Source organism: Equus przewalskii, chromosome 9, assembly GCF_037783145.1.
Source record: "Equus przewalskii isolate Varuska chromosome 9, EquPr2, whole genome shotgun sequence".
NCBI lineage: Eukaryota > Metazoa > Chordata > Mammalia > Perissodactyla > Equidae > Equus > Equus przewalskii.
In genome coordinates, this window is record NC_091839.1 from 10,594,519 (window position 1) to 10,738,697 (window position 144,179).

At 41.6% G+C, this 144,179-nt stretch overlaps 4 protein-coding genes, 1 long non-coding RNA gene and 1 pseudogene across 19 annotated transcripts; 2 read left to right on the plus strand and 4 right to left on the minus strand.

Moving 5' to 3' along the window:
* The first annotated feature begins 26,767 nt into the window (after positions 1–26,767).
* Positions 26,768–34,339, plus strand: PSMC4 (proteasome 26S subunit, ATPase 4). Of its 2 annotated transcripts, none has more exons than XM_008532081.2 (11): positions 26,768–26,929; positions 27,847–27,945; positions 28,070–28,256; positions 29,717–29,863; positions 29,946–30,055; positions 30,150–30,243; positions 33,053–33,220; positions 33,307–33,383; positions 33,526–33,694; positions 33,865–33,920; positions 34,107–34,339. In XM_008532081.2, exons 1-11 carry the CDS (start codon positions 26,894–26,896, stop codon positions 34,218–34,220), a joined length of 1,257 nt encoding a protein of 418 aa, XP_008530303.1. In that variant the 5' UTR covers positions 26,768–26,893; the 3' UTR covers positions 34,221–34,339. The 2 variants fall into 2 exon arrangements, with proteins under 2 accessions (XP_008530303.1, XP_070413849.1); XM_070557748.1 differs by having other exon boundaries at positions 26,775–26,929; positions 34,063–34,339.
* A 3,975-nt stretch (positions 34,340–38,314) lies between these two features.
* On the minus strand, positions 38,315–40,838 carry LOC139073494 (uncharacterized). The gene is made up of 2 exons (XR_011522291.1): positions 40,709–40,838; positions 38,315–39,114 (listed from the first exon to the last, which is right to left on the minus strand). It is a non-coding gene; the product is annotated as an uncharacterized lncRNA (long non-coding RNA).
* A 40-nt stretch (positions 40,839–40,878) lies between these two features.
* Positions 40,879–57,102, plus strand: ZNF546 (zinc finger protein 546). Of its 4 annotated transcripts, XM_008532090.2 has the most exons (5): positions 40,896–40,993; positions 45,434–45,518; positions 46,884–47,010; positions 48,089–48,184; positions 51,578–57,102. In XM_008532090.2, the coding sequence occupies exons 2-5, from the start codon at positions 45,510–45,512 to the stop codon at positions 53,692–53,694; spliced, it is 2,349 nt and encodes a 782-aa protein (XP_008530312.2). In that variant the 5' UTR covers positions 40,896–40,993; positions 45,434–45,509; the 3' UTR covers positions 53,695–57,102. The 4 variants fall into 4 exon arrangements, with proteins under 4 accessions (XP_070413860.1, XP_070413861.1, XP_008530312.2 ...); XM_070557759.1 differs by lacking the exon at positions 45,434–45,518 and having other exon boundaries at positions 40,879–40,993; XM_070557760.1 differs by lacking the exon at positions 45,434–45,518 and having other exon boundaries at positions 40,889–40,961.
* Positions 57,103–60,690: 3,588 nt separating this feature from the next.
* Positions 60,691–61,485, minus strand: LOC103558850 (thioredoxin, mitochondrial pseudogene; annotated as a pseudogene).
* A 4,593-nt stretch (positions 61,486–66,078) lies between these two features.
* LOC103558848 (zinc finger protein 780A) lies at positions 66,079–100,353 on the minus strand. 11 transcript variants are annotated; one of them, XM_070557755.1, is made up of 8 exons: positions 99,415–99,516; positions 98,771–98,841; positions 94,628–94,825; positions 94,135–94,189; positions 93,021–93,220; positions 92,562–92,688; positions 91,372–91,470; positions 79,930–83,665 (listed from the first exon to the last, which is right to left on the minus strand). In XM_070557755.1, exons 6-8 carry the CDS (start codon positions 92,593–92,595, stop codon positions 80,793–80,795), a joined length of 3,006 nt encoding a protein of 1,001 aa, XP_070413856.1. In that variant the 5' UTR covers positions 92,596–92,688; positions 93,021–93,220; positions 94,135–94,189; positions 94,628–94,825; positions 98,771–98,841; positions 99,415–99,516; the 3' UTR covers positions 79,930–80,792. The 11 variants fall into 11 exon arrangements, with proteins under 11 accessions (XP_070413858.1, XP_070413856.1, XP_070413855.1 ...); XM_070557754.1 differs by having other exon boundaries at positions 99,149–99,505; XM_070557757.1 differs by lacking the exons at positions 93,021–93,220; positions 94,628–94,825; positions 99,415–99,516 and adding exons at positions 66,079–68,714; positions 99,517–100,353 and having other exon boundaries at positions 81,482–83,665.
* Positions 100,354–116,718: 16,365 nt separating this feature from the next.
* On the minus strand, positions 116,719–117,808 carry LOC103558847 (vomeronasal type-1 receptor 4-like). The gene has a single exon (XM_008532071.2). It carries the CDS (start codon positions 117,663–117,665, stop codon positions 116,763–116,765), a length of 903 nt encoding a protein of 300 aa, XP_008530293.1. The 5' UTR covers positions 117,666–117,808; the 3' UTR covers positions 116,719–116,762.
* Between the last annotated feature and the right edge of the window lie 26,371 nt (positions 117,809–144,179).

A 144,179-nucleotide genomic window follows, 5' to 3' on the forward strand; every position in this document is an offset into this window, starting at 1 on the left:
CTGGCTGAACAGGTTTTGGGTGACTCTGTGCCCACCATCCCCCCATAACCTGCGTGGGATGGGAGAGGGAGGTCCCGGTCACACACGGGGAGCAGAGGAAGAGACAGCGGAGAGGTGGCGTGAGCTCTCTGAGATGGAGTTTGTTCCTCCCGAGGCGCTGGCCCCACCCACTCCCTGCTCCCCTCCTTCCAATCTTGGGGCTCATTATTTGCTGGGGAGTCTTCTCTGGAAACAGCAGCTGCAAAGCCTGGGTGTCATCTCGGACAACACCCCAGCAGCTGCTGCTCCCACGACTCCTCCTCTCTTATCACCAAGGCCTGGAGCTTTGGGCAGCCAGGGTGGGTGGGGGCTCTGACACCCGCCGCCCAGGGCAGGTTCTCAGAGGGAGAGATAAAGGCTCAGAGTTGACTGGAACATGAAGTCAACCAGGAAAATGAAGTGAGTAAACACGAGCCTGGATAAAAGCCAGAGTTATCAACAAACAGGCAGGGGTAGGGGGACCCACAGAGAGTGGGAGCTTTGAGGCGAGCGGTGTATGGGTCCCTGAGGAGCCTGGGGGTGGGGAGGGGGCATCCGGGTCCCTGAAGGAAAGGACTGGGAGGAGGGGCTGTTGGGATTCTTGAGGAGGAAACAGCTATTGCAAACCAAGATGCCAAAAGCTTCTGTGTCGGATACCCCTGTTGTAGTCTGAGACACTCAGAGAAACGAGGGGTGAGGGGGCAGAGAATTAGGATAACCCTTAGGGGTGATACTGCTCCCCAACCTCCTTTAAGCCTTGGGGTCTCCCCTAGTTGACTCCAGAGAGAAGCCTTCCGCCCTCAAAAATCTGTCGTTGCTTTCTGCAGCCAGACTCCGCAGAAATGGGGTGGGAAATCTCACAATTTAATACTCTGGTTTTGACACCCCTGAGACCTTCTTTCCATTCCTTTCAAGGCCCAGGCTGTGGGTGTGTGTTGTGGGTGTGTGTGTACATGTGGTATGACGCACCCTGTGCCTTACTCCGGGTCATACCTATTCTCAGAAATCCCACTGGCTATCCCGAGATAACCTGTGGGGACACTTCTTTCCGGTCAGTGAGACCACACCCACCCCACCACTGGCAGCCTCGCCTCATAAGGATGTTTGTGTGTCTGAGCCTTCTGGCCTCTCCCTGCCAGCAGGCTCTGCAGGGAGCAGATCTGCCCTGGTCGTACCACGTGAGACCTCTGGGACCCTCTGTTCTGGCTGGGCTTTACAGACCCAGGGCACAGCTGGAGAGAATTTACTCTCTGCAGCTAAATTCACTCTTGCTGGCCATTCCTAACTTCATTCCTTCATGCTCTGGCCGGGGCGGTCTCTACACCCGTTTAGTGAACTCCTCCATCTTGCATAGGCTGCCACTAACCTCCCTGAGGTTCCATTTTGGTCTTGTTCCTCCCCGGCTCAAGGACATTCAGCTTCTCTGTCCTTGGGGATGCAAGTCCCTACTCCTGGCAGGATTACCTCCAGCCCTAATCCTCCATGTCTGCGCCTTCCGCCTTCCATTGTCCGCACGGTTCCCTCCCTGGGAGCACCCTTCTCCACGTTCCACCCGCTAACTCCACATCTGGCACCCAGACAGCACTTTCTTCATGAGTCATTTACTGAAAACCCAAGCAGATACTAATCTCTTTTATTCCTCTTCTTTGGAACTGGCTATTTGCTCTCTTGCTTAACAGAAATCCCCTTTTTTGTTTTAGCCGCTTGGCACTGAGTCTTGCTACATGTACGTTTGGCCTCTGTCTTCCCCACCAATCCCTCTTCCACCCACTCCAATCTGACTTCCATGTGCATTGAAACTGTTTTGCTAAATTCTCCAGTGACCTCTCATTGGTCACTTGGTTCTAGCTCTTTCTCTGTAACATTTGTCGTGAACACTTTCACCTTGGACATTTCTAACGCCTGGCCTGCCGTGACGTCCCTTTCTTCTGGCTCTTGTGTTACTTTGGTCTGTTTCCTACAAGAACCCCTTTAGCATTGATGGTTCTCAGATTCTCTTCCTCTGCTTCTTTCTCTCGCTCCTTCTTTTCTCCAGGAGATCTTGTCCAGGGCCACCGATGCTGTCTAGTAGAACTTTCCGTGATGATGAACATTTCTTATATTTTGCGCTGTCCAATGTGGTGGGCGATAGCTACAGGTGGCTATCAAGCTCTTGAAATGTGACTAATGGAAGGGAGGAACTGAACTTTTAATTTAATTTAATTGTAATCAATTTAAAGTTAATAATGACCTATAACTTGTGTCCATATTAGACAGGACAAAATCTAGAGCTGTTGCTAACATGGGCCGCATTTCGCCCACCTATCTAGATGCCTATCTATCTGCCATCCACCTATCTACCTATTTATTCTCATTTATACCTATTTGCCATTCCTACTGCCCCCTTCTAGGCACCCATTCTCAGGTGACTCACAGAAATATTTTTAAAAATCTTATTGAAATAAAACACACATATTAATAAGTACACAAATCATAAATGGATAATAGCTCATTGAATTATCTCAAAAGGGACACATCCTTATAACCTTCACCTGGTTCAAGAAAGAGAACATTTCCAGCATCCCAGAAGCCCTCTTTATGCTCCTTCCTGATCACTATCCACGCCTTACGTCCCATAGGGAGCCACTCTTTTGGCTTCCAACACCACAGATTATCTAGCTTGTTTTTTGAATTTTACATAAATGTCTGTATTGTTTTGTGACTGGCTTGTTTCACCTGATGTTACCCATGTGCACATAACTGAGTTCATTTTCATTGCCATATGGTACTCACTTATACAAAAATCACTACCTACTTACCCACTCTACACGTCGATGAACGTGCGGATTGTTTCCTCTTTGGGCTAATGGGTACTATCTTTTGGTGCACAGGTGCACAATTTCTGTCGGGACATGCTTTGGAATTCCCAGTGGCAGAATTGCTGGGTCACTGGGCTCAGCTTTAGTAGATGCTGTCAAACACGCTTCAATTTCAGCCCCCCGATCAGTGTTTCTGTGTGAATTCTAGATGTTTCACAGTTTCACCAATACTTGGTCTTGTCAAGACTTTGTAATTTTAGCCATTCTAGAGGTGGAGTGGTATTGAGCTGTGGTTCTAATTTGCATTTCCTTGATTATCAGTAAAGTTGAGCACTTTTTAATATATTTATTGGCCATTTGGATCTCTTCTTTGGGATTTGAGAGTTTAGTAATGTATTTATTCAAGTCTCTTGCCCATTTTTCTATTGGGTTGTCTTTTTCTTATTAGTCTGTATGAATTCTTTATATATTCTGGATACAACTCATTTGTTGATTAGATGTTTTGCAAATTTTTTTCCCACACTGACCTATCTTTTCACTTTCTTTCTTTTTTTTTGAGGAAGATTAGCCCTGAGCTAACATCTGTGCCCATCTTCCTCTATTTTCTGTGTGGGACACCTGCCACAGCATGGCTTGATGAGTGGTGCGTAGGTCCACACCCGGGATCTGAACCGGCAAACCCCAGGCTGCCAAAGCGGAACGTACGAACTTAACCGCTGCACCACCAGGCCGGCCCCATCTTTTCACTTTCTTGATGAAAAAGCTTTTTAATTCTAAGGTAGTCCATATGATCAATCTGTTTTTCTGTTTTGTTTTTATAACTGGCTTCTTTTTTTTTTTTCCTGTGTTGAGTCTTTTTGTTTTGTTTTGTTTTGTTTTTGTTTTTTTTTGGAGGAAGATTAGCCCTCAGCTAACTACTGCCAGTCCTCCTCTTTTTGCTGAGGAAGCCTGGCTCTGAGCTAACATCCGTGCCCATCTTCCTCTAGTTTATACATGGGACGCCTACCACAGCATGGCTGCCAAGCAGTGCCATGTCCGCACCCGGGATCCGAACCAGCGAACCCCGGGCCGCCAAGAAGCGGAACGTGCGCACTTAACCGCTGCGCCACCGGGCCGGCCCCCCTGTGTTGAGTCTTTTAATCCACGAACATTGTATTTTTTTTAAAAACTTATTTAGATCTTCTTGGATTTATTTCATCAGTATTTAAACATTTTTCAGAAACATTATGGAGAAAGGAAACAAGAATTCTGAGGAGGCTCAGAGAAAACAGAACAGGGACATAAGCCCTGTCACCTTGGCATGTGCTGTGCCTCAAGAAACTAATAAACGTGCACTTTGAAGACTTTCAAAGCGACATTTTGTGTCTGATGTAATGGTTAGCGAAAGTGAGAAGTGGGCTATGATAGACGGTGACTCTGATGAGGAATAAATAAGTATTCCTCATTATTCTCTGGACTTGTGATCAGATACTGAAACCCTTTCGGACCTGGACTCCACAGAGTAGACTCTTCTTTCTAGAAGAAAAACATGGCACCATCCAGGAAGTGGAAAGAAGGCCTCCCAGTCAGAGACGCCATTGTTTCTCTTCTTTGAGTAGCTGAACCACAGAGGGTTGGTGACTCCCTGCCCGAGACGTGCCCCTCCCCAGCAGCCATTGATGCAACTGAAAGACAGATTTCTTGCAAAGCCAGTGAGCGGTGGGCAAAGTTATCAAACTCATTATTTCAAAGCTGAGTCAATTCAATTCTGTGAAGAGAAGCCTTTAGAAAACCTTCAAGTCTGAGTTAAGGGCCCGGAACTCAGAGAGCTGGGCTCCCCCCCTGCACCCTGTAATTCCTTTACCAAAACACATCTCACATTGTCTTACCATTACTTTTTTTTTTTTTTTTTTTACCTCCTTGAACCGCATAGGGACCTTTTTTATTTTGCTGATCAATGAATCCTCAGGGCCTGGTATAGTCCTGGCTCATAGCAGGTACTTAATAATTATTTCCTGATTGAATGGAGGAATGAAGAGAAGCTCTGAAGGAGGGACAGAGGTTTGCGGGTTTCAGCTCTGACTGTTGTATGGGACTGTGGTGGAAGTTGTCCTTCTCACAGCGATAGTGGAGTCGGGGCATAGACGCTTTGCAGAGGCAGAGTGGAAGAATTGGCTGCCCAGTGTGACTTCAATATACTATACTTTGAGTACATAGCTCTGATCAATGGTCTCTCCGTTGACCATTCCCTAGGCAAAGTGATGGCTGGCTATTTTTAGGCTCAGTCAAATTTTGCTCTGATGCACAACATACATGTATGAGCCAGATCTGAGTAAACACGGACCAGGGGACTGCATATCTGAAATTTACAGAAATATTTAAAGATAATAATACAAATGCCAGGGTGATTAAGAACCTAAGACCACCTAGCCAGCTAGTGTGGGAAAGGGAACTCCATCCAACTCTCTGGGCTCCAATTGCAGTGCTATTTCCACACTGTTACTGACTCACAAGCCCTTTTGAGGGGGGACATATCAAATATTATGGTTTTGCACGTTGATATTGGAAAAGTATTCCAAGAATTTTGAACCACTTAATTGTTGTAGTTCCCACTGCCTTCCAAGGCAGCCCAGGATCTACCTTGATGGACACCTATAAGGTGCCCTAAAAGCTTTTAAATTGCTTTCTTAGATTTGCAATAGTTATACGTGCTTGTTGAGCATTTTTCAATCAATGCAAAATTGTGGAGATCCAAAGTATAAGGATTGCCCACCCACCTTCCTCACTCCCCACCATTTCCCAGAGGGTAACCCCAGTTAGCAATTTGATGTGTACCATTCAGTCCTTTATCTGTTCATAGACGCACACACCCAGTTATACACACATATGCATATGTGCACATGCATAGCTTTTCTAACAAGAAAAAATGAGATCATTGTTATGAGTTGAATTGTGTCCCCCCAAAATTCATATGTTGAAATCCTAACCGCCAATTCCTTAGAATGTAACCTTATTTTGAAAAAAAAGGTTGCTGTGGATGTAAGTAGATAGATGAGGTCATACCGGAGTAAGGTGTGCCCCTAATGCAATATGACTGGCGTCCTTATCAAAAGGGGAAATTTGGACACAGAGGTAAACATGCAAACAGAGAGAGCACCATGTGAAGATGAAGGGAGAGATTAGGGCGATGAATCATCTATAAGCCAAGGAACGCTAAAAATTGCCAGTAAACCGCCAGAAGCTAGGAGAGAGGCGTGGAACATATGCTTGCTCACAGACCTGAGAAGGTGCCAACTCTTCTGACTGCCTGGTCTTGCCCGTCTGGCCTCCAGACAACACATTTCTGTTCTTCTAAGTAAAGAAAAAAAAATTTTTCAGCATACAGATCCTGAACATGTTCAGTTAGATTTATATCTAAATATTTTATTATTCTTTGGAGCTACTGTAAATCACCTTGTGTCTTAAATTTCGGATTCTACATTTTCATTGTTAGTGTATAGAAATGCATCTGATTTTTCTGTGCTAGTCTTCTATCCTGCAACCTTGCTGAATTCACTTATTAGTTCTAAGAGTTATCCTGGAGATTCTTTGGGATTTTCTGTGCAGACAATCATGTCATCTGAAAATAGGGACGATTTTATTCCTTTGCAATCAGTATTTTAAAAATATCTTTGTTTTGCTTTATTTAGCTGGCTAGAATTTCTAGTACTATGTTGAATAAGAATGGTGAGACTGAACATACTTGCCTTGTTCCTAATCAAGGGGAAAACATTCAGTCTTTCATCATTAGGTGTGATGCTAGCTGTAGTTTTTTGAAGATGCTGTTTCATCGGGTTGGGGCAGTTCCCTTCCATTCTTCGTTTGCTGAGAGTTTTTATCACAACTGGGTATTGATTATTGCCAAATGATTTTCCTATGTCGATTGATACACTCACATAATTTTTCTTCTTTAGCTTGTTAACATGGTGGATTACACTGATTTATTTTTGAATATGGAACCAGCCTTGCAGACCTGGAATAAAGCCTACTTGGTTATGGTATATAATTCTTTTTACACATTGCTGGATTTGTTTTGCTAATATTTTTGAGGATTTTTGAATCACAGTTCATGAGAGATACTGTCTAATTTTCTTTCTCTCTCTTCCTCTTCTTTGTCCCGCTCTTTCTCCTCCTCTTTCTTCTTTTCGTAATGTCTTTGTCTGGCTTTAGCGTCAAAGTAATGCTGGCCTCAAAGAAGGAGTTGGAGAGTGTTCCCTCTTCTATTTTCTGAAAGAGACTGCATAAAATTGGTGCTAATTCTTCTATAAATGTTTGGTAGAATTCTCTGGTGGGACTGCCTGGGTCTGGAGATTTCTTTCTCTAGAGCTTTTTAATTACAAGTTCAATTTCTTTCATGACTATTCAGATTATCTATTTCATATTGGCTGAGTTTTTATAGTTTGTGGTTTTTGAGGAATTGGTCTATTTCATCTAAGCTGTGAAATTTGTGAGCATAGAGTTGTTCATATTATCCCTTATTATTATCATTTTCATGGATATAGGGTCTGTAGTGATGTCCCATCTTTCATTCTTGATATTGGTAATTTGTGTTTTCTCTCTTTTTATCTTTGTCAGTTTTGCTAGATGTTTATTAATTTTATTGATCTTTTCAAATAACTAGCTTTTCGTTTCATTGATTTTCTCTATTATGTTCCTTCTTTCAATTTTATTAGTCTTTGCTCTTTATTCTTTCCCCTTTCCTCTGATTGCTTTGTATTTATTTTGGTCTTCTTTTACTTGTTTCTTGAGTAGGAGCTTAGATTATTGGTTTGAGACTTTTCCTTTTTTCCCGTGTAATCATTTAGTGCTATAAATTTTCCTTTCAGTACTGTTTAGCTGTCTCCCACATATTTTGGTATGTTATAGTTTCATTTTCACTTAATTCTATGTATTTTAAAAACTTTCTTGAGACTTCCTCTTTGACCCATGGATTACTTAGATGTGAACTGGTTAAAATCCATGTGATTGGAGATTTTTCCTGTTGTCTTTCTGTTGTTGATTTCTAGCTTATTCCATCATGGTCAGAGAACATACTCTACATAATTTCAATTATTTTAATTTTGTTGTGGTTTGATTTATAGAGTCTATCTTGGTAAATGTTCCGTGAGTGCTTTGAAAGAATGTGCATACTGCTGTTCTTAGATGTATGGTTCTATAAACGTCAATTAGATCCTGTGGATTGATGGTGTTATTCAGTTCTTCTGTACCTTTGCTTATTTTCTCTCCAGCAATTCTATGAATTGGTGAGAGTGAGGTCTTGAAGTCCCTAACTATAATTGTGGATTTGTCTGTTTCACCTTTCAGCTCTATCAGTTTTTGCCTTATGTATTTTGAATCTCTATTGTTTGGCGAGTATACATTTAGGATTACAATTTCTTCTTGGTGGAATAATCCTTTTATCACGATGTAAAGTCCGTCTTTGTTCTTAGCAATTTTCTTTGCTCTGAAGTCTACTTTTATATCTACTAGATAATATAGTAACTCCTGGCTTTTTAAAATAAATATCTGCATGGTATATCTTTTCACGTCCTTTTACTTTTATCCTACTTACGTCCTTATATTTGAAGTGAGCTGTTTTTGGAGATAGCGTATAGTTGAGTCATGTTTTTTAAATTCACTCTACCAAGCTCTGTCTTTTCTTGTGTATTTAGACAGATTATTTACATCTAGAGTAATTATTGATAGATTTGGGCTTAAGTGTGACATTTTATTATTTATTTTCCATTTGTTCCCTCTGTTTCTCATTCCTCTATCTTTTTCCTGACATTCCTGTGGGTTTCACGATCATGTTTTAGAATTCCACTTTGATTTATATTCTTTTTGAGTATATTACTTTGGATAATTTTCTTACCATTCGCTCTAGGTATTACAACATGAGTGTGTAACTGATCACTTAAGTCTAGCATTGATATTTTACCACTTTGGTTGAAGCACTGAAACTTTACTTCATGTAGGGTCTTTTTACCTTCCTTGCTTTAAAAAATATAATTGTTTTAACTCTTTTCCTCTATCAACAGTGAGCACCACATCAGATGATGCTGTATTTTTTTCTTCAACCAAATATGATTTTAAAAACTCATGAGAAGGGTAGCCTATTATATTCACCCCTGTTTTTACCCATTTTGCTATTTCCTTCCTTTCTGAAGTTCTGGGGCTTCCTCTGTTATCATTTGGAGTGCAAGGGTAGTTCTGCTGATGACAAAGTCTCTAGTTTTCCTTCATCTAAAAGCTTTTTATTTCCCCTTTGTTCCTGAGGGATGGTTTTACTGGATATAGGATTCACAGTTGACAGCTCTTTCCTTTTGGCACTTGAAAAATATTGTGACCTGTTTTCTTCTCCATGGTGTTAGATGAGAAATCCAATGTCATTTGATCAATATTTCCCCACAGGTAATGCATCATTTCTCTCTAGTTGTTTTCAAGATTTTTTCTTGCCTTAGTTTTCATAAGTTAATTATGCTGTATCTTGGTGTATATTTCTTTGGATTTGTTCTCTTTAGCTTCTTGAATCTTTAGGTTTATGTCTTTTGCCAAATTTGGGAAGGTTGAGTCATTATTTCTTCAAAAATACTTTTCCAGCCCCAATCTCTTTCTTCTCTCTTTCTGTTACTCCTGTGACACAAATGTTAGATATTTTATAATTGTCCTGCAGGTTCTCTGAGGCTTCGTTTGTTATTTTTCCCCCAATTTTCTCTCTGCTTTTTTTTTAAGGATTGGCACCTGAGCTAACATCTGTTGCCAATCTTTCTTTTTCTTTTTCTCTCCAAAGCCCCCCAGCACATGGTTGTATATTCTAGTTGTAGGTCCTTCTGGTTCTGCTATGTGGGATGCCACCTCAGCATGGCTTCATGAGTGGTGCTAGGTCCATGCCCAGGATCTGAACTGGCAAAGCCCTGGGCTGCCAAAGCGGGTGCATGAACTTAACCACTCAACCATGGGGCCAGACCCTCTCTGATTTTTTTTTTGAGTAATTTCTATTGTTCTATCTTCAGAGTCACTTATACTTTCCTCTGTCATATTTATTCTTTCTTGAGTCCTTCCAGTGAGTTTTTTATTTTAGCTACTGTAGTTTTCAGTGTTATCACTTCCATTTGGTTCTTTTTTATATTTTCTATTTCTTTGGTGAGATTTTTATTTTTTCATTTGTTTCAAGGGGATTTGTAATTGCTTGATGAAACACTTTTATGATAGTTAGCTTAGATCTTTGTCGGGTAATTCCAACATCTAATTCATCTCAGTATTGGCACCCGTTCATTGTCTTTTCTCATTCAAGGTTTGATTTTTCTGGCTTGTGGTATGATGTGTAATTATTTTGTTACATCCTGGACATCTTGGATGTTATGATAGGAGACTCTGGATCCTATTTAACTCCTCCATTTTAGCAGAAAGTCACCCTGTTTACGTTTAGCATGCAGGTCCTGGCCTACTTTTGTGTGCTGTTCTTCCAATAACAATTTAGTTTTCAGAGCCCTTGAAGTGTTAGTCCGGTCTGCTTAATATGCGCAAGGCTGGCTGGGTTTGCATGCAATTCCTGTTGGTACCACCAATGGAAGCTGAAGGCATTTTCTTGGGCCCATATGGTGCTGCCATGTTAGGGGTAGGAGACACCGGCATGAAAGGGTGGAGAGCACTTTCCTGGACTTCCCAGTGCCACGGGGGCTCCTGCTTGATCTCTGCTGGTGCCACCCATTGGGGAGAAAAGCACCTACCTGGGTGCCTTCTGCTGCGGGATGGGGTTAGGGATCCACTGGGCCTGGGCCACCTCCTGTCATTGGGTGAGGAGTTGAGAGATGCTGGTTCACTGTGTTGTTTCTCAAGTCCTAAAGCCCCTAGCTAGATTGCCTTCTTCTTTCTATCTTTTGGAGTCCTCTTATGAATGTCTGTTGTATTATTTCCAGAGTTTTTCATTGTACTGAGCAGAGAGGAGCATGGAGAAATGAGTCTCTGCCATCTTTTCTGGAACCAGAAGTCACCACTTATTATTCTAAACATTTATTTGTAGGTTCTTATAGATTCTCTACATACAATCATATTGTTGATGAATAATGAGTTTAATTCCTTCCTTTCTCATCTTCTTTAGCCTCTCTAATACATCATTGAACAAAAGACGTGATGGGGTCATCCTAGTCTTTCCCCTGATCACAAAACAAAAGCTTTCAACATTTTGCTATTAAGTATGATGCTTACGTAATATTTTTGTAAGTACACATTATTACATTAAAGAAGTTTCCTTCTATTTTCAGATTTTTAATCATAAATGGATATTTAGTTTTACTAAATGATTCTTCTGCATCTACTCAATGATGTTAATATCCATTGTTGGTCAATACCTAGATCCAGGGCTGCCAGATAAAATACAGGACATTCAGTTACATTTGAATTTTAGATGAACAACAATTAGTTTTTAGTATAAGTATGTCCCATACAATTTTAGTATAATTTTGTAAGTATGTCCCATGCGATTTATTTGCTAAATCTAGCAACCTACAAAATTCATTATTTCATTAGAGGCTTTGCAAAATGGAGATTTCTAATTTATCATTCTTCATTTATTAGCTATTATACCAAGAAACATCTATACTCTACTATATACTATATACACAGATGACTATATAGAGAAACATCCCTCATTAATTCTTTGGTCGCCCTGAGTTGCAGTTATACAGAAAAAGCAACTAAAATGCTTCCGTTTTCAGATTTAGCCAGTTCTCTCTGAAGGTAAATAAACATTGTGTGTGCATGCGTAATATCACTATGAATGCATGGATTTTAAACATTTTTGAAGTGTTTCAATCCACTGCATTTCCTCCTGAGGCCAGTGGAAGCCCCCTTAATTTATGGTATGAAAAGGTGTTCCAGGCTCATCGTTGTACATTTCCTGACCACATCCAGAATCAACCGTTTCTCAAAAGAGCCTTAATTCCTATTATTACCACATTGTATTTAGAGACCATAATTTGGGCACGAGGGGAGGAACTGCCTTTTTGTTTATTTTTTAAAAATTCTATAAGACATTTGCATAGTTCCAAAGCCAAAACTTTATAATGAGGTAACTTCACAGAGGTTTAACTGCCATCTCTGTGCTCACCACCATGTTTTCTCTCTTCCCTTAGAAGTAATCATTTTTATGGTATTTTTATTCATCTTCCCATCATTTCTTTTTGAAAATATACGCAAATACATACATATGTGCGTATTTGCATTTCCCTTCTTTCTTACACAAAAGTTAGCATATCATATACACCGTCTTTCACTTTCCTTTTTTTTACTTAACACTTTATCATGGAAATCACACCATAACAATATGGAGAGATCTCCTCCATTCCTTTTGAGTTGAATATTGCTCTACTTTATAAATATATCTTAAGTTTATTCAATCAGCCCACTACTGATGGATATTTGGGTTTCAAGCATTTTTCTATTACAAAAAGTCTACCACAAACAGCCTTGTGCATACATTATTTTGCATTTTCCCAGTGTATCTTTGTGATAGAATCCTAGACATGAGATTGCTGGGTCAAAGAGCATACATAATTTTTGTTAGAAGTGAGATTGTTAGGCAAAACGGCATATATGAATTTGCTGGAAATTGCCAGACCCTCCTCCATATGATTTGTACTATTTTTCATTCCCACCAGCAAAATGAGAGTGCCAGTTTCCCCAACAACCTTGCCACCAGAATACGCTGTTAATCTGTTAGGTGACAAATGATATCTCAATGTAGTTTTATCTCACATTTATAGTATTATAAACAAGGTCAACCATCTGTTCATTTGTTTAAGGGCTCATGTTTTCTGTGAATTTTATCATTTTACTTTACTCATTGCGTTTTTCACCATGCAAAAATTTTAAATTATTATGTAGTCAAACATATCAATCTTTTCTTTTACGCTTCTTTATTTTGAGTCATAGAAAAATTTTGACTACTTCCAAGTTATAAAGGAACGCATTGTGCTTTCTTCTAGTACTCTTACACTTTCATTTTTTAAAATTTAGATCTCTGATCCCTTTAAAATTTACCTTGATATACGGTGTGAGGAATGGATTTAATTTTGTCTTTTTCCATAGAGTTATCCATTTACCCCAGTACCACTTATTGAAACGCCTTTCTTTTCTCCAATGGTTTGAGATCCAACCTTTATCATCTACTAAATTTCTATGTGCACTTGGGTCTGTTTCTCGATTTTCTATCCTGTTCCTTTGGTCTATCCATCCATGCGCTAATACCACAGTGTTTTAATTGTAAGGGTTTTATAATACATTTTAATATCTGGTAGGGCCCATGGTGTTTCCCTATCATGGTCTTCTTTCTCAGCTTCCCTGGCCATTCTTGTTTTTCTTTCAAATAAGTTTCATAATCAACATTTCTAATTCTAGATAAAAACCTGATGGATTTGGGGGGATTACACTACATTTATAAATTAACTCTGAAAGAATTGGTATCTTTATTATATGAGTCTTCTATCTTTCCATTTGTTCATGTTTGCTTTTGTGCCTTCCAGAAGTATTCATAGTTTTCCTCATATATGTTTCGTACATTTCTTGTTAAGCTTATGTCTAGGTGTTTTATTATTATTAATATTTGCTCTTGTAAATAGGGTCTGCTCTTCTATTATTTCTTCTAACTAGATACTGTTGAAGGCTGTTGATTTCTGTATATTGATTTTATGTCATGCTCCTTAACTAAATTCTCTTATTTGTAGTTACTTTTCCATTGATTGTTTTATAATCATATAATCATCAAATGGAGATAGCCTCTACTTCCTATGCTTCTGCTTGGTATTGGTTAATAGTTCCAACACAAAGTTAAAGAGACTGAAGATAAAAGGCCCACCCCCTAATTGGAATACTATTCTCCCTCTATGTCAAGACACTGGCTCCACCAATTAACCCCATTCTCTCAATTTCTGCTTCTGCACATCATCATATAATCGTGATCAAGTCTCTTTAAAAAAGAAAACACATGGACACATCTTCCTAACAACTCATTCTGCCATAACTGCAGCCCTTGTACTCCCCTTTCCATCAGAGTCAAGTTTCTTGAAAGAACTATGTACACTCACTGACCCAGCTTTCTATACTCTTCCACAACCTACATTCATTCTTTCTACATTCTTCAGAGCCCTGAAGCCTACCTTCCACCCCACCGCTGCACTGAGTTTACGCCAGCCAAGGTTTCCAATAGCCTCCTTGTAATTAAATCCAGAGGACATTTTCCTGCTCTCGTGTGATCTCACAAGCACCTCTTTGTTGAAGTCCCTCCTTCCATTGGCTTCTCTGACAGCACATACCTAGGTACACACACACACACCTAGTTTCCCTTCAACCCCTCCAGCTCCACCTTTTCAAACTCCTTATTCTCCATCACTTCTCATCTCCAAGCCTCTGTCATTGCTGCCTCTTCTTACATTCGACGCTCTTCCTAGGCCTTCTCAAATCCTTTTCTGGCTTCAGACACCCCAATAAAGTGACACCTGCCCTTGATGGTCCTAAAGGGTCTTCTACTTTTTTAATATTTCTTATTGTAAATAAGGCCACCCACAGAAGTTACCGGTACTCATTGCTTACCACCATATAGTGGCCGATATCAAGGACTAAACCTGCTGGTGCTGGGCCAATGTCAACAAGAGCAATAAGGAACACGAAACGGTTACTCCTGATAGCCTAGGTTATGAGTTCAGAAGAAAAATCCATAATTATATACCAGGTGAGGATTTTGAAAATTGTAAGAACAGACACAGCTCTCCTTGGAGTTCCCCAGGGTGTGTCCAACTGCCCGCTTGATACCTATTGCATGTCTCAAAGGCACCTCGAACTCAGTATATCCCAAACCTTGCTATCTTCCCACACCTAACCCAGGTCTTTTTCTTGTTCTGAATCTCGGTGAACGATGCCACCATTGGCACCAGTTCTGCAAGCCAGAAACTCAAGAGTACTTTGCCTGTTTTATTTTTTAAGTTGACACACAGTAAAATCGCCATGTATGGATTTATGTTACCACTGCCACAATCAGGACACAGATCCATCACCCCCCAAAACTCCCTCATGCTTTCCTTTTGTAGGCACACCCTCCCTTTCCCCCTCACCCCTAGCAACCACTGATCTGTTCTCCATTCTTATAGTTTTGTCTTTTTGAAGAATGTCTTATAAATGGAATCAGACAGTAAGTAACCTCCAGTCCCATCTCTTGATATAGGACATTTCCACTTGAATATCTTACGAGTAACTTAACTCAACATCATTACTCTCCTTCCACATCTGCCCCTCTCGTCATGTCTTCTCAGTGAACAATATGCCATCATCCAGCAGCCCAAGCTAGGAGCGTCATACTCGATCCCTCTCTCTTGCTTCGTCCTCACTTCTAATTAGTTCCTTAGTCTTATCACTTATACTTCCTTTGTAGATCTCAAGTTCATCTATTTATTTCCAAGTCCATGCCATTTTACCAATGGATTCAGACAACCATCTCTCACCTGGATTATTGTGCCAGCTCTCTGGGGTTTTGTTCAAAGTCCCCTTTGAATCCATATCTACATTGCAGTAAGAGAGATCATCCCAAACAAACACAAAATCTTGTTAAGTTATCCCCCCGCTTAAAACCCTTCAGTGGTTGCCTCTTATTCTTAGGATAAATTTTAAACTCCTTAGATGACAGTGAAGCCTTTCCATAATATGCCTCCTGCTCTTCTCTCCTCTCTCAGCCCATTATCCCTGGCCTTACCCTATATGTCTCCCATCCATCCTCTCACTTGCCCTGCGTCTTCTTTTGGTCTGGAATGCCCTTCTCCTCTCCTGATCTGGCTAATTCCCACTTGTTCTTCAGGTCTGTGTGGCTATAACCTCCCAGATGGGTTAAGCGCCATCTGTTTTTATTCCTACAGGAGAACCTGGAACTCTTCCCTTATCTTTACCCTGAGTAGAGTGGCTCTCAGAGTAAATCTGCAGGCCCCTGCATGTCCCCCATCCTTTCAGAGGGTAGCTTTGGTCAAAATTTTCCTAATGGAACTAAAATGGTATTCAGATTTTTCGTGTGTTGAAATTTACACTGATGGTGCAAAAACCATAGTGGGTAAAACTGCTGGCCTTTGTCCCAAACCAAGGCAGCAGCACTAAACGTTCTAGAAGGTGTATTCTTTACAACCACTTGCGCCCAGCAAAAAACAAGCATCAACAACAAAAACCAGTTTCACTTAGGAAGGTCCTCGATGAAGCAGTAAAAATATTAATTCCAGGGCCTGGCCCCGTGGCCGAGTGGTTAAGTTCGCGCGCTCCGCTGCAGGCGGCCCAGTGTTTCGTTGGTTCGAATCCTGGGCGTGGACATGGCACTGCTCATCAAACCACGCTGAGGCAGCGTCCCACATGCCACAACTAGAAGGACCCACAACGAAGAAGATACAACTATGTACCGGGGGGCTTTGGGGAGAAAAAGGAAAAAATAAAATCTTTAAAAATATATATATATTAATTCCATTAAATCTTTAGCCTCAAGAACATGTCATTTTAATATTCTGTGTGACAAAATGCAAGGTATGCATAAAGCTGCATATCGATGCATGATGCCAAGAAAAACATTTGTTTGTTTGATTAAGTTATGAACTGTAACAGCAGCCTTTTTCATAGCATAACTTTTTTTTTGTTTTTATTTATTTATTTTTGAGGAAGCTCAGCCCTGAGCTAACATCTGCTGCCAATCCTCCTCTGTTTGATGAGGAAGCCTGGCCCTGAGCTAACATCCGTGCCCATCTTCCTCTACTTTATATGTGGGACGCCTACCACAACATGGGATGCCAAGCAGTGCCATGTCCACGCCCAGGATCCAAACCAGAGAACCTCAGGCCCCAGAAGTGGAACGTGCACACTTAACCGCTGCGCCTCTGGGCCGGCCCCCATAGCATAACCTTTTTTTTTTTTTTTTACATTGAAAGAACAATTAAAAAACTATAGTTATACAGAGTTGAGTATCTGGCAGATATTCCCTCAAAAATGAACAAAGTAAGCCTGTTGCTTTAAGAAAAATAACTGACAGAATTTGTTACAAATGAGTAAATCTGAGCCTTCAAGGGAAAAAGAACACATCTGCCACTAGCATGTGCTTGACAGCTTTCCAAATACAGCTTTTCTGATGAGATCCATGTGGATATTTGTAACTATGACTTTTTCCACATTATGTAATGAAATGTGTCAACATTTGGAAAGCTGAATAACTTAGTGAACCAATACTTTCTGAATGCATGATATTATAAAACCATGAGGGGCCGGCCAGGCGGCGCAGTGGTTAAGTTCGCACGTTCCGCTTCTCAGCGGCCCGGGGTTTGCCAGTTTGATCCCAGGTGCGGACATGGCACCGCTTGGCAAAAGCCATGCTGTGGTAGGCGTCCCACGTATAAAGCAGAGGAAGATGGGCACGGATGTTAGCTAAGGGCCAGTCTTCCTCAGCAAAGAGAGGAGGATTGTCAGTAGTTAGCTCAGGGCTAATCTTCCTTAAAAAAAAAGAGAAAAAACTATGAATAGGTAAAAGATCCATTCAAAGTGCAAGACAGACCAATGGATTTTAAAAAGTTTGTTGTTACGATTTCAGACTCCACATTGCAACTACCCTTTAAGAAATTATCATTTGTAGAGTTTTGGTGTAGTATTTTCCAAAAAAAGAAGTTCCACATTTATTTGAAAAGACTATTAAATACACTTCTATATTACAACTACTTATATGTGTGAGGCCCGATTTTCTTCGTATACTTCAACTAAAACAATATGTCATAACACATTGAATGCAGGAGCAGATATCAGAATCCAGTTATTTTCTATTAAGCTGAACGTTAAAGAGATTTGCAAAAGCTCAAAACAATGTCGCTCTCTGTGTGTGCTTACGGTTCTCATTCAGATCGATTAAGCCTACTTCTGTAGTCTCTCACTGATTACAACGGAAAGCCCTGGCCAGAAAACATAAAGTAACTACCTGAGGACACTGTAAAGCAATTGAGAGCAGGCAGATTGGGGAGGGAAGTCAACATTTGAAGAGTGACCGATACAGTGGTAAAGTTTCTATTGTTTTTTTTCCCTCCTGTATCTCCCCACCTTAACCAGAGGGCAATGCAAACACCAGCACTGGGCAGCAGATGCACATAGAAAAATTCCGAGAAACACTCCTTCTGGTCGGAGGAGTGGGAAGGAACACCTATAAAGAGAAAGTAGGGAGAAGGGGGTGAGGGAGAAGCCAATAGAGAAACTAAATGAAATAAAATTCAAGTCCAAAAGAAGGCAGAAAGGGGGAAAGAGAGGAACAAAACACAAGGGACAAACGGAAAACAAATAATGAAATGGTGGAACTAAATCCAACTTATCAATAATTCTATCACATGCAAATGATCTTAGCGTACCAATTTAAAGACAGAGATTGTCAGGTTAGATTAAAACTACATGCTGTTGGGGCCAGCCCAGTGGCATAGTCGTTAAGTTCATGCACTCTGCTTTGGTGGCCCAGGGTTCGCTGGTTCAAATCCCAGGCATGGACCTATGCATCACTTACCAAGCCATGCTTTGGCAGGAGTCCCACATATAAAGTAGAGGAAGGTGGGCACAGATGTTAGTTCAGGGCCAATCTTCCCTAGCTAAAAAGAGGAGGATTGGTGGTGGATGTTAGCTCAGGGCTAACCTTCCTCAAAAAAAAAAAAAAAAAAAAAAATATATATATATAAAATGATAATCATAGGTTAAAAATAAAGGGATGGAAAAAGATATACCACCTAAATATTAATCAAAAGAAAGCAAGAGTCATCCCATTAATTTCAGACACAGTAGATTTCAGAACAAGGAAAATTACCAGGGACATTATATAATGATACAAAAGTAAATTCACTAAGAAGATCTAACAATCCTAAATGTCTATGCACTAACAACAGAGTTTCAAATACATCCTTCAAAAACCTGATTAACATAAAAGAGAAAGAGATAAATTCACAATTATAGTTGGAGACTTTAACGCGCCTCTCTCAGTAGTCAATAGTACAAGCAGACAAGAAATCAGCAAGAAAAGAGAAGATTTGAACACTGCTATCAAACAACTTGACCTGAGCGATATTTCCAAAACATTACACCCAACAATAGCAGAAAACACATTGTTTTCAAGGACACATAAAACATTCACCAAGACAGACCATTTCCTGGGTCATAAAACAAACACTTTAAAAAAATTTAAAAGAATTGAAACCATACAAAATACGCGCGTACAAAGTATATTCTCCGACCACAATAGAATTGAAGTAGAAATTAGTAACAGAAAGATATCTGGGATATCCCCAAATATTTGGAAAACAATCACATACTTTTAAATAATCCATGAGTCAAAGAGGAAGTCTGAAGAGGAAACAGAAAACATTTTTAACTGAATGCAAAGAAAACATATCAAAATTTATGGGAGCAATGAAAGTAATTTTTAGAGATAAATTTATTGTAGTAAACACATATAAAAGAAGTTCTCAAATCTAATGTCCTACCTTAAGTTCCTAGAAAAAGAAGAGCAAATAAAACCCAAGCACTGAAGGAAAAAAATAAGAAAGAGCAGAAATCAATGAAATTGAGAAAGGAAAGACAGTAGAGAAAAATCAATGAAACTAAAAGCTGGCTTTTTGATAAACCTCTAACCAGACTGACTGAGGAAAAAAGAGAGAAGACAAAAAATTACCTTATATTAAGAATGAAAGAGGAGATATCACTGTAGAAACTACAGGCATTAAGAGGATAATTAGATAATACTACACAAAACTCAATGCCCATACATATGAAAACTTACATAAAATGGACCAATTCTTTGAAATACGCTAACTACCAAACTCACCAGAGGTGAAAAAGATAACCCGAGAGGTCTTGCCACTATTAAAGGAATTGAATTTGTAGTTAAACATCTTCAAAAAAAATCTCCAGGCCAATGAAGACTTCCTGGAGAATTCTATCAAATATAGAAGAAAACAAACCATGAATTTTTAAAAAAAATCTCTTCCAGAAAATAGAAGAGGAAGGAACACTTTCCAATTCATTTTATGAGACCAGCATTATCCTGATACCAGAAGCCAGACAAAGACATTATAAGAAAAGAAAACTACAAATCAATATCCTCCATGAATACAGATATGAAAATCCTTAACAAAATATTAGTGAATTGAATCCAACAATATATAAAAAGGATAGGATATAAAAAGGTCGGGTAGGGTTTACTCTGGGAATATAAAGTTCATGCAACATTCAAAAAGCAATTAATGAAATTCGTCATACTAACAGACTAACGAATAAACACTGCCTGATCATCTCAATAGATAGAGAAAAAACATTTGACAAAGTTTAACATCCATTCACGGTGGGAAAAAAAATCTCAGCAAAATAGAAATAGAAGGAAACGTCCTTAATCCGCTAAAGGGCATCTGGAAAGATATCTAATGTTAAAAGTCTGAATGCTTTCCACCTAAGATTGGGAACAAGAAAAGGATGTTTGCTTTCGCCACTCCTGTTAAATATTGTACTGGAAGTTTTGCCAGCGCAAGAAGGCAGGAAAAAGAAATAAAGGGCATATAGACTGAAAAGGAAGAAATAAAACAATCTCTATTCATTGATGACATGATATGTAAAAAATTCCAAGGAATCTACTAAAATACTCTTAAAACTAATGAGTGATTTTGACAAGGTTGCAGGAAAATGTGCAAAAGAAAATCAAATATCTATATGCTAGGTACCAAAAATTGGAAATACAAAAATTTTTAAATATCATTTATGAGATCATCAAATATGAAATACATAGGGATAAATCCAACAAAAGATGTGCCAGAGCTGTAGACTGAAAACTGAAAAACAGTGCTGGGAGAAATTAAGGAATACCTAAATAAGTGGAGAAATATACCAGGTTCATAGACTGGAAAATTTAATGCCAAGATGTCAGTTTTCTCCGAGTTAGTCTATAGATCCAGTGTATTCCCGAATACAACACCGTCATGATTTTTTATAAAAATTGAAAAGCTGATTTCAAAAATCTTATAGACATGCTAAGTACCTAGAATAGTGAAAATAATTTTGAGAAAGAAGGATAAAGTCGGAAGACTTCCACTACCAAATTTCAAGATTTCTAAAGCCACAGGAATTAAGACAATGTGGTCTTGATGACAAGATAGGAAAATAGATGAGGAGAACAAAGAGTCCACAAATAGATCCACGCATGCATAATCAACTGAATTTTGGCAAAGTTGCAGGGCAATTTGGTTGGAAAAGATAGTATTTTCAACATACGGTGCTGGAACAACTGGGTATTATATGCAAAAAGATGAATTTTGATAACACTTTTCCCTATATAAAAAACCCCTCAAAATGAATCATAGATCTAAAGGTAAAATGTGAAACTACAAAACTTTTAGAAGAAAACGTAGTAGAAAGTCTTTGTCAATTTCCATTAGGCAAAGATTTTTTAGATACAACACTGACAGCATGATCCATGAAAAAAATTGATAAATTGGACTTAAAATCAAGAACTTCTGCTCTTCAAAGACACTAGCAGAGAATGAGAAGGCAAGCCTATATATTGGGATGATATTTGTAAATAACATATCTGATAAAGGACTTGCATAAGTGTTATGAACTGGATGTTTGTGTCTCCCCTGCAAAATTCATATGTTGAAGCTCTAACCCCCCATGTTACTGTATTTGGAGACACGGCCTGTGAGGAGGGGAGAAGAGACTAGAGCTCTCTTTCTCCACTGTGTGAAGACATAGTGAGAAGGCAGCCAGCTATAAGCCAGGAAGAGAGTCCTCATGAAGCTCCAAATCATCCAGCACCTTGATCTTGGACTTCTCAGCCCACAGAACCGTCAGAAATAAATTTTCATTGTTTAAGCCACTCAATCTATGAAATTTTGTTATGACAACCCAAGCAGACCGAGATACCAGGAGAAATAAAGACCTCTGAAACTCAATAATAAGAAAGCAAACGACACAATTGAAAATGGGCAGAAGATTTGAACAAACACTCCACCAAAGAAGATATTTGAATGGCAAATAAGCACAGGGAAAAAGGGTCAACACTATTCGTCATTAGGTAAATTCAGATTAAAACCACACCTATTCGAATACGTAAGATTGAAAAGACTGACTGGAAAGTCAGGGAGCGTTTGGTGAGGAGGTGGAGGAACTAGACTTCTCTTACTGTGGATGGGAATGTAAAATGGTGCAACCACTCTGGGGATCAGTTTCGCAGTTTCTTAAAAAGTTAAACATACGCTCACCACATGACCCATCCCTTCCACGCCTAGGTATTTATCCAAGAGAAATAAAAGCACGTGTCCAACTTGGACGTGAATATTCACAGCAATTTTACCTGTAATAGCCAGAGACTGTCAACCAATACAATGGAATCCTCAGCTCTAAAAACGAATGAGCCGTGGACACACTCAATAACATGGATAAATCTGAGAATAATCATTCTGAGGGAAAGAGGACCTGTTTATGATTCCATTTACATAAAAGTCTAAAAAATGAAAATGAATTTGAGTTTTCTGGGCCCGGGGCAAGGAGAGGCAGGAAGGAGAGAGTACAAAGGGACGTGAAGAAACTTTTTTTTTTTTTAAAGATTTTATTTTTCCCTTTTTCTCCCCAAAGCTCCCCGGTACATAGTTGTGTATTCTTCGTTGTGGGTTCTTCTAGTTGTGGCATGTGGGACGCTGCCTCAGCGTGGTCTGATGAGCAGTGCCATGTCCGCACCCAGGATTCGAGCCAACGAAACACTGGGCCGCCTGCAGCGGAGCGCACGAACTTAACCACTTGGCCACGGGGCCAGCCCCGGACGTGAAGAAACTTTTGAGGGTTATTGATAGATTCTTGATTCTGCTGATGGCTTCATGTGTGTATACATATGCCCAAACTTAGCAAATTGTATACTTTAAATACATGTGGCTTATTGTGTATCAATTATACCTGTTTTTATAAAGGTAGTATTTGAAATAGCTTGAAAAATGAAATAGGTGTAAATCTACCAAAAGACGTGCAGAATCTGTATCCTGAAAGGGACAAAACACTAAAGAAGGAAATCAAAAAACCAAATAATGGAAAGACATACCACGTTCATGGATGAGAAGACTCATTATTGTTAAGATGCCAGTTTTGTCCAAATTGATCTAAAGATGTAATGCAATCCAGATGAAAATCCCAGCAGTGGTTTTTTAAATATACATATATATAGCTAGACACATGTACAATATGTATGTGTACACATACACATATGTAAGACTGCATGCATAGAGACAAAGAGAATGATAAAGCAAATGTGTTAAAATGTTAACATTTGGAGAATCTGGGCTAAGAGTAGGTACCATTCTTAAAAATTTTCTGCAACTGAAATTTCCAAATAAAGAGATTTTTTAAAAGGGTTTATACTTTACTGCTTTGTCATCTGTTTCTTCTCTTAGGTATTACACATTCTGCAAACACATTGCCTATCATTAAATACGCTACATCGCTTTTAAAAATTATGTCATAGTCCATAATGGAGGGATGGTGCGAAGTTTATTTAACCAGTCAGCTATTGTTTGACATTTAAGTTTGTTTTTCCAGGAGGTTAATCCTTATTCGTCCCTTCCCTTGTATTCTTGCTGCTTTCAGAATGGGTCAGACCCCGCCCTCCGCTTTCACCCTGGGACTGAGGGAAGCTTTGCATTCTTGGGCCTTCGATAGCAATGCTGGGGACAGGCTGAGCCTAGACCAGGGGTCATCTATCCACTGCATGAAGCCACAGATGGGTTTTGTTTGGCCTGAAGGGCATTTTTAAGTGTTTGAATTCATTGTCAACATTTAAAAATTAGAAGATTTCAGTTGACAATCTGGATTCTTGACTCCCCTTGAAACATCAGATCCGGGAACAATGGGCTCACCTTCCAGCGTGGCTCTCGTGGCTGGAGTTGAGTTTCAGCCACTGTCTGGATGGGGAATCCCTTCTCTGCCAGCGCAGCTGTCTTTACTTACTTGTGTGTTGTCACTTGTATTCACTCAGCCTCACCCAGGGCTCTAAAGGCCCAGATCTGGGAACACCCTCTCTCAAAACAAGAGCTGCTCAGGACTTCTGTTAGAAAGCAGTGGAGGCGAGAGGAAGAAAGCCCTGGGTCTGAACCCAGAAAGATGAATTTTAGTCAACGGAGCCGATCCTGGTTCTAGTTTGCCCATCTGTTAAATGAGTTAGATAGGTGGTTCTTAATTGGGAGATGGGAGGGAGAGTCATAATGACAGGGTACAAGTAAAGGTGGGTCTAGCTTGAAAAAACTCCCTAAACGATTTGACGTCCTCCTCCTTGAGAATGACTGACTTGCTTACCTGTGGAAGATCATCTGCAAATCCAAGTGACAACCATCACAAGAGGTTAAGAGCTCAGGCTCTGGATCTGAATGCCAACTCTACCATTTACTTGCTGTGTGATCTTGGGCAAGTGACTTCACCTCTCTGAGACTGGTTTCTCACATACAACCTGAGAAAGGAGGAAGTCAGGCGACAGTTCCCACTTCAAATCCCACTTTGATCTGAAATTAAATCGGATGATATGTATATAGCGCTTAAGATTGTGTAGCACAAAGTAAGGACTCTATATATGTCGATTACTTTTACTACCCACTTCCTAAGGTCGTTTTGAGGATTAAATGAGATAATGAGGTAAAGTGCATAGCAAAGAACAGGGTACATAGTCAATGTTCAGGAAATGGTTACTTACGATTATTATCCATAAAAATTCCAAAGGGATACACTGATTTATCCTTGCCAAAAGCGGCAGAGAGAACTTGGTGATGATTTGACTGGGCGTGGGCAATAAAAGGCAAGGCACTCACAGAGGTTTGAGTCTGAAGTCTGGAAACTAGGAGGATAGAGAACAAGAAGCAAGGAGCAAGAGGATGGACTCTATTTTAAGCCATAGATTCTCAGACTCAAGTAGAAATCTGGCATACCTTTGGGGCGTTAGCTGGAGATCTAGAAGACAGAACCAAGAGTTGCCAATGCCGAGAAAAAAGGATGGATTTGTTGTTCTCATTGTTTTCCTTTTTTTGTGGAAATAAAAATACTGGGACCTTAAACAAGGAAGGCAGGACTCCGAGCTGGTTAACCTCCGGGTTCGCCTGGCATAGGGCCGGCACTGAGCGGTAACCACTAATTCTCTTTGTGGTTTACTGGAAGTGACTTTCCCCTGTCTGAGTCTCAATTTCCTCATCCGTAAAATCAGGAAAAGCAGACCTAGCTCTGAGGGTGTTGTAAGGATTTGAGGTCATGGGTTGGAAATTGCCTGGCTGCAAGTAAATGCATAAATGGGGTCTGGTGTGACAACCCACAACACACCCACCAGAATGGAAAAAAATATTTTAAAGACAGACAGTATCAAGTGTATGCACAATTGGCGGGACTATATGTAAGCAGTTTGACAGTGTCTGCTAAAGCTCAGCACATACCTGTCCCGTGACCGGCAATTCCACGCTTGAGTATATTCCCGTGTTTCTCAAAGAAATGTACCAGAATATTCACAGCACCAGTATAGCCCCAAACTGGGAAATATCCAGTTTCAAGCATATTTACACAACAGAAACCACACATAAATGAAAAGGAAAACTATTCTATTTTTTTTTTAAAGATTGGCACCTGAGCTAACAACTGTTGCCCATTGCCACTTTGTTTTCCTGCTTTTCTTTCTCCCCAAGTCCCCCCAGTACATAGTTGTATGTTTTAGTTGTGGGTCCTCCTAGTTGCAGCATGTGGGACGCCACCTCAACATGGCCTAACGATTGGTTCCGTGGCCGGGCCCAGGATCGGACCCTGGGTCCCTGAAGCTGAGCGCGAGAACTTAGCCACGCAGTCACGGGGTCGGCCGCAAGGAAAACTATTCTTACATGCCGTGTGAATCTCACAGACATATTGTTAAGCAAAAGAAGCCAAATACACAGTACACACTCTATGGGGCCATAGAGAGTTGGAAACAGACAAAAGTAACCCACGCTGTTAGAAATCAGGTAAGTGATAACTTTCAGAGGGAATGGGGGCGGCAGAAAGAGAGCTTGCGCCAGGCTTCTGCGGGCTGCTAACGTTGGGTTTCTTGAGCTGAGTACTGGTTCCACGTGTGTTCACTTTGTGTAAAGCCGTTGAACTATACAGTAATGATTTGTACACGTCTTGAATAAAAAGTTTACTTAACAAAAACTGTAGCTGGTGTGATGAGCAGCAGTGTATCCTGGGGGCTAGATGCACACGCTTTGGGGACAGACAGATCTGGGACCCGGTGCCCTGGCCCTTGAGACTGGCAGTGGCTTGGCCGCTCTGAGCCTGTTTCCTTTCCGTAAAAGAGGGAACGTAGTGTCTGTTAAGATTCAAGAGGTGACGCACGTAAGACTTAAGCACAGGGCCTGGCACAGGTCTGCGTGTCTCCTGCGTGACCCAACTCCTGGCCCCACTGCCTCATTTCCTCCAGCCCCGACGCATGGGTTCTACCTGATTCTCTGCTAATGGTAACGCCGGCTTGGGGCCCCTCACCCTGGGGTGGAGCCCGGTACCGACTGTCACTCTCAGGAGCAGCCAGGGCCTCCCCGTCCCTGCGCGGGGGCCAATCCTCAGGTACAGCCCACGTGGAGACCCCCTAAAACACCTCCTTTGCGGACCCCGGCCCACGGCATCTCCAGCCCCGCCACCGAAGGAGTGCGAAGAGCACTTGGCCACCAAACTCTCCCTGACGGATTGGTGAGTTCCTTGGTCAAAAGAGCGATAGGGCAGCGCCGCCCACTGGCGAGAAAACTCCAGCCCAAGGGGGCTGCCCGAGATGGCGCCACTGGGCACGCGCACCGCCCCGGGCCCGCCCGCGCGTTACGGAGAGCGCATGAGCGAATCTTGGGGGCGGAGCCTAGGGGAAGGCCTTCCCTTCCCTCGTTCCTATGCGGCCTGTCTCGCCCGCTCTCAGCGACGTCTTAAACTACATTTCCCAGAATCCACTCAGGCCCAGGGCTTCCGGTAGCGTCAGCGGAAGCGGTGACTGGATCTGGCCCGGCTGCACAGAGGCCGGCTTGGTCACTATGGAGGAGATAGGCATCCTGGTGGAGAAAACTCAGGTCCGGGGGCGCGTGGCTCGCGGGGAGAGGGCGGGGCGGGCCCGGGACGGGTGCTGAATGACTGCGGGGGTCCCTGGCCGGGTCTGGGTGATTTCGGAGGCCTCGGTGGAGAGCTTGGTGCCGTCCCGAGGCCTGGCTGGGTGCCCGAGCGATGTTAGCCTGGCAGTGAGGCTGGGAAAGCGGGGCTGCGGGATGAGTGACGTTAGAGGTGCTTGGGACTGAATGATTCCGAGGTCTAGCTGGGAGTGCCTCGTGCCATGGGTGGCCCGCCGGGCTTGGGGATGTGTCGGGGTGGGAGTGATGTTTGGGGCTCGGCCGTGGGGCTGAATGATGTCTGAGGCTGGGCTGGGGAGTTGACTGATGTTCGGCTAGGCCGGTGTGGGGTGCTAAGTAATATCTGTGGTCTGGCCGAGTGATGTTTGGAGGCTCCCTGGGGAGCTGGATGACATAAAGGGGCTCATGTGAGTTGGGGTTCTGTGACATGAGGGATCTTCCGGGGGAAACCCGGTAATGTTGGAACTGTCTGAAGGCATGGTGACTTCTCTCTATATGAGAGAGCCATATGACATTAGGAACCTGTTGAGGGGGGCTGGGGGCATTGGGGTCTGGTAAGGAGGTGATGTGAAATTTAGGCCCTAGTTGGGAGTTGGGTGACTTTGGGGACATGTTACAAGTGGCATATGATAGCAGAAGATCTGTTTGGGGGGGGGCAGTTGATAGAAGGGGCCTTTTAGGGGCTGGATGACAGTAGGAGACTATTTAGGGGGCTGAGAGGTTTCCAGGGTCTGTTTAGAGGGGCCAAATGGTGTCAGGAGTCTGTTAGAGGCTGAGTGATTCATGGTGAGTGGCGAGGGGGCTCTAGATTCTTTCATGAGGGGACCCTCTTCTTCCAACCTGAGTTTCTCCCCTTGTTCTAGGATGAGATCCCAGCCCTGTCTGTGTCACGGCCCCAGACTGGCCTGTCCTTCCTGGGACCCGAGCCAGAGGACCTGGAGGACCTGTACAGCCGCTACAAGGTACATTCAGCCCCAATCCAGATGGTGCACAGGACCCGGCATCCCGTCCTCCACCCCCTGTCCACCGCTCCGTGGCTCAGCAAGGCCTGGAGCCATCCCTCACCTCTCCGCTCTGTGCCCACAGAAGCTGCAGCAGGAGCTGGAGTTCCTGGAGGTACAGGAGGAGTACATCAAGGATGAGCAGAAGAACCTGAAGAAGGAGTTCCTCCACGCCCAGGAGGAGGTGAAGCGCATCCAGAGCATCCCGCTCGTCATCGGACAGTTTCTGGAGGCTGTGGATCAGAACACAGCCATCGTGGGCTCCACCACAGGTGCGCGGGTGGGTGGCGAGGGCGCGCCTCCTCCACTCATCTGTTCGTTCAACGACTGGTGACTGTTTTCTGCCACGTGCCAGGAACAGTGCTAGGGTCTTACAGCAGCAAACGAGGCAAGACTGTGTAAAGGGTGTTTTGCAAAATGTTTCACATTCTCTCTCTCTCTCCATACACGTGTGTATTTTTTATATATATGTATACATATATACATCTGTATACACTAAACATATACCATAAGTTTCACCAAATCATGTTTAGCCCTACTATGTGTGACACACTCTGATGTTTCCTGTTCTGCTTTAGTCTGTTTTTGTTTTAAACAGTGTTCTGGCTATGACCCTATAAATTGACCTCATGACTACTACTGAGTTGGGACCTGCAATTTGAAACCGTGGGTGAAGTGTTAAGAGATTGGGCTCTCGGAGGACTCAGTATGTGGTAGCTGCTGTTATTAGCATGGGTCCAGGCCTGCCCTTAGGATGCTCGTTGTCTCTGCATCTTCTCTGTCTTTTTTTTGCCTCTGGCCTCTGCTCCTTTGGTCCAAGCTCTGTTCTTATAAAGGTGGAGAAAGGGGTGTGACCGGACCTGGAATTGGACTGATGGGCTAGTAGTGAGGTGGTGAATGGTGGATACCCGGAATGAGGCCTGTGTCTTTGACCTGTAGGACTCAGGGGGACAGTGGGGCTATCCCTCAGATGGCAACACGGGCAGAGGAGTAGGTCTGGAGGGAGACAGCGAGGGCAGTCTAGGCCATCACAGGGAGGTGTCCGGCAGGCTGCTGGACCTGGACAGCCGGGCCTGAAGGTCAGGAGAGAGATTGAGACTGGAAACAGATGTGTGTATCACCGCCATATATGTAGAAGGTGGATCGGAGAGCTGGGACTGGAGGCTGGGTGAATAGGGCGGAGTCCGGTGCAGAGACCTGGACGGGAGAGGACAGGGCTGGATCAGGGCAGGGGCCACGGGGAGGAGAGGAGAGGGTGGTGGAGAGACATTCGGGAGGCTGGGTGGAAGGTCACAGCGACTGATGTACTGTGGTGGGAAGGAGAGAAAGGTCCAGCACGAGGCTTGCGGCTCTGCCTGGTGACCCGGGACTGCGGGCCTCCCTGAGCCAGACAGGAGGGGCAGCCCAATTTGGAGGAAGATCCCGAGAACACATTGGGATGTGGTGAACGAGAGAGAGACTGGTGACGTCCAGTGGGGGCATTCCAGGAGGCTGCTGGTCCCCCGGGGCTGGGCCTCAAGAGAGATTTGGAGCTAAAGATAGATGAAGCTGTTCATGTGGATGTGGGGAATGGACTGGAGGAGGCAAGACAGAGGCCAGGAGGGCCAGTTGGGATCTGAGTGAGAGATACTGGTGGCCTGGAGGATGCAACTGTGAGGTGGCGGGGAGGGACGAGTTTTGAGGTTCTGGCTCTTCTCATTTTCCCCTCTCCCTTCCTGTCGCCTTCCCAAAGGCTCCAACTACTATGTGCGCATCCTGAGCACCATTGACCGCGAGCTGCTCAAGCCCAACGCCTCGGTGGCCCTCCACAAGCACAGCAACGCCCTGGTGGACGTGCTGCCTCCTGAGGCCGACAGCAGCATCATGATGCTCACCTCAGGTAACGGGGCAGCCCAGGGCCGGGGAGGCCCGAAGGGACCCTGTGGGCCAGGCTGGGAGCCCCGGCTCTGCTCTCCCACCAGACCAGAAGCCAGACGTGATGTACGCCGACATCGGGGGCATGGACATCCAGAAGCAGGAGGTGCGGGAGGCCGTGGAGCTCCCGCTCACGCACTTCGAACTCTACAAGCAGGTGAGGCGCTGGGTGGCAGGGAAGGGAGAGGCCTCGCTGGAGTTGGTGACGGGACTCCCTGGCTCATCCTTCTTTCTCCACCTCTGCATTCCAGATTGGCATCGATCCTCCCCGAGGCGTCCTCATGTACGGCCCGCCTGGCTGCGGGAAGACCATGTTGGCAAAGGCTGTGGCCCATCACACGACAGGTGAGCCGCTCGGCCCCTCTCCCGAGCTCTGTCCTGGGCTCTTCCGAGGGCCTTGCCCCATGTCTTTCATTCTGCCCTGGAACTGACAGCACAGTGAGTAAGAACACGCGCCCTGGGGTCAGAGCCCCGGTGTGCGTCTTCCTTACTAGCTGTGCCGTCCTGGGGAGGTGACGTCACCTCCTCGTGCCTCAGTTTCCTCATCTAATGGAGAACTCACTTCGCAGCCTGATTGTGAGGAGTGAATGAAATAACGCAGCGTTCTTCCTCCGGTGTGTTGTGACCCGTTAGTAATAATGAATTCAAATTCATGGGTTGCCACCAGCATTTTAAAAAATGCAACAGAACCAGAAATGGCAGAATCTATCCCACATAGTAAGCGCTCGTCTTGTTTTCTGAAACGTTGCACACACATGGGCACACACATACATGCTTGTGGTTGTTTCTAAATGTATTTCTTAGTGTAGGTTCCAGACAGAAATGTCTGAAAGTCACTGTATTACTGTTTGTAAAGCCTGGGGACAGGCCTTGGCACATCTTAAAATCCTAATACCTGTGGGTCAGGGAGTTTGAAAGCTGGCTCCCCAGCACTGCTGAGTAAGTCAGTTCATGTGACCAACTTATGTAAGGAAGTCAGTTTATGTAACTGCTCAGTGAATTAGCCTCTCCGTGACTCCAATCCCTATTTTTCTGGGTTATTCAGAGGATTAAATCAATATAAAGCTTCTAGACCCATATGTGGCCCGAGGTCAGTGGACAGTAAATGTTAGCCACGGTCATGATCCATTTGCTTAGCAGTTCACTGGGCTTCTGCTCTGGCAGGCCCTGGGCTGGGAGATGGCGATGCGTCAGACGTGTCCCCTACGTTGGAGAATCTCCCAGTGTGACTGGGGAAAGGACTGATACACACTTAGAACTCAGTCATTGAGAGGATATTTATTGAGCACCTAACATGTGCCAAGCTGTATTCTAGGAACAGTGAGGAGGCCCCTGCAGCTAAAGCCAAGTGGGCACGGGGGCTCACGGTTGGAGGGGAGGTCAAGTGGGGAGAGTCTGCAGAGTAGCAAATACTCCAGGGAAGCAAGGAGGGTAGTGGGATTGCCCTAAAAGGAGAGTGTGTCAATCCACGCAGACTAGGCCTCTCTGATAGGGGTTCCCAGAGGAAGCGAGGTGTGAGGAGTTTGTCAGGCACACAGTTGGGAGAGGGCATCCAAGTCAGAGGGAATAGCATGTGTAAAGGCCCTGGGGTGGGAAAGAACTCAATTAGAGAATCGTGAGTACACCCTGACTAAACTCCACAGGGCAGGGACCTTGTGCATTGGTTCTTTTCTACGTTTCCAGGGCCCTCCCAGTAACTGAACTGTGGTAGGTACTGAGAAAATGTTTGTTGAGTGGCTGGCTGAGGGAGGGGCTGTGCTTTGAAAGACTGTTCTGGCAGCTGGAGGTGAACTGGCAGGAGGAGAAATCTGACAGCCAGTTAGAAGACTAGTGGTCCGGAGGACAGATAAGGGTGGCCTTGGGTAGGGGCCTCGGGGATGGACTGAAGAGAGGTAGGGTTAAGGGGTAAGAGTGATAGGATTTACTTGTTGACCAGATGTGGTTGGCAAGAAGGGGGCGTTAGGAGCAAGTCCCGGTCTCGGGCTGGCGCCATCAAGTGCTGGTTGATGACCTTCACAGGGCTGGGGAACAACAGATTGGCGTAGGGGGAGCTGGAGTGGGACACGCTGCATTCCAGTGACCAGGAAACACTCACTGAGACGCACTGAGAGACCGGGAGGACAGGGAAGGCGAGCGTGGGGCGGAACTGCAATGATGGAGGGGCAGAGGCAGGCCGAGGGGCCAGGGTCAGATCTGGGAATCCCAGGATTTTCACCTTGGACGCCTGCAGAGCAGCCAAGTAAATGTGGGGCCAAAAGCAAGGCGGTTGGGGTGCGTTTAGGGCAGGAAAAGTCAGAAAGCCCGAGATTTGGATGTTGAACGAGCCCTCAGGTGACACAGGTCCTGGGGAGGAGGGACCCCTTGAGCCAGCTGTGAACTCTGAATTTTAGGGCGTGTCGAGGCAGGACCGCAATTTGCACAACTCCTAGTTTATGGCATTAAACCTCCCGCTCTACACAGTGGCCTGTGTGACTCCCTCCTCTGTGGTGGCTGCACCGAGGGTCCCGGAGGTTGCTCTGGGCAACAGAAAGCCACATCCAGTCACTAGCAAACCAGCTGAAATTTAAGAAACAAAGGTTACAAAAGAGAGGCCTGGAACAAACCTGTCTTCAGCCTCCTTGCCACTTGCCGCTTATGTCAGAACATGTGTTTAGGGTCCCTGACTCTTGCATAATATTCACAAGTGGGTCCTTGTAGCCAACGGAACTCGGAGCCTTGCTGAGGCAGTATGATGCCCTAGTGTGTGGACAGCCTCTCTGTTTTCTTACTGATTTTTCAAGCCCTCTGGAAATCCAGATTTTTTTGTATCTTGGTTTCCACGAACGTCTCTAGCTCTTCTCCATACGCGCATGTTGGAGCACAGACGGATTTGTTTTTTCTTTTTTTAATATCCTGATTTTTTAATGTTGGGCCAAAAAACGACACGTGTGGGCAGGATTTGTGATTGGGCTGCTGGGTCGCTGTGGGGCACGAGCAGATGGCTGGTCTTCTGGCCGGATCTGGGACCCAGCCCAGGGCATGAGAGAATGACCTGGCTGCTTGGAGTGGATGTCCAAAGAAAGGGCTGTCCTCAGGGGATCCTCAGTGTCCGTTAAAGCAGAATGGGCCCTACAGGGGGCCCATCCTCATCTAACCCCTGTCATCCTGCCGTCAGCTGCCTTCATCCGGGTCGTGGGGTCCGAGTTTGTACAGAAGTACCTGGGCGAAGGCCCCCGCATGGTCCGGGACGTGTTCCGCCTGGCCAAGGAGAACGCACCTGCCATCATCTTCATAGATGAGATTGATGCCATCGCCACCAAGAGATTCGACGCACAGACGGGGGGTGAGTGATGCCCAGACAGGACCTGGGGTCTTGGGCAGGCTTGTTGTACGGCATGCCATGGACTGACTGTGTTGCACGCTCTCCAGCGGACAGGGAGGTGCAGAGAATCCTGCTAGAGCTGCTGAATCAAATGGATGGATTCGACCAGAACGTCAACGTCAAGGTTTGGGGTTCGGGATGGGCAGGGGGAGGTGGAGTGTGGGAGTCAGGGAAGGAGGGAGGCTGGCATGGGAGGGGGCAGGCATCACGAAGGAAGGAGGGTGTAGTGCGGATGGAGGCCTGAGCCGGGCTGTCCCCAATGCCAGGTGATCATGGCCACGAACCGAGCAGACACCCTGGACCCGGCCCTGCTGCGGCCGGGACGCCTGGACCGGAAAATTGAATTTCCCCTCCCTGACCGCCGTCAGAAGAGATTGATTTTCTCCACGATCACCAGCAAGATGAATCTCTCCGAGGAGGTTGACTTGGAAGATTGTATCCTGCCCTGGACGTGAGGGAGGGTCCCAGCTGGGAAGGGGCGTGGATCTTCAGCTCCACCTCTGCCATCGCCACAGCCAGGGCGGGGGCTGGGGACGGAGAGCCCAAGGATGGCTTCCAGCTCTAGGCTTCCACCTAGAGTGCTTTCCTTAAGTCACACGCTGCAGATGTGGCCCGACCAGATAAGATTTCAGGAGCCGACATCAACTCCATCTGTCAGGAGGTGAGTGATGGCTTCTCTCTGGATCCGGGCAGGGGCCGTGCGAAGACCTTCCTCTTCGAGACCACTCTGCTGCAGTCCTTCGGCCCCTCATGGTCTCCCTGGGGTCTCGGGCCCCGCCTGTCTCTTCCTCCACCATCCCTAGGGTGGGGGCACAGGGAGTGGATTGTAACTGTCGTCCCTCAACAGAGCGGAATGTTGGCCGTCCGCGAGAACCGCTACATTGTTCTGGCCAAGGACTTCGAGAAGGCGTACAAGACGGTCATCAAGAAGGACGAGCAGGAGCATGAGTTTTACAAGTGACCCCTGTCCCCACTCCCAGGGGCCGGGGACTTCCCTCACCTCCCCAACCTCTGTCCCAAGACCTAGTTCTCATTTCTCTTTACCCGGGATTGGTTTATTCAATAAATAGACAAAGTTGAGTCCGTTTAATTTCCTTGTAGCAGTTTACCTCCGTCAGAACCTGGGCCTTGACTGGGATCCTCTGTGCCTCCTGCTCTCCTCACAGATGAGCTGCTGAGACACGTGGCCTGGGTTACAGCTGGAGAGAAGCAAGAATTCCAACCAGATCATTTCAGAAACTTGGGGAAAGAGATGGAAAATGAACCTCAGTCCTCAGCCCTTGACCACAGAATAAAGCCCCATACGTCTCCCCAACCCCGTTTCCTACAGGTAGAAAACCATTTGAGTCTTTGGCAGTTCCTGCCTTTGTCACACTCAGAGGGAGTATCAAGGACAGAGAGCCGACCCTGCAGAGTCGCCAGAGCATGCTGAGGGCGGGGGAAGGTGGATGCCTGGGGTCCGCGAATGTCTCTGGCTCTGCTCCACACGGTCTCGTTGGGGCACAGACGCGTTTGGTTGGACCACTGCGCACTCTCTGTTGAGGTATGTCCGTTTAGACACCTCGGCGGGGGCAGCCTTCCCTGGTGCCCCAAGTGGGGCAGGAACTCTCCCCTGCGCCCCCCCAGCCCTGTGCACGTGCCCTGCTTGGCGCTGCTCACGTCCCCTCCTCCAGAGCGGAGCCCCCTGTGGTCAGGGATCGTACCTTGATTCCAGTTCAGGTCCCAGCGCCTGCACATGGTGGACATTCAGCTAATGTTTCTGGAACAAATATCCGAATGTCATTATCTATTCAGAGTGAGATGGGAGGAAGGTATAAGGAAAAACAGTCTGGGAGTCACAGGTCCTGGAAGGGCGGCGGTGATTCCTCCAGAGAAGCCTGGCAGGTTGAGCGGGGAATGAACTGCTCCCGCTCCTGGAACCTCACTGACACAGAGTAAGAGGTAAGAGAGCGAGGCGTGAGTCACAAGGACAGGAGCAGAGGAGAAGGCAGCAACACCGTTTTGCAAAGTGGCAGACGCCTGCTCACTGAGTAGCAGACCTGAGGAACACGGACCTGAACGGAGGGAAACCCAGGCAGGGTCCCATCAGAAGTGAGAAGTGCCCGGTTCTGGGGGTGAGGGCTGGAAGAGGAGGACTGGGTAAAAGAAAGGCTATCTACAAATCAGAGTTCCTACGTGCAGCGTGCTTGGAACCTGGTGTGCAGTCAGTCCACGAGCTGTCGTTAGTCCGGGTCCTGTGACCGTCTCCGGCCTGGCTGAAGACCGCAGGTTTACCCTGGAAAGGCTGGACCGCGATCTCGGCTGGGGCACGGAGCGAGAGGGTGCCGTGCTGAAGATGGGAGTAAGTGAGCTCAAGCAGGCAGGGCAAGGAGGAAAAAAGGGGGTGGTGAAGCCACCTCAAGTCATCTTTTACATTCAGTAGTTACTAATATCTAAAACTGATAATTTGACAAAAGCCTATCACTTAGAAATAATGGAAGTAAATTTCCAAAGAAACAAGAACTGGAAGTAGTCGTCTCTTGGAAGTAGACAGAAATATGGGGCGGGGGTGCCACGGGAACGCTTCGGGTTTGTTACACACTTTCTACAATATCTGACCTTTTAGATACTTAAAAAAATGACAATAACAAAACCACGGGGGAAAAAAGAATCTTAAAGCCAGTAGACATTTGGAAGGGGGAGGGTAAAGGAGGGAAATTGCTGAAGTGTCGAAACACACCCTCAACATCAGTGATGGAGGGCGAAGAGACTTGGGAAAGAGAACAAAGCCACGTGCCCCAGAAGTGACAGCAAAGAAAATAATAGGGGGAGGGAGGGTAGCAAGCCCCGTGGCCAAGTGGTTGAGTTTGTGCGCTCCACCTCGGCGGCCCAGGTTTTGCTGGTTCGGATCCTGGGCGCGGACGTGGCACCGCTCGTCAGGCCGCGGTGAGGTGGACTCCCACACAGCACAGCCAGAGGCACTCACAACTAGAATACACCACTATGTGCGGGGGGGCTTTGGGGAGAAGAATTAATAAAAGAAAAGAAAATTGGCAACAGTTGTTAGCTCAGGGGCCAATCTTTAAAAAAAAGAAAAGAACGGGGCCAGGCGGGGGGAGGCGGGGGTGGGGGGGGAGGCGACAGAATATCGCCACCACCTGAAAGGATCATCCGTCTTGGGGTCAGGATTGTGGGTTCCGGCAACTTGAAGCATCTGCCTTACACTCTGTCACTCAGAGTCCTCATCTGTTAAACGGGTGTCATGCCCCCGTCCCAAGGATGGCGGAGTGCGTGAAATAGACGTGAACGGCAGAAAGCACCAGCTAACGGGGACGGAACCCCACAGTCCTCCCCAAGAACTGTGAAGACCGCTCTGGCAAGATACCCTCTCTGAGTCCATAAAACAGACTGCTCCCTCAGCAGGACTGTAATCCGGTGCTTTGGTTGGTGTTGCCGCTGCTGGGACGTGTTCGCTCGCGCCCCCTTCCGTGGCCTCCATTCTGGAGGGAGTCACGTTTCAGAGATGAATCAGACCCGGTCCCTTTGTCAAGGACCTCGCGGTGCAGAGCGGAGGCCGAGGAAGGAAACCCCGAAGTTCTATTCTAATGACGGGGTCGACTTTCTCTGCTTGACGGAGCTGGCCTTTAATCGTGGTCTCAGAAAAATACGAAGGAATCTGAAAGATGATTAGGACGGAATGTTCTCTAGGGTTCTCGAGTCATTTTTACATTTGCCCTGACCCCTCATCCAAGTTAAAGCTCCCGGAGAATCTTGGAGAAGATCTGGAGAGCCCGAGGCGGAGACCGTTTGTTTTCTCTAACCATCCTCACGACACTTTACGGGGCCTTTCTCCATTTCCTTTAGGTGAAATGACCCCAAACAACTAGGCAAGAGTGACCTTGGTTAATACAATTCCTCCAGGGGTTCAAGGCCTCTGGAGCAGCGCTCTGCATTTCAAAGTCACTTTCTGCATTTTGAAAGTAAGCAAGGGGCTGAGACCAGTGGGAGCAGAAGCTGCCACAAGAATAACGTTACAATTAACCACACATGTGTTACGTCAGCGCCCTCCAGCCCCAGACCCCAGGAGCACGCCTGTAGCTGAATAAACTGGGGTTAGTGCTTACAACAAGGAGGGACACACACCAGGGGAAGCTGCTGGGCGTCTCAGGAAGAGGGTGTTAGAAAAGACTTCTTCAAGTTTTTGGGGTTCTGTTAGGTGATTTGGGGCGCTTTTCAGGAAGCAGGACTTTGCTCTGGGTTGGATGCTGTCAGGAAGCAAGAGGAATTTTATGACGATCGGACAGTCATCAATCTTACCCATAGTGAAGGCAGACCAGAGTGAGGAGGCTAAAGCTGTGACTGGTAAGAAGCAGGGGCCACCCACATTAGTGGGGAGAGGGGGCTTGGGGTATATTGTGTGGGTTGCCCAGAGACCCTGTTTTTGTCTGTGCTTAGACAAAATTATGAAGTGGCCTTGCTTCCTCTCCCTTCATTATGGTCTCAGAGTGACCTTGATCTGAGAGTTCTGTGAGATCGTTTATGTCCAACAGGAGCATAATGTGACCTAAATGTGAGCACCAGGCCGGCTTTCAACACCACTGAGGCCTACCAGTAAGTGTCAGACCAGTTCCTAGATGTCAGGGTTTCCGTTCTCAATTACATACTACTGTGTAAAGCGATTTGCTGAACAGCCTGGGCACTCTTACATCTTAAAAGTGGAATCTATCTTTTTTTTTTTTTTTTTGGTGAGGAAGATTGGCCCTGAGCTAACATCTGTTGCCAATCTTCCTCTTTGTTTTTTTTCTCCCCAAAGCCCAGGTACACGATTGTATATCCTTCCTAGTTCTTCTATGTGGGATGTCACCACAGTATGGCTTGAAGAGCAGTGTGTAGGTCCACACCCAGGATCCCAACTGGCAAACCCTGGGGCTGGCAAACTAGAGCGTGTGAACTTAACCACTACACCACAGGGCCAGCCCCTTAGACGTGGAATCTTTAAAGCAAGTATTTTCCTGCCAAGGGAAATACAGATCTCTTTCCTCTGTTCCACTCTGCAAAGACGAGGGGAAGAAAAAATTTAAATATATGTAAACCTTTTTGTTTATTTGTTAATTGTAAAAAATAACACATATAAAGGTGCCCAAAATAGAAATGTATAATGTAACAACTTATTATAAATATAACACTTGTGTAAACATTATCCAAGGACCAGGGGGAGGTTTCCACTGAAACAGAAATTCCTACACCACTGTCCACCCATAGGCAGTGACGATCCATTTTCTGAAGATATGTTTGCGATCACTGCAATAAAGGTTGCCCCCTGGCTTTATGCAGCAACACTGTGGACACATGTCCATCATCTCTAGCATTTTTGCAGGTTTCATGATTCTTTAGTAATATTTCCTTTGGGTACTACCCAGGGTCAGTAAGCCTGTGTCAGATGAGATGACAGCGTGTGTACCATTAGGCAGTTAAAAATGACTGTTGATCTCGGAGTACCAATGCAGCAACATGCCAAGTGTCACCACAGTCCGCAGAGACCAGAAGCCATGTCATGATGGCACGGATCACACCACAGCCATCCCAGATGACCCAAACACTGTCTTCCACGTCAGCCTCAGAGGAAGCGGAGGAGAATGATAACTTTCAGCCAGAAGAACGCCGTGCTCAATGTCCTGATGGCCACATCTTCTTTTCACTTGGCCTCACAAATTATCTCTAAACATTACTTGGACATTTCACCTTTTCTTCAGGATCTTAAGGTGCATATACTGTCTTACGTGATGGGATAGGTGGCCCAAGTGGAGTCGCTCAGCACGGTGACTCCCGCTGAAGCAGGAAGCCGTCAGGCCAGGCAGATGCTGGAACCCAGACACCTGCAAGGGACAGCAGGGTGGCACAACCCCCAGAAGTGAGCCTGGCGACCTGAGTGGCCCAGTACCTGCTTATATTTATATCTATGGATACAGATAATTGTGAGTTCATACCATTACATCTAGTTTCAACCTAACATCACAAGGTTCATTCTTATTTTCTCCTTTTCCACATCTGAATTCCTTGCTCCGACAGCGAAAAACCTGGCTCCCATTGCCCTTAGCATATTTACCTACTTGATCAGCCCCCCTGTGTGTAACAAACTCCCATCACAGCTGCCGCCCCTCCCCCACGCAGATACTTTCCTCCCCCTACTTGGGTTCTGACCCTCACCACCTCCTACCTGACCCACAGGAATGTCCCCAATGCCCCTATTTGGGCGCCAACACTCGATGCTAGGCGGTTCTCATACCCAGATGCCCTCTTCACCCAGCTTGGGCTCTGAAGTCGCATGCAGGGCAGTGCTCCTGTGTGGACACTCTCCTTACCCTGCTGAGAGTGACACAGCCATGCTGGTCCGTCCCACCACTTGGAATGCCCCCTCGTGAGCTCTGTCACCATGCACCAAGCCACCCTCTGCACGAACACCCTCCTTATCCTGCTCAGGCCCCCAAACCCTGCTCTGAGCCCATCTTATGACATTAGGAGTGAATTGTGCAGAAAAGGAAGGGAAGAGGAAGAGCAAAATGTGTTATAATTTGAAATAAAGCAAGCCATTCTCTGATGGACTAAATGTGCACGGCCTTACACATGTCCCTTGCCTTGATGAGCCCAGGTTTTGTCTTCAGAACGTAGGACTAACAAAGTCTGACCCACAGTTCAGGACAGCTGACTCTAGTCGTGGGCTCACTATTCTCTGGCATACTGCTTTTGCAAGCAGAAAGCGATTTCCTCAGCCCAAGATTCTCAAACGGGTCCACCAAAGACCCCTAACAGCAGAGAAGAGTGGAAAAAATTCTTTCATATTCTAGCAAAGGTACTATGATTTGCATTTTTCTCTCTGAAAAAATTCATTTGATTCTATATAAAAAGACAAAATTATTTGGCAGATAAATTGCAAATCTTTGGGCCAAGTCTTCCAATAAAGCTGATGCTGCAACAAGATACAACATATTCTCTTCCCGCCGCAGAAGCATAGGCCTGTGGTTGCACGTGATCATATACACAGAGCCACAATTCTACCGGCACCCACGATGTTCCAACCCAGATACTCAAAATCCCACACCCCCGCCTTCCTACAGCCTTGCCTGCGCCCGGCCACTCAACGATCCCAGTGGCACAACGACCCACACGGCCACACCATCACACACATATCACCACGCTCACGGTCCAGCACAGCCACAATCTCCCACCGAGCCCGTCACCTCACTGCTCACAGCCACGCATCACAGTCCCAGGGTACTTTCTGTGGCCTCCCTACCGTCAGATGCCATCTCGCACCCACAGCACTGCACACACGCGGAACAGCCAGAGAGGCGCAGTCGGTCCCCTCCCTCACAGTGACACACGCACGCTCTCAGGACAGGCACCTATTCTTTAAAATACACATATAAGGCTCCTGCTGTGTACCAGATGCCACCCAAGCGCCGGGACTACCTCAGGGGAAGAACTGGACCGCCGAGCGCATACCCGCGTGCGACCCCGAGGCCGAGCTCATGCGCTCTGAGGAGGCTGGCACAGCCGGTCCCTGAGAGCCGGGCTGGAGCCGCCAGTCCCGCGTGCGCATGCGTATTCGCAGCCCAAGTCCACTGGCTTCCGGCTACGGACTACATTTCCCAGAAGCCCCAGGGGCAGAGTTAGCCGCGACCCAGGGCCCTCTGCCTGTGTTCTGGGTGTTCAGCTGCCGCAGGTGAATTGGCCGCAGCCGCAGCGGGGGAAGAGGTGGGTGCTAGGTGAGGCGGCGCCCGCCTCGTGGGGGTGGAGGTGGGGACGGGCTGCTGCCCAAAGTCTGGAGCCCGGGGCGCGTCGTGCCTGGAGCCGCAGGCCTGTGCGCGCGTGAGGAGCAGGCGGGGGGGGGGGGGGGGGGGGGGTGTGATTGAGTGTGACGGGGGGCGGGGGTGTGTGTGATTGAGTGTGACAGGGGGTGTGTGTGTGATTGAGTGTGACAGGCGGGGTGTGTGTGTGGGATTGAATGTGACAGGCGGGGTGTGTGTGTGATTGAGTGTGACAGGCGGGGCGTGTGTGTGATTGAGTGTGACAGGCGGGGTGTGTGTGAGATTGAGTGTGACAGGCGAGTGTGTGTGGTTGTCCTACTGTTACCACATATGTTGAACCAGTTTGCTTCCAGATTTTAAAATATTTTAAAATTGGACTTAGATTTATTGTATACTTAAGACTATGGAATTAATGCTCATTTTTTGCAAAAAGCATCAGTTATTCAGTTATGTTGCATGAGAGACTTATGAAGAAGAAAGTTAAAATAGCCTCAGCATCACTATTAATCTTTTGGGGAGGCGTAATTCCGCAGAATTTTTCTGTGCACCTCCATATGTATGGGGGGGTGGTGTGTGTTTCTGCAGAATAGAAATTGTACTAATTGTACTAATTGAACATACAAAGGACAGACACTTGCCAAATCCTGTTTAGAAAAAGTAATTCTACCTAACCATAGGTTTCTCATACTTCCATGAATATAGGAGGAAGAAGAAAGTGCCAATAAACCCCTGTAATTGGATAAACCTTCCCGGTATTTACCCCTTTTAGGGTTATACGAATCACTTGAGAGAATTATTATGGCAAAATTTATCAAATAAGATAGGCCTTCAAGATTACACTTTTTTTAGATTAAGGCTGCATTCACAGGACATAGCAATACCCTCTCCTACCCAAGTACCTTTTGAAGCTCCCTTATGCAAAGAACATTTTGTAAGACAGATTTGTAATAGTAGAACGCAGAATAAGACGGTAATAACTGTAAATATTCATGTATTCATGCAAATCTTTCCATCGGACAGGAGAATAAGGTTGAACCTCTTATTAAAGTTCTCCTTTTTGATGCCTCATTAGATCCTCTTGGCTAGTTTTATGTTGAAGAAGGATGTCCTCTCTTTGACAACTGTGGGGAGAAGGCGAGATTTCCTGCTTAGCTTTCTGAGAGTCTCTTTTGCCACTGTTAAAAATAATTTCACTTCTAAAGCTTGGCTCTGAAATATTTTAAATGTCATTATAAAACAGAGTAGACATGAGACTCAAATTTGACTGCAAAAAAAGAAGCAGTAAAAAATAATTTTATTTAGTAAGAGTGGAATAAAGGACGTGGAATGTCCTTTATGTTAATAATACTATCTGACTCTTATTAAGGAATTACATGTCATTAAGCGGTATATATGTAATAACTCAGTCTTCGTGACAACTGGATGACATAGGTGCTGTTCTTAACCCTAGTTTATCAGTAAACTAACTGAAAAGTTAGTGCCTGTCACATTCTGAAAGTCTAACAACAGAGTCTGTTATTAATGAAATTACAATCGCTCCCATAATCTTACATCTTTTTAAATTTGCTTGTATCAGTCAGTAATTCACCGTGAATGTCTTTCTCCAACAATATATATGGGCCAATGTAATCCGTATGAATAAGGCCTTAGTGTGCCATCATAACTGACCATAATTTGTATCACCTGTTGACTCCTGTGGCTGTTTATATTTGTAATATTTGCTTATTCTGAGTTGTTACATGATAAACATCTTATGTCTATATCTTAATGTGCTTTTATAGCCATTTCCTAAAATTCCTGGAATTTTAGTCAGATATCAGACATAAGGAGGGGCCGGCTAGGTGGCATAGTGGTTAAGTTTCTTCTGCACTCTGCTTTGGTGGCCTGGGGTTTGCAGGTTCGGATCCTGGACATGGACCTAGCACTGCTGGTCAAGCCATGCTGTGGCAGCATCCCACATAAAGTAGAGGAAGATTGGCACAGATGTCAGCTCAGTGACAATCTTCCTCACCAAAAAAAAAAAAAAATCAGACATAAGGACACATAGTATGCTGGGTCTTATGATAGAACTGTATTCTGAACTCAGGGGAACTCTGTGGCAATAAATGGATTTTATGCTTCATACCAGTGCTGCCATACCACATACAGATATATGTTCTCTATCTCTATTCTCCAGTATGGTAGCTGCTAGCCACATGAGGCTACTGAGCACCTGAAATGTGGCTAGTGCCACTGAGGAACTGAACTTTTAATTTTCTTTAATTTTCCTTAATTTCAGTTGGGTTTATCTAGCCCCGTGCGCCTCTTGGCCCTCATATTGGATAGCACAACTTCATACCTCGCAGTTTTTATTCTGACGATGTTAGATTGAAAGTGAGATTAATGGGATGAGATTATTCAGCAGCAGTTTGGAGGGTCTCGGCGCTGAAAGAGCAGTTTCAGAGTAAAATAAACTGCCCGGAACACATCTGTCAGGAGCACGTGAAAGGAAGCCTCGTGGAGGCCAGGATCTGTCCCTACGAGACACTGCCGTACATTCATAGACAGGACGTATACAAAAAATCAGAGAGCGGTTCAGGTGGGAGGAGCTAATGGAGAAAAAGACGTTCAATAAAAATATAACAGCTGAGTTTAGATTGTCTTGAGCTTTTTCTCCAAGTTAAGAGAATTGTTTAAAAGAGGAAGAGCTTTCTCTGAAAAAAAAAAAAATGAAAGAAATACATATATATGCCTCTGTGTATATTTAAAATTGTTTTAAAAATTATGGATTATACTTAAGCAAAAAGAATATCAAAAATATGTAGATCAGCAGTTTGGATATAGGGATATATAACTTTCTGGACTTTTCTCTGTCTTGATGTCTGCCTGTCTGTCTTTCACTCTTTCTTTCTTTTTTTTTTTCAAGATTTTATTTTTTTCCTTTTTCTCCCCAAAGCCCCCCGGTACATAGTTGTGTATTCTTCGTTGTGGGTCCTTCTAGTTGTGGCATGTGGGACGCTGCCTCAGCGTGGTTTGTTGAGCAGTGCCATGTCCGCGCCCAGGATTCGAACCAACGAAACACTGGGCCGCCTGCAGCGGAGCGCGCGAACTTAACCACTCGGCCACGGGGCCAGCCCCGTCTTGCACTCTTTCTTTCTTTCTATATACGTGTGTGTGTATTTTTCACAAATGTAATCATATTGTATATTCTGTTTTTTTAAGCTGATTTTTCTGTTTAGAATATATCCTGAATATTTTCTATATCCTTTAAATATTTTCTCCAGTTTAGCACAGTACTTAATATCTACTTAATAGTTCATTACCTAGATGGTCTGTCATTTACGTAACCAGTGAGCTAGTGCTGGACTCAGAATGCTGACCACTCCCTTCTCTGCATACATCTTAATACACATTTACAGTCATTTTCTTTGGACAGAGTCTCAGAAATAGGTTGGTTAAATTCCTTCACATTCTTCTATATGCCCTCCTGAAAGGTTGCACACATCCACACCAGCTACAAAATATCCATTTCCCCGGGACCTCGTTCATAAGGCATAGCATCAGTCTTCTAAATCTGCCAGTTTAAGAACTGTCAACTCACATTTCCTTATTTCTTTAACAAGTATCTCCCGAATGGTATTGAAACTTAGTAACTTTGGTGGAGGGTATGTTGTTATTTCTTAGCGCATTACCTGTGCTCAAGTTTCACTCAGAGGAAGAAATCCTCGGATTCAGAGGAAGAAGCCAGAGTTGAGAGAGAATTGGCTCGAATTCACACCTCTGCAGCCTTGATGTTGAGAGATGGGGGTGGTCGGTGACTTCCTGCAGGAAAGCAGACAGATGATCCTGCTTAGGAAATAGGGGTTGGTTGGGAACAGAGCCCAGAGGGTGCTGGGAGCTGTAGTTCTGGCCAGGGAAGGAGCTCACGTGGGCAAGTGCATTTTGCAGTGGGAAATGTCACCTGCTCTTTTCTGCCTGTGTGTCTGCGGAGTCCAGATACATACCTGAGCCATCAAAGACATTTGGACTTGGATGGGGCGGCCTCCTCTCGGCTCTAGAGGGTGGATGTGGATGGAAGAGGGTCTGCTCAGGGCAGGACTCGACAGTTTGGTCCCAGCTACAGATCAGCATCATCAGAAATTGGGGTGGGCCAGAGACCCTTCTGCTGGAGTTCCTGGTCTGGCTTCATGCAGGCTGCCTCTGCTCTGTGTCTATACTCGCGCAGGTGGTTCCCCGTGGCCTAGGGAGAGTTTGGCTTTATCCAAACTCCCTCTTATCTCTCCTGATTGGTATATGAGGCATTGGGGGGATGGAAGTAGAAAGAAGGCAAAACACAGTAATATTACCTTAAGTCGCTTTGGGATTTCTGAGACACGCCTGGTCTCAAAGCCTCTCGTCCCTCCCCCAGCCCTGGCTTCTCTGGACTCTGCTTCTTCTCCGGAGGAAGCCCAAAGAGGACTGACAGTTCTTGCAGTTCTAGAACTATGGATCATGTAAGTTTGCATTTCTCCTCCTTGAAATGATGTGGTTTTGAGTTCCTGTGAGCATTTTCATGACCCTGAGACCTCCTTCCTGACACAACCCTATTGCGGAACCTGCTCCCTGTTCCAGTCCAAGTGAAGGGTGCCGCCACACAACCTAGCATGCTCCTCGTTCGCCCCTCTTGCCTCTTACCTGTGTTCACCTGCCCGTCACCTCTGCATGTGCCCAGTCTCTCTCAGGAGCATTGATGGAGCAGTGAAAGGTGAAGTCCCTTGAGGGAACTATTTGAACTTCCCTCCTTAGAGTCATGATTCCGTGACGCAGAGATGATGGTCCCATTAGCCTCCTGAGTTTTGCAGGTTGATGAGATGGAAGTCAGTGTCGAGTGTCTGCATGTGGTGAGAGCGCATACCTTGAGAGGCTTAGAAACTGGATTGGAGTGTGAGGCCTGCATATGGGGACGTCAGGGATCGAGCCGGGGGGTCCCCAGAGGGACGAACAACCAGACCAAGTCGGTTTTGTGATTGGGGAGGTTATGCTGGTCTCCAATGATGTCATTGTCATTGTGGATCATCCTACATCAGCATCCTCTGGCTCAGGATCCAGACAAGTGTTCCTGAGGGACGGTGGTGGGAGCAGGTAGGAAGACCCTCCGGATCCCTAATGAGGGATGAAAATAGGCTCACAGGATTGGGGGAGACCACAGACATTTTGTCCAACCTAAATGCCTAAAGATGAAAAAAGGATTAGTCTGGTATATCCACAAGATGGATGACTAGCCAGCCAATAAATAAATTAGCTCAAGACTTTGTCACCTTACAACAAGGGAGAATGCTTGGGACGTTATCTCGCATAATGGTGAACCTGAGTTTTGATGAAATCAAATGTCAGTCAAGTCCTATTTTCTAAGACAGAGATTTCAGAGTAGTTTTGGGGAAAAACAATTCATTACTTCTCTTTTTTGAATTCCTTGAAAGGAAAAATAGAGTGGAACTCACATTTATTCAGAACTTAAAATGCAGGCAGAGTGCTTATTTAGATGGTTTCATTTCACTGGGAAACTTTGCTTATTTTATTCATTTTATTTTATTCATTTATTCATTTTATTCATTTATTTTATTCATTTATTCATCCAGACCCTTGGATGTTATGGTATCCCACGGTATACAGACATTTTGTTTGTCCCAGCAGTGTTCTTTAAAAGCATGTAGGTACCCCACTTTAGAAAGACTAATTTCTTTATTCTTTCCTACATGTCACAGGCTTGACCCCCAGTTTACTTGCTATGTTGCCACTTTCCTGCAGTTTTCCACCTGGAAAATACAATTAAAATACGTGTAAAACAATGTTTGTAATACGTGGGTCTGTCATTTCAGATGTCCTTGGCGTTCGGGGACGTGGCCATAGACCTCTCTCAGGAGGAGTGGGCGTGCCTGGACCCCGCGCAGAGGGCCTTGTACAGGGACGTGATGCTGGAGAACTACAGGAACCTGGCCTCGTTGGGTAAGGATGTCTGTGCAGATAATTCACAGTCTGCTTCTGGAATGTCAGTTTTCTCCTTTGTTGAATTTCAGAGGTCTGTTTTGAGAAACCAGCTGAATTTCTGCCCAGTTTGGAAAGAAATGGCTCGGGCATTATTGCACTGGAAATGGACACCTGCATTCAGCGCCTTCATCTTCCCCATCCCTGAGTGACTTTCGCTCTTCCCTCTGCCCCTTCCTGCAATTGCCTGTTTTTCCAAGTGATTCCCAGATTTGGGTTCTACAGCATTTTCAGAGAAGCCGGGTTTCATATAATGTCTACGCTCGGAATTTCTATAGCTGCTCTGGGTTCACGTCGGGCTCGTCTGCAGAGAGATGAGCTGGTCTCCGGGTTCTGGCTTTCTGTGATCATCAGAAGAGCCTCTGCGGTTTATATGGTGGTGGGTTGTGTTAACAATATCCACTTAAAATTCAGGCAAACACATCCCATTCTAGAAGAGACATGTTCCCTTTAACCTACTTTATGATTGAAAGTTCTAGTCTGTGAATTTTGCTTTGGCACTGAAAGAATTTTGAGGAAGAATCTGGATGTGTTTTGGGAAACTCAGTATTTTTCTTTCAACACAATAGTAACAACAACAAAAATAATACTATGTACTGGGTATCCTTTTAAATCCTTGCAAATATTGATTCATTTAATTCTCCTAACAGCTCTGTGAATTAGATAATATCAGCCGCATTTTTCATTTGATAAGAGTACAGCACACGGAGGGTAAGTGACTTTTCAAGGTCACACTGCTGGTAGGTGGCAGAGGATTTGAACCCAGGCTGAAGAGCTCCAGAGTCTGTTCTCAACCCTGGTCTATACGCCTTTAAAAGCAGAGCAGACCTTTGCCCTCCCCATCTGGCCTGTTTAGTCCTATGATCATGAGTCCATCTAAATGTCAATATTCTTCAGGGACCTTTTTCATTTCCTCAAGTACCATTTTAACCTACAGTTTAATATAAATATAACCAAGTCTGAATTAAGTCATTTTGAGCTCACTGTTTTTAATTTTTGTTCTTGTTCTAAATCATGTGCATTTCTGTCTTATGAGCAGGATGGTCCATTCCTAAGCCAGATGTGATCACTTTCCTGGAGCAAGACAAAGAGCCCTGGATGGTAACAAGGGAAGGGACAAGAAGCTGGTGCTCAGGTGAGTGGCGGCAGATCAGGCAGGGGGACGCCACCCCAGGTTAGAGCACACCACCTCAGGGGAGGCACGCCCCTGAGAGGCTGTCTGCAGAGCTCCCTTCAAAGGCCCAAGGCCTGTGCAGAAAAGGCCTGAGACCTGGAAAACACTAAGGTCCTCTCAAGAGGAGCTACCAAAGGCACTTCCGCTTCACTCCTAGTGCTCTGCTCCTTGTTTCTCTTCTGTTTCCCTCCTCCCACTGCAAAGAGGGGATTGTTTTCTTTCATCCCCATTGACAACCATTTTACCTATCTTTCCAAGTCCTCTTGTACAGTTACACTTATATTCGTTTCTCCATTACTTAAAATTATTGTATTCAACACAAATTTCCTGTTTACTTGAAACCAGGCACTGTGCTAGAGTCTAGGCGCTATTGACACAGGTTCCTGCTGTCATGGAGGTGTCGATATTGTAGTAACGGGGATGCGTAATTAACAAACAGACAGATAAGGTAATATTAGGTTGTGATATGTGTTGTGAAGAAAATTAAGCAGAGGAAGGAGACAGAATGCTGGAGGGTCATGGGGCTGATTGAGATGCTCTCAACAAAGGCTGTTCTGAGCAGAGACACAAAGTAAGGCCTCAGGCCACATGAATGTTGAGGAGGAGCATTCCAGGCAGAGGAAACAGCCAGTGGAGAGGTGGAGATCATCTGTGTTTATTCCCCAACCAGATTATACAGCCGATTTGCACATTCTTGTACCATCACTTGTGTGCTCGTATGTTTTCATTTCTCTCGGGAATATGTAGAAGTGGAATTGGTGAGTACGGGGCAGGTGCATTTTCTTAATCATATGTATTGAGGCATAATTTAGATAATATAAAATGCATCCATTTTCAGGGCCAAGTACGATAACTTTTTAAAAGTTTCATTAATGTATCAGTGGCATACAATAAACTGGGCATATTTAAAGTGTACAATTTGATAAGTTGACAGATGTATGTTGTGAAACTATTACACAATCAACATAATAAACAGATCCATTACCTGCAAAAATAGTCCCTTCCTCCTGCTGCTGTCCGCCCTCTCCGGGCAACCACCCGTCTGCTTTCTGTCACTGTGGATTAGTTTGCATTTTCTAGGATTTTGTATAAATGGAATCATACAGTGATTTTTTTGGTTTAGCTTCCTTCCCTCAGCATGATTATTTTAAGATTCATTCACGTTGTTGTATGTATCAATAGTTCATCCTTTTTTTATTGCCGAGTATTTTATTGTGTGGATATGCCACAATTTGTTTATCTGTTTACCTGTTGATGGACATTGAATTATTTCCAGTTTGGGAGTATTATATAAATAAAGCTAATATAAACGTTCACCTACAAGTCTTTGTATAGATATATGCTTTCATTTATCTTGGGTAAATATCTGGGGAGGAATGGGTAGATCATTCAGTAAATATATGTTTAAAGTTTTAAGAAACTGCCACACTGTTTTCCAAAGTGGTTGTACCATTTTACTTGCCCAGCAGAAGAAGAGGAGAATTCTGTTTCTTCCACATCCTTGCCAGCACTTGGTGTAGTCAGTCTTGTTAATTTTAGCAATACTAATCGGTGTGCAGGGGTATCATATTGTGGTTTTGATTTTCATTTCTCGAATGCCTAATGATGTTGAGCAACTTTTCATGGCTTAATTTCTTCTCATTCATATATCTTCTTTCGTGAAGGTTATTAGAATCTTTTGCCCGTTTTCTAATTGAGTTGTTCGTTTCCTTATTGTTGAGTTTTGAGAATCCCTTATGTATTCTGGATACAAGTCCTTTGTCAGATGTATGATTTGCAAATATTTCCTCCCATTATGTGGCTTGTCGTTTCATTCTCTGAACAGCGTCTTTTGAACGGCGTCAGCTCTTCATTTGATTAAGTCCAATTTCTCACTTTTTTCTTGTATGGATTGTGCTTTCAGTATCATATCTAAGGAATCTTTGCCAAACCCAAGGTTACAAAGCTATTCTCCTATGTTTTCTTGTAGAATTCTTATGGTTTTAGGTTTTTACATTTGTGTGTCAATTGTACACAGACTCTTCCAGAAACTTGAAGAGGAGGGAATATTTTCCAGCTCATTCTACAAGGCCAGCCTTACTCTGATACCAAAACCAGACATAGACATTATGAGAAAGGAGACCTACAAATCAATATCCTTCATAAACACAGATGCGAAAATTCTAAACAGGTATAGGAAAATATACAGAACAACAAGTGAGAAAATTAGTGAGTCTGTGGCTGGGAAAAGCCACAGAACTAAGTGCTGGAATCTGGAGCCAAGAACGTGGACTGACTGAGATGTGGTCAGTCGGGCTGGCCTTTCTGAGGAAGTGACCTTTAACCTGAGGCCTGAAGAGTGAGAAGGAGCCGCCATACAAAGAACTAAAGTCAGAGAATTCCTGGGAGAGGGGGCAGCCTGTGAAAAGCCTTAAGATATAGAAAAAGTTGTGGCACATTATAGGATCCAAAAGGATGCATTGTGATAGGAGATTGAGAACAAAGATGACAGTGGCTTGAACAGGTCTTACAGATAAGCAAGATAATATGGTGGTAATATGTTTGTCTGTGGTAAGATGTTCAGATTTCATTCTAGGGGTAAAGAGAAACCTTTGGGAAAAGAATTAGGTACAGATCTGCATCAAAATCATCTGATGGAAAAGATTAAAAATGCGGCTATCCAGGACTGTTTCTATAGATTTTGATTCTGTCTGTCTGGGTTGGTGCCTGAACAGCAGCATACGGAAGGAACTCCCCTACGTCCATCCTAAGTTGGAGGACGCTGACTTGACTTGTTCCTCTAATCACCTGTTTTACCCTCTTTTAAAGTTACATCATTTTCTGAGGTCTTTCTGTCTTCTTTCAAATTGTATTACAATAACTTAGGGGTCTCTAAGCCAGGATCCAGCAAACGATGGCCTGGGGGCCAAGTATTTCACCATCACCTTTTGTATGGCTCACAGGCCAACACTGGGTTTTCTGTTTTTAAGTGGTTGAAAAAAAAATCAAAAGAAGAATATTTTTGTGACGCATAAACATTTTATGACATTCAAATTTCAGTGTCCATAAACAAAGTATTATAACACAACTGCACTCGTTAAATTACATATTGTCTATGGCTGCCTTTGTGCTGTAGCAGCAGGGCTGAGTAATTGTGACAAAGACCACATCCCCTACGAGGCCAGAAATTTTTACTATCTGGCCTTTCACAGAAAAAGTTTGCTGACTCCCGCTCTGTATCTTTACTTCTAATGTGTGTTATTTTTAGTTTATCTTTTATTTCTACTATGAGATGCAACTCCTCATTCCACCCCAACAGAGAAAAATTGCATTACAGCATTTGTTTCCTTTTTGCTTTTTTTTATTTTTTTCCAGATTTGGAGTCTAAGTATGTCACTGAGAAGTTATTTCCAGACAAGGATGTTTGTGAAATATATCTATCTCAATTGCAGACAGTGGAAAAAGGTAAAACCTACATCCATGAGGACACCATTTTCAGAAATGCTTTGCAGTGTAAACGTGAATTTGAGAGACGAGAACATCATCAGATGGGATGCGTCAGTCAAGTGATAATCCAAAAACATATATCTCTTCCTCTGCCTCAGAAAATTCATGCTGGAGAGAAATCGTACGAATGTAAGGAATGTAGGAAGGCTTTCAGACAACAGTCATACCTTATTCAACATCTGAGGATTCATACCGGTGAAAGACCCTATAAATGTAAGGAATGTGGGAAGGCCTTTTGTCGTGTGGGAGACCTTAGAGTACATCAGACAATTCATGCCGGGGAGAGACCCTATGAATGTAATGATTGTGGGAAGACCTTTAGACTTCATTACCACCTTACGGAACATCAGAGGATACATTCTGGTGTGAAACCCTATGAGTGTAAGGAATGTGGGAAGGCCTTTAGTCGTGTTAGAGACCTTAGAGTACATGAGACAATTCATGCTGGACAGAGGCCTTATGAATGTAAGGAATGCGGGAAGGCCTTTAGACTTCATTACCAACTGACTGAACATCAGAGAATTCACACTGGTGAGAGGCCTTATGAATGTAAGATCTGTGGAAAGACCTTTAGGGTACAACGACATATTAGTCAACATCAGAAAATTCATACTGGTGTAAAACCCTATAAATGTAATGAATGTGGGAAGGCCTTTAGTCATGGCTCATACCTTGTTCAACATCAGAAAATTCACACTGGTGAGAAACCCTATGAATGTAAAGAATGCGGTAAGTCCTTTAGTTTTCATGCAGAACTTACTCGACATCATCGAATTCATACTGGTGAGAAACCCTATGAATGTAAAGAATGTGGAAAAGCCTTTCGTCTTCAAACAGAACTTACCCGGCATCATAGAATTCATACTGGTGAGAAGCCCTATGAATGTAAGGAGTGTGGGAAGGCCTTTATTTGTGGCTATCAACTTACTTTACATCTGAGAGCTCATACTGGTGAGATCCCCTATGAATGTAAGGAATGTGGGAAAACCTTCAGTAGTCGCTATCATCTTACTCAACATCATAGAATTCATACTGGTGAGAAACCCTATGGATGTAAAGAATGTGGGAAAGCCTTTCGTCTTCAAGCAGAACTTACCCGACATCACAGAATTCATACTTGTGAGAAACCCTATGAATGTAAGGAATGTGGGAAGGCCTTTATTCGCAGCAACCAACTTATTTCACACCAGCGAATTCACACCAATGAGAATACTTATGAATGTAAGGAATGTGGGAAGATTTTCAGTCGTCGCTATAATCTCACTCAACATTATAAAATTCATACTGGAGAAAAACCCTATAAATGTAAAGAATGTGGAAAGGCCTTTCGCTTTCAAACAGAACTTACTCAGCATCACAGAATTCATACTGGCGAAAAACCCTATAAGTGTCAGGAATGTGGGAAAGCCTTTATTCGTAGCAATCATCTTACTCAACATCACAGAATTCATACTGGTGAGAAACCTTATGAATGTAAGGACTGTGGGAAGACCTTTAGTCGTCACTATCATCTTACTCAACACCACAGAATCCATACTGGTGAGAAACCCTACATATGTAATGAATGTGGGAATGCTTTCATTTGTAGTTATCAACTTACCTTACATCAAAGAATTCACACGGGTGAGATTCCATATGAATGTAAGGAATGTGGGAAGACCTTTAGTCGTCGGTATCATCTTACTCAACATTTTAGACTTCATACTGGTGAGAAACCTTACGGATGTAAAGAATGTGGGAACGCCTTTCGTCTTCAAGCAGAACTTACTCGACATCACACCGTTCATACCGGTGAGAAACCCTATAAATGTAAAGAATGTGGGAAGGCCTTTAGTGTTAATTCAGAACTGACTCGACATCACAGAATTCATACTGGTGAGAAACCCTATAAATGTAAAGAATGTGGGAAGGCCTTTAATCGTAGTGATCAACTTACTTTACATCAGAGAAATCATATTAGTGAGGATACTCTATGCATAATGTGAAGAAGATAGAATGGCCCTTAGAAAATGCCTTTTATAACAGTGAACTCATCATTTAAGAAATTTTTGACTTGTTAGGGGAATCCCTTTTGTTTCATGCTCAAAACTTAACAGCAATAGTTTTATACTATATATATTGATTGAAAGGGTTGATAGCATCACCCAGTCTTGGTGAAACATTAGCAGACTGATATTGCTACAGTGCATCTCAGACCAAGGCAAAGGATCTTCTCCCACCCCAACTTGGTTGTTGACCAACACTTCTATAAAATGCAATAAAATTGGATTATCAGAAAAATGAAATGGAAAGAAAAACAGATACATAATGAAAGCCCCCATTTTTTAATTATTGAATTTAATGGACATGAATTCGCTCTGTCAGATTGCTGGAAGGGTTTCTAAACATTTGCTCTCAGTATCTGTACCTTAACTCCTTGCAGACCAGAAGCAACCATCTGTGACCAGCCTCAGTACGTGGGCCACACTTTGTCTAGCATTGTAGCAGAGAATAATTCTGTTAATTCAGGGAGTGTGGGAAAAGACTTTAGCGACAGCACAGCTTTACTATAATTCTCATAATTCCACCTCCACCTGTGTGATATCTGGCAAAACACTTCTCCCCTCCGTGCCTCAGTTTTAAAATGGTGATAATAATACCTACCTAATAGTATTTTTTGTGAGAATGAAATGTTAATAAAAAATCCTTTAGAAAAGTATGTGTTCGATAAATATTATTGTTATTTTTATCATTACTGATATTATTAATGATTCACGTGAGAGGAAGACCCTACGAGTGTAAGGAATTTGTAAAAGTCTTCCATGACCTTTTACTCTTTACTTAAATTGAGATAATTAATTGTGGATAAAACCCAGTAAAAAGAAGTAAAATTCCGTTTCTAAAATCAGAACTCATCTCTGAAAACTACTGTGAGAGAGAAATCTCTAGAGTTGATAAGTGTGAGAATTATGAGTCAAGCTTTTGAAGAATCAAGGAGAGCTGTAATGCTTTTTCTTTTCATAATCCAAAAAGCAGACAAGTTAGTCTTCTTTTTTTTGCCCAAAATTCATGATAAATTAGAAACAACCAAAAGACCACTGTCCATTTGAAAACAATTAAAAAAAAAAAGTACAGTGAACACTGGGATGCCCTCTCTATATTCGGTGATTGTTAATATATTGTCACATTTGGTTTGCTTCTATATAATTTTTTACATATTTTTTTGCTATGGTGTTTGCATATAAATTGTAGACATCATGATATTTCACCTCTCTGTATCTAATCATGCAACTCCTAAGAATAAAGGGGGCCTCCTACTCAGTCACTGTATAACTTCATACTTATAAGGAAATTAATAATAATTCCATAATCTGTAATATTACAGATAGATACCAGTGCCTTAACCCAGCATGTCTGAGAGAATGTCTCTGGGAACCATGGTATTTAATGGTACTTGAAAAATGTTCTGTGGTCACAGGCTTATGAAGTTTTGAATATTAAATTTCTTCTAAGAAAATAATGCTTATTCTCAGGCTGTCAAAAGACTTAAGGGTCCTACACTAAGGAAAATTTTCTTGACTGTGTTTATCCCAGTGTATCTTAAACTTTACTAAGGAAGTCCCATTCACAATACCTAACACCTTTGGGATGGGAACCCACCAGAAAGGCTGCCCTAACCCAAAAAGAGTGACCTTCAGCAAGGACAATTCAGATAAAACAGCAGATGCTCAGCTATGTTGAGAAAGGACGTGTGTGGTGTATTCTCTGCTGCTCACGTCTTCCTCTGCACTCAGCTGCTTACCCTCTCAATGTAGGGCCGATATTTTTCTACAAAATTAAAAACCCGTTGGGCCCAGCTTTTTATATGAACATGCCATAATGTATTTAAACTTTCTCTTATTGTTTCATGTTCCAGTTTCAACAGTTTTTCCCTAGTTCAGATGTCCTTCAGTGAATATCCTTGTCTGTGGTCATTGGTTTGTGTTAGCTAGAATTTCTCTAATTGCATACATGTGGAAGTAGGATTGCTCATATGTCATATATTCTGTCAGTTATGTTAGATAGTGCTAAACTGATCACAGGTTATATACACTTCCCAGTCTGCTAGATATTGCCAAATTGTTCTCTTATACTCCTGTCAATACTCAGTTTGACAGGAATCCCCCTACCAAATTGAGTATTCCCATAGCATCACTTTAGATATATGTTTTAATATATATTTTCATAAATTTCAATTTTAGTTGAGCAGTTTTTCAAACATGTTTCTTGGCCAATCATCATTCCTTTACTTTGACTTTCCTAGTCTGGACTTTCTCCATTATTTTTGTTCTGGTTTTTCTTTTTTTTCCTAATCGACTTGCATGTCATTCTGGATTCTTCGTTCGCTATACTGATGCAATCATTTTCTCCTACATTCAATATAGCATTAGTTATCTATCTACCAAACACTCATTCTCTTTTTATGAGACAGATTTCTAGGTTATAAATTATATAACCTGAAAATAAAATTTTATTTATTTTCCAATATTCATTACTTTATTTACTTTTCTGATTGCAATAGCTAGACTCCTCAGAACAAGGTTGAATATTATGGTGATTCAGGCATCAATTTCTCCAAATTGAATGGAAAATTTTGTGATGTTTAATCATTTACTATAATGTTCACTCTTTATTTGAAGATAAATTCTCTTTGTTGCCTCTATATAATTTCCTTCAATATACGTAGGGGAGTGGAGGATGCCTACCTTGTCTGGTAGTGACTGCTGAATTTTGTCCAAGGCCATTTTGTTATCTGTTGGCCTAATCTTATATGTTTCTCCTTAAATTTATTGATATGTTGATTTGTACTTATTAATGTCTTGAACTTTAAATATTTTTTGTAATATACTGTGATTTTTGTCATATTTCTGTAGTCCATCTGGTAATATTTTAATTAGAATTTTTCCATCTGTGGTCCTAGGTGAGGCAGTATTATAGTTCCCCTTTTCTTTTATTGATAAGCTTTTAGAATTGTAATGAACTGTTCTTTGGAAACTAGAAACAACGTGTCTTTAAGATACAATGAATTTTTAAATATTAACTTTCTATTTCATGACCTTGCTAAATAAACTTAGTCCTAGAAGGATTTATTTTTTATAGATTATACTTAGAGTTTTCTATAAACACAATCAAGACATCTGTGAAGACAGTTCCTTTTTAATTTTTATTTCTTTTACTTGCCTTCTTGCACAAGCTAGGACAGCGTTGAACAGAAGCACTCAGAGAGGACCTTGTTTCTGACCTTAGGGAAAAGCATTCAGTGTTTTATCATAAAGTGTTATGTTAGCTGCTCATTTCCCATAAATATCCTTTGTCAGATTGGGAAAGTTGGTGTTGAATTTTGTCAAATACATAAAAAGCGACTACTGACATGATCTTTTGGTTTCTTTCCTTCTTTAATGTGGTGAATTACTTTGATTAATTTTAGAATGTCACACCAGCCTTGCATTCCTGGGTTATGCCCCACTTGGTCATGACTATATTGTCCTTTATATATATTGCTGAATTCTGTTTGCTAATTATTTTTTGGAGATTTTTGTGTGTATGTTTATTATTGATATTGGCCTAATTTTTAAAATATCTTTCTCAGGTTTTAGTATCAGTGTTAAGTTGATGTCATAAAGTGAGATGAGAAGTATCCCTTCTTTCTCTCTTTTCTGAAAGAGATATTGTAAAATTCATATTATTTCTTTCTTAAATCTTGGGTCAGACTGCCATTGAAACCATCTGAACCTGGAGTTTTCTTTGTGGGAAGGACTTATAGTTCAAGGACAATATACTCCCCTAAATTGAATTTTCATATCACAATTTGTTTATATCACAAACAAATGAAAATTAAATTTAAAAGAGAAAAGTTCCATTTAAAAAGAACATAAAATATGTAGGAATAAATTTAACAAAACACATGCAGGACCGCTACCTGAAAATTACACAGTTTTACTGACAGAAGCCAGAGAATATCTGAATACCTAAATAAATAAATGGAAAGACAGGCCGTAATCATGGATGAGAAGACCCAACAATGTTTAGAAGTCAGTTCTCAAATTGATCTATACATTCAGTGGAATCGAATCAAAATCCCAAAAGACATTTGTGTAGAAATTGCTAAGTTGATTATAAAACGTGGAAATACAAAGGACTCAGAATAGCTTAGATGATACTTCAAAGGAATTACAAAGCTGAGGGACTCGCACTACCTGAATTCAAGATTTACTGTGAAGCTAGAGTAATCAAGACAATGTGGTATTGGTATAAGGATAAACTAATAGATAAATTAAACAAAACCAAGAAATAGACCTACACTACTTATACAGTCATTTGCTTTTCCTAAAAAATTCCAAGGCAGTTCAATGAGAGACAGGAAAGTTCTTTCAACAAATGGTGCTGGAATAACTGAATAAATGTAGGGGGAAAGTTAACCTCAACCTATACCTTACACAATACACAAAAATTAAATTGAGGTGGATCACAGATATAAACAACTATAAAACTTCTAGAAGGTGGAACTTCAGTAAAACTAAACACTTCTCATCAAAAGATACCATTAAGACAAGGAAAATGAAGTCATAGGCTGGACTAAAATATTTGCAATACATATATCCAAAAAAAGACTTCTGTCTAGCCTATCTAAAGAACTCATACAACTTAACAGGATGAAAATTTAAAACAAATATGCGCAAAAGATGTGAACAGACACTTCACGAAAGAAGGTATACAAACAGCCAATAAACATGAGAAATCCACAGCTTGAGTGTTTCAACCGTGTTAGCTCGGGGTGAGGATGGGATGCAGATCAAGAGAGATCCTGGAAAGCGTTTTTGTTTATTACACTCTCAGGTCCCTGAGGAGAACACAGTGGGCCACGCAGGGTCACTCGGGAAGCACCAGGGTCACACACAAGGCAGAGGGAGAGGAGAACTGTGGGCAAGAACCTTTATTGTAGTTTCTGTGGGAAGAAATGACGAGGCAAGGTAGGCAGTCTTAGGATTTCTACTTTGAATAATTTCAGCAAGTTCGGGGAGTGGCCTGTGCCTGGTTGTCTGGTCCCGGCCTTAGGGGCAATCAGAGCAGGTGGCTAGTGGCCTGGAGTATGAGAGTCCAATAAGGGAGGTGGTTAGGGGTGTGCACTGAACCAGCTGCTCAAGAATAGGAACTGAACCGGCCTCTAGCCAGGGTCTAAATTCTGGGACAACATTTACAAAAACTAAATATTATTATGATGAGTCATCAAGAAAAATGCAAATTAAAATCACAATAAGCAATTACAACATACCTCCCAGAATGGTTAAAATTTAAAAGACTGGCAACATCAAACCTTCCCAAGGATGTGGAGCAAGTGGAACTTTCATATATTACTTACGGGAGGATAAAATGGTGCGACCAAATGAAAAACTATTTGGCAGTTCTTAGAAAGTTAAACATAGATCTACCCTAGGATCTAATAATTTCACTCCTGGGTATTTGTGCAAGAGAATTAAAAATATACACCTACAGAAAACTTGTTCAAGAAGGTTTATAGGAATTTTATACACAACCACAACTCGATGATGAAAAGACCACTCCCGGCTAGTCCATAGGCAACCACTCATCTGCTTTCCATCTCTATAGATTTCCCCACTCTGCATTTTGATATGAATGCAATCATATAATGTGTGGTCTTTTGTAACTTTTTTTTCCCACTTAGCGTAATATTTTTCAAGGTTTATCCCAGTCATAGCATGTATCACTACTTAACTCCTTTTTACGGCCAAATGATATCCCATTGTATGGATATTCCACTGTATTAGTTGCAAGAGCCGCCATGACAAAGCACCACAGACAGGTGGTGTAAAGACCAGACGTGGATTTTCTCACAGTTGTGGAGGCTAAATGTCCAAGATGAAGGAGTCAGCAGGTGTTCCTTCGGAGGCCTCTCCCCTCAGCTTGTAGACGGCCGTCTTCTCCCTTGGGCTTCACGCACTCTTCCTCCTGTCTATGTGTGTGTCCTAATGTCTTCTTCTAAGGACACCAGTCCTACTGAATTAGGGCCCACCTTCATGGCCTTGTTTAACCTTAACTAGCTCTTTAAAGACCCTACCTCCAAATACAGTCACATGGCAGGTATTAGGGGTTAGGACTTCCACATATGAATTTTGGGGAGACAAATTCAACCCACAGCAGCCATTTGTTTATCCATCCAGCGATGGACATTTAGTTTGCTTCCACATTTTGGCTACTGTGGATAATGCTGTTATAAAGATCTATTTACAAGTTTTATTATCTTTTTTTTCTTGACAGTGCAAACTCTAGTTTTATTGGTCTGGCTTGTTCACAGTTAAGCCTCCTGCACAGAGAACCAAAGGGCCAGCTAATGGTGAGGGAAGGCAGTGTGTCGAGCCTTCCAGAGTCAAGGGTCTGCCAGGGCTGCCCCAGCCCAGTGCCTGTTCTCCACCCTCTTGCTTGGGAGGCAAGAAGGGAGGGGCTCTTGGGGCAGGGGGTGGCCACAGGGTCATTTCAGTGCAGAGCCGGGGGTCTGTCCTTCACAGCAGGAGGTAGAAGGGATCACACAAAGTTCCACAAAATCGACAAAAAATGAGAGAATTATATTACTCTCACTTGTTTGGATTTCTTTTTTTTCCCCTTATTTTTATTTATTTTACAAAAGAGCAAGAGAAAAGAAAAATGCAGGCAGCAGATGAGCCAGGCACCAGGGTTCAGATCAGAAGGGACCAGGGAGATGAGGACCAAGCTGTTCATGCCACAACAGTAGCCCTGCAGGCTGCCCCGGGTGCTCTCCAAGCATCTTGGGAGAATGTGACGAGCCCTAGAGGGAGCAGACAACAGTGGGAAGACGGCTGTCCCAGATCAGCAGCAGCACCACTCCTCTCTCTGGTGGCCACCCTGGGCAGTCAGCTGGGTTGAAAAGACTCAGGGCTCCCATGTTTGGAGGCCTGGTCTCCAAAGCATGGGCCCACAAGGGCCAGACAAAAAGGCGAGAAGGGCCAGCACAGAAGAGCTGACTTCTATCAGGGTCCCTCCCTGGATGACTGGGGCCCAGGTGGGCAGGGAAATCAGGACTCTTGCCTGCTTGTCAGCCAATCGGCTTCTTCAGGGAGGCCTCCAGCTGGTCCTTGAAGCCCACAAACTTGTCCACCACGTCCCCATTCTTGATGGCTGGCACAGTGGGAAGAGCCAACACTTCATATTCCATAGCGAAGTCTGTGTGGCCATCAGTATCCACCTTGGCCATCACCACCTTTCCGTGCTGCTTGGCCACCATCTTCTCTAACCTCGGTCCCAGGATCCTGCAGGGGCCCCACCACTGTGCATGGAAATCTGCCACCACTGGTGACTCACTGTTGATAACTCGGTCTTGAAACTCAGGTTCACTCTGGACGTTAAAGGTCATTGTAGAGACTCTGGTGGTGTATATTAACCAGGCTGGAGCCAGGGTTACTATCAAGCCATGAGGACTGCACTGTGCAGTCTGCTGGGCCCTGGAGGTGAGGGGTGCCCACTGACTCTGAGGGGCTTCCTGGAGGTGACAGAGGCCAGGCACCTCCTCAGCAGAAGTTGCTGAGCCATCTTCCTGCAGTGTGAGCAGGAGGTTGCCAAGCCCAGCCCTCCCTGCCCATCCAGGGCACTCCTCCATTTACAAGTTTTGGTGTGGACATGTGTTTTCATTTCTCTTGGGTGTATATCCAAAAGTGGAATTGCTGGGTGATATGGAAGCACTATGTTTAATCACTTGAGGAACTGCCAGACTTATCGTAAGTAACTGCACCATTTTACATTCCCACCAGCAGTGTGCGAGGTTTCCAGTTTCTCTATATCCTCACCAACACTTATTTTTATCTATTTTTTTGCTAAGGAAGATTCGCCCTGAGATAACATCTGTGCCAATCTTCCTCTATTTTGTATGTGGGTCCCCACCATAGCATGGCTATGGATGAGTGGTTAGGTCCATGCCTGGGAACTGAACCCCGGCCACCGAAGTGGAGTGTGCTGAACTTAACCACTAGCCCGGGGGCCCGGCACCATCTAACTTTTTTATTCTAGTCATCCTAATGGGTGTGAAATAGTAACTCATCGTGGTTTTGATTTGCATTTCCCTGCTGGCTAATGATGTCAACCATCTTTTCATTTGTTTCTTGACCGTTTGTATATCTTCCTTCGAGGAATATTTATTCAGAACCTTTGTTAATTTTTAAATCGGGCTATTTGTATTTTTATTATTGAGTTATAATAGTTCTTTCTATATTTTAGATACAAATTCTCTATGAGATATATGATTTGTAAATATTTTCTCCCATTCTGAGTTCCTTCACTTGTTTCCAAGTTTTGGTGATTATGAATAGAGCTGCTATGAACATCACTGTACAGGTTTTGGTGTGAACATAATTTTTCATTTCTCTAGAGTAAATACGTAGGAGTGGAATTGCTCAATCCTATGGTGTAGTAATTAGCTTTGTAAGAAACTGCCAAGAAGGGACTTCCAGAATGGTGGAGTGAGGACCTCAGTAAATCTGCTCCCCCTCACCAAAAAAAGCAACCAAACTACCATTTTAGAACACTGTAAATTAAGCAAAGTCACACCACAAACTAAAAAGCATTTATTGAAGAAAAAATACCAAACTGCAATAAGAACAGTGGGGTTTGTCACATTTTAACTTGGGGTTACTCCCTTTCGCCCCCAGCCAACACCAGAAACTGTGAAGTCTGGCACCTTCACTCCCACCGGAGGGGAATCACCTGATTTGAAACTCTGGGGAGAGGGTCTAGTCTCAGGGCATTGTTGAAAACAATAGCAAGCAATCTCCGAAGGTCAGCGTTCCATGTGCCTAGGACTGTGGTACAGGTTAGGGTGAGCAAGAGATCAACCAAAAATGTGAAAGGGACAATGAGACAGCCATAGGTGACGTTGAAAAGGTCTGACGGATTCCTGGTGACAGGAAGACTGTGCTCAGGCACAGGGCTGTGCAAAGATTGAGAAAATACTAGAATGAGCCCCACTTACTTGTTGCTGGCTGACTGGGAGGCCCTGCATGAACAGGAAAGGAGAGCTAAGGCAGACTTGAAAACTGTGGACTTTGAAGGCATGCCCCAACACACACAGGTTTCCTCAGCAATGGGTAGAAGGCTTATGGCTCAAAGCACTTAAGGAAGTCTTCTGATTAATCGCTGGGTGACCACTTAGCTATGCTGACATAGGGGCGACTTACAGGAAACAAAGCTTTAAAAAACACCACCACCACCATATAATAGCAGAGACATCTGTGGTCATACACTGCAGGAAATACAGCCTCTACAGAATTAGGCCAGGAAAGTCACTAAACAAACAAGAACAAAAATACAGCAGTGACAACCACCCCTGGATGTGTATGGTGGGAGAGGCATGTAATCAGATTCCAGAGTTGCTACCATAATATATATATATATATTTTTTTTTGGTGAGGAAGATTGGCCCTGAGCTAAGATCTGTTGCCAATCTTCCTCTTTTTGCTTGAGGAAGATTGTTGCTGAGCTGACATTTATGGCAATCTTCCTCTATTTTATACGTGGGACACTGCCACAGCATGGGTTGATGAGTGGTGCGTAGGTCTGCGCACAGGATCCAAACCCGCAAACCCTGGGATGTCAAGGTGGAGTGTGCAAACTTAACCTCTAAGCCACCGGGCTGGCCCTACCATATATTATCTTAAATGTCCAGTTTTCAATAACAACAACAGTAATGACATAATGTCCAGAAACAGGAAAGTAAAGCCATTCACGAGGGAAAAAAGCAGTCAGTAGAAAACTCTCTCTGAGGGAGCACAGATCTTGGATTTAGCAGGCAAAGACGTCAACACACCTATTACAGATATGTTCAAGGAACTGAAAGCCATGTGTAAAGAATAAAGAAAAGTATGACAACAATGTCTATGCAAATAGAGAGTATCAGTAGAGAGACAGAGGTTGTTATTTAAAAAAAAAGGAACCAAACAAATTCTGGAGTTAAAAAGTGCAATAACTGAAAGGAAAAATTCACTAGAGGGGCTCAATGGCAATTTTGAGCTGGAAAAAGAATGAATTAATGAACTTGAAAATACGTAGAGACTATGCAGACTAAAAAAACAGAAAAAGAAGGAAGGAAAGTGAACAGAGCCTCAGAGACTTGTGGGGCACCATCAAGCATACCAACATACACATAACAGGAGGGCCAGGAGTGGGGAGAGAGAGAAAGGAGCAAAATTTGAAGAAATAATGGTCCAACTCTTCCTAAATCTGATTACACACACACACACACACACACACACACATTTAAACTCCAAGTGAGATAAAGTAGGATATGAACACTTAATCAAACTGTCTCTAAGAGAGCCACATCATAGTCAAACTGTTGGAAACCAAAAATAAAGCAAAAGCCTTGAAAGCAGCAAAAGAAAGATGACTCATCGTGTAAAAGAATTTTAGCTTATTTCTCACCAGAAACAATGGAGACCAGAAGTCAGGGGGATGACATTCAAAGTACTGAAAGAAAAAACTGTCAACCAAGAATTCTATATTCAGCAAACTCTCTCTCAAAATATAAGTGAAATAAAGACAATCCCAGATGAAGACTGAAAAATTCATTGCTACTAGACTTGCCTAAGAAGGAATATTAAAGAAAGTTCTTGAGGATGAAGGGAGGTGACATCAAATAGTAACTTGACTCCATTCAAAGAAATAGAGGACCTCACTTAGTACAAAAAAGACAACGTAAATGCGTTTTTACTGTTTTATTTTAACTGATATAAAATACAACTGCATGAAACAATAATCATAACACTGTATTGTTAGGCTCATAATTTATAAAGATATAATATGTGTCACATTTGAATTGCAATGACAGCACAAAGGAGGAAGAAGAAGGGAGCTATATTGGAGCAAAGTTTCTATATACTCTTGATATTAAGTTAGTAATAATCTCAATTAGATTTTTAAGCTAAAATGTATACTGTAATTTCTAGAGCAACTGTGAAGAAAATAAGTTTTTTTTAAAAGGTCTAAACAAAAAGAATTAAAATGGTACACTACAAAATACCAATTTTACACAAAAGAAGGCAATAAGGGAAGGAGGAACAGGGCAATACAAAAGACACGAGGCATTATAGAAAACAAATAGCAAAATGGCAGACAAAATGAACCATTATCAATAGGCGGAAAATAAAAAGTGGGAAAAAGATACACCATACAAGCAGTGATCAGAAGAAAGCAAGAGTTGCTATACTAATATCAGGCAAAATACACTTTAAAAAGTTACTAGAGAAAAATACGGACATTACTTAATGATAAAAGGGTGAGTTGAGTTCATCAAGAATATATGACAATTATGAACATATATGCCCCTAACAACAGAACCCACAGACACATGAGACAAAAACTGACAAAACTGAAGGGAGAAATAGACAATTCAAAACAGTACACTCTCAATAACTGATATTTCGACTAGGCAGAAAATCAGTAAGGATACAGAAAACTTAAACAACACTATCAACCAATTTGACTTTAATATTTATTGAACACTCTACCAAAAGAAGAATATATACTCTTTTCAAGGCGACATGCCATATTCTCTCTAGGCTAAATAATATGCTAGACCATAAAACATCTTAATAAATTTTTAAAACTGAAATCATGCTAAGTATATTCTATGACCACAATGTTAATAAATTAGAAATCAACAACTAAGGAAATTTGGGGTTCAAAAATATTTGAAGTTAATCAAGACATTTCTAAATACCCCATGGATCAAAGAAAAAAATTGTTAGAAAATATTTTGAACTGAATGAAAATAAAAATAACTATAAAAATTTATGGGATGCAGCTGAAAAGATGTTTTTAGTGAGAAATGTGTATCTTTAATTGCCTATAGTACTAGAAAAGAATCAAGATCTAAAATTATTTGGTAGAATTCACCAATGAAGCTATTTTGTCTGGGGCTTTCTTTTGTTGGAAGGTATTGTATTACTGATTCAATCTCCCTACTGTTATAGGTATATGCAGATTTTCTATCTCTTCATGATTCAATCTTAGTAGATTGTGTGTTTCTAGGAATTTGTCCCTTTCATCTAGACTATCGAGTTTGTTGGCATAAAATTGTTCATCGTACTCTCTTAAAATCCTTATTTGTATAAAATCAGTAGTAATGTCAACTCTTTCATTTCTAATTTAGTTATTTAAGTCTATTCTCCTTTTTTCTTAGTCAACCTAGCTAATGATTTATCAGTTTTGCTGATCTTTTTTGGAGAAACAACTCTTGGCTTCATTTCTCTATTGTTTTTCTATCCTCGATTTTATTGATCTCTGCTCTGATCTTTATTATTTTCTTCCTCTACTAGCTATGGGTTTAGTTTGTTTTTCTTTTCTAGTTTCTTAAGGTATAAAGTTCAGTTGTTGATTTGAGAACTTTCTTTTTTAATATAGGCATTTACTGCTATAAACATCCCTCTTAGTACTGCTTTTGCTGCATCCCACAAGTTTTGGCAGGTTGTTTTTTTGTTTTCACTTGTCTCGAGATATTTTTTAATTTCCTTTGTGATTTCTTCTTTGACTCAGTGGTCATTTAAGAATGTGTTGATTAATTTCCACACATTTCTGGATCCTCCAGTTTTCCTTGTGCCATCAAATTCTAGTTTCAGTCTTTCAAAATTTATTAAAACTTGTTCTGTGGCCTAACATATGGTCTATCCTGGAGAATATTCACTGTGCACTTGAAAAAGAAATGTATTCTGCTATTGTTGGGTGAAGTGTTCTGTTTATGTCTGTTAGGTCCAATTGGTCTAGACTGTTGTTCAAGTCCTCCGTTTTCTTATTGATCTTCTGTCTGGTTGTTCTGTTTAATATTGAAAGTAAGGTATTGAAGTCTACTGTTACTATAGGAGTGCTTATTTCCCCCGTTCAACTCTGTCAATGTTTGCTCCGTGTATTTCAGAACTCTGATGTTTGCTGCATATGTTTGTAATTGGCATATCTTCTGGTAAACTGACTCCTTTATCATTCTGTAATGTCCTACTTTGTCTCTTGTAACAGTTTTTGACTTAGAGTCTACTTTGTGTATTATTATAGGCACGCTCACTCTCTTTTGGTTACTATTTGCAACATCTTTTTCCATCCTTTCAATTTCAACCCATATGTCCTTAAATCTAAAGTGAGTCTCTTACAGACAGCGTGTAGTTGGGTTCTGTTTTGTTTTACATCCATTCTGCCAATCTGTGTCTTTTGGTTGGGGATTTTAACCCATTTACGTTTAAAGCAATTACTAGTAGGGAATGTCTTTCCTTTGCTGTTGTTTCCTATAAGTCTTATAGCTTTTTCATCCCCCATTTCCTCCGTTACTGTCTTCTTTTGTGTTTGGTTGATGTTTTGTGGTGACACATTTTGATTCTCTTCTCATTCACTAAATTTTTTTTTTTTGAGGAAGATTAGCCCTGAGCTAACTACTGCCAATCCTCCTCTTTTTGCTGAGGAAGGCTGGCCCTGAGCTGACATTCGTGCCCATCTTCCTCTACTTTATATGTGGGACGCCTACCACAGCATGGCTTTTGCCAAGTGGTGCCATGTCCGCACCCGGGATCCAAACCAGCGAACACTGGGCTGCTGAGAAGTGGAACATGTGAACTTAACTGCTGTGCCAGTGGGCCAGCCCCAATTTTTATTTTCTTAATGGTTGCTCTAAGGCTCACCATATACATCTTAATGTAGAATCGACTTCAGAGTTATATCAACTTAATTCCAGCGAGTTATATAAGTGTTACTCCTGTATAGTTCTATTCCATCTTACCCATTTCTGTGCTATTATTGTTAAATATTACATCTATGTATGCTACAAATCGAACAATACATTGTTACAATTAATTTATACAATTTTATGCCAATTAAAGAAGCTGAGAGAAGAAAAGAAAGCAAACATATACAGTTTTTAAATATTTAACTTCTTATTTTCTATCTCTGGTTCTCTTCATTTCTTCCTGTAGATTCTAGTTCCCATGATGTGTCATTTCCTTACTCCAATAAAATTCTTCTGTCACTCACTTCTTTTATGCTGTTATTGTCAAATATATTAATTTCCATGTTTTAAGCCAAACAGTACAATTATATAAATATTGTTTCACACAACTGCTTTTTAAATCTGCTAAGAAAGTAGAAGAAATATGTAGTCATACCGTCTTTAATACTTTTCCACTTTTCTTTGCTTTATTTGGTTTTGAATTTTTGCCAAGAATTACTTAGTTCCAGCTTGAAGAATATTCTTTAGTATTTTTTTAAGGTAAGTCAGGTGGAAATGAATTCTCTGTTTTTGTTTAATGGGATTGTTTTTATTTTACCTTCATTTCTGAAAGATCATGTTGCTGGATATAAGATTATTGATGGACAGTTGCTTTTCTTTTGTGCACTTTGAATATGTCATCCCCGTCTTCTGGCCTCCACTGTTTCTGATGAGATGTATACTGTTTTTTCTCTTGCTGCTTTTTCAAGATTTTCTTCTAGTCTTTGACTTCTAGCATCTTTACCATGGTGTGTGTTTGTGGGTGTCTTTGCATGCATTCCACCTGCAGTTTGTTGAGCTTCTTGAGTGGGTAGATTAATGTTTGTCAGAAAATTTGGGATGGCTTTAGCTATTATTTCTTTGAATATTTTTTCTGCTCATTCTTCTTTCTCCTCTCCTTCTGGTATTCTCATTAAATGTATGGTGCACTAAAGGTGTCCCAAATTTCTCTGAAGGTCTGTTCATTCTTCTCATTTTGTTTTCTCTGTTCTTCAGATGGCATAATTTCTATTGATCTATCTTCAAGTTTTCTGATTTTTTGGCAGTTCAAATTTACTGTTTAGCTCTTAGGAATTTTTCATGTTGGTTATTGTACTCTTTTAACTCCAGATTTCCCAATTGGTTCTTTTTATCATTTCTATCTCCTTAATGATATTCTCTACTTGATGAGACATTGTCTTCATATCTTCATTTATTCTTGTCCTTTTTTCCTGTTGAAAACTGGACATATTAGGTAATATATTGTAGCAACTGCAGATACCAATCTCTCCTCCCTCCCCCAGACTTGTGTGGTTTTCTGCCTGTTTTGTGTTTTGGCTAGGCTACTTCAGTGAAATCTATTTCCCTTTGCAGTGTGAAGCCTTTAGTGTTGCTCCTCAGAGGGTGTAGGCTTGAGTGTGTGCAGCCACCCTGGGATGACAATTATTTAAGCAGGAGTTTCTTTGACTGTCTTCTTCCCTGATCTCTCTCTGAAGCTGTCTGCCTCATTTGCTATTATTCCCAGCCCACTAGGCTCCGCTAATTTCCTGCTGATTGCTCTGCTGTTTTCAACAGTTCCCTGGGGACATAAAATGCTCAGTAGCCTGATCCAATTTAATTTAAGGCAGGGCTAGTTTTTAAGGCCAGCCTTTGAGGTTTGTCTTCACCTCAGGAAGGCTCTTATTAGCTCTTTACCTGGATCTGCCTGATGAAATAGCTAGCCTATGGTTTACACTATCATTTTTAATTAAGAGAAGCTATTTTTTTCAACACTGCCTTTAGCCTTGAACTTTCCCACACTATTTCAACAGTTCCTTTAGAGACAGCTTCAGAGCTCTTGTGGACTGCCTCTTCCTCTGGGCAAAATCTCCGAAACACTATTCTGGGCTTTGTGCTTGTTGGTAGCCCCTGTTCTTCTTGGCCTGCCTCTCTTGGTGTGGAAGTTGTGTTACAGGTGAGCTGCAATGAGGGCAGTCAGGGTCCCAGGATTCTGGGCTCACTGTGCCTACAGGTCAGGGCTGGGTGGAGGAAGGGAGCTCCCAACCTCTCAGCCATACTCATCAGGAGTTTAGCCTCTTTGGCTGCGTGTGGGTGGTGATGAGAAATGCTGGCAGCCTGCCCCTTACTTTGAGATGTGGTAACCCTTGACTGGGATCTGGAGGGAGAGGGAGCCCCATCTTCTCAGCCACACCTACCTAGAATGAAGCTTCTATCACGGTGAGCTGTAGACGGGAGGAAGGGCGAGGTCATGTCCTAAATGCCATAGACTTGCTGTTCTTTCCATGTTTTAGTAGGTTTTCTTGATAAATATTTCAATTGCTATATGCCCTTAGGACACATTTCAGACTCTAAATGGCTGGTGGTTGTTTTTATAGATGTTTTTTCCCCAGCTTTACTTGTTTAACTTGGGAATGGGTCTGAAGAGCCACCTCTTCACCCCACAACCCAGAAGGGGAACCTCATATATTCATTCAACAATAATTTAGTACCTTCTATCACCTCATTCTGAAGGATCCCTGTTGTGGCAGAAACACACATTCTTGAAGGAAAAGTGAGTGTCTCCCTTACAGGTGCCATGATTTTAATTAGGTATGGGAGTAGATGACAACATACATGGGAGAGAGATTCGGTTCTCTACAGATTTGGGCCTTTGAGTTCGAGAAGACAGGCAGGAATACTGACTGTCTTTAGTTTCAATACGTGACAATCTGAATGCTTTGCTTGAGATTACATTTGGTCGTGAGGAAAACACTAAGGCTGCCTTAAATAAAAGTGGATCAAACAAGATAAAAGTGAACTTCTCTATCACAAAATATGTATGTAGACAGTCTAAGCCTGGCATAGTGTCTCTGCTCCAAATACCTCATAAATGTTGCCATCCCTGGCATCAGAATGGAATGAAGCTTTCAGACTTACAGAAGACTTTCAAGAATAATACAAAAAATTTCTGGATAGCCTTCACCCAGATTCCTCAAATATTAATATATTAAGCCAGTTGTCTTTAAGAGAAGGTTCTGGAATTGTCAAAATATTCACTCACATTCCACTGGCCATAAGTTATATGACATAGCGACACCTTGGAGAAATAAATACAATCCTTATTCTGGAGAGTCATAATAAACTGCTAATAAAAATCAGTTGGTCTGTAACCATGGAAGCAGGATATAATGGATATGCGGGACTGATAAGTAGGCTTTCACTCACTGGAGAATCTAAGGGGATAGTTTCACTTTGACCAATAATAAGTAACCGCAGTGGAACCCTGGAGACCACGACTGGTGCAGAACTCAGTGAAATGAAATGGGATCCCGGAAATTAACACACACAGGTCCCTCGTCCTTTGCATCTCTAACTGGATTATTACAATACTCCATAAAAGGTTGACAGAAATCTTGTCTACAGTTTTTACTCTTTTCTGGGGATTCTATGCAACATTAAGTATATTATCCATGATTGAATTTTCTAAAACACAAGTCTCTCATGACACTACTGAGAAATATCACAACACACTTGCATCAGACCAACATGTCCCATGATGGGCAAGCACATTAACTACTCTTCCAGGCAGGCGCCCCAGCAGGAGGTAAACCTTCCAGCTGTCACCATAACACTAAGTCTTTTGACCAAAGGCAAAAAAGAGCAAACTGTAAATCTAAGTTGAGAAAAACCATTGTGAACCTATGGCCTTAAAATGACCTTTTCAATTCTGACTCTACTAAAACTATTCTAACAGAAGCGGTAGCTCTTTTTCATACCTCCAACTATCACAGACATCTCTAAACTGAATTTTTGGTCTCTAATGGTCTTTACCTCTAAAGGGAACTAGGACTCCCTAAGAGGACAGTTGATTCTCTAACTCAGGACAAGGCAGGCAGGAAATATGAACCAAAGAACAAGGTCAGCCTGATGTATCTTCTTGAGGCCTGAAAACAATTATCCCTTTAAGGAGAACAGGAATAATCAAAGGAACAAATGTAAATGGATTCCTACTGGCCAATCTGAGCATCACCCAATCATGATAATTAGTGCAATGGTTAATTGGAACAAGCAGAGTCTACTAAAACCACTTCATATTGATACTCAAAAGATATCACTTGGGAAGACTCTAGGAGGATGGCAGAGTAGGAAGCACCAGGACTCTCTCTCCAGCTAGACAACTGCACTGGCAGAGTACGTCTGATGTAACTATTTTGGAACTCTGGAGATACTGAGGCTTGAAACTCCCAGGGGAAGATTCAAACAGTGAGCTGCAGTTAATTTCACTCAATTTCAGCTCTTAGCACAGTAGCAGCTACTCAACCCCCACACCCAGCCACATGGCAGGCAGCTGTGCATGTATTCCTAGAGCAGCGTGTGCACACCTTGCAGGAGCCAGGACAGGTAAAAAGTACCCTGTCTTCCAAATATCAGAGATCTTTGGTCTGATTGCTGTTTCTTTTTTTCTTTCTTTTTTTTGCCAAGGAAGATTCACCCTGAGCTAACATTCGTTGCCAATATTCCTCTTTTTGCTTGAGGAATATTGGTTCTGAGCTAACATCTGTGCCAATCTTCCTCTATTTTGTATGTGGGTTGCTGCCACAGCATGGCTGATGAGTAGTGTAGGTTCACAGCGAGGATCCAAACCCACAAACCCAGGCCCCCCAAGTGGAGCATGCGAACTTACCCACTCTGGCTGGAGCTGGCCTCTGACTGCTGTTTCTGACCACAGAGGTGCAGACAAGGAGGCAGGCAGCCACTGTTGTTGCATCTCCCGTCACACTGTTGCAAGCCCCTCCCCCTCCAGCTACAGTGACTTCCAAGGTATTTAAAGGGTCAGCGCCCCTTTTCCCCCTTCATTTTTCACTTTTTCCTCTTTCAGGAGCTGGACATTAAAGACTAGGACGTTCAAAACCAAGTCTATATACAGGGAAAAGCTCAGAAAAGACCTTATGTTCACACCTCAGGCTTACCCTTGGCACAGAGACAGTCTACAACAAAAACAGTAACAAAAAAACCAGCAAATCTTGGGGAAAAGGGAGAATCTGATTTCTAGAGTTAACACATTATTAGATTCAGATGTCCAGTTTTCAAGAAAAAAATCACAAAGCATACAAAGAAATAGGAAAGTATGACCCATTCAAAGAAAATAAATCAACAGAAACTGTCACTGAAAAAGAACTAATGGCAGATATACCACAGACTTTAAAACAACTGTTTTAAAGATGCTCAAAGAACTAAAGGAAAACGTGGAGAAAGTCAAGAAAAAATGTCTGAACAAAACAGAAACATCAATATAAAGAGACAGAAGACCTAAAAAGAATTCAAAATGATATTTTGGAGCTGAAAAGTACTGAAATGAAAACATTCACTAGAGGGACTCAAAGCCAGATTTGAGCAGGCAGAAGGAAGACTCAGAGAACTTGAAGAAAGGACAATGGAAATTACTGAGTATGAGGAACAGAAACAAAAAATATTGAAGAAAAGCAAACAGACCCTAAGGGACCCATGGTACACCATCAGGTGGACCGACACACGCATCAGGGGAGTCCAGGAAGGAGGAGAGAGAAAAGGGCATAGAGAATATCTGAAGAAATAATGGCTGAAAACTTCCCAAATTTGATGAAAGATATAAAAATCCAACATGCTCAACAAACTCCATATAAGAGGAACTCAGAGACTCCCACCAAGACACACTATAATCAAACTTTCAAAAGACAAAGACTCTTGAAAGTGACGAGAGAGAAGTGAATCATCACATATGAGGACGATCCTCAATAAGATTATACGCAGATTTCTCATCAGAAACTTAGAGGCCAGAAGACAGTGGGCCAGTATATTCAAAATGCTAAAAGAAAAAAAAAAATGTCAACCAAGAATCCTTTATCTGGAAAAACTGTCCTTCAAAAGTGAGGGAGAAATTAAGACATTCCCAGATAAAGAAAAGCTGAAGGAGTTCGTGACCACTGGATCTAACCCTGCAAGACATGCTCAAGGGAGCCCTGCAGAGTGAAATGAAGACACTCAGACAGTAACTTGAAGCCATGCAGAGAAACAAAGATCTCAACAAAGGGAAATACATGGGCAACTATAAAAGCTAGTAAACAATGTTTTGTGGTTGTACTTTTTGTTTTCTACATGACTTAAGAGACTAATACATTTAAAGAAAAAAAAAACAATTATTAGTGTAAAGCTAGTGTAGTGTAGTGCCTGATATTGAGAGTTTGATTGCAGAGGCACCCATTTCCAAAGACGTCCATCTTGAATAAACACATTGCCAGCTGTTGACCCAACTAGGAAACAGGCAGATAAGGAATCAGGCTGCCCCCACCCCTGAAGCTCCCTCTTTCGGAAAGTCCCGGGGAACCTAGAAAACTGACGACTTGGGTGATCCTGCTTCTGTTCCAGCGCCCTAATTCCTGCTCTTGGGCTTTAATGAATAAAGAGTGAACTGGTGAAACCCTGGACACCCACCCTTGGTCCCTAATAAAGGCAGAGCCCCAGGTCTGTACGCTCTCCCTCTACCTGCAATCTCACCTCGATGGGGCCCGTGGGGGTGCCATGTGTCCTCCAGAACCTGTAAGTGATAAAAGCTGTTCTTCAGCGATCCCTCGTGGTTGCTGCTGAGGTGCATCCTGCAGTCATAACAAAAACCACAAGGGCCAGTCCAGCCACAACGCTGGCCCCAGTGGTGGAAGTGTCTGAGCGCTCGCTACCAGGAATGTGGGCTCGGGCAAGTGCCTCAGGCATCCTTGGCTGATAGCATCACTATCAACAGGGTGGGAACGACATGACATTTAGTATTACTGTAACTTTGGTTTATAACTCCAAATCTTGTTTGCTACGTAATTTAAGAGACTAATGCATTTTATATTTGCTTATGTTTTGGGGCACACAATGTATAAAGAGATAATTATGTGGCATCAGCAATCAAAAGAGTGGAGACAGAGCTGTAAAGGAGAAGAGTTTTTGTATGTGATTGAAGTTAAGCTGGTATAAATCCAAATTAGGATGCTAAACGCAATCCCCATGATAACCAGAAAGAAAACAGCTATAAAATATACACAACATGAAATAAGAAAGGAATTTAAACATTTCACTATAAAAAATCAACTAAACACAAAAGAAGACAGTAATGCAGGAAGTGAGTGACAAAAAACTATAAGGCATATAGAAAGCAAGTAGCACAATGACAGAATGACAGAAGTAAGTCCCTCCTTATCAATAATTACTTTAAATGTACATAAATCAAACTGTTCCAATCAAAAGACAGAGACTGGCAGAATGGAGAAAAACAGAGGATCCAACTATATGCTCTTTATAAGAGACTCACTTGAAATTCAAAGACACAAACAGGTTGAAAGTGAATGGATGGAAAAAAAAAGTCCACGCCAATAGTAACCAAAAGAGAGCGGGTGTAGCTATACTAATATCAGAAAAGATACACTTGAAATCAAAAAAGGTTACAAGAAACAAAGGACATTATATATATTAATAAAAGGCTCAATACAGAAAAAAGTTATAACAGTTATAAACATTTATGCATCTAATGACAGACCATCAAAATATATGAAGCAAAAACTAACAGCATTGAAGGGAGAAATAGGTCTGCGATAACAGCTGGAGACTTCAATACCCCACTCACAATAACGGACAGAACAAGACAGAAGATAAGTGAACAAACATAAGACTTAATGCAATAAACCAACGAGATCTAACAGACATATACAGAACACTATCCAACAAGAATACATATTCATCTGAAGCGCAAGGGGACATTTCCCAGGACGATCCTATGTTAGGTCACAAATTAAGTCTCAACAGACTTCACAAGATAGATATCATACAGAATATGTTCACTGACCACAACAAGATGAAGTTAGACACTAAAAACAAAAGGAAAATTGGAGAATTCACAAAACTGTGGAAATCAAACAACTCACTTTTAAACAACAAATGGATCAAAGAGGAAATCATAAGGGAAATTAGAAAATACTTAGACATGAATGAAAACAAAAAACACACCAAAACTTTTGAGGCACAGCAAAAGCAGTGCTAAGTGAGAAATTTATAGCTATAAATACTTACATTAGAAAACAAGAAAGATGACAAATCAACAACCTAACTTTATTAAGGAACCAGAAAAAGAATAAACTAAATCTAAAGCTAGCAGAAGGAAGGAAATAATAAAAATTAAAGTAGAGACAAACAAAATAGAGAAGAGAAAAACAATAGAGAAAATCAATGAAACTAAAGTTGGTTCTTTGAAAAGAGCAACAAAATTTATAAACCTTTAACTAGGTAGACTAAGGGAAAAAAGAGAGAAGACTAAACTCAGAAGCAAAAGTGATTAAATTGATTACTTTGATTACACTACTACTGATTAAAGAGAAATAGAGAGGATCATAACAGAGTATATGAACAACGGTATGCCAACAAACTGGATAACCTTGATGAAACAGACACACTCCTAGAAACTTACAACCTACCAAGACTGAATCATGAAGAAATAGAAAACCTGAACAGATCAATAACAAGGAGATTAAATCAGTAATCAAAGATCTCCCAATAAAGAAAAGCCGCAGACTTGACGGTTTCACTTGTGAATTTTACCAAACATTTAAAGAAGAATTAATACGAATACTTCTTAAACTCCTCCAAAAACAGAGAGGAAGGAACACTCCAAAATTCATTTCACAGGGCCAGCATTACCGATACCAAAGCCAGATAAAGATACTACAAGATAACTACAGGCCAGTATCCCTGATGAATATAGATGTAAATATTCTTAACAAAATACTAGCAAACAGAATTCAACAGCACATTAAAAGGATCCCACACTACAATCAAGCAGTACTCAGCCCTGGAATGCAAGGATAGTTCGATATATGCAAATCAATAAATTGGATACACTACATTAAGATTAAAAGATACAAATTATATGCAGAAAAGCATTTTACAAAATTCAACATCCTTTCTTGATGAAAACTTTCAACAAATTCCATAGAGAAGAAACATACCTTGATATAATAAAGGCCATTCGTGACAAGCCCACAGCAAACATCATACTCAGTGGTGAAAGGCTGAAAGCTTTTCTTCTAAGATCAGAAACAAGACAAAGATGCCCACTCTCACCACTCCTATTCAACGTAGTCCTGGAAGTCCTAGCCAGAGCAATCAGGCAAGAAAAAGAAATAAAAGGCATCCAAATAGGAAAGGAGGAAGTCAAATTGTCTCTATATGCATATAAATGATCTTTTTGAGAGAGAACCCTAAAGACTCCACCAAAAAACTGTTAGATCTAATGAATGGATTCAGTAATGTTGCAGGATATGAAATTGACATACAAAAAGCAGTAGTGTTTTCATATGCTAAAAACTAATTACCTGACAAAGAAATAAAGAAAACGGTCCTATTTATAACAGCATCAAAGAACAACAAAATAGTTAGGAATAAATTTAACCAAGCATATGAAAGATCTGTACACTGAAAACTATAAGACATTCATGAAAAAAATTGAAGACACAAATAAATGGAAAGATATCCTGTATTCATGGATTGAAAAAATTAATACTGGTAAAATGTCCTAAAATTCATATGGAACCACAAAAGACCAAGAGTAGCCAAAGTAATCCTGAAACAAAAGAACAAAGCTGGAGGCATCACACTTTCTGATTTCAAACTATGTTATAAAGCTATAATAAGCAAAACAGTATTGTATTGGCATAAAACCAGACATATAGAACAATGGGAAAAAACTGAGAGCCCAGAAATAAACCCATACATATATAGTCAAGTAATATTTGATAAGGGAGCCAAGAACAGTCAATAGAGAAAAGACAATGTCTGCAATAAATGGTGCTGGGAAAATGGGGTCTTCACATGCAGAAGAATGAAACCAGACTCCTCTCTTACACCACTCACAAAAATGAGCTTAAAATGGATTAAAGACTTAAATGTAAGACCTGAAACCATAAAACTCCTGGAAGAAAACATAGGGGAAAATCTCCCTCCCCAAGACACTGGTCTTGGCAATGATTTTTTTAGAAATGGCCCCTAAAGCACAAGTAACCAAAACAAAAATAAACAGGTGGGAGTCCATCAAAGGAAAAGACTCCTGCACAGCAAAACAAAGGATCAAAAATGAAAAGGCCACCTACAGAATGGGACAAAGTATTTGCAAACCACATATTGGATAAGAGGTTAATATACAAAATATATAAGGAAGTCATACAACTCATAGCAAAAAAACCCCCCCACATAATCCAATTTAAAAATGGGCAAAGGACCTCAACACATTTTCCCAAAGATATTCAAATGGCCAATAGGTACATAAAAAGCTCAGTACCACGAATCATCAGGGAAATGCAAATCAAAACCACAATGAGGTATCACCTCACACCTATCAGAATGGCTATTATCAAAAAGACAAGAGAGACATGCTAGTGAGGATGTGGACAAAGGGGACCCCTTGTATACAGCTGGTGGGAATGTAAATTGGTACAGCCATTATGGTAGAGTATGGAAGTTCTTCAAAAAATTAAAAATAGAACTACCATATGAGCCAGCATTTCCACTGCTGGGTATATAGGCAAAGGAAATGAAATACTACCTTGAAGAAATACCGGCACCCCCACCTACCCCGTTCATTGCAGCATTATTTACAATAGCCGAGAAATGGAAACAACTTAAATGTCCACTAATGGATGAACAGACAAAGAAACTGTGGTATATATGTGTATATACATGACTATTATTCAGCCATAAAAAACAAGAAAATCCTGCCATTTTTGACAGCATAGATGAACCTTGAGGGCACGGTGCTAAGTGAAATAAGTCAAACAGAAACAATAAATACTGTATGATCTCACTTATATGGGGAATCTAAAAACACTGAATTCAGAAACATGGAACAGACTGCTGGGTGCCAGTGGTGGAGAGTTGGGGGGAAATGGGTGAACATGGTCAAAAGGCACAAACTTCCAGTTCTAAGTTGTGGGGATGTAATGTACAGCATTGTGACTGAAGTTAACAATACTGTATTGTATATTTACAAGTTGCTAAGACAGTAAGTCTTGAAAGTTCTTATCACACACACAAAAAGTAACTGTGAGGTGATGGATGTGTTAACTAAACTTACAGTGGTAATCATTTTGCAATATATACATGTATCAAATCATTATGTTGCACACCTTAAACTTACGCAGTGTTATATGTCAACTATGTCTCAATAAAGCTGGAAAAAAATAAAAAAATGGATGAAGTCTGTTTCTGAACTATTAATCCTCACTTTTACTCTGTTGCTTCCTGATGTTGGCCTATGTTTTATTCTGTTCGGCTTAAATTTTTTTCCCAAAGTTAATCAATTTCTCAGGTGCCAGGCATAGTACAGGTGCTGGGTATAGAGTGCTGGGTATAGAGTGCTGGGTACAGAGTGCTGAACAACAAAAAACAAATTCTCATCAAAACACTCTTGGTTTCCTTTATACACCGAAGGATCCTAACTTTGTACAGAGCGCGGCTTCACTCACATCCCACAAGTTCAATTATGTTGACATCTTAATGTCGTTCATTCCTGAATTGTCTATTTCAATTTTTATTTTCCGTTTGATCCAGGATTTAAATACACATGATTATAAATTTCCAAAGAGGTGACAAACTCTCCACACAAATTACTTACCAGCTGCAAACTAGAGCTCGACAACAGGGATCTGAAAGCCAGCATCTTACCTAAATGATCAAACTCAGTTTCACCAACAAAGTGACAACCTGCCCTTAAATGTTTTCTGACATGCTGTGACATACAAACATTACAAAGTATTCTTCCCCCAAAATACATTTAATCTGAACATAATGGAGCCGCTAGACCTAACTTGCTCTATAAAGGATAGAGCAAGGCTAAATGACACTAGAAAGAAACAAAAAATCAAACACCTGGCAGACAATTTTCCTAGACTTCTCAAGTCAACATCAAAAAAAGAGAGAATGTTCTAGACCAGTGGCTCTCTGTGGTGCATATCCGAATCACCTAAAGAACTGGTACAGAACACAGAGGCCCCGGCTCAGTGAAGGAGGGCAGGACAGGGCCCGAGCTTATTTTTACCAAGTTCCACAGGCGACTCTGACACCTAAGAAAATTTGAGTCACTGTTCCAGACTAAAAGAGACTAAAGAGAGCTAACAACCAAATACAGTGCAGAATCTGGAATGCATTCTCCTAAGAAAAGAAACAGCTGTAAAAAGCATTTGAGAGGCCAATAAAGAAATGTGAATATAAGATAGATACTGTGGAATTATGAATGATTTCCTTAAGGGTAATTATGGTACCATGGCTACAGAAGAGCCTGCCTTTATGTTTGGGAGACACATACTGATGCGATAAGGGGTAAAGAATCATGGTGTCTAAAACATGTTCTCAATGGTACAACAAAAAATACACAGAAAAATAAACATGCGAAATTGTTAATAACTTTGAATCTAGGTAGGGGTGTATGGATATTTATTTATAGTTTCAACTTTGCCATATGTGTAAAAATTTTCATGATAAAGAGTTGGATAATACATAAGTGGATAGTTTTAATTTTGCTATTCTTTTGTGAATATCTGATTGATCTCAACTTCTGGACAGAGAACATCAATTATATGTTTTTCTGCCTATTGAAATTTTTATAGAGAAATCGCTTCAAAAACTCCCCGATTCTTCAACAACTGTATTTTCAACACCTCCACACTCATTAAACCCACAGGGTTTCTTCCAGCATTAACTTTCTGACATAACTTAAGGAATGAGCTCTTCATGAAAATTCTCTTCTGTTCTTTACATCCTACTAGATTTTATACAGAAGTTATTTAAAATTAAAAAATGGATGAATGGATGAGGCTTTTCTAAATTATTTGTAATAATACAATTTCCTCTCACATCAATAGCAGTAATGCTAATGAAACAATGTAAAGCTATTCTTTATGAGCACAGGCATGTGCCAAATACTCTTTCAAGGATTTAATATAACACATTTATTCCCATAATTGTACAACAATACTACCTACTGTTGCCATTACAAAGGATGCAAAAAGATAAGCATCCAGCCTGATGTCACACAGGTAGTGAAATGGCAATGATGATAAAGTATGTCCCTCAGGTAGACATTTTCTTACATTTGTTCCAGTAAGAGTTTTTCTCTAGTTTATGAAATTAACATATCTAGTAAAATATCTTTTATGGTTAGTAAATTGTGAAGACGAAGGCTACCCCATATTCCTTACATTCAAAGACTTTCTCATCAGAAGGCCTCTCTGAACACTAAGGTGTTTACTGTGACTACAAATATTCCCACGTTACTTACACTCAAGAGTTTCTCACCAGTACACATACTGTGCTGTCAGAGCCAATCTCAGACCATGATGAAAGGTCTCCCTGCATTCTTTTATACTCACGGGATTTCTCCCCAGTACGCATTCTCTGTTGTTGAGTCAACTGTTCACACCCAGTTAAGGTTTGCCCACATTCCTTATATTCATAGGACTTCTGGCGATTATGAATTTTCTGATGTCGAGTAAGCTGACCATTCACAGTAAAAGCTTTCCCACATTCTTTACATTCATAGGGTTTCAGACCTGTATGAATTCTGTGATGGGCAATAAACACCGAACTAAGTCTAAAAGTTTTCCCACATTCCTTACATTCATAAGGTTTCTCACCAGTATGAATTCTCTCATGTTGAACAAGGTTTGAGCTACAGCTAAAGGTCTTTCCACATTCTTTACACTTATAGGGTTTCAAACCCGTATGAATTCTCTGATGTGCAGTAAAGACTGAGCTAAGTCTAAAAGTTTTCCCACATTCCTTACATTCATAAGGTTTCTCACCAGTATGAATTCTCTGATGCACAGTCAGTTCATAATTACTGCTAAAGGCCTTTTCACATTCTTTACAATCATAGGGTTTCTCACCAGTATGAATTTTAATGTGTTGAATAAGGTTTGAGCTACGACTAAAGGCCTTCCCACATTCTTCACACTGATATGGTTTCTCACCTGTATGAATTCTCTGATGTATTCTAAGGTCTCTACCACGAGTGAAGCATTTCCCACATTCCTTACATTCATAGGGGTTGTCACCAGTATGAATTCTGTAATGCCCAAGAAACTGGTAATGATGTTGAAAGGCCTTCCCACATTCCTTACATTCAAAGGGTTTCTCACCAGTATGAATTCTCTGATGTACTCTAAGGTCTGTAGCATGACTAAAGCCCTTTCCACATTCCTTGCATTCACATGGCTTCACACCTGTATGTATTCGCTGATGTTCAATAAGTTGGTACTGATGTCTGAAAGCTATCCCACATTCCTTACATTCAAAGGGTTTCTCACCAGTATGAGTTTTCTGATGCCGAGAAAGCTGTAGGTGAAGTCTAAAGGCCTTTCCACAGTCCTTACATTCATAGGGTTTCTCACCAGTATGAATAGTCTGATGCTGAATAAGATTCGAGCCACGATTGAAGGTCTTCCCACATTCCTTACACGCAAATGTCTTCTCACCACTATGAATGTTCTGATGTCGAGTAAACTGTGTCAGAAGACTAAAGGCCTTTCCACATTCCTTACATTCAAAGGGTTTCTCACCAGTATGCATTCTACAATGTTCAATAAGTCGGTAATGATATCTAAAGGCCTTCCCACACTCCTTACATACAAAGGGTTTCTCACTAGAATGAATTTTCTGATGCTGAATAAGGTTTGAACCACGATTAAAGCCTTTCCCACACTGCTTACATTCATATGGTTTCAGACCAGCATGAATGCTCTGATGTTGAACGAGGTTTGACTCACGATTAAAGGACTTCCCACAATCTTTACATTCAAATGGTTTCTCCCCTGTATGAATCTTCTTGTGGCGATTAAGCTGGGTAGGAAGACTAAAGGCTTTTCCACATTCCTTACATTCAAAAGGCTTCTCACCAGTATGAAATATCTGATGCCGAATGAGTTGTATACGAAGTCTAAAGGTCTTCCCACATTCTTTACATTCAAAGGGTTTCTTTCCAGTATGAACGCTCCGATGCTGAATAAGGTTTGAACGACGACGAAAGCATTTCCCACATTCCTTACATTCGTAAGGTTTCACACCTGTATGTATTCGCTGATGTTCAATAAGTTGGTACTGATGTCTGAAGGCTATCCCACATTCCTTACATTCAAAGGATTTCTCAGCAGTATGAATTTTCTGATGCCGAGAAAGCTGTAGGTGAAGTCTAAAAGCCTTTCCACAGTCCTTACATTCATAGGGTTTCTCACCAGTATGAATAGTCTGATGCTGAATAAGATTCGAGCCACGATTGAAGACCTTCCCACATTCCTTACATTCAAATGGTTTCTCACCACTATGAATGTTCTGATGTCGAGCAAACTGTATCAGAAGACTAAAGGCCTTCCCACAATCTTTACATTCAAAGGGTTTCTTGCCAGTATGAATTCGGCCGTGTTCAATAAGTTGGTAATGATAATTAAAGCCCTTCCCACACTCCTTACACACAAAGGGTTTCTCACTAGAATGAATTTTCTGATGCTTAACAAGATTGGAACCACGATTAAAGCCTTTCCCACATTCCTTACATTCATATGGTTTCATACCAGCATGAATACTCTGGTGTTGAACAAGGTTTGAGCTACGATTAAAGGATTTCCCACATTCTTTACATTCAAATGGTTTCTCACCTGTGTGAATGCTCTTATGGCGATTAAGTAGAGTGGGAAAATTAAAACCTTTCCCACATTCCTTACATTTAAAGGGTTTCTCACCAGTATGAAATTTCTGATGTCGAGTAAGTTGCAGATAAAGTCTAAAGGTCTTCCCACAGTCCTTACATTCAAAGGGTTTCTCTCCAGTATGAATACTCTGATGCTGAATAAGACTTGAACCACGACTAAAGAACTTCCCACACTCCTTACATTCATATGGTTTATCTGTATTGTGAATAAGAGAAGTGCGGCGAGTGTAAGTGGGCATTTTTTCCTGGCTGATTATCTTTTGATTGACATGTCCCTCTTGATGTCCCTGTGGTCCCTCAAATTTACTTCTGTGTTTTGAATCATTTCTAAAACTGGAGGCCTTGAGGCCAGGAGTTTTACTTATTTCCTTTACACTCTGTTTGGGCAAATTTATTTCATAAATATCATTTTCTGTAGATGACTTGTCAGCTCCAGAGTTTGACTGCAAATCTGAAAGAAAAGGAAAAAGCAAACACATTTTTTATTGTCCTGTAACACACAGACATGTACAAAATCCATTATAGAATGACTTAAACCTAAAATACTTTCAGAGAAGTTGAAAAAGGATAAGAAGAGCTCCAATAGTCAAGAAAGTTTATGTAAGATGGTGATGTTCAGAATAGGGGAAGAGATTAACTTTGTGAAATTTAGGTGTTAAAATCATTTGGTAAGCTTGTTACAAATATTGATATTCAATTAACTCAGATGCAAAGAATCAGAATTTTTAGGAATAAGTCCTACGAAGCTGTATTTTCAACATCTCTATCAGATCATTCTGATGTAGATCAAAGTTTAAGGATCCATACTTAAAGCTGTTTGAACGGTTTGTCTTTACTCTTAAAATAAAATCCAAAACCCTTACCATGGATACCCTTACAAGAACTCATACCAAGCTACTGTCATCCTTTGTACCCTACCTCTTCCATACTGCCTTGTTTTAGAAACCTAAAACATGATACATTTTTTCCACACCTTCAGGCTTTGCTCAGGCTAGTTCATCACCCAAGAATCCTGTGGCCTGGGCTGCCTGTAGGAGACATCCCTCCCATCTTTTAAGTCTCAGGATAAGTATATTCCTCAGTACAGCTGTGCCTGTTGGGCCCTATCTAAGTGTGTCTCTGTCTTGTATTCTCTATTCACAAGTCTCATTCCTTGCTTTCATAACTGTTTCAATTACTTTCATTCATTCATTGCCCCATTTCTTTCTTTTTTTTTCTTTAAAGATTGGCACCTGAGCTAACAACTGTTGCCAATCTTCTTTTTTTTTTCTGCTTTTCCTCCCCCAATCCCCCAAGTACATAGTTGTATATTTTAGTTGTGGGTCCTTCCAGTTGTGGTATGTGGGACATCGCCTCAATGTGGCCTAATGAGCAGTGCCATTTCTGTGCCCAGGATCCAAACTGGCGAAACCCTGGGCTGCCAAAGCGGAGTGCACGAACTTAACGACTCGGCCACGGGGCCGGCCCCTCATTGCCTCATTTCTTATTCTGTATATTTTCTTATCCCTAAATCTGCCTATGGGCAGACACAATCCTGATAGCATTCACCAGTGAATAATAAGCTCATAGCACATAATAGCTGTTAAGTAGATTACTGGAGAATTATTGATAAAGGAAATTAGCCTGAGAATAAATGTATATAATACAAAAATAAGCCACTGGGAAAGGCTTATCATAATTATCACTCATCCAAAACCATTAAAGTTGATAAATAGGACCTTTCTCCTATCACTTCAAATGGAAACAAATGCACATGTGAGCCAGATCGGTCAAGTATATGTAAAAATGGGAAAACAAACCACAGAAGGCAGGTAGAAACTTGAAGCTTGAACCTAGTTAGGTTGATTGCCTGCTGAAATATATCAACAGGTTCTAAAAGAAAATCAACAGATGCTAACACCAAGATGACAGATGTTGGAATTATCTGACGAAAATTTTAATGCCGTAATCATGCAAATGCTCCAACAAGCAACCACAAACACTCTTGAAACAAATGGAAAAATAGAAAATCTCAGCAAAGATGTAGAAGGTATAAAGAAGAACCACGGAAAAGTTAGAACAAAAAACTATAATAACTGAAATTAAAATATTGCTGGATGGTCTCAATAGGAGACTGGAGAAGACAGAGGGAAAAAATAATGAACTTATGATAGAGAAAGATTTATCCAATCTGAACAGCAGAAAGAAAAAAGATCGAAAAACAAATGAACACACAACAAGGACCAGGAGGACAACGCCAAAAGCTCTCACATTCATGTCATGGGCATCCTAGGAGAGGAAAAGTGTGCACAGCTGAAAAAATGTTAAACTAAAGGGCTAAAACCTTTCCAATTTTGGAAAAATCCATAAACCTACAGATTCGAAAATCTCACTGAGCCCCAAAGAGAATAAACCTAAAGAAATCCACACCCAAACTCATCATAATCACACTGGTAAAAACTAAAGACAAAGGAAAAAATACTTGAAAGCACCCAAAAAACTCACAACTCATTACCTATCCAATACCTGGACAACGATTCAAATGACTCTAGGCTTCGCATCAGAAACAAGGGAGGGCAGAAGGAAGTGACGCGACATTTTAAAGTGCTAAAAGGAAAATTCTGCCCCACATTCTACATCCTGAAAAAGTCTTGGTCAGAAATAAAGATGAGATAAAGATGTTTTTAGATGACAGAATAGTAAAAGAATATCACCAACAGACCTATTCTAAAGACCTGCTAAAGGAAGTTCTTCAGACTAAAGGGAAACGATACCAGAAGAAAATCCGGAACATCAAGAATGAAGGAAGATCAAAAGAAATGGTAATTATCTGGGTAAATATAATAGACCATCTTTTCCTCTTGAGTTCTTTAGAACATGTTTGATGGTTGAAAGAAAAATTGTATCATGTGATGGGGTTTTCAATGTATGTACACGTAATGCGACCACAGCACAGATGTAAGACAACTAAAGCGTGAGGGAACTATTCAGTGAGATGTGACTGGAAAAGGGAGGTCATCAAACAGAAATTTCAACAGGATCTCATTTTGCTCAACAGAAATAACTGTACGTATGTGTGTGAAGGTGTGGAAGGACAGGAGTAAACCAGGAATTACTGAAGAACACAGTTGTGAGGGTTACATTTTTAATTCGGACTTGTCTCTACTAATTTTCTATAATGCACCTGCATTAAGGCCATGGTAACAAAGAGATATTAAATATTCATATGCCACCAATAAAATGGTTTCAATATGAAGCAAATATAGATAAAATATAAAGGAAAACACATCTACAAACTGAATGGGAGATTCTAACATACCTCTTTTAGTAATTTGCAGAAGTAGATTTTTTAAAAAATTAAATACACATATATATAAAAAACACAAAACAAACTTGACACTACCAACACACATTCCTTTTTCAATCACACAGAACATTTATAAAAATTGACCATATACTGGATTATAAAACAAAGCAAGTCTCAACGTACTTAAAAGGAGTGAAACAACATATTTTCTGACCACAATAAAATCATGCTGTCAGATCAATATCAGAGATTATTCATTTATTTGGAAACGGAAAAGCCATACTTGGTTCACCAAAATTACAGTAATCTATACAGACATGATATTACGTGATTCTTCATAGGATGCTATTGGAATTATGCCTCCATTGTGGAGTTTTCTGAACCAAATCATGAGAAAAATTTTTAGTCACACATATTCAGAATATCATGCTTTAAGAAAACTGGCCTGGATTTGGACTCTTTAAAAAAAAGAGGCCAAAGTAAAAAATAAATAAATAAAAATTTGTTTAAGGCACAGAAGTTTAGATTAAAAGGAAATAAAAAGACCTAACAATAAATCTATTTATGAACCTTAATTTGATCCTAAATTGAAACACGCTCATACAAAAAAATTAAAAATTAAAAAGATATTTAACAATGAACTGTACTTTAGATAAAGCGCCTGAAACAATGATGATTTTCTTAGGTGTGACAATGATAGGTTATTTAGGTTAATTAGGATAATGAAGTCAATCAGGAATAATGAAAGGTTATTTACGATAATGTCCTATTCTTAGGAGATGCAAGCTAAAGCATTTAAGGTATCTGTCATGATATCTGTGACTTAACCCTCCACACGACAGTAAAAACGGTTTAAAATATTTCGATATATAAATACTTATAGCAAACATGGCAAATGCTAGCAATTGGTGAATCCAGGCAACACTTTTTTGTGGCTTTTTTTGTTTGTTTTTTTAATTTTTTTTTTAAAGATTTTCTTTTTTTTCCTTTTTCTCCCCAAAGCCCCCCAGTACATAGTTGTATATTCTTTGTTGTGGGTCCTTCTAGTTGTGGCATGTGGGATGCTGCCTCAGCGCAGTTTGATGAGTAGTGCCAACGAAACACTGGGCCGCCTGCAGCGGAGAGCACGAACTTAACCACTCGGCCACGGGGCCAGCCCCCAGGCAAGTTTTAAATGGAATTCACTTATTCTTTTAACTTTTCTCTAGGTTTGAACATTTTCAACATAAAAACCTGGGAAAATTTAAGGGGAAAAAAGTACTCGAGTCAAATAAATAATCAAGAAAATTAGAAAATATATTGAGGGAAATGAGGAGTGAGCGCTAATGGGTATGGGGTTTCTTTCTGGGGTGAGGAAACTGGTAAAGAACTGACTGTGGTGAGAGATGTGCCCGTCTGTGAACACACTAAAAACCTCTGAATGGTACACCTTAAATGAGTGAATTTTATGGTATGTAAATTATATCTTAATTGTTATATTAAAAAAAGAACAGACTTTGAACTGTTATCAACATACAAACACTCAGGGAAATTGTTCCATGAGCCCGTAAGACTGTGTAGGAGAAAAAGTTCAAACAACCAAATTGACCAGAGATACCTCACACACACATACATTCTTAGAGAATTCACACTAAATGAGGATTATCAAGATGAGATTACAGCATATGACAATGCACTTTGAAATGTATGGGAAAACTACAAAAAATGGGGAGAAAACGTGGAGAGCACAATCTGTTTTCAATAATCATAGCATCATGGTAATGCTGGCCGTGTTATTCTCAGGATGTTTTGCATATAATGTGAGATAAAACAAATCAGTAATTATAGGATATTCTGTTATCCCCAGTATCGCTGAGAACCAAGAATTTCAGTTTGAGAAAAAACAAGACACAGATTTAAGATAGATTAGGTTAAGTAAATACCCTGCAATCCTAAAACTGAGTTAGAAAGAGCAGTGTCAACTCGTGGGGCATTTATCCTTAAAACAAGACTACACGTGTTTATTTCCTATCTCTGTCCCCTGAAAATGCCTAAAAGCAATGACCTAACCAGGCAGGATGAGCACCCCTGGTACCCAGACTGCGGTCTTGAAACATTATTTTCCATCAAACCAACCATGGCTTTCTGGAGAAACGTCTTATTCCAGGTTTGGAAAAGGACATGTACAAGACAGGCCTGGAACAGGCTGTCTTACTAGACAGCAGGAATCTCTCATAGTCCACCAGAGCCAGGTTAAAAGGGCTCAGGAGCCAAGCTGAAGAGGCTCACGCTGGCCAATGAGGGGACCAATTTGAGCATCAGTAAAAATAGTAACTTGGGACCAGCCTAGTGGCAAAGTGGTTGAGTTCACACACACTAGTTCAGCGGCCTGGGATTTGCTGGTTTGGATCCCACGTGTAGACCTACACGCTGCTTGTCAAGCCATGCTGTGGTGGCATCCCACATATAAAATAGAGAAAGATGGGCACAGATGTTAACTCAGGGCCAGTCTTCCTCAGCAAAAAGAGGAGGATTGGCGCCGGATGTTAGCTCAGGGCTAATCTTCCTCACACACAAACACAAACACAAAATAGTAACAATAGAGTAAAATACATCAAATATTTTAATTCCATGTATTCAGTCATCACAAAAAATAGGTCACCTTTGAAAGGATGCTAGGAAACTAACTCATTATTTAGAAAACTGGTAAACAAAGGCAAAGAATCAAGTATTTATCTGGACTTTTCCAAATGATCTATATAACTGAGTAACCAAGCAGTAAATGAGGCAGTTTCTCTTTACAGATGCACTCTAGCTGATACAGAATAAATGACAGAATTCGAGTATCACCAATCTGCAAGCTCTAATGAATTAATGGACACAGTAACGGACCATCAAAGGCTGCGAACATCACTAAAACTAGACATCCCGACATCGTGTGCCAACCGACTGAAGAATGTCACCGCCACCTCGCCAACAGTCTTGCCAAAACGACCCCAAAACCTGAGTCAGGTTAAACTTCTAGACCCAGGGATCAATCTACAGGAAGCAGAGGACAGAGGAACATGCTAATCTATACCACAGGGTGCAATCGGCAAAATCCAGATGGTGGGAAACCAGAGCACAAACGATCTAATCTTATCAAGAAAAAACTGTTAAGAATAAAAAAAGGTTACGAGAACCTATAATTTCAAAGAGACTAAAGACTTTCTGAAACAACAGGCAAAATAAATCCGACTGTGGGAGACGGTCATTGAGATGATAAAACTCTAAAGAAAACTCTTCTCGCAGGGAGGGAAAGGCTTGTAATTTGTGAAGAGGCACGTGACCGGCTCCGGCGCAGCTGACAGAATCCTAACTCACGACCTGGTGGTGAAAGTGCGTGACCCTTAATACAACTAATCACGCAATTCTTTGTTTCATGTGGTTTTCTGGATTCTTGTCATAGTTTGTTTACAAACTACGAAATGAAGAAAATTTTAAACATCGTAATTGGCTACAAATAACTTGGAAAACATTCCCTATTCCTCACAGTGACGACCAAAACCTCGTTTGGTCTGGCCCTGGCCTAACTCCCAGACCTCCTTCCTACTCTCCCTTCACCTCGGCTCTAACTTTTCTTTTTTTTTTTTTAAGGTAGCTTTTTGGTGAGGAAGATTTGCCCTGAGCTAACATTTGTTGCCAATATTCCTCTCTTTTTTTTCTCTCCCCAAAGCCCCAGCACATAGTTGTGTATCCTAGTTGTACGTCCCTCTAGTTCCTCTATGTGGGATGCTGCCACGGCATGGCCACATGAGCAGTGTGTAGGTCCACACCCAGGATCCAAACCGGAGAACCCCGGACCACAGAGCGCGTGAACCTAACCACTTGGCCAATGGGGCCGGCCCCTCGGCTCTAACCTTCTTACTGCTGCCAGTCACACAGAGATCACTTCCTGCTCAGACAGAATGCTCTCGCCCAGGGATGGGGCCTGAACCCCCACTTTTGGGAGAGCATGCCCACTTCAAGACACGTCCCCTGACCACTCGGGCTCTGTCATTCTCACCACCTTATTCCCATTTACTTGTCTGCACAGCATGATTCGTGACGTTACTGATCTAGTCATTTGCTTATTGGTTTAATCTACATCTTGCCCACTGCAGGTGGAGTCCAGGAGAGAGAGCAGGACTTTATCAGTCACGTTTGTTTCACTGTATGGACAGTGCCAACCACAGGGCCTTGCCTGCAGTGGGCACTCGATAAATATTTGCTGAATATAAGAATACATTCTTTAGACAGGGGAAGCACATATAGAAATCTAAATGCAAAGCAGGGCTGGAAAGCAGCTGGATGCAAAATCTACGTTAAAAGTTTATACTAGGAGCCGGCCCCGTGGCCGAGTGGTTGAGTTCGTGCGCTCTGCTTTGGCGGCCCAGGGTTTCGCTGGTTTGGATCCTGGGTGCAGACCTGGCACTGCTCATCAGGCCACGCTGAGGCAGCGTCCCACACAGCACAACCAGAAGGACCCACAACTAAGAATATACAACTATGTACTGGGAGGCTTTGGGGAGAAGAAGAAGGAAAAAAAAAGAAGATTGGCAACAGATGTTAACTCAGGTGCAATCTTTAAAAGAAAATTTTTTTAAGTTTATTCTGGGAAAGAAAGCAGGCACTCAGCACTAAAAGGGGAGGGGAATAAGAGAAGAGAAATTCAGTCATCAGTAAAAGACGAAGTTCCTCCAATAGCTCGTGCTGTGATCTTTATTTCCTTCCCAGAGATCAGGCGTTTTTATCTAAGAGGCCTTGGGTCTTCGAAGGAAGGTTTCCAAACCACCTCTCAGGGGTGTGACTCCTCTCTGACCACGGGGGGGCCCCAACGATTACGGCCCCCTGCTGGCTTTCCCCTCACTCACCTGGGTTCTGTCCGCCTGTTTCTTTCCTCACACCCATCCACGGCTCTTTCTCCTGCTCCAGGAGGGTAATGACATCTGGCTTAGAAATGGAACTTCCTCCTTAAAAGAAAAAAATGACACATGATGTAGAAATTTTTAATTAAAAAAAAAAATCTTCACTTGAGACCTGGTTAAATTTACAACTAGTTAAAAGTCAAAATGATACTGAGAAAGACTTCAGAGAAGGGTACGAGAATTGAATAAGAGACCGGTGATCTTAGAAAAAGGACTTAGCATCATTTAAAGTCATATAGGGTCTGCCCTTGGCGTGGAATTATAACTTAGTGGTTGAGAACATGAACCTTCAAGCCTGACCGCCTCGTTCAAATCCTCTGTCAGCCACTAGCAGTAGAACCTTAGACAAGCTATTTAAACTCTCCGTCCCTCAGTTTGCCCATCTCTAAAAAGGGGATGATAATAATACCTATCTTATAGGACTGACATTAAAATGAAATTAGTTAATACATGTAAAACGCTTCGAACACTGCCCGGTATTTAGCACTACAAAGCTAACTATTATTACGCTTATTGTTGTTATTTATTTTGCCTTTTTAGACATTTTTGTTCTTTCTTCGTATATTCATTCAATGAAAAATACAAACTTCATGGCTTGCAACTTTCAACTACATGGCAGGGAATGGAATGTTTGCTGAAGGACATGGAATGTGTCCACTTCAGTTTTAAACAAATTCAGTTGACCCAATCAAAATTATGGACATCATAGAGGCTTTTTAGAAAAATTCAAAACACTATTCTCCTTGCAGGCGGGTCAGGAAAAAAACCCAGATAGCCTACAGTAATTCTGCAATCAAACACAATGTGAAACTTGGTTTCTCAGCTAATGATCATGCAATGAAGGTCTAAGTTTTCAAATTCACTTCCTCGGTCATTAAGAAAGAGGCAGCCACAGAGAGGACCAACGTAAGGGAGAAAGTTCACTCAGCGATGGGCAAGATGCAGGCATTTTCAACCCAACAAATCCCAAACTATTTCTTTCGGTAGCGAGAAGAAGGAACTCAGCTACTGCTTAAATGACAGCCCAGAAACTCATGGTGAAGACAACAGACACTGACAATTTATCATTAATAATTATAAGTATTTAATACTCATCCACATTTAGTAGTAATGAACATCGGGGCAGACAGCCTTACCGAGTGAGGCCAGGTGGCTGTAGTTGTCCAACATCACATCGCGGTACAAGGCCTTCTGAGCGGGGCTGAGACACGCCCACTCCTCCTGAGAGAAGCTGACAGCCACGTCGGCAAACGTCACGGATCCCTGAAACCACAGACACACGTATCACAGTGAGACTGAAGGAAATCATTCCAGATGGAAGGAGAGGGAGGGAAGGACCACACTGCAGGAAGGGGGCGATGCGGAATTCCGCAGGGCGCCTGCACGTTCTTGAGGAAGCCCACTCGCGCAGAGCAAACTTCTTGGGTACCATGCGATAACTCACTAATCCCAGCATGTCTGGGGATGGATAAAAAACCTGAATTTCCCTACTACCTAGGCACCATGCCTGCCTCACAACGCTGTAAGTGTGCACTTCTACACCATGTTCAGCCAGCCCTGGGGGTCTAGTGGTTCAGACTCAGTGCTGTGCTCACCGCTGCGGCCCGGGTTCGTTTCCTGGTCAGGGAACCACACTGCCCCCCTGTCGGGTGTCACATTGTGGCAGCTGCGTGTTGCTGGGATGCTGAAAGCTATGCCACTGGTATTTCAAACGCCAGCAGGGTCACTGATGACGGACAGGCTTCAGCGGAGCTTCCAGACTAAGACAGACTAGGAAGAAGGACATGGCCACGCACTTCCGAAAAAATGGGCCATGAAAACTCTATGAACAGCAGTGGCGGTACACGGGGCCACCAGGAGTGAGAATCAACTCGGCAGCAGTAACAACAACAAAAACACCGTCTTTCCCCGTTAAGGTATAAGAAAACCAAATTTCATGAAACCTTTCCCCCAAGTTTTATATAAAATATCTATTTTAGAAAACAGAGTTTACATAAAATTGAGAATGTTCTCATTCCTCAAGTTCATTATACTAGCTGAGGCCGAAAGCATTTTTTCTCGTCGTAAGTGATTTTTATAAGCTGCATAACAGTCCGTATAACTGACACACTAGATTTGATCCTTCTTTTCTGTTTATATATTCAGATAGTCAACGTCTCTATGGTCTTTCCCAATTCCGGGAATTTACAATCGCCCACCACTTACACACTGGACGATCTTCCTGTTACCATCCACCGTCCTCACCGAACTTTCCTAAGAGCCTCATAAATAGATCATCTTGTCACACATGGAGACCGAGGCCACCCGAAAGCAAATCCTATCTTATCCACCTGGAAAGCTCGAGTCTGTGGAGAAGTCTCGAGGTTTTCCCAAGTGTGGTCAAATGAGCCAGTCAACTCTAACTTCTCAAACCCCACAAACCCGCTTCCCTGTGGGGACCGACCCCCACGGCTCCAGCGTTTCCTCTGACAGAGGACTGAGCACAAAGCGGAAGTTAAATAACGTGTTTAAAGAAAACGCAACACCAGTTGGAAAAGAGAGACACGGACAGGAAGAGCACTAAGCTTTCTTTTCCCACCAACCTTCACTGTAATGGGACAAACTGGGGTGTAGGATCATGGATCCTTAAGAAGGGAGCTCCAGGGGAAGTCATAACTGTCACCTAACCTGAAAGTCATCATATTTCAAGGGGAAGAAATAGCAACTTACGTGGACCATGTTTTTAGAATTACAAAACCGGTCAATCTTCCTCATGCTTCCTCTCCTAGAGAAAAGAAGGAAGGGTTTAAGGAAAGCTGTGCCTCAGTGCTCTCAAAGTGACTTAAATTAATAGAACAATTGTTTCCTCCATTTCTATGTCTCAACTACCCCCCTAAGACTCCTCTTCCATCCCTTCTCTCTTCGCACACATCCACGTGCGTGCGCGTGCGCGCACACACACACACACACACATACACGCACGCACGCTCACTCTCTCATGCAAATGGCAACCAGTAAGAGGAGTCTGGACAAAATCAAGCTCTCCTCCAAACCCCAGGGAACCCATTGTCCTCCAAAATATCCCAGCAGGAGGGATCCTGGCCAGCCGTCCACTCCTGGGATGCGCATGTAGGCCTAGGACCGGCCCCTCCTCCTGCTCCGTGCAGATCCTTCCCACCCGCTCCCAGGTTTCAGGGCTGGGAAGGGGTCACATCGTCCAAACCAGAATTCTTGGTGAAGTGGGGGCTGGGGAAGTGAAGCGCAGCATGAAATCTGGAAAGGCTGTCGATGGCACTGCTCAGGCACTGCTCGGCGTTCCGAGCCCAACAAAGCCACCGGGTTAAATACAGCAGAGCAGCCACGCAATGAATACTCAGTGGTCACTAAATGTTCAACATATAAGGGCAGCAGAAAAATCAGCCTACAAAACAGGATGTGTGATATGGTTACACACGTAAAATATATGTATAAATAACTATAAAGACTAACAGACGTTGAGAGAAAAAAATTCCAGAAAATTATATGCCACGTTAACAGTTCTTAACTCTGTATCATGGCCCCAATTCTCTACTTTTTGTTTAAGGTTGTTTCATAATTGTTCTAACTGTGGCCAGGCATTAACGTGGAATATACATACAGTTATATTCAAATACAGACACACACACATGCATTCACATACGTTTACGGATTTTTCCCTATGAGGAAAGTGTCCTCCAAACCGGATGAAGGACCACCTTTTATCCAGACAGCTTCCCTCCGACCTTGGTGGGGAAACTCAGGAACTCTAGCGACCTCTTGTTTTCACGTCATGGGTTTGTTCCCTTCATTTCCCAATTCCTGAACCAACCCTAAGATGTCTGTTTTTATCTGATTATGTTAGACTCATTTTTAGAAAAAACGTCTGCAGGCCCCCAGGCAATATCCTGTGTGCGTCAGCGATGCTCTCATTGCTGTTCCTCTCACGTCTTCCTAATAGAAGCTTTATTACTTTTCTAAACCTGTCATTTTAGTCATCGTGTTCTCTCAACAGCTGCCGAGTCACCTTCTGTTATTAGTCACTTTGCATTTAACATATTTAGAATTTCTAAGTCAGGTTCAAATCTCACAACAGGATTTGATTTAATGCTACAGAAATCCCATGGGTTTATTAGACTTTGGTCAGAGCTTGGTGACTACAGAGTAAAAGAGGTCTCCTTCCTGTCAACTGTCAAAGTATGCTAGGTGAAGTTTTCTGATGGCCTTATCAATTCTGCCATATCCTTATTCTTATTCAGATTTTATTTTCTTTGCTGGATAAAAAGAAGCTTACAAGTGGTGGGTGGGTCTTTCAGTCATTACATCCTCCAAGTATAATCACACTATCTACCACCTTGCAGGCACCTGAGCATCTTATGATTAACCCAAACTCCAGTTCTAGAAATTTTCCACAGGAAACAGCTATAGAAGCTCACACAATATACGCACAGGGATGATCACCAGAGAATGACCAAAAATCAGAAACTTAAGTATCCAACAGTTGGCACATGGTTAAATAAACTACAGGCCACTATATGATGGCATGCCAGGCCATTATTCATTGTGAGGGTCACATTAATTGACGAAGAAAACATTTATGATGAATTATTACGTGAAGCAAGCAGGATTTTGAAAGTCCACCTATATTCAAATATGGTACCCTGTCATTAGTAAAGAAACCTCACAAGTTTTGTCTTCACACTCAGGACGTGGACCTGCACTAGGACAATTAACTGCTCGGTGCCTCTATTTCCTCGTGTGTAAAAGAGTTACCAGCACAGAGTGCTGTCAGGAAGAGTAGAAAGAAAATTCAGTGAAAACATACAATGACATACAATAACTGTTAGAGATGTGTCCTCATTATTACTGAGGAGAAAGAAGATGACATCTGCTAAAGAAACTTAATTCTACTGTTTTCTTTTTTCTTGTATAAGTCAGATAGTAAAATACAGTATAAGGCCTCTTTCTTAGAATGCTAACCAAAAACATTCAGAGGCTAGCCTGGAGAATGAAATTCTTAAATAACACTAGCAAAAAATGTTCTCATAAAGACAAGGAGAAAAGGCACTCTTGGCAGAGAACCCTCAGAGGGAGGGACTGGCACTTTGCTCTTCTCTCCCAGACCCAGAAATGAATGAAAATCACATCTGAATTGAATTTATTTTTCAAACTCATTCTATTCTACAGAAGCAAAACTCTCCTATCCACACAGAAATAACAATTCGAAAAACATAAACCAAAACATCAATAATGACTATCTCTAGAGGGTGGGACTATAATTTTAACTTTCTTCTTTTTAAGCTTTTAAAAAGAACAGTTCCACCCTATTCCATCATTAAAACTACACAATAAAGCTACTTCCAAATTAAAAAATAAAAACAGAGTTATCAGGGAGGGAGCACTTCCAATCACTAAAAAACTGAGCTTGTCATGAGGGTCAACAAAGAAATCAATGTGACCACAACAAATACCATCAACCAGTGCTAACATCCTTTAGCTCCATCTCACCAATATAATCAGACATTTTCATTATGAGGATTCTTCTCCAAAAGAACACAAGGCAGCTAAGTGGCACGTGTAGACTGAGTGAGAAAATGCGTGGAAGATACAGCCCCACGCTCGCTTCTCTTCACTGAACAGCCAATTAAAATATCCCTTTGGATCTGATGCTTACAGAACGCCCTCGCTCGGGAAATGGGAGTCACATACAAGATTTTCTTGAGCACTGCTGTTCACAACATGAAGACTGCTTAACGTTGTATCAAATATTTTCTCTTCTCATGATTCTTTATAAGCAGAACTTTATTAAGTGCATCATATTCTAGCACCTGAGTCTAGTATGATTTGCTTAACTACTCAGTTTGTATAAGATCGTTTAAAATGTCTCTCCAGGTATTAGGGTCCTTTGATTCTAAACCAGGGTTTCTCAAACTCAGCATTACTGACGTTTTGGCCCAAATAATTCTTTGCTGGGAGGGTGGGGAGGGCTGGCCTGTGCATTATGGAATATTTAGTAGCATCCTTGTCCTCTACCCATGAAATCCAAGTGGCATTGTCCCCCAGTGTGGCAAGCAAAACTGTCTCTAAATATTACCAAATGTCCCCTGGAAGGGAGCATCTCACACACACAGACACACACCCCCCACTGAGAATCAATGATCCACACCAATGGATCCAAACTACCCCCCCACACACACACAGACACACAAACACACACACAGACATACACACCCCACTGAGAATCAATGATCTACACCAGTGGGTCCAAGCCTCACACACACACACAAACACACACACACACACCCCATTGAGAATCACCAACCCACACTAATGGGTCCAAGCCTTTTGGGTCACATACACTTTTGATAATCCCATGAAACTATCTACATTCTCTCCCCCCAAACCCCACCATTATAAATTCTCTAACACTTCCATATACTATTTCAAGGAGTTTGTGGTCCATAAATAACCATAAATGGAATCACAGGGACTCACATTAAGAATTTCTATTCTAGATCACTTGAGCATCTCACTCATTTTCTTAATATGCAGGCAGCAATCCCAATAAATCACACATTCCTAATGCTCCTGTTGTATAGAGAGTTGAGAGGAATGAGCTAAAACGACCACGCATGAGTAACAGCTAAAACATACCATGCACTTATTAAATGGCTGGCATTGCTCTAGGGCGCTTCACACATATTAACTCATCTAATGTTCATTACAGACCTGAGACGAGAAAGAGAGCCAAGATTCCAACCCAGATACCCTGGGTCCACGGCCCCCACTCTTAACCACAACATGACACTGCTTCCCACAGTCCACACAAGATGAAAACCAAAACACACCTTGGCTGCCAAACCTCAAAGGAAACCGGGCCAGGAAGACAAATACCAACTGGTGGGACTCCCTGGAAAAATTCTGGCTCGTACTGACACCATCTTCTGTGGCTATCACTTCCCCACTCCTAAAGCCTCACAGACCATGTGACCATCTCCATTCTTCCCGTGCTTCAAAAAGCAGGCCCGTAAAGACCAAAAGATACCTGGTGTGTGGTTCCACCTCGACACTAATTTCCTTCTTACCTAATCAGAGTCTAAAATAAAGCTTTAACATCAATCTCTGGAAGTTTATTTCCATATCATCTTAAAAAAAGAGAGTGCACAAGAAGATGTAAACAATTTACCAAATGGCTAAGTGGATATTAAGTAAAGGAATGAGGGACAATGGTCGACCACAATGGTGGGGTATCAATTTGCAGGTCTCTCTCCATTTACTGAAAATTTACCGGAACCTCTATATTCTAAAAACAGAAACGCATTTCTTAAACAAAAACAAAGCACGAACTCACCCTTGACTTTCAGACGCGCCGCAATAGTACTCTCATCCTCCTTGCGGTCCTTCTTTGGGATAACGGTACGACTGGGGGAGGAGAAGGCAAGCGTGAGACCCCAGGCTTTTCCTGGAGCGCAGACTAAATCTGAAAGCCCCTTCCAGGCCCACACCTTCCTTTACTTCGCACAAAATGGGATGGAAGTAAAAGGAGGAGTCGGTCCCTGAGTTCGAAGCTGGCTCCTGGGGACAGAGCTCTGAGAACGCGGGGGTTCTCAACAGGTGGGGGCGAGCTGGGAAAAGGGGGGCTCAGAGGCACCTCCAGCTCTAATCTCCCATCCCAAGTCCAGGTCTGTGCCTTCTTGGGGAAACCTTCCTTCCAGGCGCAGGATCTCACCCCGCTGCTGTGCCCACCGCTCTGCGGCAGCCCCCGGGGCCGGGAGGGGAGAAGACGCAGGAAGCAGCAGGCACTGGGCTCGGCGACAATCAGCCGCAGCAGAGCCCACTCAGGGTCCGCACGCCCCTCCCGCGTCACAGCAGCCCCCGCAGGCCCTGCGCTGTCCCGCGCGGGGCACCACGCGCGCCCTCCCGCGCACACGCCCACGCTCGGCGGCCGTCACTCGCGATCGCACGATCCCCCTCCCCGGCTGCCCGCGCGCGCACGAGCCTGAGGCTCCATCACGTCACAGGCCGGTCCTGTTGGGGTGCTAGTCCGCAGAGACCTCCCCCAGGCTGTGACGTCTTTCTCGGACCCGAGGGCCTCACCTGCTACGCCCACGATCCTGGGGACGGGAAATGGACCGGTTAATTTGGCGCGGTGGCCGCTGGGAAATATAGTCCGAAACAGGAAGGAGCGTCAGAACCCTGGAGCTCTACGATCCGATTGATCCCAGCATGCAACTCGGGCCGCCCCTAGAGCCGAAGCCTGAGCGGGAGTCCAGCCCGCGGAATGCGCAGGCGCAGGCGCAGGCCGATGCTAAAGGTGAGAATCCTGTTTGGGAGGAATACTGCTCCTTGGGACTTCAAGGTAACTTACTTTTTTCTTTATGGAGAAGAATGCAAATGAGCATAACTATTAAAGAAGAAAGAATCTTATATATAGGAAACCCTAAAGACTTCACCAAAAACTGTTAGAATAAATGGATTCAGTGAAGTTACAGAATGCAGAATCAATGTACAAAAATCAGTTGTGTTTCTATACACTAACAGCAAACTATCCGAAAAAGAAATTAAGAAAACAACCTCATTCACAACGGCATCAAAAACAATAAAGTACTTAGGAATAAATTCAACTAAGGAGGTGAAAGATCTGTATACTGAAAACTAAGACATTGATGAAAGAAATCAAAGAAGACACAAATAAATGGAAAGATATCCCATGCTCCCGGATTGGAAGAATTAATATTGTTAAAATGTCCATACTCCCCAAAGTGACCTACAAATTCGATGCAATCCCTATTAAAATTCCAATGGCATTTTTCACAGAAATAGAAAAACAATCCTAAAACTTGAATGGAAACACAGAAGACCCCGAATGGCCAAAGCAATCTTGAGCAAGAACAAAGCTGGAGGCATCTTACTTCCTGCCTTCAAATTACAGTCATGCATCACTTGATGGGGATACATTCTGAGAAATGAGTGTTTCATCATTGTGCAAACATCATAGAGTGTACTTACACAAACCCAGATGGAGAGCCTACAACACACTTAGGCTGTAAGGGACTAATCGTATGGTGTATGTGGTCTGTCACCGACCAATACGTCGTTATGCAGCTGATGACTGTGTATTGCAAAGCTAAAGTGTCAAACAGTATGGTGCTGGGATAAAAATAGACACATAGACCAGCGAAACAGAAAAAAAAAAGCCCAAAGTAAACCTACACATAAATCGTGACCAAATCTTCAATAAGGGCGCCAAGAATACATGATGAGAAGGATAGTTTCTTCAATAAATGGTGCTGGGAAAACTGGATATCCACATACAAAAAAATGAAATTGGACCCTTATCTTACATCATACACAAAAATCAACTCAAAATGGATTAAAGACTCAAACATAAGACCTAAAACCATAAAACCCCTAGGAGAAAACAGAGTAAAAGCTCCTTGATATTAGTCTCGGCAATGATTTCTTGAATATGACACCAAAAGTACATACAACAAAAGCAAAAATAAACAAGTGGGACTAATTCAAGCTAAAAAGCTTCTTCACAGTAAAGGAACAATTAACAAAATTAAAAGGGAACCTATGGATTGGGCAAAAAATATTTGTAAACCATATATGCAATAAAGGGTTAATATCCAAAAAATAAATAAGGAACTCATATAACTCAGAGAAAAAACGAAATACTTACTTAAACAATGGACAAAGGACCTCAATAGACATTTCTCAAAGAAGACATACAAATGACCAACAGTGCTCAAAATCACTAACCATCAGGGAAATGCAAATCAAAACACAGTAAGATATTACCTCACGTCTGAAGCGTGGCTGCTATAAAAAGAAAAGATAGTAAGTGTTGGTGAGGCTGTGGAGAAAAGGGAATCCTCAGTGCACTGTTGGTGGAAATGTAAACTGGTGCAGCCACTGTGGAAAAGAGTATGGAGGTATGTACCTACTGGACAAGTATGTGCAATGTGGTATATACATACAATGGAATATTATTCACCCTTAAAAAAGAAGGAAATCCTACCCTTTGTGACAACTTGGATGAACCTGGAGTACATTATGCTAAGTGAAATAAGCCAGAGACAGAAAGACGAATACTCTATTATCTCACTTACGTGTGGAATCTAAAATAGTCAAACTCAGAGGAGCAGAGAGTAGAATGATGGTTTCCAGGGGCTGGGGAAAGGGGAAATGGGGAGGTTATGGTCAAAAAGGACAAAGTTACAGTTATGCAAGATAGATAAGTCCTGGAGATCCACCATACAGCATGGTGCCTATAGCTAACAATAGTGTAGTGTATATTTAATGTTTCCTAAGAGAGCAGATCTTATGTTGTGTTATTAAAATAATAATATTAATAATAGGGGCAGAAGGAAACTTTGAGAGGTGATGGATTTGCCTATGGCCTTGATGGTGGTGATGGTTTCACAGCTGTATACTTATGCTAACTCATAGAGTTGTGTACATTAAACATGTGCAGTTTTTTACATGTCAATCACAACTCAATAAAGTGGCTTTAAAAAAAAGAATTGTGCTAATTTACACTCTCAGGGAAAGTGTGGAAGAGTTCCAGTTGTTTTCCAAAGAATACTAGGTATTTTCTTTCTTTTGCAGTGTAGTCATTCTACTGTGTGTACTAGTCTCTTTGATGAACTTTTCTGATGTTTTCTGACTTTTAGGATAGCCTGTCCAGTGAAGCAGCTTATCACATTTCTGCCCCTTTTTTTCTTTTGAGATGTATTCTTCGTATTGATTTTTATAAGTTTTTTAAATATATTGTCGATATAAATCCTATATCATATATATAGATTGAAAACATCTTCTCTCATTCTGTGGGTTGATTTTTCACTCTCTTAATGTTTCTGTCTGATGGAAAATGTCCTTGTGAAAAATACAGTACAACTTACAATATTTTTATTTTATGGTTAATGCTTCTTGTTTCCTGTTAAAAATATCTTTGCCGACTCCAAGGTTAGGAGGCATTTCCTGTTCCCTCTAAAAACTTTATTTTACACTCACATATCCCGGATTAATTTGGGGCAGCATCATTGCACCGCAGTGACACCGCTGTCATACATCAGGTGACCACATGTGTATGGGTGTATTACAGGACTCTATTCTGTTCCATTGGCCGGTTTCTCTCTCCTTGCACCAGCATCACGCTGTCTTAAACATTGTATCACTATAATAGATCTCTACACATGGCAGCAAATGTTCTCCAGCTTTAATCTCCTTCTGAAGATTCTCTTGGTTCTTTTTGGCCCTTTGCATCTTTGAACGCCTTTTAGACTCATCTTGTCGATTTCCACAAAAAAATTTCTGTGATTTTTAATCAGTAATTGCATTACGTGCATTTGGAGAAAATTTTATATCTTTACAATACTGAGCCTTCTAGTCCATGAATGTAATATTCTTCCTTATTTAGGCCTTCTTTAATTTCTTAGAGAAATTTTGCGTTTTTCAGTGTAGTGGGCTTGTTCATTTTGTTGGATTCATACCTAAGTATTTCTGTTTTATGTAAATGGTATGATTTGTTTTCATTTTTTATTTCTTTATCGTAGGTATACAGAAATACAATTGCCTTTTATTTATTGACCTATACACAACATTGCTTAATTAATTATTCATAATTAATTAATTCATAATTAATTCTGAGTTTCCGTAGAGTATGTCCCTGGAAAACCCAAAGCAAGTATGTGATTTGCAAGTACTAACAGTTTTAGTCTTTCCTTTCTAACTTCTATGTCTTTTAGCTCATCTGCCACAGGAATTCTCGAGTCATTCTTAGTTAAAAAAGCCTGAATGTTTAACTGCTACTGGTTCCCACTGCATAAAGAAAATCTGCAAATGCTTAAATGATAAGATAGAAGTTCTCCTATATGACCTCAAGCTGCATTGTCAGCCTTTCCAGTCAGTCACACACTCTGTCCTCCATTTTTTTTTTGAACCAGCTTATTAGAAATTCCTTGGAACTGATTACTGTTTATGTCCTTATTCACATAGTCCCCCGACAAAAATAATTCCTCATCACAATCAAGCATAACATCTTTAGATTAAATATCAGTTTATATGCTAAATGTCTCACTCTCCACATTTCCATTAAAAAATATATTTTTTACAATTTTACCGTAAAAATTCATATCATAGTGCCTTTTCATACTACATATGCTGTCCGTAATCTCTATCTAAATACTAAGCTCCTAGGGGATTGAGATATTCTTTTTTAAAAGACTAGATCATATAATATAGGCCGTTAATGGTTTTGTGAACACATATTTTATTCCATTATCTGGAAACTCTTATAACTCCATTATTTTAATGAAAATTAATAATAGGCACAGGATACCTAACACTTCTAGAATTCTAACATCAAGAGATTACTGATAAAATGGTAAAAACATGAGTTTTAAATTGCTACAGCCTCTTTGTTAAGACTTAGAGTTTTCTTTGCAACTCAACCACAAAACATCAAACAACCCAATCAAAAAATGGGCTGGAGACATGAACAGACATTTCTCCAAAGAAGATATACTGATGGCCAATAGGCACATGAAAAGATGCTCATCATCGCTGATCATCAGGGAAATGCAAATCAAAACTACACTAAGATATCACCTTACACCCGTTAGAATGACAAAAATATCTAAAACTAATAGCAACAAATGTTGGAGAGGTTGCGGAGAAAAAGGAACCCTCACACACTGCTGGTGGGAATGCAAACTGGTGCAGCCACTATGGAAAACAGTATGGAGATTCCTCAAAAAACTAAAAATAGAACTACCATACGATCCAGCCATCCCACTACTGGGTATTTATCCAAAGAGCCTGAAGTCAGCAATCCCAAAAGTCCTGTGCACCCCAATGTTTATTGCAGCACTGTTTACAATAGCCAAGACGTGGAAGCAACCTAAGTGCCCATCAACAGATGAATGGATAAAGAAGATGTGGCACATATATACAATGGAATACTACTCAGCTGCAAAACAGAACAAAATCATTCCATTTGCAATAACATGGATGGACCTTGAGAGAATTATGTTAAGTGAAATAAGCCAGCGAGAGAAAGGTAATCTGTGTATGACTCCACTCATATGAGGAATTTAAAACTATGGCCCAAGAACAGTTTAGTGGATACCAGGGGAAAGGTGGGGTGGGGGTTGGGCACAAAGGGTGAAGTGGTGCACCTACAACATGACTGACAAACATTAATGTACAACTGAAATTTCACAAGATTGTAGCCTATCAATAACTCCATAAAAAATAATAATAATAAAAAATAAATAAATAAAATAAAATAAAATAAAAATGAGAAAAATGCAAAAAAAAAAAGACAGAGTTTTCTTCTCTAAGAATTCTTCAAGTGTTAAATTTTGCTTTTTGTCAATCTCAAACATATTTATGTATATTTATCTTACAAAGATGTAATTATTATGCTTTTACCTCTGGACTGTTAAGCTCAGAGCACAGAAACCACAGGAACCATGTCTACAGTAAACACAAATTTCGATTGCTGCTCACATCAAACATCTTCATTGCCAATTTATTCCAAAGAAAGTTGGAATACAAAAAGCAAATCCCAAACAAAACTGTACTGTGATTTTAATACAAAGAGCAAAAGTAATTGAGAAAAATAGCAATGCCGTTCCATCTGAGACATTCCAAGGATAATTAATTTCTGCTAAAACCCTGGGAGGTCAAAGGACATGGAAAGAGGAACGGCCCACAAGCACATGGAGGCCTGTGTTAGAGAGGTCATTGGTGCTAGCTGAAGCGACGAACAACCAAAACTCTAAGTGACTTCATTCAGTTACTGCTATGCTCTGAATGTTTGTGTCTCCTCAAAATTCATGTGTTGAAATTCTAACCCTCAAAGGTGATGGTATTAAGAGATGGGGCCTCAGGATGTGCTTAGGTTATGAGGGTGGAGCCTTCAGGAGTGGGATTACTGCCCTTGTTGAGACCCAGAGAGTCCCCAGAGAGATTCCTTGCCCCTTCCGCTGTGTGAGGGCACAGCACAAAGGTGCCAGCTATGAACCAGGAAGTGGGTCGTCACCCAATCACGGACCCACTCCAGTCTTGATCTTGGACTTCCCAAACTCCACAACTGTAAGAAATAAATTTCTCTTGCTTATAAGCTACCTAGAATGTGATATTTTGTTACAAGAGCCCAGACTCAGACAGTTACTACTTGCTCCTCATTGACATAATAATGCAACTGGGTGTTTGGTGAGCAACGTGGTGGTTCAGAGCCCCGGGGCCTTTTCATCTGAGGTCCTGCTATTTCTGAGACCGACTTAGATACAGTGGTTCCCCCCCCACCCCATCCACAGGGACACATTCCAAGACCCCCAGTGGATGCTGAAATTGTGGATAGTACTGAACTCTACATATACTATGTTCTTTCCTAGACATCCACGCCTGTGATAACGTTTAATTTCTAAATTAGACTCAGTAAGAGATCGACAACAATAACTACTAATAAAATTAAACAATTAGAACAATGTACTGTAATAAAAGTTACCGTAGATTTTAGCAACGTCCGCATACGATGTTTTTCTTTCTTTAAGTCGAGAACTTTCACCTTTTCACTTAAAGGAAGCACTTTACGGCTTCTTTTCAGCATATCTGAACTGCCAGCATCCTTTTTCTTGAACTTTGGGACCATTATCAAGTAAAATGAGAGTGACCTGAACGCGGCGATACTGCGACAGTTGACCTGATAACCCAGACGGCCACTAAGTGATTCACGAGCGGGCAGCGTGTACAGTGTGGACATCCTGGACAAAGGGATGATTCACGTCTCACACAGGACAAAGCAGGCCGGCGCAAGATTTCATCGTGCTACTCAACTTAAAACTGACGAATTGTTTACTTCAGGAATTTTCCACTTAACATTTTTGGACCACAGTTGGCCATGGGTAACTGAAAATGCAGGAAGCAAATCCACACGTAAGCGGGGACCTACTGTGCTCGGAAATCATGCGGCCGGGCATGGAAGAGAGATGGTAGGAAGATGATGCAGGGAATTTTATGACCCAGCCTCTTAATGACTTACCTTATTTCTGCCTACATTCCATTGGTTATAAAGCCGTCACCTGTTCAAATTTAAATGTGAAGGAGGCTGGGAAAGGTGGTACTCCTATATATCCAGAAAGAGGAAAGAGGATTGGTGAATATCTAGCCAATATCTGCCCCTAGGGCGGATACCACACTGTTTACTCCTTCAAGATATCCCTCGCTTTGGTTTATGAGTGACATGATGCAGTAAAGCGACACAAGGATATCTTCAGCGTCCCTTTGCAGTTTCCCTATATCGACCTTGGAATAACAAATTTCCCAACCCATGATATTGTGACGATATTCAAATTTTCTCCTCTGCATAATTACAGTTGAAAACTACAGTTTCATAGCTGTTAGAGTAAAGCATTGTAGGATTCCCCTGTGACACTGAGTAAGGGAATAGTGAAACTGCTCCTAGGAAGGGCATGAAACCCGTAAGTAGTCACAAAGACACAAGCCGTGGAAGTACAAAATGCAAAGAAGAAAGGACTGGGTTCTCTACGGTTAACTAATTGATTTCTCAAAGTCACGTCATTATTATACTATTCCATATAATCTCAGATTTGAATAAAAGGACAAACAATGTAATGGGAAACAGACAAGTTACCTAAACTCACAGAAGGTGATGAGCTGTGCCATGGTCATCATGCCTCATGTTCTTGGTCATACTCTGCACTAATGTGAAACTAAAGGAGAAGTAAGAGATTTTGATAAACACTGAACACCCAGCGCAATGTAGAAACAGCCTGGGGATCTGGATGGTGAGAACCAGGTCATGTCTGAGACAACAAGGAAACATCTTCTGCTTCGTCAGTGAAGGATACTACTTGAATTCTGTGAGATTTCAGTCTCAAGAAAAATAAGAAGGAAAACGGTAGGGATATATTCCAAAGGTTTAGAAGGAGTGAATGAGAGCAGGAAAGCGACAAATCCACTAGAAAGAGAAATGGAAAAAATCTTAAAACAAAACAATAGCATTTAGATAGAGAGCACAAATAATATTATAGATGTAAATTCAATTATATCAGGAAAAACAAAGCTAAGTTTATTAAACATAGCAGTCAAGTCACAGTTTCTTATGCCAAATTTCAAAAAATAAAATCTCTTTACAAGAGATTATTTCAAATCATAATGATGCAGAAATATTCAAAGTAAGTTATGAAAAATGATATTCTAATCATAAACTTGCCAAAATAAAGCTGATACAAATGATCATATAGAACAAAGTAAATTTTAAGGCAAAACACATTCTTGAAAAAGAGAATTATTACATATTGATAAAAAGAACAATTCAGCTAAAAGATATAACAATCCTAACCTTGCATGCACCTGAGAAATGTCAACTTACATACCCGAAAAAATTGATGTAAAAATACAAAGAGTACTTATATATAAATTTTAACATGCATATTTTAGTATATTATAGTTTAAGGAAACAAAATTTAGTAAGGTTGAAAATTTTTGAGCCACTAAATAATAAGCTTGATCAAATAAACACGTTTGGGACCCTGGGTCCAAAACTAATAGAAAACACTTTTCTTTTTTCAACATATATGAAATATCTAGAGAAATCTAGTCTGGCTACAAAACATTTTGCAATCAGTTCTTCAAAATGTATACCTTACCTGCCAAATTTCATGACCGTCAAGCCATACAACTACATTTACCAACAAAAACATGGGCAATAAACACTTTGAAAAATTTATTAGTCGATAGAACCACTTATTTGGAATAAGCAATTGTATATTAATGAAAATTCATGAAAACTTTATGTATCAAAAGTGAAGAGCTAATTCTAAGGCAAACATTTATAGGGAAATTAAAGCCTTAAGTGGATATAATTTTTAAAAGACAGATTAAAAATTACTAAACTAAATATCTGAAAAAAGATACGAGTTTTTAAAAACAGCAGAATAAACATAAGGGAAGTGGACAAAAGGAAATAATTAAGAGGAGAAATTAACAAAATAGAAAATTAAGAAATTGCAGAGGATAAGAACCCCATTGTGATTTAATTGGTGTCCTTAAAAGACAATGCAAGAAAATAATCTGCACCCAAATTTTTCAATAAATGCACAGCTTTCTTAAGATTTTGCACTATTTTCTGGGAGTAGCTCTCATCTTTGTACCTTACGGTAGGCATGGATATACTTTCCCTCAGTACCGAAGATTCCTTTCATATCATTATTCATCCTAAATCCCTCTGGCTTGGAATCTAGTGTCATCAGATGATATCATCAGCTACATCTCCCCATTGCAGTCATCCACTGTCCCCACCAGTCACTTTCCATCATTGCTTGAAGATTTTAAATCTTAAATTACTATAATTCGACCCAACACTACTCCGGTCTTAATTCTTCTAAATGTCTATACACACACAGATGATCTTCCAATATGCTTCCCCCTGGTTCCATAACATTGTCTCCTGCAACGATCTTGTCCCCAACCTGATTTCCACTTCTCATCCCCATGGTCACACCCTGAAACCTGACATTACCAGTGAGCCCAGTGCTCCCTTAGCGCGACGTCAAGCCCCACTCCTGAGCCACCTTCCCCACCTCCTCCTCTTCCAGCTGGTGCTCCAACTCGAAAAGGGCTTTGTTGTCACCAGAAATTCAATCTATCGAATCGCCATTTTCCTTCCACCCCTCAGGGTCCTCACTCCCCTCCTAACCCATTTCAAATCCCATGCCCTCGATTTCCTAGTCTCATCAACACTTGAAGGCTCAGTCTACACCATGCCTGCCTCCACACACCTGAATGTGGCTAAACAGAGAAAAAGAGTGCAGTGATCTCACTTTACATTCATGATCACTAACCTCATGAAGGCACTCAACACGCCGTGACAGGTGTCAGGTCTGGGATTTGATTTTTCCTACTTGGAAGCTAATAAAGGTCGCTTGTTATGTTTCATGGATGCTATCAGAAAGCATTAGACCCCTGGGCCAGAGACAAAGGGATTTGTCACTCATGCCACCGAAATCAGCTTTAGTATCAGCATATTTTGCATTGGTTCCCCTCACCCTTGAGTCCCCTGAGGGCAACAGGGACAGGTCGAGATGGATGCCAGCACATGGAGTAGGCTGTGTTACAGGATAAGTACACTGACCTTTGGGAACCTGCTGTTTTATAGCAAAGGAAGCAAGCCTGCTCTCTGTCCCCGAGGGAGACATTGCCTCGTCCCTCACGGTGCTCACTGCAAACACAGCCCTGAGAAATGACCCAAATAAAGAGAGATCAGGGCCTTACACTCCTGGCACGCTCAGCAAGACTTATAGGAGCGTGAGCCCCCCTGGAGGACTTTCTCTCCCAACAGCAGTCATACAGTATTCCCCCGTCCCATTCACCCTCCCTCTCCCCTAAATGACTACTGCTTGACCTCTCTCTCCGCTTTCTTCCAGACTCCAACACCTCCGCCCAACTTGATTCTCAGCTTATGGGCTTGCCGTCAAAAAAGATTCTACAGCCTCTTACTATGTCAACTAGCCATCCACACAGGGTGTGCCCATATTCTCTCTTACTGCCTGTTACTGAGGACGAACTATTCACGTTCTTGACTAAGGCCCATCCCACCAGAACTAAAAGGAGAAACAGAAGAATCCACAAACATACCGGGATATTTTTTTTTTTTTTTTTGAGGAAGATTGGCCCTGAGCTAACATCTGTGCCCATCTTCCTTTATTTTATATGTGGGACGCCTGCCACAGCATGGCTTGATGACTGGCACAGGTCCGTGCCCAGGATCCAAAGGGGCGAACCCTGGGCCGCTGAAGTGGAATGTGCACACTTAACCGCTGCGCCACAAGGCCGGCCCCCATAGTGGGAGATTTTAACACATCTCTTAATAGATGATAAAACAAGCAGACAAATAATCAGCAGGGCAATACAATATCTGAACAACAGAATTAGAAAACAGGATTTAATTGTTGTGCATACAACACTGAACAAATCAACAAAAGATTACATCTTCTTTCCAACAGCACAGAGATATTTATCAAAATTGACCACATCCTGGGTCATAAAGAAAACGTCGACAAAGGTCAGAGGACTGAAAAAATACAAAGTATGTTCTCTAGCCACAGAGGAATTGAGTGAGAAATAACAAAAAGGTAAGGAGAAAATTCACAACTTTTGGGGAATTAAGCAATACCTTGCTAAATAAAACATAAGTCAAAGAAGAAGTCAAAAGGGAAATTGAAAATATTTTCTATTGAATGATAAATCTATGACATACCAACTTGTGGGAGACAGCTAGAGCACTTAGAGTTCAATTTATAGCCTTAAATAAATATTTCTTAAAAAGAAGAAGAGCTGGGGGCAGGCCCTGTGGCTGAGTGGTTGAGTTCACATGCTCTGCTTCGGCGGCCCAGGGTTTCACCGGTTCGGATCCTGGACATGGCACCACTCATCAGGCCACACTGAGGCAGCGTCCCACATAGGACAACCAGAGGCACTCACAACTAGAATATACAACTATGTACTGGGGGGCTCTGGGGAGAAGAAGAAGAAGAAAAAAAGGAAGATTGGCAACAGATGTTAGCTCAGGTGCCAATCTTAAAAAAAAAAATTAGAAAAACTGAAAATTAATTATATGCTCCCATCACAAAAAAGCTAAAATAACATAGCAAATCAAGTCAAAAAAACATATAACAAGGGAATGACAAAGATAAGAGCAGAAGTCAGTAAAATATAAAACAAATATACAATAGAGAATTCTAAAAATTAATATAATTGAAAAACCTCTAGCAAGGTGTGTGAAAGAAAGAAAGGGATGAGGGGGACAAGGAAAAAGGAGGGAGGGAAAGAGAAGGAAGGAAGGAAAGAGGGAGGAACAGAAGAAAAGAAGGAAGGAAAGAAAATTTATCAATATCAGGAATGAGAATGACATTTTAAAAGATGACGATTCAATAACCTTTTCAATATTTGAAAAATATCAGCAAATAAAGAAAAATATATAATATATCACAACCATGTAGGGTTTACACAAGAAATGCAAAACCCTTAGAAAACTAAGAACAAAAGAAAATGTCTTCATTCTTACAAATACCATCTATAATTTCTAGACAAAATTATAAGTAATGATGAATTATTATAATTAATGGTGAAAAATTGAAAGCTTTCCCCCCTAAGATCAGAATTAAAAGCAAGTGTGCCCATTTTTAACGATTTGTTGAAGTCTCTATCCAATGTATTTAAGGCAAGACAAATGAATAAAGGGAATATAGATTGAATGAAAAGAAATAAACCCGTTGTTATTCACAGGTGATGCACATGATGGTGCACACAGAAAATAAAAAAGAATCTATAGCAATATATTATAATTTAGTAATGTTGCTGGATTCAAATACAAAGCTGATTTTATTTCTAGGTACTTTCTAAATACTACCAACAAAGAAATAGAAAATAAAAATTTTTAAACGATACCATTTAAAAATAGCATCAAAAACATCAAATATTTAGGAAAACATCTAGCAAATGACACATAAGACCTCGACACTGAAAACCATAAATGATTCCTGAGAAAAATCCAATAAGAACTAAGTAAGTGGAGATATACTGTTTATAGCTTGAAATGCTCAGGTTTTCAGAATAACGGTTCTCCCAAAATGATCTATACATTCAGTGCAGCCCCAGGCAAAATTCCAGCAGGATTGTTTGTGAAGTTTTTTTGTTTTTGTTTTTGTTTTTTTAAGATTGGCACCTGGGCTAACAACTGTTGCCCATCTTTTTTTTTTTTTTTTTTCTGCTTTATCTCCCCAAATCCTCCCCTGTACATAGTTGTATATCTTAGTTGCAGGTCCTTCTAGTTGTGCGATGTGGGACGCCGCCTCACCGTGGCCTGACGAGCGGTGCCATGTCCGCGCCCAGGATCCGAACCCTGGGCCGCCACAGCGGAGCGCGCGAACTTAACCACTCGGCCATGGAGCCAGCCCCGTTTGTGAAGTTTTACAAGCTGATTCTAAAAATGTGTGTGGGAATATAAAGAGCAGAGAAAGACTAGGCAAAACGGAAGAAAAAGATCAAAGCCGGAGGGCTTATGACAAAGCTATTATAATTAAGCCAGTGTGACAGTGGCACAGGATAGACAAACAGACCAATAGAAAAGAGTGGAAAGTCTAGAAACAGACCCACAAATGTCTCGCCACCTGATTCGTGACACAGAAGACACTGAAGTACATTTGGGGTACATAAACGCTTCTTGGATGGTTGGATATCCATCAGGAAAGCAAGTCTTTGGCATCTCCTTCACCCCATCAACAACAATGAAATCACATATGCTATATATGTCAATGTGAAATTATAAACAATAAAAGTTTTAGATGAAAGCAGAGAAGAATCTGGTCACGACCTTGGAGTATGCCAGGATTTACTTAACAGGAAAGCAAAAGCACCAATTTAAGAGGAAAAATAATACAATGGACTACTTTAAAATTCAGAAATTCTATTTATAATACACACGAATAAGAAAGAGAAAAGGCAAAGAATGGGACAAGGCACTTACACTGAATGCATCCTGCAACAGACTCATTCTGAGAATATATAAAGATCTCAATGATAAATTTTGAAAAGGGAGGTAATCTATAGAAAAAAATGGCAACATTTTAAAAAGAATTTCACAAAAGAAGACAGCCAAATGGCTAACAAACATATGTAAAAATAGGGAAATGAAAATTAAAATCATAGTGTGATATCATTACACACCCATTCATATGGCTAAAATGAAAAAAATAGACAATACCAAATTTGGGGGTAATATTTGGAGCGACAGAATTCTCATACGCTGCTGGTGGAAATATCAATTCATTGGTACAACCACTATGGAAAGCTGTTGGGCATTGTCTACAAAAGCTAAGACACGCCTACCAAACGATCCAGGATTTCCTTCTAGCTTATTCTCAGAGGAAATTCATGTATAAATGGCCCCAAAGACATGTGCAAATATATTCATAACAGCACTATTCTCCTAGCCAAATCTGGAAACAAGCCAAGTGACCATGCACATTAGAAAGAGTAAATTGTCTTGATTTTATACAATGGAACAATATGCAGATAAGAGAATAAAAGAACTTCAACTACATGTAATAACATGTGTGAGTTTCCGAATCATAATGTTGAGCCATAGAATTCGGAGAAATGGAGTAACACCTACTGTCTGATCCCATTTATACAAAGTTCAAATACGGTCATGCCAATCTATGGTATTAGAAATCTTGATAGCGGTTACCTTTGGGATTAGCGACTTTATTAGGGCATAAAAATGGATCCCGGGTTGTTGGTATTATTCTGTTTCTTAATCTGGGTTTTGATTTCATGAGAGTGTTCAAATCGTGAAAATGTCATGGTCTGTAGACATATGACTTGCTTATGAATGTTAGTTACCCTGCCATAAAATTTATGGGGAAAAAAGGCATCATGTCAAGTAAATAAGAGCCTAGAACCTTTATAAATCTCATCTGTGCTGGAAGCTGGCACAGAAATAACAAGACGATAAAGACTCGTGTTTGCCTGGAGATTGCAATTATCTCAGAAAGGAAAGAAGGCAAACGCATAAAAATATATGTGAATTTGAACAATGCTCACCACTTCCACTGGTAGGACACTAGTCCCTCAGACTTCACTGGATTATTGAAGTTTGCCTTCTGAATTGTCTCTAGTCTCCTGCTTTGATCTCTCGAGCAAGAACCCAGGAGGAACGTCATTGTGTCAGGATTCAATCAGAGAAGTAGAACCACTGAGAGGGATATGGAATACGCAATTTTTATAAGAATTAGACCTTTCGCAATTGTGGGAGGCCGTGAAGAAGTCCGTGGGATGCTGTTGCCTCTGTGTCTGGTGGTGGGCCTGAGGTCACTGCAAATTGGCAGGCCAGGCAGTCAGGACATAAAAGCTGGACGCAAAAGAGGAGAGAGTGAAGACAAACTGGACCGTGTGTTGGTGTCTCATGACCTCCAACTCCTACACCGTGGGTGACCTGCAGAAGGTGGTACCCTGCCATGGATGCACACACACCTGGCCCAGCACTAGGAAAAACTGAGGGAGGATAGACACCTGGCAGGAGCCGGGGCAGCTGCAGTCCGGCTGGGGCATCACGCCAGCAGACGAGAGGAGTGTGGAAAGCTGCGCAGCATCTGGGGCCCACAATCCTCTGCGGGGCACATGGCTACTGCTCCTCTTCCAACTTCTAAATATGGCACAAATGCTTAGCTAAATTAGCACAGTATAACGCCAGCCCCATCATCCTTTCAAATAAATAAATCAGATCAGGTCATTCCTCTGCTCAAAACCTCTGATGGCTCCCTATCTCTTTTAGGGTAAAAGTCAAAACACTTACACTACCTACAATGCTTCACATAAGTTGGCATTTTTCACCCCTACTCCTTGCTCATGCCCGCGTCTTCCTGCAGCCACACGGGTCACCTTGCTGTTCCTACAACACACCAATAATGGGCCCTCCTCAATCTTTCCTCTACCTATTCCGTCCACCCTCTCATTCTTGCCAAGGGCTACAGGCATCACTTCCTCTCCCAAGTCATTCTGGACTCTGTTCAAACATCTCAGTCTCAGGAAGGGATCTCCTGACCAGATTATTTAAAACTGAATCAAGCAGAGTATTCTTTCTCCACTTCTTAGCCATTTCTTTTCTTTTCTTTTCTTTTCTTTTGGCTTTTTGGTGAGGGAGATTGGCCCTGAGTTAGCATCTGTTGCCAATCTTCCTCTTTTTTTTCTTTCTCCCCAAAGCCCCAGTACATGGTTGTATATCCTAGTTGTAAGTCATTCTATTTCTTCTATGTGGGCCGCCACCACAGCGTGGCTTGATGAGCGGCGTGTAGGTCCACACCCAGGATATGAACTGGTGAACTCTGAGCACGTGAACTTAACCGCTCGACCATGACGCCAGCCCCCTATCGGTTACTTTTCAACAGAGCCCTTACCAGCAGCTGAAATCCTACAATGTTATCTGCTTGTTTAATGTTTGCTGCCACTCCCAGTAGAATGTAAACTCTGTAAGGACCACTATTCCTCCCTATCTTGTTATCACCATATCCAATATCACCCATAACAGTGACTGGCGTTTAGTGGGGATGATGAATATTCTTGATAAAATGAATGAACCAATGAATGAATGAACTGAAAGCATAGATCCACCTTCTCTATCTGCTCTTCAAATGAAGCTAACTTGTTACTAAGTCTCAGGCCTATTCTCTCCACTCTTAAATTTCCCTTTCTTTTATTCCAACTGACCTCAGCTCCTGTTACTAATATATGTTGTTGACAACCAAATGCATATTTCCAAAGCAGACCCTCCATCTGTGCTCCACTCACATATTCACGTGTGTGATGAATGACTAGACACGTGCATGACACAGGCGCCTTAGGGACATCATACACTCCGCGTGCTAAAAAGAACGTGCAGTATCTCTACACCCAAACGACAGCTTCCTCAGTATCCAATATCAGGAAACACCACCACGACCGAGTCTTAAGAGAGCTGTGCGTCATTGCCCACCTCAGCCTCAACCAACACTTGATGAAACAATCACCTAGTTCAGTGGCTACTTCTTTCTAAGGAAGTGTTTCTCAAGTCGGTAAGCTCCGCTTCAGGGTGATTGTCATCATCAGTATCAGAATCATCATCCTCTCTCACCTGGTTTACTTCAAACGTCTCCTAACTCTTTTTCCCAAGTTCACTCTTGCTCCATTCAATAAACTATTCTCAAATTTGTCAGGCAAAGGGGACAATTTTTTAAATGCCTGCTTTCTCCTTGGTAAAATCCTTAAATTGCCTGAAATTACTGCTGGGATTTGTTGTACAAATTCTTAACTCAATCAATAAAACCTGGCAAGTTGTCATCCCACCCTAATCGATAACCTCAGCTCGTGCCAGATTCTCTTGTTCTTGGCTCACGAGGCACAAGAGATTTCATTTGGTTCTTTGTATGTTCTATGTTCCTTCCTGCAAATCATGTTCAAACACGCTTTTTCCATTGGCCTAAAATACCCGCCATGGCTGGTGACCTCCTCCAAAATATTCAGGGGGTAGGCTGAACTGCAGATACAAAGAGAAGCTTTCCACGATCCTGAAACCTGAGCTCCTCATTGCAGCCATCTGTGCGACTGTAAGTATATAATTATTTGTGTAATTGTTTATTTGATGTCTGGATTCACAGACTTTACTGGAGCAGACGCTGTCGCTGTTCACCACTGTCTCTAGAACACGAATGGCACAGAGCAGGCCCTTCCCAGCACGAGATGAATGGATGGATGAATACTGTACAATGCTCTCAGCAGGAAGAGCAGAGGCTGGAGATGTGGGTGTCACTTTTCAGGAGCAAAAAGGGACTGAGAGTTGGAAAACAAGATGCTAGAAACACACTGGTGTTCACAAGCCACAACTGTGGGTTGTCAAAAAGATAGGCATACATTTCAAAAGCAGAAGAGAGAGAATAAAATATGACAAAAGCGCTCACAAGTATCAGGATAGATTTTGTGGCTCTGGTCTCTGGGGATATTTGGGGGGATCGCCTAGTGCTGTGAATGTATTGAACTCGCTGTTTGTGCCTCCAAAGGAAAATTATCATGGATCCACTGGCCCATATCATGAGTCCTAAACAAATAACATCAACAGAGGAGAAAATGACTGAACATATTGATTCTGTAATTGCATTAATAAACACACGAGAGCAATATCCAAGATTTAATTTCACACTGCTATTTCCGTGATTCTTCTGTCCAGTCACTCTCATGGGAACAATGATATTTCCCAACAAATGAAACACCCAGCTCAGGATACATGGAGAATTAATATGCTTTGGGGATTTGAATTTGAGTTCTGCCCATCTAGAGTTTGTGGGTCTAATACTTAAGGCCTGGAAGCCACCCAAAAGACAGGTGGTGCTGAGGGAATTTCCCCAGGCCACTCTATGAAAATAAAAGACTAGTTTACAGCCGACATCATTTAGGAAATATTTCAACCCAAAGGGCGCCATTGTTCGAGGAATTCCTCCACAAAGCAGGGTCAAAGTATTGGCTAAAGCAAGATGGTTAATTATTTGCTCTAATGGTCTCAATCTCTGCCTCCTACAAAGAGAGCAGATGTAATGACAAAGGAGTGAAGCATTGCCCACCATCCCTATTCCAGTCTGAGCAAGGATGGCCATATCTATTGCCAAGTCAAAGGAAATCATTTCCTCAGTGGCAGAGGGACGATGATTTTGCTCAGATCCGCAGGACCTGGGGAGAAACAGAAGGAACGCGTGAATTTCTTCAAGTCAAGTGAAATACTGTTCTCGCCATATATTCTTTAAAATCTCTTTTCTGGAAACCCTATTCTATTGTCACATATAAGAATCCATCCCTAACTGCTGCTTCCCCTCAACGGAAATTATCTTATTTCTATTGAAGGAAGACAATTTCCTCCAATAAAAATATGAGATGCATGAAAGTTGGAATGTCTAGCTTGTTTCCAGTCCATATCCAGGGTCTAGAACAATCTGTTACTAGGAGGCCATCAGGAAATATTTATTACGTTAATAAATGAATAAACAAATGAATGGAGTTGTTATTTTCATGTCAAAAGTTATTTCAATATGTCCTTTACATTAATAGATTTCTTAACATGGAATGCAGAAATATTAGCTGTTTCTACTCGTTGGTTAAAAACAGGGCACTAAGCTTATGAATTGTGTTATTCAAAACTGCATATTTTTGCTTGATTTGAAAATTTTGTTTGTTTTCATTTATGGGAGAGCCTGGCCTTTCTGGGAGACAGGGATTCAAGTGCCTTAGGCTGCACTGGATCCCATCAAATACTCTTTGTTGGTCCAACATTATCTTTCTAGCAACCAATACGATTTTTGAATACAACTGTTGAATCAAGGACCTAACCTGATGTGAGCAGTATGTTTTAATAATAATACAACATAACAAAGATATATTCCCAGACTACACGTGATTAACACAACAACAAACATTAGAAGCAATCTCGTTTCACTGGCGAAAAACAATAACGTGACCACAGGCACACAATTATTCAGTATTTTTCTGATGGTAAATAAAACGGCAGGAAAAAGCTACTCCTCTTCGAAAATTAGATTACTTTTATGTTACATTCAAAGAACCACCTGAAATATTTTGGGAGGAGTAACATAATAATTTGCTCAATTATTACACAGATATGCAAAACTTAAAAACATGTTGTGCATCAACACTTTCAAAGTCTTACTGTACTGGAAATACAAAAGCAAAACAATTAAATAGCACATAAGAAATCTTGAATGAGTGGAACTAAATTCCACGTACACGGAAGGGAAGATAGAACATGTCATCAAGATTTGAAACTTCCTCAAATGTGTAGATTCAATTCAACATCAATCAAAATAGCAGGAGAATTTTTCAGGAACTAGACAATTTGCCTCAAAATTTAACTATAATTGCAGAGAAAAACCCAAGCCTTTTCTCCCAACATTTTATCCTCAAACATACACAAACCATTTTTTTTCCTTTTTTTTTTTTCTGCTTTTTCTCCCCGAATCCCCCCCCCCCCGGTACATAGTTGTATATTTTAGTTGTGGGTCCTTCTAGTTGTGGCATGTGGATTGTCGCCTCAATGTGGCCTGATGAGCGGTGCCATGTTCGTGCCCAGGATCCAAACCAGCAAAACCCTGGGCCACCGAAGCGGAGCTCGCGAACTTAACCACTTGGCAACGGGGCCGGCCCCCCATTTTTTAAAAATAACAAAGATTAAGTGGATTGACCCACCCAATTTCCTGAAACTTACTACAGCAATTAAAGTGGGTGGTACAAAAGAAGAATAGTCAAACATATCAATGGTTCAGAATGAAGTGTCCAGAAAAATTATAAATAGGAAGTCCAGCAAATGAGAAAATAACTGTTCATTATGAGGGACCAAAAAAACTGGTGACTTAGGGCCGGCCTGGTGGCATAGTGGTTAAGTTCATACACTCTGCTTTGGAGGCCCAGGGTTGGCAGGTTCGGATCCCAGCTGCGGCCCTACACACCGCTCATCAAGCCATGCTGTGGCGGCATCCCACGTACGAAATAGAGGAAGATTGGCACAGATGTTAGCTCAGGGACAATCTTCCTCACGCACACACACAAAAGTAGTGTTAAAGAAAAAAGAAGAAAGACTGGTGAATGCTGTGTAAAGTATACAGTTGAAATGCCAAATCAAATCTTACAGACAAATGAATTTCAGGGCAAAAAAAACACGTCAGAAACAGCAGGAAGCAGACACCCACACGCAGACAGAAATAGCAGCAGAGGTGCAGCTGACTAAGAGACAATGGTGGCTGATGACGAATCCTGTGTGGGCTCCGCATTTGAGCAAAAAGTGTGACGATGCCTCCCAAAAGTCTGTGTACCCCAGGTTCAGAGATGTCATTAAATCATTAATCCTTATGAGCATTGACCCTGTGCCAGCCACTGCCCCATCATGTTTGCTTTCAGGATTTTTATGCTGCCCTGGAACTCAGAGCAGAAGGCAGGGTCCACATCAGATGTCTGACTGTCGGACCAATATCGCATCTCAGAATCCAAGTCTTAGACCCAAGTGGGCTGTTGGGAATGAGAACCCACCCGGGAGAATATTCACTGATAAGCACGCCTTCTTCTGTAATTGTGTCTGGCATTTATTCCACGGTGTATTATTTTGATGTGAAGATCAGAATCTACAAGAACATGTAATTTCCTTGTGGACCAATTCTAATGAAAACTCAGACAATATCTTAAAATTTTCATGTAGGGCACACAGAGGATTTTTCAGTATAAACGAATTTCCCAACTTCAGTCTCACCCAGACACGGTCCAGTGGAAGCAAAAGATGTTAACATTTATTTAAGATTAGGTGAGCCAGGTCTGTAATTTTCTCCGTTATACATTTAACTCATCTTGACCCCACACTTAAGGAATCACAGACTAAGAAGTTTTAATCAAAGAAAAGAGGAGAAAATGTGGAACAAACTGGCGCAGGAGAAGAATCGAGGGACACTGTAGGCAAGTGGGTGAAAGGAAGAGAATCTGCAGAGATCGGAGAACGCCCCTTCGTGGTAAAGACAGGTCCTGTCAGGGACTCGTGTGTGTTCTCATAAAAAGGTCTGATTGTCCAGACGTGGTACAGATTCCCATCTCTGAATATTCACCCCTTTCCTTTCCCAGACAGTTTCTAAGTCAGACATAAAGCTTCACTCACCTGAGTAAGCTTTGTGCCAGGATTCTGGACCCAATGTTTACCAGGTTTGTCGAGGGAGGGAAAAGATGAACCCTCGGTTATAGGTTTGGTTTTCCTGACCTCATCTCTCTAGAGCTGTGATCATTATGTTATTTCTAGCATCAACGACAGTGCCTCCAAGAAAAATCTCTAAACGTTTTTTTCTCAGCGTACTAATTATCCAAATCAATTAGGCGTGCTTAAAGAGAATATCCCAAGATGCTGTCAGAGGGAAATGGAAGAAAACATTTTTCTGCACTCCCTACAGGGAGGAGGTCAAATAATTGTGAGGCCAAAAGAAAGTGAGAGCTTAGAGAATAAACACATGATCCTGTTTATAGTCTGAAAATCTCTGAGGGGTGTATTTCCTAGAAGAGAATTCTCAGATTCCTAAAGACCTTGATGAATTCCACCTAATAAAGATTTGGTAAGAAAAAAGAGACCTTTTTTCAGAGTGTGGGGGACATCTAAATAAGGTAGCAAGTATTGACAGAGAGCCCCTTATAAATAAATTAGATATAAAATAAATCAGATGGGGCTGTGATGGGAAGTCAACTTCCTATGAACTCAGAGTGCACGGGGGAGAGGAAACGGACAGGAGTACGGATCACTCTATCAATAAATGTAACTGTAAAGGAGTGATCGGAACTGCCTGGGGTGAAGGGGAGAGTTTAAATACTGCCGGGTGGCCGGCCCCGTGGCCGAGTGGTTAAGTTCACGTGCTCAGCTTCGTCGGCCCAGGGTTCGGATCCTGGGCGCGGACATGGCACCGCTCATTAGGCCATGCTGAGGCGGTGTCCCACATGCCACAACTAGAAAGACCCACAACTAAAAATACAACTATGTACTAGGGGGATTTGGGGAGAAAAAAAACAGGAAAAGCAATAAAAAGAAGATTGGCAACAGTTGTTAGCTCAAGTGCCAATCTTAAAAGAAAAAAAATTCTCTCTAAAAAAAAAAAGATTAAATACTGACGGGTAAGAGCTGGTAGACCAAGATTTGTTGAATTACAGTAAATATATATTTCACATTCATTTGCTCGAAGTCCACTATTAGTAAAAAAAAAAAAAAAGTGGGATCCATGCATAAGTAAACAAATTAATTTCCGTTTTAAAAAGGGATATATCACCCATTTAACATAAATTTAGGAAAAAAGAATGGGTGTAAAGTGAGGGTTATTCTGAATTGTGGAAGGAAATAGAGGGATTTCTCAAAAGAAGACTTCAATTTCTCTGTGATGCAGGAAACAAGCATATCTGAAAAGAGATGAAAAAAAGAGATTTGAGGATAGTTGAGAATAATGATATAATGGAACAGAATTCTGCTGGAGAACGGACGACTGATACAATAACATGGATAAATCTCAAAACATTTTGCTGAACAAATCAGCCAGGCACAAGAGGGTCCACACTGCATGATTCCAATTGTATGAAATTCTAAATAAGTCAAAACTAATCGACAGTGACAGAAAGCACATCAGTGGTTGCAGAGTTGCCTACAGCTGAGGAGGGAGGGGAAACCGACTCCAGAGAAACGTGACAGAACATTTTGGGTGGTGGAAATTTTCTATATCTTGATTGTGGTAGAGGCTCCACGGGCTTATACATGTGTCAAAACTCATTGACTTGCACACTGACAGGGGTGCATTTTACTGTATGAGAATTATACCTCCATAAAATTGATGTGAACAGAAAAACAGGAGACCTTCATGTCTGGGTAGGATGGAGTAGCTTGAAGCAAGCCAATGCTTTTGCTCAGAGCAACTAGAAAAGCCAAATCAGTGACTAATGCTGAGGACCCTCGGGTCTCTCTGGGGTCCTCTGAGAACTCTGGGCATGGTCCAAAGATTGGGAATCTGGGCTCGGCCCAGGCATGGGGCGCTGGTGAGACACAGAGAAACCGGCAGAACTTTTGGAAGTCGTATGAGAATGGAGAGATCAACTGGAGACTTGAGGGGGCTTCAAGAAACTAATTTCCTACTTAAAACATTGGCTGAATTGCAAAACTTGGCAGAGCGAGAGGCTGAATAACTAAACCAAAACCTCAGAGAACCAGAGTTGAGCTCCCCATGGTATCCAGGTGCTTAAATGACAGTCTCCTTAGGGAGAACAGGAGGTGAGATTGGAAAGTTCTCCAGGGTGTGGTCAATCGCCACTGAGGATTCACAGCGACTTCTTCCCTTGGGGTATTTGCCAGTCTCAACTCAGAAACAGGCTGAGAATTCAGATTTTACCCCGAGCAAAGGTACCCTGACAAACTTCAAAAAGAAACCCAACTGGAGGCTTCCTTCTCAAGTTTCTGTGTGAAACTTTTCGCCCAGCCTGAGGCATCAACTCAGGCCCAGCGTGCTCTGGTCACTAAGCCAAAGCTGGCCAGGAAGTCTGCCAGGGCTGAAGAAGCACCAGGACACAACACACACAAGAAGAACGAGCCCAGAGGCCACACGTGGTCCCTCCGGAAGCAGAGCGTTTACAATAGGGCACCTCAAGGAGGACACGCTTGGTCAGGCAGGAGAGGTTAACAGGGCCCCCTCTGGCCTCCTGCCCTGGGCCCCCCCCCCCACCCCCCGCCCCGGGGTTGCCAGACCAGTCCAAGTGGCGTAGACAGTCCTTGCTTTCAGAGGGAATGCCTGAGGCAGTGTCGGTTCCACACAGTTTGCTTTTCCATGACACCAGTTCACCCGCCTCACGAGCGTGGACAACATCCAAAGATGTTTTCCACAGAACGTGCAGGAGCCAAGGCCCCCTCCTGCTGTCCGCTGGTCAGTTCTGTCAGGTGTCATCTTAGGATCAACAGTCAGTTTGAATTCAAAGCACATGCAGCAGTTTGGGAAAACAAAAGATCATTAGCGCCCTCTCTCTCTCCCGGGTTTCCTCGATGCTGGCATTTGTGAGATGTTTTCCTCCTCCTTTTTGCAGCTTGGAGGCAGGAATCACAAGTTAGGAAAGCAATCAGTTTGCCTCAGAAATACACAGCTGATCAGGAGCTCCATTCTGGATAGTCCTGAATCAGCCCTTTCCTGTGGGCATCTGTAGGTGACCCAGATGGTCCTGCCAGCATGCACGATGTTGTCACAGGTTTGGCCCCCACAGAGGGATGTCCTAAATCGGTAACACTCGCAGAGTCCGAGTTCTATTTTTTGAGCGTGCACCTGCTTTCAGTTTCAGCACAGAGCTCATATCAGGTTTTCCCTTAGAGTCAGGACCAGGCAATTGGGATCTGTTAATCCAGGATTTTTAAAAAGCCAGCAGATTTTCTTCAGCAGCAGCAAAGACACTGCAGAGTCAGACAGCCATGCTTCAAGCCCGAGTGACAAGCAAGATTTTCCTGAGCTCTTTTTACCTGGTCAAAGTCCAAAACAAGACCACTCAAAATATGCACCTCCGGCCAGGAAATCGTCAGCCTCGAAAGGTCAGCAGATTGTACCATTTCACAAGAGCACATTAGCAAACTGAAAACTGCTTCTTGAAACCACAAAAGTGCATCTCCATCTAGAGGCTGCCTCTTTTTATATTGTCCCTTTTTTTCCTGAGACTCCAATGGGCAGAAATCATAATAAAAAAATCATCAGCTATGGAGACTTCTGTTTCCAGTAAGCAAATAATTCAATTCTAATCCACCCACCAGTAGCCAAAAGCAAGGAAGTTGTGTCCCACTAACGCTTTTTCTTTGCAGTTTTTACCATGATCCTTCTAACACTTACACAATTAAAAGCATTTAACATTTTAGGGGCTGGCCCAGTGGCGCAGCGGTTAAGTTTGCACGTTCTGCTTCGACGGCCCGGCGTTCGCTGGTTCGGATCCCGGGTGCAGACATGGCACCACTCATCAAACCATACTGTGGCAGGCATCCCACATATAAGATAGAGGAAGATGGGCACGGATGTTAGCTCAGGGCCAGTCTTCCTCAGCAAAAAGAGGAGGATTAGGGCTGATCTTCCTCAAAAAAAAAGCATTTAACATTTTATATCAATTTTTGCCATATATCCACATGCAAGAGTAACAAGATACAAAGCAATTAAAATCTCCCTTTTTTTTTTCTCATTGAAAATTTACTCAAACTTCTAGCAGTAAACTTAGCATTTACCAGGTTAACATTACAGCTTTCAGGGAAAATCCTGGCTGGAATGCAAGTGGAGAAAGAGGGAGGAGGGTTTAGAAGTCCTTTATCCTCCTTCCAGAGGAGAAAACAAAAACAAAAACTTTCTCAGGCTGCATTTTCCCGCCTCACTTTAGGCAGCATGGCCAAAAGCAGCTGGGGCATACAGTGAGCCACCTGTCCTGGCGATGACCTATTATTTTCACATTCCATAGGTAACTTTGCTTCTCACAACAGACTGCACCTCAGTGCTGTTTCACACCATGGATGACTCCATAGTCACCCAGGCACCACAGGTTCATCATACCACACCCCTTCATCTCCATTTCCTTTTCTCAAACAATGCTTTTGCTCAATTTCAGTGAGTCAAGAGTCTAGCCAATCCCACTTCTGACACCAACTGTATCAGAGGTCCCCAAGACCACCACCCCCTTCCTCCGCCCCAGATTCAGCAATTCACCAAGAGGACTCACAGAATTAATCATCTAGTCATATTCATGGCTATGATTTATTATCTTCATCAAAGGACACAAAGCAAAATCAGAGGGAAGAGGTACATGGGACAAAGTCTCAAGGAAACTAGGTACACACTGGCAAGAGTCTCTTCCAATGGTTTCCAATGGAGTCACACAGAGTGTGTGTAATTCCTCCAGCAATAGGCTGTGAGGTATACTGTAGAGTAATAAAATGGATGAATTGATGCTAGATCCAGAAACCTGGATGAATATCCCACATATAATGTTGAGCAAAAGCAGCTAGCCGCAAAAGAGTACATACTGCATGATTTCACTTACGCAGAGGTCAAACCCCAGCAAAACTCATCTAGGTTATTAGAAGTCAAGATAGCGTTTACCTCTGGGAAGGAGGAAAGAGCTAGTGTTGGAAGAGGCATGAAGGGAAATTTCCGGGATTCTGTTCACGTTCTATTCCTTGATTGGGTGTTGGTTACACGGGCATAATCACTTTGGAAAATTCATCAAGCTATGCATTTATTAATTATGCATTCTTCTGTATTTTATGCTTCTATTTAAAAGTTTATTAAAAACAAAAACCTGTTAAAATTTCAATCCTTTTTACTTCATTATATTTTTTCATCATGCAATTTTTTTTTTCCTGAGGAAGATTCACCCTGAGCTAACATCTGTGCCAATCTTCCTCTGTTTTGTATGTGGGTCACCACCACAGCACGGCCACTGACGAGTGGCATAGGTCCAAGCTCGGGAACTGAACCCAGGCTGCCCAAGTGGAGCACACCAAACTTAGCCACTAGGCCATGGGGCCAGCCCCTTGTGCAACATTTTTTGATATATTGGTCATGAGTTTTTATTTTGATGAGAACACTAAAGAATCTACTATACCTAGTTATAAGTCATTAAACATGAAGATCATACTATAGTTTCTAATATCATATCTAACTCCTCCACCTTAAAGACCTGTGATAACCTTCATGAGTGTAAACAAGAGGAAGTTCCGGCATAATCCTAGGTCCTCTGTTTTATGTCTTATACTAGGATCCTTGTACTAATGTGTGCTTGGGTGTCTCTAGACACACTCACCAGACACACACACACGTGACTTCTGTCTTTGTTTTACAAAGAGTGTGTCACATTATACACCCATTTCTTCATGTTGATATTCTCACAACACTACATAATGGTAATTTATCAAGTTTGGCTTGTATTTAACTCATTCTTTTATCCATCTGCATAGTATTTCATAAACTTGATGTATCACAATTTATCCAGCCATTCGCTAACGGGAATTATGATTGCTTTCAGTTTTCTGCTTCCACAAACTCTGATATAATGAAAATATCACATAGATGTCATTATGTACTGCTACTTTTATTTCCATAGAATGGACTCAAAGCATATTTCTGGATTGAAAGGTATGCGTATTTTTCATCTCAATGTATAATGTCAGATTGATTTCCAAAATTTCTGTAACAAATCACATTGCCGCCCGCAACATGTGAGAGGATCCCTTTCCTAGCATTCCCACCAGCATTCGCTTTATGAGTCATTTTTGGTTTTGCCAATGAATGGATACACCATGATGTCTCATTGTCACTTTAATTTCCATTTCCCTGGATACTAAAGGCAGAGCATCTTTTCATATGTTTATTGGCCTCCTAGATGGTCGATTGTATACTTTGTCTACTTATATCCTTCGCCCAATCTTCTCCTTGGTTATTGTTCTTTTATTTGTATCACCATATTTCATCTGCTTTGCATGCTATAATTTTGCCCACTGCCTTGTTTATACATCATCTGCACTTTATATGTGGGACACCTGCCACAGCATGGCTTGCCAAGTGGTGCCATGTCCTCACCCGGGATCCGAACCAGCGAACCCCGGGCTGCTGAAGCAGAACATGCGAACTTAACTGCTGCGCCACCAGGCTGGCCCCTGCATATGTATTTTATATTGTCAGATACATTAATATTTTGTTATATGGATTTGAGCTTCTTTATCTTTGTTAAGGGGACCTGCTCATCACAAAATTGTAAGTAAAATCTCTTCAATTTTCTTCTAAGATTTTTGTCGATTTTCTGTCTTTAGGTATTTTATCCATTTGGAATTTGCTTTCTATATCACAAGATATAGGAATCATACTTTATTTCCTTCCAGCTATGCCAGAATCATTTTTTAAATAAACCATTCTCCTCCTACCAAATTCAAATACCACCTTTGTATGTACTAAAATCACATCTTTTCTGGGCTCTGTTTCTAATGTCCCTGACATATCTGCCTAGTCACAGGGCAATACTACACTCCCTTTATTACAAAGGCTTTATGGTGTGTTTAAATATCTGATAAGATTAACCCCCCTCGGTTTTCTTTATTTTCATAATTTTCTTGCTTTTCGCAAGACGTTTATTCTTCTATATAAGCTATAAGATTATTTTACTCAATTAAAAAGTCCTTTGGGGATTTTAATTGGCACTATGCTGAATTTATAGATTCTAGGAGAAATTATATGATTAAGTTATTAAGTTCCTTACTCAAAAGCATGGCATGGCTTTCTATGTGTGCAGACCTTGTTTTATGTTCTCTGAAACGATTTTATACAGTTCACTTCATATATGTCCTATATCTGTCTTGTTTAACGCATTGAATTTTAGGTATTTTACTGGTCATTATTTTTTACTATGGTTTATTTCATAATCATACCTTATTTTATATTCTTTCAACACAGACCCACCAGCCACACAGAACATGTAGAAATACTCTTCATTTCCACAAATAAGTATGCTCTTATCCATTTATACCACTCAGGATAGGCTCAGTTTTGCTGCAAAAACAAATAGCCCCCAAAATCTTGGTGCTTTACCATAACACAAGTGTACGTATTGTTCATAATACATGTCCAATATGGATCAACAAGAAGCTATACTCATTCTAGTCACTAAAGGACCCAGTCTGATGGAGGTTCATCTCTAAACCTGTTTCCATGATCGCTACAGCAATGGGAAGGGAAGGAACAAATTACACATTGTCACTTCTGCTCAAAGTATGTCATATGGGGATGCCTAACAGAGTGTGAAGGAGGAGAAACTGAACAGTTACAAACAGGCCAAATGACTGCCACAATGTTTTTCTGGAATCATGTGACATTCTCATCTCCACTTTCATCACATTAGACAAGGGCAAGTGTGCACAGTAATATTTCTATATCATAAGAAAAAATAGTAGCGGTGGCATCAGCATGAATGGTGGAGTAAGGACCACCAACATTTTTCTCCTCCATGAAATTAATGAGAAGACTTGCCAAAAAAAAGAAAAAAGTCCTGAATCAACTTTTTGATAATTCTGGAAAATAATCTAAGGCTTGCAGCAATGTGAGAAGCATGTATTCAGAAAAATGGTTGAATCTCAATAAGAATGGTGAGATTTATGGTATTTTAACTTACGCTTGTTTCATCTCCTTTTATCCAACTTCACAGTAGCCTTGAAAATGAGCACCTCTCATTCTCAGGGAAAACAAACAGACTTGCAGTCACCAGAGCGGTACAAAAGGGCTGGAGCTCTTTCGAAGCCACATTCACAAAGACTTATCATTATTCAACCTGTCTGGTGGATCCCTGGAAGACCTCACTTGCCAGGCAGTCTATATTTGACCTGACTTAGAGTTTTCCCAGTTAAAAAGGCCTTCTCACAGGGTGTTGCGTTTGCCAAAAGAAATTATGGGCAACTGTTTAACTTCCTGGCTGCCTGAAGTGATGGATAACGATACAGGCAAACAATATACTAACCAAAAATCTTCAAAGGAAGAGCTAGAGAATGAGATGTCCAGAGAAGCTTTGAAAATCTCTGACATATTCTCAGAATCCAGAAAGCCATGCGCACGCACAGAGCTATGAGCATGCCCAAGGCTGTGTGCACACCCAGGAAGGACTTGAGAAAGTTCTAAGCTCTTACCTTGTGATGACCTTGAGGCCCTGCACAAGCAGAAAGTGAAAGCCAAGGCAGAGTTTTAAACTGCCTGAGTGTTGAAAGTGTGCCCCAACACACACACACAGTCCCTCAGGGAAACTGGGAGACATGTTGGTTCCAAGTATTTCAGAAATCTCTGTCTAATCATTAGCTGATCCATAAACTAACTGAGCAGAGATTTCAGTATCCATGAGCAACAAAGAACACAGACTTCACAGAATTCATTTGGAAAAGTCATAAAAAATCACTAAACAAATAACTACTATAACAAACAGCAAGAAAAACAAACTTTGGGGAGAGGGGAGCATATGACTTCCACAGTTGCCCATTATAGCAGTCAAAATGTCCCCTTTCCAACAAAAAATATTATGAGATATGCAAAGAAACAAGAAAGTATGGTCTGAGGCAAATGCTAAGAAAATATTCAAAAATACATATTAAAAGAAACAAGGAAATTAAAATAGTAAACTAGAAAGATATATTTAACACAAAAGAGAGCACTGATGGAGGAATAGAGGAACAAAAAGGCAAAAGATATATAGAAAACAAATAGCAAAATGGCAGACATAAAGCCTACTTTTAGTAATTACAATAAATGCAAATGGGTCAAACACTCTAATTAAAAGGCCCTAATTAAAACACTCTAATTAAAAGAATGACATTTTTAAAAGCATGATCCAACTATAAGCTGTCACAACGATACACTTTAGATTCAAAACACATATAGGTTGAAAGTTAAATGATGGAAAGATGTATAAGATAAACAGTAACTAAAATATAGCTGGAGTGGCTGTACTACTATGAGACAAAATAGGCTTTAGGACAAAAATTCTTACTAGAGACAAAGAAGGACATTTTATAACAATAAAAGAATCAATCCATCAAGAATACATAACAATTATAAGCATATATGACCTAGCAACAGAACTCCTAAATGCATAAAGCAAAAACTGACGGAATTGAAGGAAAAAATAAACAATTCGACAATAATAGTTGCAGACTTCAGCACCCTACTTCCAATAGTTGGCAGAACAGTTAGACAGACGATCAGCAAGAAAACAGGAGATTTGAACAATACTATAAACCAATCAGACAGAAGAGACACCTCTAGAACCCTCCATCCAACAACAGCAGAGGACACATTCTTTTCAAATACACATGAAACAATCTGCAAGACAGAATCACATGCTTGGCCATAAAACAATCCTCAATAAACTTATAAGGATTTAAATCATACAAAGTATGTTTTCTAACAACAATAGAATTAAATTACAAATCAATGACAGAAGGAAATTTGGAAAATTCACCAATATGTGGAAATTAAACAACACACTCCTAAATGACCAAGAAATTAAAGAAGAAATCACAGGGAAATTAGGAAATACTTTGCGATGAATGAAAATTAAAATACAACATACCAAAACTTAGGGGATCGAGTGAAAGCAGTGCCCAGAAGGAAATTTATACCTGTAAATAAATAAATATATATATATATGTATATATATTATCTCAAATCAATAACCTACCTTTCATCTAAGACACTGGAAAAAGAGGAGCAAACTAAACCCAAAGCAAAAAGAATGAAGGACTAAAGATTAAAGCAGAAAGAAATGAAATAGACAATAGAGAAAACCAGCAAAATTGAAGTTGGTTTTTTGGAAGATCAACAAAATTGACAGACCTTCAACTAGCCTGACTAAGAAAAAAAGAGAGAAGACTCAAGTTACTAAAATCAAGAATGAAAAGGAGGACATAACTACTGATCCTATAGAAATGAAAAGGATTATAAGAGAAAATGAAAATTTTTATGCCAATAACTTAGGTAACCTAGATAAAATGCAAAAATTCCTAGATAGACACAAACTACAAAGACTGACTCAAGAGAAAATAGAAAAACTGAAATAGACCTATAATAAGTAAAGAAATTGAATTAGTATTTTAAAAGCTTCTCATGAAGAAAAGCTCAAGTCCAAATGGCTTCACTGGTGAATTCTGCCAAATGTTTAAAGAATTACCACCAATCCTTCACAAACTTTCCCCACAAATAGAAGAGAAGGGAACACTTCTCAGCTCACTCAATGAAGCCAGTATTACCATGATCCCAAAACCTGAACAATACACCATAGGAAAACAACAGACCAATATCCCTTACGAATATAGACACAAGAATCCTCAACAAAGTATTAGCAAACCAAATCTGCCAACATAAAAAACGGATTATACACCATGACCAAGTGGGATTTGTCCCAGGAATGCAAGTTTGGTTCACCACTTGAAAATCAATCAATATAATACACCACGTTAAAAGAATAAAGGACCAAAACCACATAATCATCTTAAGAGATGCGGAAGAGTGTTTGACAAAATCCTGCCCAAACCCACAGTAATATCATATTTAATGGTAAAGACTAAAAGCTCTCTCACGAAGATCAGGACTGGGACCAAAGTAATGATATTGTCCCTCACCACTTCTATCCAACATTTTGTTGGAGGTTCTAGCCAGGGAAATTAGGCAATAAAAAGAAATAAAAGGCATCTAGATTGAAAAGAAAGAAGTAAAACTATCTCTATTTGCAGATAATATGATCTTCTATATAGAAAATCCTAAGAAATACACCAAAATCTGTTAGAACCAATAAATGAGTTCAGCAAAATTGTAGGATACGAGGTCAATATATAAAAACCAGTTTATTTCTATACACTTGCAATGAACAATACAAAAAGGAAATTAAGAAAACAATTCCACTTACAGTAGTATCAAAAAGATAGGAATACATAAGAACAAATTTAACAAAAGAAGTTCAAGACTTCTAAGCTAAAAACTATAAAACCTCATTGGAGGGAATTAAACAGAATCTCATGTTCACAGATCAGAACTCTTAATGTTGTTAATCTGGCAACACCACCCAAATTTATCAACACAATCCCTATCAAAATCTCAGCTGCTTTTTTTTGCAGAAATTGACGAGCTGATCCAAAAATTCATATGGAAATGCAAGGGATCCAGAGCAGCTGAAACAATCTTGAAAAGGAACAACATTGGAGGACTCACACTTCCAATTCATTTTACTACAAAGCCATAGTAATTCAGACTGTGTGATGCTGGCCTGAGAATAGACATAGATAAACGGAATAGAATTAAGAAGTAAAGCCATATATCTATGGTCAATTTATTTTTGAGAAGGGTGCCAAGACAATTCAATGGGGAAAGAATAATCTTTTCAACAAACAGTGCTGGGACAACTGGGTATCCGTATGCAACAGCATGAAGGTGGACCCCTACCTCACACCATATAAATATTAACTCAAAATGGATTAGACACCTAAATCTAAGAGCCAAACTGTTAAACTGAATAGAAAACATAAGCACAATCTTCATGAGTTTGGATTAGGCAGAAGTTCTGTCAGATAAGCAACCAAAGAGAAATAGATTAATGGGACTTCATTAAAGTTCAAAATTTTTGTGTTTCAAAGGACATGATGAGGAAAGTGAAAAGACAATCCACAGAACGGGAGAAAATATTTGCAAAGCACCTATCTCATCAGGGTCTAGCATTCAGAATATGCAAAGAATGTTCACAGATTAACAACAAAAGGATAACACAATTTGAAAACCAGCAAGGGATTTGATCAGACGTTTCTCCAACTCAGAAATGGACAATAAACGCACGTAAAGGTGCTCAATATCATCAGCTATCGGGGAAATGCAAATCAAAACCACAGTGAGACACCACTTCACACCCACTAGGATGGCTATAATCAAAAGACACAAAAGAACAAATGTTGACAAGGATGTAGAGAGACTGGAACCATCAGACCTTGTTGCTTGGAATGTCAAATGGTGCAGTCACTTTGGAAAGTTTGGCAGTTATTGAAAAAGTTAAACATAGAGTTACCATATGACCCAGCAATTCAACTCCTAGGTATATATCCAAGAGAATTGAAAACATGTGTTCATACAAAAATTTCACATAAATGTTCATATCAGCATTTATATTATTCACAATAGTCAAAGGGTGGAAGCAACTCAAATAGTGGATAAACAAAATGTCCTACAGCCACACAAATGGAATATTATTCATCCATGAAAAATAATGAAGTACTGATACATGCTACCACGTGGATGAACCTTGAACAAATTATGCCAAATGAAAGAAGCGAGGCATAAATGATTCCATTCATATGAAATGTCCAGAAGAGGAAAATCAATAGAGACAGAAAGTGGATGAGTGGTACAGCGGCTGGGAGAGGAGGCAACGGGAAGCGACCGCTAATGGATCTGGGGTCTCTTTTAGGGGTGGTGTAATGTTCTGGAGTCACATAGTGTTGATGGTTGCCCAGTTTTGTGACTATTCTAAAAACCACTGAGTTGCACACTCAAATGGTGAATTTTATGGCAAGTAAATTATATGCCAATTTTTTTTAAAGAAAAATAATTAGGATGCAGGTATAATGACAAATAACAACTGATGCTGAGCCTTGGGATGGAGAAGACAATGGCTGTGCTGCCATTTCTGACTCCCTGGAGGGGGCCTGCCCACCCCTCAGCTCCAGGTCACCGTGCCATGAGTGCAGGCCCAGTGTTGCCAGATCGCTTGCTTATCCCCCTGTGTAAAATACTGATAACTATTATCAGCTATTATTCAATCATAAAAAAATTAAGTGTGGGCCCCACTAAATATATCTGCAGGCTGGATTCCACACTGGCCCCCAGTTTGCGATCTGCGTAATGTGAATCTCAAACTTCATATCAAAAACAGAAACACAAACAAGGAAGCATAAATCGCCGCCATTCCATCACTTGATGGGATTTATATAAAAAAGAAAGGAAAGTTTGCCCATCCCAACTCTGAGAAAAACACCTGCCAGCTCTTTGGTGCTGATTTCTCCAGACTTTGTTTCCATAAGCAACTTCTGTAGATGTATACAGAGAGAGAAAACCACAGGCACACATTAATTTTTCTCAAATATAGGATCATGCTAAGAAAATTTATCTAAATGTTGATTTTTTGGCCTCACAATACATTGTGGGCTTCTTTCCAGACCAGCAAGTTCAACTCTAGCTTGCTCTTTTTTTTTTTTATTGAGTTATTGATAGGTTACAATCTTGTGAAATTTCAGTTGTACATTAATGTTTGTCACTCGTGTTGTAGGTGCACCACTTCACCCTTTGTGCCCACCCCCCACCCCACCTTTCCCCTGGTATCCACTAAACTGGTCTTGGTCCATAGTTTTAAATTCCTCATATGAGTGGAGTCATACACAGATTATCTTTCTCTCGCTGGCTTATTTCATTTAACATAATTCTCTCAAGGTCCATCCATGTTATTGCAAATGGAATGATTTTGTTGTTTTGCAGCTGAGTAGTATTCCATTGTATATATGTACCACATCTTCTTTATCCATTCGTCTGTTGATGGGCACTTAGGTTGCTTCCACGTCTTGGCTATTGTAAACAGTGCTGCAATAAACATTGGGGTGCACAGGACTTTTGGGATTGCTGACTTCAGGCTCTTTGGATAAATACCCAGTAGTGGGATGGCTGGATCGTATGGTAGTTCTATTTTTAGTTTTTTGAGGAATCTCCATACTGTTTTCCATAGTGGCTGCACCAGTTTGCATTCCCACCAGCAGTGTATGAGAGTTCCTTTTTCTCCACAACCTCTCCAACATTTGTTGCTATTAGTTTTAGATATTTTTGTCATTCTAACGGGTGTAAGGTGATATCTTAGTGTAGTTTTGATTTGCATTTCCCTGATGATCAGCGATGATGAGCATCTTTTCATGTGCCTATTGGCCATCAGTATATCTTCTTTGGAGAAATGTCTGTTCATGTCTCCAGCCCATTTTTTGATTGGGTTGTTTGATGTTTTGTGGTTGAGTTGCAAGAGTTCTTTATATATTAAGGATATTAAGCCTTTGTCAGATATATGACTTGCAAATATTTTTTCCCAGTTAGTGGGTTGTTTTTTGTTTCAATCCTGTTTTCATTTGCCTTGAAGAAGCTCTTTAATCTGATGAAGTCCCATTTGTTTATTCTTTCTATTGTTTCCCTTCTCTGAGAAGGCATGGTGTCAGAAAAGATCCTTTTAATACTGATGTCAAAGAGTGTACTGCCTACGTTTTCTTCCAGAAGCCTTATGGTTTCAGGTCTCACCTTTAGGTCTTTAATCCATTTTGAGTTTATTTTGGTGAATGGTGAAAAAGAATGGTCAATTTTCATTCTTTTACATGTGGCTTTCCAGTTTTCCCAGCACCATTTGTTGAAAAGACTTTCTTTTCTCCATTGTATGCCCTCAGCTCCTTTGTCAAAGATAAGCTGTCCATAGATGTGTGGTTTTATTTCTGGGCTTTCAATTCTGTTCCATTGATCTGTGCACCTGTTTTTGTACCAGTACCATGCTGTTTTGATTACTGTAGCTTTGTAGTATGTTTTGAAGTCAGGGATTGTGATGCCTCCAGCTTTGTTCTTTTTTCTCAGGATTGCTTTAGCAATTCGGGGTCTTTTGTTGCCCCATATGAATTTTAGGATTCTTTGTTCTAATTCTGTAAAGAATGTCATTGGGATTCTGATTGGGATGGCGTTGAATCTGTAGATTGCTTTAGGTAGAATGGACATTTTAACTATGTTTATTCTTCCAATCCATGTACATGGAAGGTCTTTCCATCTCCTTATGTCGTCATCCAATTCTCTCAGAAAGGCCTTGTAATTTTCATTATATAGGTCCTTCACTTCCTTAGTTAAATTTACCCCAAGGTATTTTATTCTTTTTGTTGTGATTGTGAATGGTATTGTATTCTTGAGTTCTTTTTCTGTTGGCTCATTACTGGAGTATAGAAATGCTACTGATTTATGCAAATTGATTTTATACCCTGCAACTTTGCTGTAGTTGTTGATTATTTCTAACAGTTTTCCAATGGATTCTTTGGGGTTTTCTATATATAAGATCATGTCGTCTGCAAACAGCAAGAGTTTCACTTCTTCCCTCCCTATTTAGATTCCTTTTATTCCTTTTTCTTGCCTGATTGCTCTGGCCAGGACCTCCAGTACTATGTTAAATAAGAGTGGTAATAGAGGGCATCCTTGTCTCGTTCCTGTTTTCAGGGGGATGGGGTTCAGTTTTTGCCCATTGAGTATGATGTTGGCTATGGGTTTGTCGTATATGGCCTTTATTATGTTGAGGTAGTTTCCTTCTATGCCCATTTTGTTCAGAGGTTTTATCATAAATGGCTGTTGGATCTTGTCAAATGCCTTCTCTGCATCTATTGAGATGATCATGTGGTTTTTATTCCTCAGTTTGTTGATGTGGTGTATCACGTTGATTGATTTGCGGATGTTGAACCATCCCTGTGTCCCTGGTATGAATCCCACCTGATCCTGATGTATGATTCTTTTAATGAATTGCTGAATTCTGCTTGCCAAAATTTTGTTTAGAATTTTTGCATCTATGTTCATCAGTGATATTGGCCTGTAGTTCTCTTTTTTCGTGGTGTCCTTGTCAGGTTTTGGTATCAGCGTGATGTTGGCCTCATAGAATGTGTTAGGAAGTGTTCCATCTTCCCTAATTTTTTGGAATAGCTTGAAAAGGATAGGTATTAAATCCTCTCTGAAAGTTTGGTAGAATTCCCCAGGAAAGCCATCTGGTCCTGGGGTTTTATTCTTTGGGATGTTTTTGATTGCTGTTTCAATCTCTTTCCTTGTGATTGGTCTGTTCAAATTGTCTGCCTCTTCTTGAGTGAGCTTTGGGAGATTGTAGGAGTCCAAGAATTTATCCATTTCCTCTAGGTTATCCATTCTGTTGGCATATAGTTTTTTGTAGTATTCTCTTATAATCTGTTGTATTTTTGCAGAGTCTGTTGTTATTTCTCCTCTCTCATTTCTGATTTTGTTTATTTGAGCTTTCTCCCTTTTTTTCTTTGTAAGTCTGGCTAGTGGTTTGTCAATTTTATTTATCTTCTCAAAAAACCAGCTCTTTGTCTCATTGATCCTTTCTACTGCCTTTTTCATTTCGATAGTATTTATTTCTGCTCTGATTTTTATTATTTCTCTCTTTCTGCTGACTTTGGGCTTCATTTGTTCTTTTTCCTCTAGTTCAGTTAGGTGTGCTTTAAGGTTGCTTATTTGGGATTTTTCTTGTTTGTTAAGATGTGCCTGTATTGCGATGAATTTTCCTCTTAATACAGCTTTTGCTGTATCCCATATGAGTTGGTATGGCATGCTATCATTTTCATTTGTTTCCAGGTATTTTTTTATTTCTTCTTTAATTTCTTCAATGATCCATTGCTTGTTCAGTAGTGTGTTGTTTAGTCTCCACATCTTTGTGCCTTTCTCAGCTTTTTTCTTGTAATTAATTTCTAGCCTTATAGCACTATGATCTGAGAAGATGCTTGTTATTATTTCAATTTTTTTAAATTTGTAGAGGCTTGCCTTGTTTCCCAACATATGGTCTATCCTAGAGAATGTTCCATGTGCACTTGAGAAGAATGTGTATTCAGCTCCTTCAGGGTGGAGTGATCTATATATGTCTATTAAGTCCAATTGTTTTAGTTTTTCATTCAGCTCCACTATTTCCTTGTTGATTTTCTGTCTGGATGATCTGTCCATTGATGTGAGTGGGGTGTTGAGGTCCCCTACTAGTATTGTGTTGTTTTTAACATCTTCCTTTAGGTCTGTTAATAGTTGCTTTATGAATCTTGGTGCTCCTGCGTTGGGTGCATAGATATTTATAAGCGTTATTTCTTCTTGATGAAGCGTCCCTTTGATCATTATATATTGTCCCTCTGTGTCTCTCTTTACCTGTCTTATTTTGAAATCCACTTGGTCTGATATGAGAATTGCAACACCTGCCTTTTTTTTTTTTTTAAAGATTTTATTTTTTCCTTTTTCTCCCCAAAGCCCCCCGGTACATACTTGTGTATTCTTCGTTGTGGGTCCTTCTAGTTGTGGCATGTGGGACGCTGCCTCAGCGTGGTCTGACGAGCAGTGCCATGTCCGCGCCCAGGATTTGAACTAACGAAACACTGGGCCGCATGCAGCGGAGCGCGCAAACTTAACCACTCGGCCACGGGGCCAGCCCAACATCTGCCTTTTTTTCCTTGCTATTTGCTTGAAGTATTGTCCTCCACCCCTTCACCCTGAGTCTGTGTTTGTCCTTGGGGCTGAGGTGTGTTTCCTGGAGGCAACAAATTGTTGGATCTTGTTCTTTAATCCGTTTTGCCACTCTGTGTCTTTTTATTGGAGAGTTCAATCCGTTCACATTGAGAGTGATTATTGATGCATGTGGACTTAATGCTGTCAATCTGTCGCTCATTATCTTGTTTTCCTGTGTTCCTTTTCCTGTGTGCTTTAGACTACCCATTTAATACTGCAATTTCTTATGCTGGGTTTCTTAGATTTTTCCTTATCTATGATTTGTGACTCTGTTCTGTACTTTATTTTAGTGTCTACCTTGAAGTTTGTATTTAGAATCTCGTGTATAATATAGTCTATTCTCTGGTGGTCTCTTACTTACTCGACCAATACTGATTTAGACCCTTTGCTCTTCCCCTCCTAAATAATTATTTTCATTTTTTATTCCAACTCATCTTATTAATTTGTAGTTAGAGTGCTAAGATCGTCCTTGTTTTGGTAGTTTCCTTACCTTTACCCTAATGCTATAGTTGAATATTTGCTATCCTGTTCTGGTTCTATCCATCGGTCTCCCTAGTCTGTGGATTGTGTCCCCTTTCTCCCTTTTTTCTTTTTTCAAGTATGAGAGCCTTCTTGAGGATTTCTTGTAATGGAGGGCTTTTAGTTACAAATTCCCTTAACTTTTGTTTGTCTGGAAAAGATTTAATTTCTCCCTCATATCTGAAGGAAATTCTTGCGGGATAGAGTATTCTTGGCTGAAGACTTTTATCTTTTAAAGCTTTGAATATGTCACTCCACTCTCTCCTAGCTTGTAGAGTTTCTGTAGAGAAATCCGCTGACAGTCTGATAGGGGCTCCTTTATAGGTTATTCTCTTTTTTTTTCTTACCTCCCTGAGTATTCTTTCCTTATCATTCCTATTTGCCAACTTTACTATTATGTGCCTTGTGGTGGGTCTTTTTACATTGACAAATCTAGGAGATCTAAAACCCTCCTCTACACACATTTCTCCGTTGATCCCTAGATTTGGGAAGTTCTCTTCAATAATTTCATTAAGCACACTTTCTGCTCCATTTTCCTTTTCCATATTCTCGGGAATTCCTATGATCCTTATGTTCTTACTCCTCATTGAATCCATTCTCTCTCGGAGATTTTCCTCATTTTTTTAAATTCTTAGTTCTCTTTCTTCCTCTGTCTGGTGCCATTCAGCCTGTCTGTCCTCGATTATGCTGATTTTCTCCTCTATGTTGTCTACACGGGCATTCAGGGAATCCATATTCTGTTTTATCTGGTCCATTGTGTTTTTCATCTCAAGTAATTCTGTTTGATTCTTCTTTATGATTTCAATCTCTTTTGTGAAGTAACTCCAGAACTCGGCTTGTTTCTCTATCTTTCTCTCTACCTCATTGAGTTTTTTGATTATAGCTGCTCTGAATTCATTATCACTTAGTTTACCTAATTCCAAGTCCTCAGGACTTAATTCTTTGTTTTTATTGTTTTCCTTCTGGTCTGGGGCTTTTATAAATTGCTGGATGGTAGAGGAGCGGTTTTTTTCTCATGGTGGTAGAATTCAGTTGCAGTTACAGCCTGTCTCCACTAGATGGGCGTCGAGAGCGGCGTGTTAGCTCTCCGCCTTGGGGCAAGATGGCTGCGCCCACTGGCTTTGCTGGGGGGGAGGGGTTGTTACTCACACGCGCTGGTCTGGGTTCAGATCTGTTCTGTTCTCTGGTCTCCCAAGGCCCTTGATTTATAGGGTCCCCGCGACGGAAGCTTTCCCCCCGTCAGCGGGTCTCCACTGAATCAGCGGCAGGATGATCCCCCGGTCGTGCAGCCCCTCCCCCGCTCCTTCCCAACCCGCGCGGCAGCGATCGCAGACTCTAGGGGAGGGAGCGATGTTCTCTCCTACCGTTCCAGCACCTCCGAAGGTGTAAGCAAGGTTATGATCTCCGCCTTCTTGGTATTGTAGGTCTCTAACGAGCTGGCATTATGTTTATTCTCTGAAATTCAGTTCTTCCAATCTTTTGTTGTATTTTGGAGGGGAGAGAATCCCGGGTCAGCTCACCCTGCCATTTTGCTCCGCCCACTCTCTCTCCTTCTAGCTTGTTCTTTTTAACAGCTGCATAGTATTCTCTTTTTTTGGAGGTACAGTTACCTAGCTAGTCCTGTCCTGAGAGGCACTCAAGCTGTTTCCAGTGCTTTTGCTAACACAAAACGAAGAGCAGTGAACAATCTTGGGCTTATTTCTTTATATATTCAAATTATCTTGTGGGATTGATTTATATACACAGAATGGCTAAGTCATAGGGTATGTTGTGTTTCATTTTGTTTTTTTGGGGTTTTTTTGGTGAGGAAGATTCACCCTGAGCTAACATCTGCTGCCAAGCCTCATCTTTTTGCTTGAGGAAGAGTGTCACTGAGCTAACATCTGTGCCCATCTTCCTCTATTTTGTGTGTGAGTCACAGCATGGCTTCAGCAGTGCACATGTCTGCACCCGGGATCCAAACCCGCGAACCCTGGGCCACCAAAGTGGAGCACGTGAACTTAACCACTATGTCACCGGGCCAGCCTCAGGTATATGTGTTTTTACACTGTATTTAATGATCATCATATTTCTCTCCAAAAAGTGAACCAATTTACACTCCCACGATATCATTTATGAGCATGTCTCCCTGACACACACTTGGCAGCACTTGATGTTAGCAATCAGCTTCAGTTTAGCTACTCTCTCCCTGATTTGAAACCTCATTTGCACCCAGAGTCCATCTAGCTACAGACAAGCAGCCCCTTCTCTAACTAAATGTCTGATCTGGGCAAATTACATCTTTGATCCTCAATCAGCTCAAAGTGGGGATAAATGCCTTCTTTTCAGGTGTTTATAAAAAGGAGAAAGACTGTGCATAAAGCACTTACCACACAGGGGGAGTTCAATGAGCCACAGTAGCAGCTACAAGCTTTGCTACAAGTAGCATTGCTACAAGCCATGCGGCAGTGAAGTAGCAGTTTCAGATCTCTGGTGTAAAGGAGGAGACAAGAAGCAGGACTCCGTGAGCTCAGGGCAAATGTGCTGCCAGATTACCAGCATCTCCTGAGAACCCCATTCGACTCATGGAATTTGAAATCAGACACCTCGGGCTCACATCCTGGCCCAACCACTTACTCATTCTGTAGCACTGGTTCAATTACATAGTCCTGCTGTGCCTCGGTTTTCTCATCTCTGAAGTGGGGATGAGATGATAATAACTATGACCTCATTAGGGTTCAACTAGTTAATATACAGGAGGTAACACAAAGCAGCGCCCGGCATTCATTCAGCACTACATAAGTGCTGCTATTATTACTGCTCCTCTCTCTCTGCTCCTTCCTCCCGTGCTTCACCCACAGCCCTTCAAGAGGGGAGAGAAAGAACAGGCAGCTAGCCGCCCTCTGTCTTTAAAGCCAATTGAGTGTAAAAAGTCAAGGACTGGAAAGCAGGAGACGTAGGTCCCAAACAGGCTCCAAAAAAATTACCTCAATGACCTTGAGCAAAGTCCATGCCCTTCTCCATGACGGCTTCCTCCTCCATTAAACAGGATAGAGGTGGCCTCTAGACACAAGTCATTGGGAAGGGTCCAGATCCAGACTGGGCATCCCTTCCCTGCCACCCAGGTCCCTGAAAAGAGCCTGAGGCTGAGCTGGGTGCCACAATCCGGCCCCAACATGATGGCAGAAGAACGTGACTGCATAGAGCCTGGTCTGGGCAAAGGAGAGGGACCGCCTGCCTGTCTGGAGGATTCTACCCCAGACCACCTGGCCCGGAGCCTCAGGCTGGAAATCAGCATTCCTGAGTGTGAGCCCTCCTCGCGGGTGACCTCACGCTCGGGCTATTCCCTCTCTCAGAGTCAGAGCCCGAGGGGAGGGAGGTGTGTATCCAGGAGGTGCCGCCATTCTTTTGTTTCCAGACCTTTCTCAGCTGCAAACAATTCGGGGTCAGAAAAGCATCCTGTGCATCCGCTAGTTGGTGTCCCTAGACAGTGACTTTCCATCTCTCAACACCAGTCCCCTCTTGTAGAAAATGATCACAGCACCTGCCTGTCAGGGTTCTTATAAAGAAAACCAATTAGGGTGCAAGGAACAAGAATAACCCGAATCAAATGGTGTAACCCATACGGGATTTTTTTGGTTATTCCACTTACAAAACAGGCCATATGTAGGGCAGGCTCGACTATTTATAGCCTAAAACAGTCCCAGATGTTTTCCTATTTCTTTCCTTTTTACACAGAAGGGGGAAAGAAATACACAAGAATAAAGTGGAAGTTACCCGCTGCCACCCCTTTATTTGTTAGTTACAGAAAGCAAGAAATGAAAGTTTTCTGAACCCAACTCCTACAGGTAATTACTGCGCAGAATTTGTGGCATATTTTTTCAGACTTTTTTTTCTATCCACCTACAGACAATATCTATAAGTGTTACAGATAGAAAGAAATACAAATACATTTTAACCCAAATGAAACCATGCTATATATACATGTTGATTTTCAAACTAGTTTGAGTTTCTCTAGAGCGGTGATTAAAAATTCGTATTTGTGGGGCTGGCCCCGTGGCCGAGTGGTTAAGTCTGTGCGCTCCGCTGCAGGTGGCCCAGTGTTTTGTTGGTTCGAATCCTGGGCACGGACATGGCACTGCTCATCAAACCACGCTGAGGCAGCGTCCCACATGCTACAACTAGAAGGACCCACAACGAAGAATATGCAACTATGTACTGGGGGGTTTTGGGGAGAAAAAGGAAAAAAATAAAAATCTTTAAAAAAAAAAATTCGTATTTGTAATCCACAGGGACAGATGGCAGGTTGGTGGCTGCCAGGGGCTGGGAGGAGAGAAGGTCGGGGAGACTGTTTCATGGGCACCAGGCTTCCATTTGGACTGACCAACAAGTTCCAGAACCGGATAGTGGTGGTGGTTACACAACACTGTCAATCTACTTAACGCCACTGAGCTGTATGCTTTACAATGGTTAAGTAGGTCATGGGTCAATTTCTAATTAATGTGTATTTTACAACAATTTTTTTAAAATAAAAAAAATTATATGCCTACAGAAGACAGAGAGAAAAGGCAAATGAGCGAAGAAAGACAGGTGAAGGGCAAGGAGGAGGGATGGGACCTGGGGTGAACTGAAAGGTCAGGCTGGGGATCGCTAAGCAGCCCAATCAAGGGTCACCGAGGGGGAATGTGGGCCCAGTGTTATCACGTATTAGAATTTTTTCATGACAAGCCAGAAATGTGCATTTTATGTGAAAACCACCAATTTAGGTATGTGGCAAGTAAGTGACGTTTTTAAAATCAGAGCGTGGGCACGCAGGTTCCCAACGTACAAGTGTGGCAGCAGGTCACCTTCAGGGTTCAGCCAGCCCGCTCTAGGAATGTGGTTCACAGGGACAGGGGCCAGGCGCAAGGAGGTGGCCCGGGGGGTGACACACTGCCAGGGATACAGTCAGCTCCGCACTGTGGAAAACGGAACCAGCCCCCTCACATACACTGGAGCACGGAGCCCCTCCCTCCGGGGTTTGGATTATGTTCAAGCATTGGCCCCTCCCACTTCTGTAGTGGGCGGGGTTTACTGTCTCCACCCACTTGCTGGTGGGCGTGGCCTCATGACTGGCTTTGGCCAATGGAATGTTAGCAGACGCCACGGTGCACAAAGCTGCTGGCTTGACTCTCACCCCAGCGATGCTCTTGAGAAAAGCGTGTCCGCGTAAAAGCATCTCCTCTTCCACCTGGGCCCCAGCGTGAACGCATACGGAACAAACGTCAAACCAATCCACAGCCTGGAACC

Coding starts and splice junctions, on each gene's coding strand:
- LOC103558847 (XM_008532071.2), bottom strand. CDS start 117,665: ATGATTTCCTTTGACTTGGCAATAGATATGGCCATCCTTGCTCAGACT.
- PSMC4 (XM_008532081.2), top strand. CDS start 26,894: ATGGAGGAGATAGGCATCCTGGTGGAGAAAACTCAG. Junction 26,930..27,846: donor TCCTGGTGGAGAAAACTCAG/GTCCGGGGGCGC, acceptor CCCTTGTTCTAG/GATGAGATCCCAGCCCTGTC. Junction 27,946..28,069: donor ACCTGTACAGCCGCTACAAG/GTACATTCAGCC, acceptor CTGTGCCCACAG/AAGCTGCAGCAGGAGCTGGA.
- ZNF546 (XM_008532090.2), top strand. Junction 47,011..48,088: donor CAGGAACCTGGCCTCGTTGG/GTAAGGATGTCT, acceptor TCTTATGAGCAG/GATGGTCCATTCCTAAGCCA. Junction 48,185..51,577: donor GACAAGAAGCTGGTGCTCAG/GTGAGTGGCGGC, acceptor ATTTTTTTCCAG/ATTTGGAGTCTAAGTATGTC.
- LOC103558848 (XM_008532072.2), bottom strand. CDS start 94,179: ATGAGGAAGATTGACCGGTTTTGTAATTCTAAAAACATGGTCCAC. Junction 92,689..94,134: donor ATTCTAAAAACATGGTCCAC/GTAAGTTGCTAT, acceptor CTGTGGTTTCAG/GGATCCGTGACGTTTGCCGA. Junction 83,666..91,371: donor AACAGGCGGACAGAACCCAG/GTGAGTGAGGGG, acceptor CTTTTCTTTCAG/ATTTGCAGTCAAACTCTGGA.